The sequence below is a fragment of the Loxodonta africana genome, chromosome 2 (genome assembly GCF_030014295.1).
Source record: "Loxodonta africana isolate mLoxAfr1 chromosome 2, mLoxAfr1.hap2, whole genome shotgun sequence".
Classification (NCBI taxonomy): Eukaryota; Metazoa; Chordata; class Mammalia; order Proboscidea; family Elephantidae; genus Loxodonta; species Loxodonta africana.
The window spans coordinates 163,517,520-163,661,698 of record NC_087343.1 but is presented as its reverse complement, the minus strand read 5'-3'; the positions used below and the strand labels follow the sequence as shown (position 1 = coordinate 163,661,698).

The following is a 144,179-nucleotide window of genomic DNA, read 5'->3' as shown; positions in this document are numbered from 1 at the left end:
TCTCCAACATTTGTTATTTTCTGTTTTATTGATTCACATCAGTAATGCCAGGGTGAGATGGCATCTCATTGTGGTTTTGATTTGCATTTCTCTGATGGCTAGATATCGTGAGCATTTCCTCATGTGTCTGTTGGCCACTCGAATATGTTCTTTGGTGAAGTGTCTGTTCATTTCCTTTGCCCATTTTTTAATTGGATTATTTGTCTTTTTGTTGTAGATGTGTTGGATTTTCTTGTAGATTTTAGAGATTAGACCTTTGTCTGATTTGTAATAGCCAAAACTTTTTTCCCAGTCTGTAGGTTCTTTTTTTACTCTTTTGATGAAATCTTTTGATGAGCATAAGTGTTTAATTTTTAGAAGATCCCAGTTATCTAGCTTATCCTCTGGAGCTTGTGCATCGTTGGTTGTGATTTGTATCCCATTAATGCTGTGTATTAGGGCCTCTAGCATTGATCCTATTTTTTCTTCTATGAACATCATAGTTTTTGACTTTATATGTAGATCTTTGATCCATTTTGAGTTAGTTTTTGTGTATGGTGTGAGGTATGGGTCCTGATTCATTTTTTTTGCAGACGGACATCCAGTTTTGCCAGCACCATTTGTTTAAAAGGCTGTTTTTTCCCCATTTGATGTACTTTGGGCCCTTGTCGAAGATCAGGTGACCATAGGTGGATGGATTTACATCTGGGTTCTCAATTCTGTTCCACTGGTCAATGTGTCTGTTGTTGTACCACTACCGGGCTGTTTTGACTACCGTAGCTGTATAGTAGGTTCTGAGGTCAGGTAATGCGAGTCCTATTACTTTATTCTTCTCTTCAACAGTGCTTTACTTATCTAGGGCTTCTTCATTTTGCATATAAAATTAATGATAAGTTTTTCCGTCTTTTTAAAGAATGTTGTTGGTATTTGGATTGGGATTGCATTGTATTTGTAAATCGCTCTGGGTAGAATTGTCATTTTCACAATATTGAGTCTACCTATCCATGAGCATGGTATGTTTTTCCATTTATGTAGATCTCTTTTGGTTTCTTGCAGTAGTGTTTTGTAGTTTTCTTTGTATAGGTCTTTTTCATCTCTGGTTTGATTTATTCCCAAGTATTTTATTTTTTTAGGGGCTATTATAAATGGTATTGTTTTCCTGATTTCTTTTTCATCATTCTCTTTATTGGTGCATGGGAATCCAACTGATTTTTGTGTGATTATCTTGTATCCTGCAGCTCTGCTAAATCTTTCTATTAGTTCCAGTAGTTTTCTCATGGAGTCTTCTGGATTTTCTAAGTATAGTATCCATGTCATCCACAAATAGGGACAGTTTAACTTCTTCCTTACCAATTTGGATGCCCTTTATTTCTGTTTCTTGCCTTATTGCTCTAGCTAAGACTTCCAACACAATGTTAAATAGGAGTGGTGATGAAGGGCATCCTTGTCTTGTTCCTGTTCTCAGGAGGAATGTTTTCAGCCTCTCTCCATTGAGAACGATTTTGGCTGTTGGCTTTGCATAGATGCCCTTTATTATGTTGAGAAATTTCCCTTCTACACCTATTTTATTGAGAGTTTTTATCAGGAATGGGTGCTGGACTTTGTGGAATGACTCTTCTGTGTTGATTGAGATGATCATGTGAGTCTGTTCTTTCCTTTTATTTATGTGGTGGATTACGTTGATTGATTTTCTAATGTTGAACCATCCTTGTATACCTATCATGAATGGTACTTAGTCATGGTGTATTTTTTTTTTTTTGACATGATGGTGAATTCTACTGGCTAGAATTTTGTTGAGAATTTCTGCATCTATATTCATGAGAGATATTGTTCTGTAATTTTCTTTTTTTGTGGTGTCTTTGCCTGGTTTTGGTATCAGGGTTATGCTGGCTTCCTAGAATGAATTTGGAAGTATTGCTTCCTTTTCTATGTTCTGAAATATTTTGAGTAGTACTGGTGTAAGCTTTTCTCTGAATGTTTGGTAGAATTCTCCAGTAAAGCCATCCAGGCCAGGGCTTTTTTTTTTTGTTGGGAGTTTTTTAAATTACCTTTTTCAATCTCTTCTCTTGTTACGGGTCTGTTCAGATTTTCAATATCATTTTGTGTTAGTTTAGGTAGGTAGTGTGTTTCTAGAAATTTGTCCATTTCCTCTAGGTTTTCAAATTTGTTGGAGTATAGTTTTTCATGATACTTTGTTACGAACCTTTTTATTTCAGTTGGATCTGTTGTAATGTCCTCCATTTCATTCCTTATTTGGGTTATTTGCATTCTCTCCTGTTTTTCTTTTGTCAATTTGGCCAGTGGTTTGTAGATTTTGTTGATCCTTTCAAAGAGCCAACTTTTGGTTTTGTTGATTCTTTCTATTGGTTTTCTATTCTCTATTTCATTTATTTCTGCTCTGATCTTTTATTTCCTTTCTTCTGGTGGCTGTGGGCTTCTTTTGCTGTTCTCTGTTTGTTCAAGTTGTGTAGCTAATGTTTTGATTTTGTCCCTTTCTTCTTTTTTGATATATGCATCTATTGCTACAAATTGACCTCTGAGGACTGCCTTTGCTGTGTCCCAAAGGTTTTGGTATGATGTGTTTTCATTTTTGTTTGATTCTAGGAACTTTGTGATTCCATTTTTGATTTCTTCTATTACCCAGTGGTTTTTAAGCAGAGTGTTATTTATGCAGTTTCCATGCAACTGATTTTTTTTCCTTACTCTTCCTGTTGTTAATTTCTACTCTGATGGCATTGTGGTCAGAGAAGTTACTTTGTATAATCTCAATGTTTTGGATTTTGTTGAGGGTTGCTCTGTGGCCTAAGATGGGGTCTATTCTGGAGAACGTTCCATGTGCATTGGAAAAGAATGTGTACTTTGCAGCTTTTGGGTGAAGTGTTCTATATATGTCTATGAGATCAAGCTGGCTGATTGTGCTTTTTAGCCCTTCTGTATCTTTGTTGAGTTTCTTTCTAGATGTTCTGTCCTTTGCTGAGAGTGATGTGGTGAAGTCTCTTGCTATTACTGTGGAACAGTCAATTCCTGTTTTCAGTGCTGCTAGAGTTTGTTTTAAGTATTTTGGACCCCTGTCATTAGGTGTGTAGATGTTTATTATGGTTAAGTCTTCATAATGTATCATTCATTTAATCATTATATAGTGCTCTTCTTTGTCTTTTATGGTAGATTTTGTTTTAGAGTCTATCTTATCCAAGATTAGTATTGCCACTTCTGCTCTTTTTTGGTAGTTATTTGCTTGATATATTTTTTTCCATCCTTTGATTTTTAATAAATTTACATCTTTGTTTCTAAGGTGTTGATGGATCCTCTTTTTTAAAATCCATTCTGTCACTCTGTGTCTTTTTATGGGTGCACTTAGGCCATTTACATTCAGTGTAATTATTGATAGGTATCAGTTTATTGCTGTCATTTTGTAGTGCTTTTTTTGTGATGCTAACATTTTCTTTGTTCCTCTTACTTTCCTGTGCTGAGTTCCTTTGGTTTGTGGATTTCTTTTGTTTTTGTAGAATTTGTTTTTCTTGAGACTTTGTTTTTCTTCTTTATTTTGATGCGTAGGTTTGTTAACTTTCTTTGTGGTTACCTTGAAATCTACCCTTATCCTCCTAGGTTTGAACAGTCTATTATTACTCGGTATCACCTTGCCTTCCTCTCCATTAAAAATTTCTATACCTATGCTGTTCATTCCCTCTTTTATTGTTCTGACATTGTTGTCATTTACAGATTAACCTCTCTGGTTCCCTGTTGCAATTGTTTTGGTTTTGGATAGTCCTTGAGAGTTCATTTCCTATGTTGGTATCTGGCTGGTATAATCTTGCATCCTAGATTCAGGCTGTGGTTTGATGCTGTTTGTTCTCAGACCAAAGGATTCCCTTTAATAATTTTTGCAAGTTTGGTTTGGTTTTTACATATTCCCTTAATTTCTGTTTATCTGGAAATGTCCTAATTTCACCATCATACTTGAACAAAAGTTTTGCAGGATATATTATTCTTGATTGGCAATTTTTTTCTTTCAAGGTTTTATATATGCCATCCCATTGCCTTCTTGCCTGCATGGTTTCTGCCGAACAATCAGAGCTTAGTCTTATTGTTTCTCCTCTGTATGTGACTTTTTGATTTTCTTGAGCTGCTCGCAGGATTTTTTCTTTGTCTTTGGTTTTAGTGAATGTGATTATGATATGCCTTGGTGTTTTTCTTTTGGGGTCTACCCTATATGGGGTTTGTTGAGCTTATTGGATGGTCAGCTTTTCATCATTCACAATATGAGGGAAGTTTTCTGTCAGTAATTCTTCAGTGATCCTCTCTGTGTTTTCCATTTTCTCTTCCTGTTCTGAAACTCTGATCACTCACAAATTTTTGCTTTTGATTGTATCCCATAATTCTGAGGGTTTCTTCATTTATCTTTGTTCTTTTAATCTGTTTTTTCCTTAAAGAGAGTTGCATATAAGTGTTTGCCTTCAATTTCGCTGATTCTGTCTTGCATCATTTCAAACCTGTTCCTCAGCACTTCTGTGACACTGTCCATTTCTGAAATCTTGTTATTTATCTTTGGGATTTCTAATTGTTATTTTTTTTATGATTTCTAATTGTGTATTTATTTTGGCATTTTGTTCCTGTGTTACTTTCCTGAATTGTTCCTTTTTGCTTCAACTCTCGGATTGTTCTGAATATTAGAGATTTAAATTCCCTGTGAGGAAGTCCTAATGCCTTTTCTTCTACTGGAAAGTCATAGGATGTTTTATTTTGGACACCAACTGGAGCTATCCTGTCCTGTTTCTTAATATGTTTTGATATCGTCTGCTGTCTTTGGAACATTTAGTAGTTATTTTCTTCGTTTCTTGCATGTAGATTTTTTTGTTTCTTCCTGCCTTTTTGTTTTATTTGGTTATGTCTGAGCAGGTGGGCTGTGCATTCTTTGTTGTTTATTCATCTGTACTCATGATACTTTTCACCTCCTTGTCCAATGGGCAGGGACAGTCAATCAGTTCTGGTGCAGCAGAGCAGGTCCAGCTGAAGGGGAAGGGCTGGGATGTGTTGTTTGTGGCATGTACTAGGGCCAACAGGGCAGGCCAGGAATCAGTGCTGGGCAGGTTCCAGTAGGCCGTGCCTCTGCTGCTCGGGGGTGTGATGTTCAGTGCATGGTGCAGATAGAAAGGAAAGGGTGGGGGGAAGGTTGTGATGTGTGGAGCTAATAGTGGTATGGGAAAGAACAGAAAGAAATAGGAGCCAAAAACAAACAAGCAAAGAAAAAAAAAGAGTGCTAAGGGGCTTGCCATTGGAGTGGATAGATGAGAAATGGAGAAAAGCAAAAAGGAAAAAGAAAGAAAGGAAAAAAAAAACTCAATAAAAATTTGGAAAAGAAAAGAAAAGCCCCAGGAGAGTCCTGGAGTCCCACCAGTAGGGCTGCTAAGACCAGGGAAGTGGTTCCCAGGCTGTGCAGTATAGCCTGGCACAGAAGAAACCAAAAGAGATGGAAAGAACAAACACCAGCTCAGGGGCCTGGCCAGTGGAGGCAGGGCGAATCCAAGCAGCCTGAGGCCAAAGAGTTGCCTCCTGGCCAAGAGACTGTGGCTGGCAGGAAGCAGAGGAGGCTGAAGGGCGGGGGTGAAGGGGGGGTTAGGAAAGCGTGTATCGCTCGTTACTGGGTGCTCTGTCATTCTGCTGGGAACTTTGTGAAGCTGCTTTCCTGTATTCTCTGCTGATCTCCAACATGGGCGGGGCAAATCCAAGCAGCATGGAAGCTGCACTTCCTGGCCAGCCGAGCCACCCCAGCCAGCCAAGAGGCTCAGAGGTAGAGCAGCAGGGAGAGAATGGGGGGTGGACAAGCTTGTATCGCTGGTTACCGGGTGCTCTATCTTCTGCTGGGAGTTCTGTGAAGCTGCTTTCCCGAGCTCCCTGTCTGCTGGTCACTAACAGGAGTCCAAGATGTCAGATCCGTGCTGCCTTAGCTGATGGGGCCTTCAGCAGGTATCTCTTCTTGCTCTCTGTCCTCTGTCAGTTTCTTATTCCATTTGGTACTTGGCTGAGTTCTTTATCTCTTCATTTGACACTTCAGATTCCAGGAATGATGTTTGTGTTTTACTGAGTTTTTCAGGTCTTTGCTGTGGAGGGGTGGCATGGTGCTTCTATCTATGGCACCATGTTGGCTGGAAATCTGTTTTGGTTTTCTTTCCAGTGGTTTTCAAACACGGTTCATCTGAGCCTCAGTGAGTGGGTAGGGAATGATAAATAGCAGGATGACAGACCCCTCCCTACTCCTAACCCCACTTTCTACCTGCTTTTAACATAGCAGCTCCTCTCCTATCTGTCTAGCTGTGTGACCTGGGGTGAGTCCATCACCTCTCTGTGCTTCAGTTTCTCTACCTGTAGAAAGATGATAATAATAAGACCTGCCTCACAGGATCGTCATGAAGATTAAATGAGATAACATACACAAAGCACTCAGATCAGTGCCTGATTTAAAATAAACACTTAATAAGTCATCATTGTTATTAAATGTTGTGCTTCCAAATTATATTTCCTTAAAAAATGATTCTGAAGCGGGAAAAAAAAAAGTCTGTTTAGATTTGGAAGGAGCTTTAAAAACCACCTAGATAAATTCTAAATGGACTACTTTTTAGAAGACCTTCTAGTTTGAAAATTCTTCACTTCTATGTCAACCGTGCAGCAGGAAATTTAGCTTTAACCAAGCTCAGAACCTAACAGGGTGGGGATAAAGATCTCTATTGTTTATAGTTTTCTTGAATCCTGCTGACATTCCTTCAGCCCCACATACCATCCCCTTAGCAATTCTATTCTATTCTTTTTTTTTTTTTTAAATTTGTATTGTGTTTTAAGTGAAAGTTTACAAATCAGGTCAGTCTCTCACACAAAAACTTACATACACCTTGCTACATACTCCCAATTGCTCTCCCCCTAATGAGACAGCCTGCTCCCTCTCTCTACTCTCCCTTTTCGAGTCCATTCTGTCAGCTTCTAACCCCCTCTACCCTCTCATCTCCCCTCTAGACAGTAGATGCCAACATAGTCTCAAGTGTCCACCTGATCCAAGAAGCTCACTCCTCACCAGCATCCCACTCCATCTCATTGTCCAGTCCAATCCCTGTCTGAAGAGTTGGCTTTGGGAATGGTTCCTGTCCTGGGCCAACAAAAGGTCTGGGGACCATGACCACCGGGGTCCTTCTAGTCTCAGTCAGACCATTAAGTATGGTTTTTTTTTTACTAGAATTTGAGGTCTGCATCCCACTGCTCTCCTGCTCCCTCAGGAGTCTCTGTTGTGTTCCCTGTCAGGGCAGTCATCAGTTGTAGCTGGGCACCATCTATTTCTTCTGGTCTCAGGCTGATGTAGTCTCTGGTTTATGTGGCCCTTTCTGTCTCTTGGGCTCATAATTACCTTGTGTCCTTGGTGTTCTTCATTCTCCTTTGATCCAGGTGGGTTGAGATCAATTGATGCATCTTAGATGGCCACTTGCTAGCGTTCAGGACCCCAGATGTCACTCTCCAAAGTGGGATGCAGAATGTTTTCTTAATAGATTTTATTACACCAATTGACTTAGATGTCCCCTGAAACCATGGTCCTCAAACCCCTGCCCCTGCTATGCTGGCCTTAGAAACATTAAGTTTATTCAGGAAACTTCTTTGCTTTTGGTTTAGTCCAGTTGTGCTGACCTCGCCTGTATTTTGTGTTGTCTTTATCTTCACCTAAATTAGTTCTTATCTACGATCTAATTAGTGAATACCCCTCCCACCCTCCCTCCCTCCCCCCTCGTAACCATCAAAGAATATTTTCTTCTTTGTTTAAACTATTTCTCGAGTTCTTATAATAGTGATCTCATACAATATTTGTCCTTTTGCAACTGACTAATTTCACTCAGCATAATGCCTTCCAGATTGCTCCATGTTCTGAAATGTTTCCCAGATTCATCACTGTTCCTTATGGATACGTAGTATTCCACTGCGTGAATAATTTATTTATCCATTCATCTGTTGATGGGCACCTTGGTTGCTTCCATCTTCTTGCTATCGTAAACAGTGCTTCAGTGAACATGGGTATGCATATATCTATTCATGTAAAGGCTCTTATCTCTGTAGGATATATTCCAAGGAGTGGGATTTCTGGATCATATGGTAGTTCTATTTCTAGCTTTTTAAGGAAGTGCCAAATCGATCTCCAAAGTGGTTGTATCATTTTACAGCCCCACCAGCAGTGTAGAAGTGTTCCAGTCTCTCCACAACCTCTCCAACATTTATTATTTTGAATTTTCTAGATTAATGCCATCCTTGTTGGAGTGAGATGGAATCTCATTGTAGTTTTGATTTGCATTTCTCTAATGGCTAATGATCGTGAGCATTTCCTCATGTATCTGTTAGCTACCTGAATGTCTTCTTTAGTGAAGTGTCTATTCATATCTTTTGCCCATTTTTTAATTGGGTTGTCTTTTTGTAGTTGGGTTTTTGCAGTATCGTGTAGATTTTAGAGATCAGGCGCTGATTGGAAATGTCATAGCTAAAAATTTTTTCCCAGTGTGTAGGTAATCTTTTTACTCTTTTGGTGAAGTCTTTGGAGGAGCATAGGTGTTTGATTTTTAGGAGCTTCCAGTTATCTGCTTTTTTTCCTGCATTGTTAGTAATGTTTTGTATACTGTTTATGCCATGTATTAGGGCTCCTAATGTTGTCCCTATTTTTTCTTCCATGATATTTACTGTTTTAGATTTTATATTTAGGTCTTTGACCCATTTTGAGTTTGTTTTTGTGCATGGAGTGAGGTATGGGTCTTGTTTCATTTTTTTTGCAGATGGATATCCAGTTATGCCAGCACCATTTGTTAAAAAGACTGTCTTTTCCTGATTTAACTGCTTTGGGGCCTTTTTCAAATATCAACTGCTCATATGTGGATGGATTTATGTCTGGATTCTCAATTCTGTTCCATTGGTCTATGTTATCTGTTGTTGTACAAGTCCCAGGCTGTTTTGACTACTATGGCAGTATAATATGTTCTAAAATCAGGTAGAGTGAGGCCTCCCACTTTATTCTTCTTTTTCAGTGATGCTTTACTTATCTGGGGCCTCTTTACTTTCCATACGAAGTTGGTGCTTTGTTTCTCCATCTCATTAACAAATATCGTTGGAATTTGGATCAGAATTGCATTAAATCTACAGATCACTTTTGGTAGAATAGACATTTTTATAATGTTAAGTCTTCCTATCCCTGAGCAAGGTATGTTTTTCCACTTATGTAGGTCTCTTTTGGTTTCTTTCAGAACTATTTTGTAGTTATCTTTGTATAAATTTTTACATCTCTGGTAAGATTTATTCGTAAGTATTTTATCTTTTTGGGGGCTACTGTAAATGGTATACGGTCGCTATGAGTTGGAATTGACTCGACGGCACTGGGTTTGAGTAAATGGTATTGATTTGGTGATTTCCTCTTCGATGTTCTTTTTGTTGGTGTAGAGGAATCCAACTTATTTTTGTATGTTTATCGTGTATCCTGATACTCTGCTGAACTCTTCTATTAGTTTCAGTAGTTTTCTTGAGGATTCCTTAGGGTTTTCTGTGTATAAGATCATGTGATCTGCAAATAGAGATACTTTTACTTCTTCCTTGCCAATGTGAATGCCCTTTATTTCTTTATCTATCCTAATTGCTCTGGCTAGGGCCTCCAGCACAGTGTTGAACAAGGGTGGTGATAAAGGGCATCTTTGTCTGGTTCCCCATCTCAAGGGGAATGCTTTCAGGCTTTCTCCACTTAGGATGATGTTGGCTGTTGATTTTGTATAAATGCCCTTTATTATGTTGAGGAATTTTCCTTCTATGCCTATTTTGCTGAGAGTTTTTTTTTTATCATGAATGGGTGTTGAACTTTGTCAAATGCCTTTTCTGCATCAATTGATAAAATCATGTGATTCTTGTCTTTTGTTTTATTTATGTGATGGATCACATTAATTGTTTTTCTAATGTTGAACCGTCCCTGCATACCTGGTATGAATCCCACTTGGTCATAGTGAATTATTTTTTTGATATGTTGTTGAATTCTATCGGCTAGAATTTTGTTGAGGATTTTTACATCTAAGTTCCTGAGGGATATAGGTTTGTAATTGTCTTTTTTTGTGGTGTCTTTACCCGGTTTTGGTATCAGGGATATGCTGGCTTCATAGAATGAGTTTGGGAGTATTCCATCCTTTTCTGTGCTCTGAAATACCTTTAGTAATAGTGGTATTAACTCTTCTTCGAAAGTTTTGTAGAACTCTGCAGTGAAGCCTTCTGGGCCAAGGTGTTTTTTTTTTTTTTTTTAACGGGAGTTTCTTGATTACCTTTTCAATCTCTTCTTTCGTTATGGGTCTATTTAGTTGTTCTACCTCTGTGTTAGTTTAGGTAGGCAGTGTGTTTCTGGGAATTCATCCATTTCTTCTAAGTTTTCAAATTTGTTAGAGTAAAATTTTTCATAGTAATGTGATATGATTCTTTTAATTTCAGTTGGGTCTGTTGTAATATTGCCCATCTCATTTCTTATTTGGGTTATGTGCTTCCTCTCCTGTTTTTCTTTCGTCAGTTTGGCAGATGGTTTATCAATTTTGTTGATTTTTTTCAAAGAATCAGCTTTGGTCTTGTTGATTCTTTCAATTGTTTTTTCTGTTTTCTGTTTCATTTAGTTCTGCTCTAATTTTTATTATTTTTTTTTCTTCTGGTGCCTGAGGGTTTCTTTTGTTGCTCCCTTTCTTTTTGTTCAAGTTGTAGGGATAATTCTTTGATTTTGGCCCTTTCTTCTTTTTGTATGTGTGCATTTATTGATATAAATTGGCCTCTGAGCACTGCTTTAGCTGTGTCCCAAAGGTTCTGATAGGAAGTGTTTTCATTCACATTGGATTCTATGAATTTCTTTATTCCATCCTTAATGTCTTCTATCTATAATCTAGTTTTTATTGAGCAGGGTATTGTTCAGTTTCCAAGTGTTTGATTTCTTTTCCCTGCTTTGTTTGTTATTGATTTCTACTTTTATGGCCTTATGGTCAGAGAAGATGCTTTGTAATATTTCAGTGTTTTGGATTCTGCTAAGTATTGCTTTATGACCTAATATGTGGTCTATTCTAGAGAATGTTCCATGTGCTCTAGAAAAGAAAGTATACTTGGCTGCTGTTGGTTGGAGTGTTCTGTATACATCTATGAGGTCAAGTTGGTTGATTGTGGCATTTAGATCTTCTGTGTCTTTATTGAGCTTCTTTCTGAATGTCCCATCCTTCACTGAAAGTGGTGTGTTGAAGTCTCCTACTATTATTGTGGAGCTGTCTATCTCACTTTTCAGTGCTGTTAGAGTTTGTTTTATGTATCTTGCAGCCCTGTCATTGGTTGTATAAATATTTAATATGGTTATATCTTCTCGGTATGTTGTCCCTTTAATCATTATATAGTGTCCTTCCTTATCCTTTATGATGGATTTAACTTTAAAGTCTATTTTGTCAGAAATTAATATTGCCACTCCTGCTCTTTTTTGATAGTTGTTTGCTTGATATATTTTTTCCATCCTTTGAGTTTTAGTTTGTGTCTCTAAGTCTAAGGTGTGTCTCTTGTAGGCAGCATATAGACAGATTGTGTTTTTTAATCCATCCTGCCACTCTCTGTTTCTTTATTGGTGCATTTAGTCCATTTACATTCAGTGTAATTTTGGATAGGTATGAATTTAGTGTTATCATTTTGATGTCCTTTTTTGTGTGTTGTGGACAGTTTCTTTTTCCCACTTAATTTTATGCACTGAGTAGATTATCTTTATATATTGTCCTTTTCTCATATTCGTTGTTGATTTTGTTTCTGCTGAGTCTATTTTTTTCTTGTATTTTATTTTGATGTGCAGGATAGTTTGTCTCATTTGTGGTTACCGTATTATTTACCCCAATTTTTCTAAATTTAAACCTAACTTTTATTTCTTCACATCACCTTGTGTTCCTCTCCATATGGAAGATCTATGACTACATTTCTTAAAAAAAAAAAAAAAGTCCCTCTTTATTGTTTTAATGATGTCTTCTTTTACATAATAACAGCGCTGTTTCCCTGTTTTGAGTGTTTTTTAAATCTTGATTTATTTTTGTGATTTCACTGTCTGGGTTGACTTCTGATTGCTCTGCCCAGTGTTCTAGACTTGGGCTGATACCTGATAGTATTGATTTTCTAACCAAAGAACTCCCTTTAGTATTTCTTGTAGTTCTGGTTTGGTTTTTATGAATCCCCTAAATTTTTTTTATCTCGAAATGTCCTTATTTCACCTTCATATTTGAGAGACAGTTTTGCTGGATATATGATTCTTGGCTTGAAATTTTTTTCATTCAATTTGTTATATAAGCCATCCCACCGCCTTCTTGCCTACATGGTTTCTGCTGAGTAGTCCGAGCTTATTCTTATTGACTCTACTTTGTAGGTGACTTTTCATTTATCCCTAGCTGCTCTTAAAGTTCTCTCTTTATCTTTGGTTTTGGCAAGTGGGATTATAATAAGTCTTGGTGACTTTCTTTTAAAATCTACTTTATGTGGTGTTCGATGAGCATCTTGGATAGATAACTTCTCATATTTCACAATATCAGGGGAGTTTTCTGCCAACAAGTCTTCAACAATTCTGTTTGTATTTTCTGTTATCTCTCCCTGTTCTGGCACTGCAATCAGTTGTAGGTTATTTCTCTTGACAGAGTCCCACATGATTCTTAAGATTTTTTCATTTTTTAAAATTCTCTTATCTGGTTTTTCTTCAAATATATTGGTGCCAAGTGCTTTATCCTCCAGTTCAGAAATTCTGCCTTCTACTTGCTCAATTCTGCTCCTCTGACTGTCTACTGAGTTGTCTACTTCTGTAATTTTATTGTGAATCTTCTGAATTTCTGATTGCTGTCTATGGATTTTTCCAGCTTATTAAATTATTCATTTTGTTCCTGAATAATCTTTTTAATTTCTTCAACTGCTTTATCTGTGTTCCTTGGCTTGTTCTGCAAATTGCCTAATTTCCTTCCTAATGTCTGGCAGGGTTCTGTATATTAATCTTTTGTATTCTGCCTCTGGTAATTCCAGGAAGGCACTTTCATCTAGAAGATCCCTTGATTCTTTGTTCTGAGAGCTTGTTGAGGTGATCACGCTCTGTATTTTTATATGGCTTGATATCGACTGTTGTCTCTGAGCATCTTTAAGTTATGGTATTAGTTTATTTATTTATCAAATTTTTATTGTGCTTTAAGTGAAAGTTTACAAATCAAGTCAGTCTCTCACACTAAAACCTATATACACTTTGCTACATACTCCCAATTGCTCTCCCCCTATTGAGATAGCCCACTCCCTCCCTCCACTTTCTCTTTTCGTGTCCATTTCACCAGCTTCTCACCACCTATACCCTCTCATCTCCCATCCACGGAGGAGATGCCAACATAGTTTCAAGTGTCTCCCTGATCCAAGAAGCTCATTCCTCACCAGCATCCCTCTCCAACCCATTGTCCAGTCCAATACATGTCTGAAGAGTTGGCTTTGGGAATGGTTCCTGTTCTGAGCCGACAGATGGTCTGGGGTCCATGACCACCGGAGTCCTCCCAGTCTCAGTCAGACCATTAAGTCTGGTCTTTTTATGAGAATTTGGGGTCTGCATCCCATTTCTCTCCTGCTCCCTCAGGGGTTCTCTATTGTGTTCCCCATCAGGGCAGTCATGTGTTGTAGCCGGGCACCATCTAGTTCTTCTGGCCTCAGGATGATGTAGCCTCTGGTTTATATGGCCCTTTCTGTCTCTTGGGCTTGTAATTACCTTGGGTCCTTGGTGTTCTTCATTCTCCTTTGATCCAGGTGGGTTGAGACCAATCTATGCATCTTAGATGGCTGCTTGCTAGCATTTAAGACCCCAGATGCCACTCTGCAAAGTGGGATGCAGAATGTTTTCTTAATAGATTTTATTATGCCAACTGGCTTAGATGTCCCCTGCAACCATGGTCCCCAAACCCCTGCCCCTGCTACTCTGGCCTTAGAAGCATTCAGTTTATTCAGGAAACTTCTTTACTTTTGGTTTAGTCCAGTTGTGCTGACCTCACCTATATTTTGTGTTGTCTTTCCCTTCACCTAAAGTAGTTCTTATCTACTATCTAATTAGTGAATACCCCTCTCCCACCCTCCCTCCCTCCCCACTCTCGTAACCATCAAGGAATATTTTCTTCTGTTTAAAGTATTTCTCGAGTTCTTATAATAGTGGTCTTATATAGTATTTGATGGAAACCCTGGTGGCATAGTGGTGAAGTGCTACGGCTGCTAACCAAAGTGTCAGCAGTTCAAGTCCACCAGGCACTCCTTGGAAGCTCTATGGGGCAGTTCTACTCTGTCCTATAGGGTCGCTATGAGTCGGAATTGACTCGACAGCACTGCGTTTGTTTTTTAATTTTTTTATATAATATTTGTCCTTTTGCAACTGACTAATTTCACTCAGCATAATGCCTTCCAGATTGCTCCATGTTCTGAAATGTTTCACAGATTCATCACTGTTCTGTATCGATATGTAGTATTCCATTGTGTGAATATACCATAATGTATTTATCCATTCATCTGTTGATGGGCATGTTGGTTGCTTCCATCTTCTTGCTATTGTAAACAGTGCTGCAGTAAACATGGGTGTGCATATATCTGTTCGTGTAAAGGCTCTTATTTCTCTAGGATATATTCCAAGGAGTGGGATTGCTGGATGGTATGGTAGTTCTATTTACAGCTTTTTAAGGAAGTGTCAAATCTATCTCCAAAGTGGTTGTACCATTTTACATTCCCACCAGCAGTGTAGAAGTGTTGTAATCTCTCTACAGCCTCTCCAATATTTATTATTTGGAGTTTTTTAGATTAATGCCATCCTTGCTGGAGTGAGATGGAATCTCATTGTAGTTTTGATTTGCATTTCTCTAATTTTTTAGTTTTTTTAATGGCTAATGATCATGAGCATTTCCTCATGTATCTGTTAGCTACCTGAATGTCTTCTTTAGTGACGTGTCTGTTCATATCTTTTGCTCATTTTTTAATTGGGTTATTCGTCTTTTTGTAGTTGAGTTTTTGCAGTATCATGTAGACTTTAGAGATCAGGCACTGATTGGAAATGTCATAGCTAAAAAGTTTTTTCCAGTGCATAGGTAACCTTTTTACTCTTTTGGTGAAGTCTTTGGAGGAGCATAGGTGTTTGATTTTTAGGAGCTACAGTTATCTAGTTTTTCTTCTGCATTGATAGTAATATTTTATATACTGTTTATGCCATGTATTAGGGCTCCTAACATTGTCCCTATTTTTTGTTCCATGATCTTTATCGTTTTAGATTTTATATTTAGGTCTTTGATCCATTTTGAGCTTGTTTTTGTGCATGGAGTGAGGTATGGGTCTTGTTTCTTTTTTTTTGCAGATGGATTTGCAGTTATGCCAGCACCATTTGTTAAAAAGACTGTCTTAGTTTATTTTGTTTTTGCTTACTGTGTTGTAGCTTCTTGCTTTGTTTTGTTTTGATGTGCCCAAATGGGTTGCTTGAGTGAGCTATTTTGATTATTTTCACCTTTGGAGCTCTGATGTCCTGTCCCCAGATGGCTAGAGCTGTTATCAGGTATATCAGTCTAGGAGTCCATTTAGTTTTCTTGTATGAATTCAGTTCAGGTGTCCAGGTAGCTGATCATCAAGTCTGTGGTATAGGCCCTGTCTTACAGTCTTAGAGGGGCAGGGGTGATTGGTGTAGGTACTGGTATCTGGTCACAGCAGGGTGTCATGCTCTGAACAAGGCAGTGGGCTGAGAATCGCCCCCCAAGTGTCTCTGAGGAAAGTGTGTCCCTGTTCCCTACAGCGTACATGTGGGTGGGTCCTGTAGATGGACCATGGGTACCCAATGTTTTTGGTCGTAAGGACTGGGAGATACCAGTTATCCTTGGACCCCTGTCGTGGGTGGCTCTGTGACCTGAATGGAGTCACCAGTTCTTATGCCCCTGATGTGGGTAGGTGAGGACCCTGTTTAATAGGCAAAGCAATGTCAAACATCAAACACCACCTCTCCACCACACAGCTGAAGGAGTTGTAGTCTGCCAACAAGGGCCTATTCTCCTGAAATAAGTCCACAGAGATCCATGCAGAGGGGAAAGGTTCTCAAAGTCCACAGATCGTTTATGCCTGGACAGGAGCTGCTCCTGTCCTGAGCTCCCCAGGTCAGTGGAGCTGGCAAATTATCTTTTCACCCAGTTGCAAATTTTTTCCTTCTCCAAGGCCAGGAGGATGGCTCTAGGTCCTCTACAGGGCCTATCTCAAGTCCAGGAAAGTCAGCCGCTAAAGCTGGCCGCGGGCGGGGGTGACACAGTGAAATATACGCAGGTACTTAGCTTTTGCCGTGAGCACCATTCTCCTCTGGTTCTAGAGGTGTGAGAAGGCTCTGTGGCTGGCTGCTTCTCCCCGAGGAAACTGCAGCTGAACGCTAGTACCAGCCCGGCGCCACTCTTCCCAGGAATGGTGCCCAAGGACTCCCAGCGATTCAGGTCCGGTAACTCTTCTCCACTTCTAAACTGTCTCTTCCTCCTCCTGCCCCTCAATTCGTTTTCTAACCTTGCCTTTGATGTTCAGGGATCCTAGCCTGTCATAAATATACTCGTTTCACTTGTTTTTTTGGGTCTTTCTTGTAAGAGGGCTCACCAGAAGCATCTGTCTATTCTGCCGTCTTGGCTTAGCCTGTCTCTATTCTTTTCTTAACGAGTCACAACTAACTTGTCGTAAGTCCTGGAATCAGTCCTTTTAACAGTTGTATACATGTCCATCTGACCAGAGTCAGGTTTGCTTCAAGGTTCCTCAAGGCTGTGTCACCTGTCCCTAGTTTTGTTGAAATCACCTAGCTATAAAGAAATTTCATTTAATAGTCTTGTTCTAACTTTTACATTTATGGCAACATCTTCTACTTTTCTTACAAAAACTGTGAACACGTAGTCTCAAGGAAAGGGTAAGGAGTTAAGTGAAGGACTTTGCTTTTGTTTCATGAAAGAGGGTATTATTGGGAGGGGCATTTTCATTCCTACTTCAACCTACTCAACAATCCTTTAGCCTAATTCTCCACTGATGAGCTGGTGGTAGTTCTTCTTACTTGGGAGTACTTTATAAACCAGCAAGATGACCAGTCAGGATTCATCTATGAACAATGAGGGTTGATGGTCTCCCCAGGCTTTTCACCACGTCAGTGGGAAGTACAAAAAGTGGCAGGTCTGAGACCTCGCACTGGCCTTTATTATTTTTGTCTTGGATCTTACTTCAGGTGTAGGAACTCTGCCATTTTCATTGACAAGGCAAGATGCTTTTTCTAGGTACAAGGAAGTGATAGGAAATCAGAATGTGCCAGAATCTCCATACCTTGCTCATACAGATATAGCATTTGTCTACTAGCTGTATGTTCCTAAGACCTTTCCAGAGGCCCAAACTGATCAATATAAATAGGATTTTTTAACTGGGAAAGAGTTGTTCCAATGTCATCCATGCATTTGGGGCTATGGTCATTATTCGCCTGATGACTTGGATCATATTTGATTGGTATAATTTTTCACTCTAGATTTTAGAAGCATCTGAGTGACATGGAGCATGTTGTCTACTGTGGAAGTAGAGCGAATAGTAGGCTAGTCCTTCCCAAACTCTTTACTTGAGGTTTGAGGATATAATGTGGTTGAGAGTAGGATAGGGGGCCCCTCAGTGAAAGGAGCCCATGGATATTTGAGCTCAGCCAGGGGGATCTGTGACAACGTAAGGTTACTGTGGAACTTCTGAGCTCATAGTACAACCTTAACAGCAAGCTGAGAGAGGATGGCCAGGGCCAGTCCTGGGTTGTTAATACATCTCATGTCAATGGCAGGGCAACAGGGAAAGTGTGGACTCTTCTCCCTAGTACTGGTGAGGACCAGATGCCTGGTGCTTTCTCCAGAAGGACAACAGATGAAGCTCCCTCATTGCCAAAATGAATCAGGGCCTCATTAGTCTAAGGCAACACTGTGTTTCCATCACAGTGTACCAGGGGGCCTAGGCACAGTTGCCCATGATCAGACAGTAACTGCATTTGATAAGGGCCTCCTATTTGTTCACAGAATCAGCTGATGACTACCCAGGGTGCCTGGAAGACTTACATTGTTTGGTACAGTGGTCTCAAACTTTGGTGTACACGAGTGTTGTCATAGTGAAAAACCACTCAGGCCTTGAAATTAAAATTCAGAGGATTTATTCAGCATAAAGATTCATCCGGATGAAGGAAACCAGCAGCTCACATAAATGAAAACATGGCGATTTTCAGTGAAAGGGCCTTAGAACTAAGGCTGTATAGGGCTAAGGCAGGAAGTTACAATAATTGGTTAGTTTTTAAATGAGGTCGTAGATGGGGAAAGGACTTCTATTGGGTACATTGTACAAATGGACTATAGGATTGGCTACAGGGGCTGCACATAGAAACTCAGGTGGGCACCGAGGTTACATATCATAGTTGGAGAATGCTTGCTATACACATTTCCAGAGTAGGTCGTAAAAGTATCTTGTTTGAAGTAAAACACTCCTTGGGCTGTCATCTTTGATGCAAAATATTTCTTCTGGATATTAAATACCAGGTCTCGGGGGCACTAGGGGCTCCCCTCCCTACCCCCCGCCCCCGCCACCTTAAACTCTACTTGTTTAAATGAAAACTTTCTGGTTGCCTGGGAGCTTCAGATAAGGCTGGGCCTAGGTCATACATGTATTTATGTGAAAGTCCCTTCCTTAGGATTTATTTCTTTCACATCTTGGCTCATCTGCAGAGAAAATACCTCTATAGCTGCCCTTGAATGCTATGCCACATAAAGAGCCTAAAAGCAGGCATTGCTAATTTCAATTTTAATTCTGCTAAAAGCAGTAGGAACATCAATTTTAGTTTTTCGCAATTTACTCTGGTCAAAGGTTTACTGGAAATTTCTCTCTTACAGTATCATCTAGGTTGCTTCTTAGAACTTCCAATTGGATTGCAACCATAGTGATTTATTTCTGTCAACCTTAGGGCTAGGATTCCAGTTTTTAAAAAGTTCCCTATTAATGGGCCATGGTCACAGTGGTGTGCTGGAACCAGCACGCACCAGCTCTTGAGAGCTGATTATTAGATATTCAGGAATCTCGTAAGCTGGTTCTTTAAACACTGGTAGCTTGAACTGCCACGGTAGCTGGCTGGGTGGTAGGGTTAGTGTCAGGGGTAGGGTTAATCTGGAGCCTCAGATTAGTGTGGAGTCCAGCATACTGCACACGTATGTATAAAATCTCTTTGGGTGAGGATAATCGCTACCAGAGTTAATAACTATTTATCAAGATGATGTCCAATATTCTCTGAAGTCCTGTAATTCCCAATCTGTGTAACCCTGCACTGCTTTATGACCCATTTCCTCATTAATCCCTGTCATGGGGGAAGAATGCTTCTACATATGAGAATTTTCCAGATAACTAAAGAGTACAATATTAAACATCAACCTTTTAAAACATTTACCCTATTTAATTTTCCTTCCTAAATAGAAGAATCAGAAGTTTATTTTATTTTTTAAAAAATAGAGTCATCACTGTGGTTGGGCACCATTTATTTATTAAAAAAATTCTTTCAGCATCAACTGTGTGTTAGGTGTCTATTATGGAAGTGCTGTAGAGAAACAGAAAGGTTGCTGGATTACAGTTAGGGCAAAATGGCTAATATTTATTCATTTTTGGTTACATGCAAAGTAATGTTCTAAACATTTATTTAATCTTTACAACAATCCTAGGAGGCAGGAACAATTATATTCCTATTTTATAGATGGGGAAACTGAGACACAGAGAGATTTTGTACTTTCTTAAGGTCACACAGCTGGGCTGGGGCAGAGCTGGGATTCAAATCAGGCTTCGGTCTCTCTGTGATCTGGGGCAAGGTGGTGCCTCGGTTTCCTTCTGTGCTGGGTGACCTCCGAGGCCCCGTTGAGCCTTGTACTCATGAATGCATGCCCACCCCCCAGGCCTCTTCAGAGATCCCTCACCTGCATCAAGATAGCCTGTGTCTCTTCACTGATCTGGGGGACAGAGAGAAGGTGGCTCCACTACCTCGTGCATTTCAGTCGTCACAAATACATTAAAAAGTCCATGCAGCAAAGCTCCTGATCATTTGCACATTCCTTTATTAAGCAAATATTTTGTGGATACTTAGTTTAAACCCTGGTGGTGTAGTAGTTAAGTGCTACGGCTGCTAACCAAAGGGTTGGCAGTTCAAGTCCACCAGGCATTCCTTGGAAGCTCTGTGGGGCAGCTCTACTCTGTCCTGTAGGGTCGCTATGAGTTGGAATAGACTCGACAGCAGTGGTTTTTGGACACTAAGTACGTAGTAAAAACAGACAAACTTACAATTTAGTGGGAGAACATATACAGTAAGTATTATGGATTGAATTGTGTCCTCAAAAATATGTTGTAAATCCTAACTTCTATGCCTGTGGTCATAATTCCATTTGGGACTGGGTTGTTTTTGTTATGTTAATGAGACAGGATTAGTGTAGGGTGTGTCTTAAGTCAGCCTTTTTTGAGATACAAAAGAGATTAAACAAGCAAATGAGCAAGCAGAGATAGAGGAAGAGAGATGCCAAGCCACCAGAGATTGGGGAAGAGAGATGACAAGCTACAGGAAGGTTATCCAGAAGAGACAAGGACCTTCCTCCAGAGCCTATGGAAAGAGAAAAAGCCTTCCCCTACTGCCAACACCCTGAATTGGGACTTCTAGCCTCCTAAACTGTGAGAAAATAAATTTCTGTTTGTTACAGCCATGCACTTGTTGTATTTCTGTTATAGCAGCACTAGATGACTGAGACAGTAAGTAAAAAAATAAATAATTACCAAGTGTGACAGGAGAACGAAGGATATGTATAAGTGGTGGCAACAGGCAGCATGTGGACAAACCATTTCAGCTGAGATGGGAAGGATAGGGTCGAGCCAGCCAAGGAAGAACAGGGGCAAGAACAACCCAGGTGGAGAAACAGAATGCGCAAGGACCTTGAGGCTGGGAACACAAGACAAGTGCAAGGAGGTCAGCGTAACTGGGATACCAGTGCCAGGGAGAAACCTGCACAAAATAAATTGGACAGGAGGCTCTTGAAATGTACAGCGTTGAACGGTAACATGACAAGTGTTATTTTATTTGCTATCAGTCCTTTAACATAAGCGAGAGAATCAGATGGAACCACTGAACAGCTGAGGAAACTGAACCCCAGAAATCAGAAAATTAATAGGAGAGCTGAGATTCAAAATCAGTTCTCATTATACCAAGCCTAGGACTCCTTGTATTCATTTTTAAGACTTTTCTTTTATTCACTATTTAATTGATGTATAATTCAAAAAAGAAAAAAAATTATTTTTTTTTTTTTAGTAATGTTGAAAGGAGCCCTGATGGCACAGTGGTTAAGCACTCAGCTGCTAACCAAAAGCTTGGTGGTTTGAAACATGAGCCACCCTGCAGGAGAAAGATGTGGCAGTTCTACCCTATCCTGTAGTGTCACTTTGAGTCAGAATTGACTCGATGGCAGTGGGCTAATAATGTTGAGCATACATCCATGTGCTTTTTAACCATTTGTATATCTTCCTTGAAGAAATGTCTATTCAAGTCTTTGCCCATTTTTAAAATTGGATTAATTATCTTTTCAGAACTGAGTTGTAAGAGTTTTTTTTATATTCTGAACACAAGTACTTATCACATATATTATTTGCAAAAAATTTTTTCCTATTACATGGGTTATCTTTTTACTTTCTTGTTAGTGCCCTTTGATGCCCAGAAGTTTTTAATTTTGAAGAAATCCAAATTATCTATTTTTTTCTTTGTTACTTATGCTTTTGGTATCATAACTAAGTGTTCATTGCCAAATCCAAGGCCACAGAGATTTACGCCTATGTTTTCTTCTAAGGGTTTTATTGGCTTCACTCTTACATTTAGGTCTTTGATCCACTTTTAGTTAATTTATGTATATGGTGTGAGGTAGGGGTCCAACTTCATTTTTTTGCATACGGCTATCCCATTTTCCCAGCAACATTTGTTGAAAAGACTATTCTTTCTCCATTGAATAGTCTTGGCAACCTTGTGAAACATCAGCTGAACACAGATACAGAGGCTTACTTCTGCACTGTCAATTCTATTCCATTGGTTTATATGGCTATCCTTATGCCAGTACCACACTGCCTTGATTACTGTTGCTTTATAATAAGTTTTAAAATTAGGAAGGATTAGTCCTCCAACCTTGTTCTTCTTTTTCAAGATCATTTTGGCTATTCTGTGTCACTTGAGTTTCCATCTGAATTTTAGGAGCAGCTTGTCAATTTCTACAAAGAAGCTGCTAGGATTTTGATAGGGACTGCATTGTGTCTGTAGATAAATTTGGGGCATATTACCACCTTAACTATATTAAGTCTTCCATGAACATGATATATTTTCCCATTTATTTAGGTCTCCTTTAATTTCTTTCAACAATATTTTGTAGTTTTCAGAGTATGTTTTGTACTTCTTTTGTTAAATTTATTCCTAAGTATTTTATTATTTTTTGATGTTACTATAGATAGAATTATTTTCTTAATTTCATTTTTAGATTGTCCATTGCTAGTGTATAGAAGGAAACCCTGGAGGCCTAGTGGTTAAGTGCTATGGCTGCTAACCAAAGGGTAGGCAGTTCGAATCAGCCAAGCCCTCCTTGGAAACTATGGGGCAGTTCTACTCTGTCCTATAGGGTCTATATGAGTCGGAATCGACTCGTTGGCACTGGGTTTAGTGTATAGAAATACAGTTGACTTTTGTATATTGCTCTCGTATTCTGCAACTTTGCTGAATTTATTTATTATTAATTCTGATAGGTTTTTAGTGGGTTCCTTAGGATTTCCTATATATACGACCATGCCATCTGCAAATAAAGATAGGCTTACTTCTCCATTTCCAATCTGGATGCCTTTTATTTCATTTTTTGGCTCCAGCTGGCTTTTAAATCTTCTGTTCTTCGGCCCTCACACATCACCTGGGGGTGAAAAGGCAGTCGGTGCCGGCTCCGTATCCTCAGGTGCTCGCTCTCTCTCTGCTGTCCTCTCTCGGGCTGGGCTGTCGCCACTGGCCTTGAAGGCGAGTGGACTAGGAAGGCGCAGGTGAGAGCAGGAAGCAGTAGGAGGAGGCGGTGGTGAGAGGAGCCGGGCACACCGGTCCTCCTGCTGCTGGGACCCGAGTCCCGGGCAGAGGCGGGCTGGCAGCGCCGCTCGCGCGCACCGGCTCAGCAGTCCAGCCGCTCAGGAGCCCCAAGGGGGTGTGGACCGCAGGGCGCAGGGCGGGGGCAGCGCGGGCGCCGGCTCCACTGGGCAGGCATCCCCGCCCAGCCTGGGGAGCGGCGACCCGCCCCGGGACTCACCTCTCGGCCGGAGTCGGGAGCCAGAGGCCCCTGTCCGGGCCCCTGCGACCGGTTCATGAATCCTGGTCCTCGTCTGGGGTCTCGGATTCCAAGGCGAGCGAAGCGAAATAGGAGAGCTCGACATCCATGATGCGGGTTCGCGGGTGGCAGCGCGGGGGGGCGCGGCCGCTCGGTGCTGCCACCTGCTGGTCGCACCGGCGCGTCTTTGAGGCTCCGCCCCGTCCAGACTGCTCACGGGGCCCTGGAGAGAGATGGGGATGAATTGGGTCCTTGGGCCCTGGTGTCAACAAGGGCGTGCTGAGAGCATGTCTTCCTTCCCTGGGTACTGGGGTTTAAGGGATGTACGATGATAGGGAAATAAAGTAATATTGAGAGGGGCTGTGAAGAGAGGGTTGGCTTTGCAGGAAGAGTTCCACTTCCAGCCCTGCTAACAAGGTCCTGTCTGGTTTTGAGAAGATGATGGTCTTCTTTGCCTCATCTTCTTCAACCATAAAATGTGGTGGCTGGATGAGACGTTAGGCATTCCTGGAGTCTGCTAACTTACGTTCCTTCACTCTACCACTTTACCTATAGCCCCTTCACTCCATCACTAATTAATTTGTTGCTTGGTTATAATTTCTCTCCTGTGCTGTTCGTTGTATGAAAGAATCCAGTTTACTGCTTGCTGTACACCTTTCCCCTTCCCAACCTAGACTAGTGCCTAGACCATAGTTGGTGCTTAATAAATATTTCCTGGAGGAATGACCCAGATTATCTTTAGCATTTCTTCCACTCACCCTGCTCCAAACGTTATGTAAATGTAGGTTGCATTATTCTTTGCCAAAAGCAAAACTCGATGGTGCTCTGATCAAGAACCCAGGCTTTGGCTTCAGGCTGCCTCGTCTGAATCCCAGCCCCTTTACTTGATAGCTGGGTCATCTGTGGAAATTTACTCAGCCTTCCAAACCTCAAATTCTTCATATGTAAAAGGAGCATCCACGAGCCGTCTGTCAATTTGTTGTGCTGTGGTGGCCTGCGTGTTAATGTGATGTTGGAAGCTCTGCTACAGGTATTTGAAATACCAACAAGGTCACCCAGGTGGACAGGTTTCAGTGAACTCCAGACTAAGATAACTAGGAAGAAAGGCCTGGAGATATACTTCTGAAAATCAGTCAATGAAAACCTGATGGATCACAACAGAACCTTGTGCGACTTGCTTTGGATATGTCACGAGGAGGGATCAATTGCTGGAGCAGAACATCATGCTTAGTGAAGGAGGGTGCCGACGAGGGTGTGGGAAACCCTCAGTGAGACGGATTGGCGCAATAGCCTTGATGGACTTGAACATACTGGTTGTTGTATGGATGATGCATGACCGGGCAACATTTTGTTCTGTTGTACTTAAAGGTCATCATGAGTCAGAGTCAGCTCGGCAGCAGCTATCTATCTGTCCTAGATTGAATTGTGTCTCCCCAAAATATCTGTCAACTTGATTAGGCCATGATTCCCAGTTTCGTGTGACTGTCCACCATTTTGTCAACTGCTGTGATTTTCCTATGTTGTTATAAACCTTATCACTATGACGTTAATGAGCTGGGTTAGTGGCATTTATATTGATGGGATCTACAAGATTAGATTGTGTCTTACGCTAATCTCTTTTGAGATATAAAAGAGAGAAGTGAGTAGAGAGACGGGGGACCTCACACCACCAAGAAAGCAGTGGTGGGAGCAGAGCATGTCCTTTGGACACAGGGTTCCTGCACAGAGAAGCTCCTAGTCCAGGGGAAGATTGATGAGAAGGAATTTCCTCCAGAGCTGACAGAGAGAGAAAGCCTTTCCCTGGAGCTGACGCCTTGAATTTGGACTTCTAGCCTATTAGACTGTGAGAAAATAAATTTCTCTTTGTTAAAGCCAAAAACTTGTGGTATTTCTGTTATAGCAGCACTAGATAATTAAGACACTATCTATCTAACTTATCATTTATCTATCTGTCTATCTATCTAATCTATCTATATCTTCTCTCATCAATCATCTACCAATAATGACTATCATCTATGAAAAATGACAGTACCTGTTTCATGGGGTTATTGTATGTATTAAATAAGTATGTCTATTAAACTACTTAGTGTAGTGCATCCATATGAAGCCAAGCATTATCTAACTATTACCACTGTTAACTATTACCACTGTTCTCTTGCACCTGCCCTGTGGGGCAAGCCCAGAAACTCTCTTTCTACTTCTGCAGACCTACTTGGCCTTTCTATCTCTCAGTATTTCCCTGTCTGGGAATATGTGGTGAGCTCTTTTGCCATGGGATTTCAGGACATGGTCCTTCCTCTGGGCCAATTGAGGCTGATAAACAGAGAAAATATTGCAATTGTCAAGGACTTCATTTTACTTGGATCCACAATCAACACCCATGAAAGCAGCAGTCAAGAAACCAAAAGCTGTATTGCACTGGGAAAATCTGCTGCAAAAGACATCTTTGAAGTGTTAAACAGCAAAGATGTCACTTTGAGCACTAAGGTGCACCTGACCCAAGCCATGGTGCTTTCAATCACCTCATATGCATGTGAAAGCTGGACAATGAATAAGGAAGAGTGAAGAAGAATCGATGCTTTTGAATTACGGTGTTGGCGAAGAATATTGAATATATTATGGACTTCCATAAGAACAAACAAATCTGTCTTGGAAGAAATACAGCCAGAATGCTCCTTGGAAGCAAGGATGGTGAGACTTTGTCTCACATACTTTGGACATGTTATCAGGAGGGACCAGTCCCTGGAGAAGGACATCATGCTTGATAAATTAGAGGGTCAGTGAAAGAGAAGACCTTCAATGAGATGGATTGACACAGTGGCTGCAATGATGGACTCAAGCATAACGATGATTGTAAGAATGGCGCAGGACCAGGCAATGTTTTGTTTTGTTGTACACAGGGTTGCTATGAGTCAGAACTGACTTGACGGCACCTAACAATAACAACAAATGAGGCTGACCTGGGTTCCTGTTTATACCTCCAAAAGAAGTACTCAAGGTAGGCAGAGTATTTAGAGCACCAGAAGGAGAGCAGGTGTCCAGATGATTCCCTTTTCAGTCTCAGACCACTTCCATGAGTTGGAATTGACTCTGGGACAAGAACCTAACCCTGCCTCCTTACTTGTTGTGGAGATCTGAATGAAAGTGCTTTCAAAGCAGCATAAATTAGCCTGGGAACCTTTCTCTTTACTCCAGGCTGCTGGTTCACTTCCCAGTCTGTGACCAAACATTCTCACAGCTGTGTGGTAACTCAGTTTAATGAAACATGTCCAGTGCTTTCCAGCACCTTGCAATTAACAAAGTGTTGCCAAAAATATTTCTGACTTTCTCCTTGCAGGTTACATTACCATCTTACAGATGACGAAACCCACTTGGATAAGCTGCTCAGCCTTCCTGGCCTCCCAGGAAGCAGTGGTAGCAGGAGCATTTGAAGGTCATACCCTTCACCTCTCTTTGTCAAGGATTCTTTTCACCTTGTCCGACTGGATGCTGATGAATTCAGCGCTTAGGAAAGACCGTTGAGCCTTGGGTCACTCTAGAAGTCCCAGATAACTTCTGTTAGGGAGACAATCTGCTTGTCCCTGCATAACTATAAGGGTATGAAGAAAGGGGTCAATGGAAGTTAAAATGCTATACCTGGGGGAATGTCCACAATTGGTGGCCACCAGGAAGATGCCAGAGGAAGCCTGGGATGGGATTCTCTGTGGGGCTTGGCTGTGAAAGTCATCAGGAGAGCAGAATCTTGGCTCATTTCCTTTAAAAGAGAACCAAGGAGCAGAGGGTCCCTTTGTTTAGAAGTTTCTTTTGAACATTGTTTAAGATTCCAGGAAGGGAGGTAGACAAGAAACAGGAAAATATTCTTAGAAGTTGGAAAATCATGTGGAAAAATCGTTGGGACCCAATTTTTCTGCCTCTAGCAAGAGGGGAGAAGAAAGCTGGGCCGGCTCCACCAAGGGCCATCACCTCACCCCCTCACAGGTTGCTGCCTGGGCCACCCTCACTATGGTTCTCTTCTTCAAAAAGAGCTCCTGCCTTTCTTACTTCAAAAACCCAAAACCAACTCCAATTAAACGGGTAAAGTCAGAATTGCCACCTTTATAATGTGGGGTAATTCCAGTGCTTAGGGTAAGGCAGTGAGCAAAACCTGGAGATCTGCTCCTGTAAAAATTACAGCCTAGGAAACCCTACAGGGCAATGCTACTTTGTCCTATAAGGTTGCTATGAGTCAGAATAGACTCAACAGTACACAACAACAAGTATGTATATGTATATATGAGTCCCTGGGCAGTGCAATTGGTTAAGATGCTCAGCTACTAACGAAAAAGTTGGAGGTTCCAGTCCACCCAGAGGTGCCTCAGAAGAAAGGCCTGGCAATCTACTTCCAAAAAAATCAGCAATTGAAAACCCCATGGAGCACAATTCTACTCTGATATACATGGGGTTGCCATGAGTTGGAATTGACTGGACAGCAACGTATACATACATCTATGAATAAAATCTTCTTACATCAATGGGATTACATATAAAAAAAAATCACATATTCATTTGTATAGAATGGTGAGACAAAGGTCTGGAAGGACACACCCAAAATTACCAGAGGGTGACTTCAGAGAGGGGCCTGGGCTTTGGCTGGGGTTGAAGTGGTATGAAAGGGGACTTTAACTTTTTTTTGTTCAATATATAGTTTGAACTTTTTCATTCCTGTACTAACAACATGTTAAACAGAATACTCTCGACACCCTCACTCATTACACTTCTCCTGCTGGACCCTCTCAGAAGAACCCTGCTCTCCAAGAAGGCTCTCAGGTCCATTGCAATTTTTCTCCCTCACGTCACTTCTGTATTGTTTTTCTTCTTCTCTCTTGTGCATTTGGTCTGTTCCTCTCTGTGTCACATCTCTGTGACACAGAGCTCTGTTCTGTGCTTAGTTTGACTTAATATTTTCTTTTTTCCTCAGTATTTGAAGACACTGAAGGCATGTGTAATGATGCTGTGGGGGCCACCCATAGTCTCAGCCTTTCAGGACTGACCTACTTATCCCTCAGTTGCAAGGTTGACAGTTCTCAGTTGAGTCCTCTCTAGGGTTTGCCCAAAGCTTAAGGCTTAAGAGAACTATTTCCAAGTTGTGACCCCTTCAGGGGCAGCTTGCCTCCAATGACTGCCTGTTACAGGCGTATAAGCCAGGTTGCCTCACCCCAATTAAGGGTAACTCTGAAGGGTTATCCCTGCTCCAGAGCCTCCTATAAAAGCCAGCTATGGACTCTGTTGGGACTGCATTGTGAACCAACTCCTTCTTCTGCAAAGTCCTGATTCCCTTATGCCCCCTCAGGTGTGGATCCTGTGAGCCCATCCCTATAAACTTCCTGCCTGCAAATCTTCCTCTCAGAGTCTTCTTCTCAGAACTGACCTGCTACAGCAGGCTTATCAGATTGGGGAGAAATCTTGAACGTTGATAAAATTTGAATATTTGATAAAAAGGATCAATATTCAGGTTGCTTTCCTCTGCTTGGAACGTAGAACCCAGTCTGAGAAGATAAAAGCTCCTTGGATCAAAGTACACTTTTGGATTATGTAGGTTTTGAAAAATCACTTGTACAAATATGAGATGTGGTTTTGGCAGACATTTATTTGAACAAAAATTAGGGGGTTCCTTCATTCTTTAGTTTGCTCATTCATTCACTCACCAGTTACTAACAGAGGGCCTATTCTGTGCCAGGCACCATGCTGCACACTGCGGGGACAGCAAACCAGGGGGAGGACAATGAACAAACACACACTTCAGGATTACTTCAGGGTTACAATCCCTGAAGTAAATGAACCAAACCACACCTGTTGCCCTAGCAACCCGTTTTGTTACAGAGTAGAACGGCTCCCCGGGGTTTTCTAGGCTGTAATCTTTACAAAAGCACATCACCAAACCTTTTCCTCATGGGTGGATTTGAACCACCACCCTTCAGGTTAGTAGTAGAGTACAAACTGTGCCATCCAGCGGAGTAGCCAATGAACAGGCGGCAGCACTAGGGAATAAAAGGAGGCGTCTCTCTGAAGAGATGATGTTGAAAGTAAGGCTGCAGGGAGATCACCATTTTTAGTGGGGAGAGAGGCTCAGGTGGTCCAGACATGGGACTAAGGGGTTGGCAGGTGTATTGTTCCACCCTCATGCTAATGGGTGTCTCCAGGCATTGAGGCAACAGCTGCAAGTGGAGTTGCCTACGGCCTTGCTGCTCAAAGTGTGGTCCACAGACACAAAGTGTGGTCGAACCCCTGCTGAGAATTAGCATTTCCACCCTGGATACACTGAATCAGAATCTACATACCCCCAGGTGATTCTTCTGTATAATTAATTTTGAGACTCACTGCTCTACAAGTGATTCTCAACAGTGGTCCCTAACCAGCAGCATTAGCATCACTGAGAACTTGCTAGAAATGCAAATATTCAGCAGGGGTTTGAACCAGAACAGATGGTTTGGAAGCCCTGTCTGCAGACTTACTGCAGAGGTACAAACTACAAGTTCCTGTTAGAAACGGTTGTCCTAGACCTCAGAATCAGAATTTGCCTTTTGCGAGATCCTAGATGTATTAGTCTCCTATGGCCACTGTAATAAATTACCACATGCTCACTGGCTTAAAACAACACAAATGTAGTATCTTAATAGTGTGGAGGTCAGAAGTCCAAAATGGATCTTGCTATGCCAAAACCAAGGTGTTGGCAGGGCTGCATTCCTCCTGGAGGTTTCTGGGAGAATCTGCTTCTTTGACTTTTTTTTAGCTTTTAGAGGTTTTTTTTTTTTTTTTTTTTTTAAGCAGTCCTTGGCTTATTCTCCCTTCCTCAGTCTTCAAAGCCAGCAGTGTAGCATCTTCAAATCTTTCCTCTCACCCTGATCCTCCTGCCTCCCACGTACAAGAACCCTCGTGACTACACTGGATGCGCCTGGAGAAACTAGGATAATCTTTCCATTTCAATTTCTTTTACCCATTTACCATGTCAGGTAACATAGCCACAGGCTTTAGGGGCTAGAACATTTTGGGGAGCCATTATTACATCACGGTTGTTCAAGCAGAGGGCCTGTGAAAAGGAGGCAAGCCCTCGATGACATGGATTGACTTAATAGTTGCCACAGGGGACTCAAACCTACCAACAGTCATGAAGATGGCATGGGACCAAGCAACACTTTCTTCTGTTATACATAAGGTCGCCACGGTCAGAGTTGACTCAATGGACAGCTAACAGTAACAACAACATTCTGCCCCTACCATATCAGGTGATTCATACCTACATTGAAGTTTGAGAAGCCCTGTTCCCACCCCTCCCCCCCCATTTAAATGTTTCTATCTTTCTCACATTCACTGGCTGCTTTATATTGTTGAAACCTTTTAAGTACAGGTATGATAAACTTGCATTGTTTGTATGCTTGACCTCTATATGAACGTGATTCTGTGTAGACTGAAATAATTTTAATCTTTACCATGAGGCAGGAGTTGCCTGAGGTTGGGGCGAGTGTTGGGGTCTGTGTGTATGTGCTGGTTCATGCCCCTTTATGTCTTAAGGGGTGAAAGCTACTGTATGTGCTGGCGCCGCTGGAATATTTGAGAAAATCCATCTCTGCCGATTTCTAGCGATAAGATCTTGGAGAAGTCACTGGACTTCTCTAACACAGGCCTTTCCTCACTTACAAAAAGGTGGGACCAACTCCTATGTCACAGGTATGGGAGGTTGTAGCGAGATCGACAGGGAATGTCTGTACAATTAAAAGTTATTTGGTTTTTTTGGTCCAGAATTGTGAGGAACCAAAGGGGTCCTCTCAGATTATTTTCACAGGGAGAGCTGGAATATCCCTGCATGTGCTGCCCCCTTCTGGCTAAGGTTTGTAATTAGCTTTGGTGTGGATCAAAAGATGAGTCGAAACCCAGGCATTGAGACTTCTGAATTCTACAGCTGGGCCTGTCTCTCATCCTTGTGAAAGAAACCGCTGGGGAAGCATTTGCCAAAACCTAGAAGCACATTAGAATCACCTAAGATGGGTTTAAACAAGATTTCCAGGGATCCTACCTCCAGAGATTCTGACTTACTGGGATTGGGCAGGATTTATTGATACTGCTGTTAGCTGCTGCCAAGTTGCCCCCTGACTCATGACGACCCATGTACAATGGAACAAAATGCTGCCCTATCCTGCACCATTTCTGTGATAGGTTGTGGATTGGACAGTTGTGATCCGCAGAGTTTTCACTGGCTAATTTTTGGAACTAGACCACCAGGCCTTTCCTCCTCGTCCATCTTAGTCTGGAAGCTCTGCTGAAACCTGTTCAGTTCATATCAACACACAAATCTCCACTGACGGGTGGGTGGTGGTTGCACATGACGTACATCTGCCAGGGATTGAATCCAGGTCTCCCTCGTGGCAGGTGAGAATTCTATCACTGAACCATCAGTGTCTCCGGCCAAGATCTAGGCATTTGTATTTTGGTAAATCTCTTCAAGTGAATAGGATGAGAACTATCTCCTGGCTCAGCAGGGTGATGCAAGCTTGGGATCTATGAACAGAAGTATAGTAAGTGGAAGGAAGGAGGGGATGGTGCCTTTGAGCTGTGTAACTGGTATAGCATACCTGGGCAGTTGGATGCAGCCCTGGGTACCCCACTCCAGAGGAACTTGGACAAAATCTCCGTAGGAGCCAAGAACTGAATGCTGTGAGGACTCAAGCTGAGGTCACATAAGGAAGAGGGGAAGGCACTGAAGGGGGAAATGTTCGACTTGCCCAAGGCCACCCACTGAAATTTATCGATGAAAACACCTAGAAAAGGAAAGAAAGACACACACGTTTCCCTTTTCGTTGAACGGGTTTATTAGATCATGAAGCTGAATATTATAACGATGAAAATAATTGAGCAGGACGCTTCATTTTTCTTAATAGCTAGAAAAACTCATGTCTGTGGGACATGCCAGCCAAGGAGAGAAAGAAATGCAGTAAGGGAGGGCTATCCTGGATGCCTTTGCTCAGAGGCGACTGAAAGAAGGAATCTCTCTGATTATCTCTGAGGACAGGCCGAGCTGGACTTGGTTGCGTTTCATGTAGGCTTTCTGGCTGGAACTGAGATTTGTCTTTGTCATGACTGCTTGGCACACTCTGCTCACCTAGGACACCCTGTCCCCTCATAGTTCTGCAAGTTCCAGATGCGTGGGCAACACGCCGAAGAGGAGCAGGACAGTGATTAGACATACACACACACACAGACACACACTTGCAAGGTTTACACAAGAAACGACCATCTGTAAAAACGTTTTTAACCCTCCCAGCCATTTTGTGAGGTAGACCTTTTTTTGTTATCTCCATTTAATTATTATTATTGTCATTGTTGTTATTATTTCCAAAAGAGAAAATGCCTAAGAGCATATAACTTGAAACTGGCAGAGCCAAGATTTGAACTCAGGTCTTCTGACCACAAACCTAATGCCCAGATTTACCACCGAGAGGTAAAAACACATCAAAGTGGTGGCAAGATTTAGGTTACTCCCTTGGCCGATAGCTTATCTTGCTATTGATTCTTCTTCTCAGAGAAGAAGACAAGCCCATGGACAGGGTGGCAGTAGGGTGGGGAAGAATGTGTCCTTCTGTGCCTGTAGAAGGACTGGTATGACCTTCAAGGAGAGGAGAGGCTTCCTCTGCTATCATCTGGGGTTGCAGCAAGAATAGGGGGGCTCTGTAAGCAAATTACTGGTCAGGTGGAAGGAAGCGCTTGATGAGAGACTGTGTCTGACCACATCCATGGAAGATGGTACAGCTGTCTTCATGGCATCAACCTGAGAGGATGACCCTGGTATTAAAATGTTGCCTCCTTCAGGAGCTGTCACTGGGCATCAAGAACCTGTGGGGAGTTATGGAAACTTCAGTTACTAGAATAGGCCTGTTGCTGAAAATACAGTGTTTCTTAATTTTTCTTCCTTCTTCCAAGATTCTATGGACATTGTGCTTGAATTGGGGAACTGGTATCAGCTTTCTGTGATGCTTGGTACAAAGGACCACCCCTAAAGTCAAGAGCGTAAGAGCCCAGAAGACAATCCAGCTTCCCTTCAAAGTACCTCTGACACACCACGCTTATAAATGAATTTCTCCACCTTCTTCTCTTTGTTTATATATTTTGTATTTATAACGACATTGAGTTCCTGGGTGGGGCAAATGTTGTTCAGCTGCTAATCGAAAGGTCAGAGGTTCGAGTCCACCCAGAAGCACCTCAGAAGAAAGACCTAACCTACTTCTGAAAATTAGCCATTGATAACCCTGTGGAACCCAGTCCTACACTGACGCACATGGAGTCACCAGGACCCGAATCAACTCAGTGGCAACTGGTTGATTTATAACGACACCATTATAAGAAACATTCTAGTTGAAAAGCTTCAGATGCTACAGAAGTTCATGAAATAGGAAGAGATCGTGTCCTTTTCCCCTCACTGCTCTTTCACCCAGTTATAAGAGGAAAGGGTGTTTCCTGTTCTGTTCACTGCTGGACTCCTGCACTGAGCATAGCGCTCATAGATAAGGGGCGCTCAAGGCACATTTGGGGAAAGAACAAGTGAACCGCCATCACCGGGTTGATGGTATCCATTTAATTCAGAGTCATGTATATAATCTACTTTCATACATAGATGGGATCACGCTGTATGGATTGTAGTTCAAGTTTCTTTTGTTTTTGCTTAATGATACATCTGGGAGATCTTCCCTTGACTATATCTAGACCCACTTCATTCTTTTTAACTGCAATATAAATATGCCTCCATTACTTCACCCCTTTCATATTGATGGGCAGCTAAGTTCCTTCTATTACTCACGTTTTAAAGTGATACTGCAGTCACCCTCCTTCCACATGCCTCTTGGTGTCTGGGTTCAAGGTTTTTTCTAGGAAAGACTCCTGAAGTAGACTTCCTGGTTGGAGGCACTCCTTCCTCCTGTCCCATTCACTGGGTCAGATGCCTGAATACCTGAATTTCCCTTAAAGATAAGCTAAATGTGTCCCTGGAAGTGGTTGGGAACATCAGTCTGGGGCTTCTAGAGACTACTGCGAGGCACGTGCATGTGCGTGCATGCATGCGTGCGCACACACACACACACACACCCCCATCCCAGTCTGCTCACTAGGGAACCTAACTTAAGACCCTGACCTGATTACAGGTAGGATGTTTTATGGGAAACACACCGAAATGAGAGTTTGGAGATTTGAATTCTAATATAGGCTTTGCCACAAAATTGCCTTAAAGCGTTTAAGTAATGACTTAACCTCTACGAACCTCAGCTTCCTCATCCTTAAAATAGGTTTGTGGAGAACGAGGAATAGAGGGGGAGGACAACCTCAATGCTAACCTTCCAGGGTGAGGCTTAGGTTGCCTGCCCTTGGCCCCAGTTTTGTGTGGGAGCCAAGAAATGGAGAACTGATGTTTTGGAAAGGGCAGTCAGCTTTTCTGGGATGGCCAGAGGCAGCAGCTTGGTGACCTCTGCCCCAGTAAGCAGCACACCCCTCCCCCCACCTCTGTCCTGGAGCTTCTGATGCAGCCAGTTCAGAGGCTGGCCCTTGGCAGGGGCATGTTCCACCTCTCTTGCAAAGGAAAGTGGAGAAAACCACTGCCTGTGGCTTGGTAAGCTGCGTTTTCAGATGGCTGCCAGGTGACACCACCACTGATATCTGAGGGTTGGGCATTGTTGAAGAGTAGTGAGGACAAAGGCCCTGCAGTCCCACTGCCTGGGTTCAAATCCCTACTCTGCTATAGCCCATCAACTGAGGGAGCTGAGGCAAATCACTTAACTCTTAGTTTCCTTATCTTTAGGCAGGTGGGGTTAGGGTTAAATGTGGACTTTTCACATGCACACATAATTAACAATGCAGGAAGCATTTATTATTCTTAATGTCTACAACAAACACAGCTTTTAAAAAAATATATTTACTGTTTTTATTTCCTTGACCTATAAATTAATTGACCAAAAGTATGTTCTCATCAGTTTTTAAATTGTTTTTGAAAATATATACAACAAAACATACACCAACTCAACAATTTCTACATGTACAATTCAGTGACATTGACAACAGTCTTCAGATTGTGCAGCCATTCTCCCCCTCGTTTTCCTATTTGTTCCTCCCTTTTTTCTTGACATAAACTCACTCCCCTCTAAGGTTTCAATCTAACCTTTCGAATTGCTGTTAACAATTGGATCCCGGACAGTAAGTTCTTTAAAGGAACACAAACAGCTCTTAGAAGAGGTGACCAATAATGTTTGATGAATAAATGGATAAATGCATGAATGAACTGGAAATCAAGAGGTTAGGCTCTGGTTCTGTTTCTGCCACTGACACCCCAGCATCAGTCCTACAGTTCATTCAAACTGAACGATTGCTCCCTAAACTTGCCCAATACCAATCCTAGCACTTTTGATAATGTCTTTTCCTCAGTCTGGGATTCTCTTCCATGTACTTCAGCCTGTCAGTTTTTCATCTTTCAAGGCCCAATCTCATGCCACCTTCAGGAAACTTTCTTTGTTTTCCCCATTTGGAAGTGCTAACTTCCTTCTACATTTCCAATATATAGCTCTATATACCGATGATTCCCAAGTTTATATTTCCAGTAGAGACCTTTCTCCTGAATTCCAAACTCCTGAAGTAAAAACTTGTGTATTTTACTGCCTATTCAACCTCTTCTGTTGGATGTTGAATAGATTTCTCAAGCTGAATATGTCCACCCCCCTTAACCAAGCTCCTTGAGGCCCTCCATCTTGGTTCATGGCCACTCCATCCTTCTAGTTACTCACGCTAAGACATGGGAAGCTCTCCTTGACTCCTCTCTCACTCATACCCATATCTCACCCATCAGGCAAATCTCACCCCTTCTCACTTCCTCCACTGCCAACACCCAGTCTGAGCCACAACATTCCCTTGCTTGGATTACTGCAATAGCCTCCTACTGGTCTCTCTGTTTCACCCCTGTCCTTGCGTCACTGTCTATTCTCCATACAGCGCTGGAGTGATTCTTTTAAAAATACGTTTTTACATCCAAACTCCTTGAGGGACCAAATTACTGGGCTGAGGGCTCTGGGGACCGTGGTCTTGGGGAACATCTAGCTCAACTGATATAACATGGTTTCTAAAGAAATTGTTCTACATCCTACTTTGGTGAGTAGTGCCTGGGGTCTTTAAAGCTTGTGAGGGGCCATCTAAGATACCCCACTGGTCTCGCCCTGTCTGGAGCAAGGGAGAAAGATGAAAACCAAAGACACGGGAAAGATTAGTCCAAAGGACTAATGGACCACAACTACCACAGTCTCCACCAGGCTGAGTCCAGCACAACTAGATGATGCCCAGCTACTACCACTGACTGCTCTGACAGGGATTACAATATAGGGTCCCGGACAGAGCTGGAGAAGAATGTAGAACAAAATTCAAACTCACAAAAAAGGACCAGAATTACTGGTCTGACAGAGACTGGATAAACCCTGAGAGTATGGTTCCTGGACACGCTTATAGCTCAGTAATGAAGTCACTCCTCAGGTTCACCCTTTAGCCAAAGATTAGACAGGCCCATAAGACAAAACGAGACTAAACGTGCACACCAGCCCAGGGGCAATGACAAGAAGGCAGGAGGGGAAAGGAAAGCTGGTAATGGGGAACGAAGGTCGAGAAGGGGAGAGTGTTGACATGCTATGGGGTTGATAACCAATGTCATAAAACAATATGTGTATTAATTGTTTATTGAGAAACCTGTTTTCTCTGTAAACCTTCATCAAAAGTGTAATAAAAAATTAAAAACAAAAAACACGTTGTTGTTGTGTGCCATCGAGTTGATTCTGATTCTTAGCAGCTCTGTAGGACAGAGAGCTGTATCATAGAGTTTCATAGGTGTAATCTTTAGGGGAGAAGATTTCCAGGTCTTCTCTTCTGCAGAGCCACTGAGTGGGTTCAAACTGATGACCTTTTGGTTAGCAGTGAGAGCTTAACTCTTTCGCCACCAGGACTCCTTATGTTTTTATAAGTCATATTTTATCAGGCTTCAGCACAAGTGTGCCATTTCACTTGAGTGAAAGTCAATGTCTTTATAATGGCCTAACAAATACCAAGGGGACAACGAATATTTGGTGATAACGGTAAGGGAGGAAATGCAGGTTAGATATCTGCCTTTTCTTTACCATATACTCTCGATCCTTCTCCAACCAAGCTTTTATCTCTATTGCTCCACCAAGATGTCCTGTGCTAAGGTCTCAGCCTGTGTCTTACTCATTAGCAGCATTTGACACAATCAATTACTTCCTGTCCTTGAAATACTTTCTTTACTTGAATTTTGAGCAACCATACTTTCATCCTCTCTCCGTGGCCACTCTTGATCCTTCTCCAACCAAACTTTTATCTCTATTGCTCCACCAAGATGTCCTGTGCTAAGTTCTCAGTCTGCATCTTACTTATTAGCAGCATTTGACACAATCAGTTACTTCCTGTCTTTGAAATACTTTCTTTACTTGAATTTTGAGCCACCGTACTTTCATCCTCTCTCCGTGGCTACTCCTTCTCAATCTCTCTTGCTGTTTTTTCCTCCTTTTCTCTTGTTGCTGTTGTTAGGTGCCATCAAATTAATTCTGACTCATCGCAATCCCATGTGACAGAGTAGAACTGCCCCATATGGTTTTCTAGGCTGTAATCTTTAGGGGAGCAGATTAGCAGGTCTTTTTCCTGTGAAGTCGCTGGGTGGGTTCAAACCACGAACCTTTAGGTTAACAGCCGAGTGCTTAACCATTGTGCCACCAGGGATCCTCCTCCTTTCCTAGTCCAATAAAAATTTTGGTGTGCTTTCAGTTGTCAGTCCTGATACCTCCTCTGTATTCTATTCAGCACCCATTCCTTAGGAGAACTCATCCAGTCTGTGGCTTTAATGACCTCTACTCATTGACAATCCCCAAATTCATCTCCAGCTTGTACATTGTCCTGAACGCTAGGTTTGTAAATCTATCTCTGATTGGGTGTAGTAAAGGACTCTTAAACTTAATATGTATAAAACCAAACTCCTGATTTCAACCCACAAGCTCCTCCTCTCCCAGTGTTGAACATTTCAATAAATATTAAATTTATTATTCCAGTTGTTCAGGTCGAAAGACATAACCATCTTGAATATGATTTTTTTCCTCATACATTCAATCCATTAGTACATCCTCATGGATCTTCTTTCAAAATACATCTAGTAGCTAAGCCTTTCTCACAATTTGACTGATAGCCTCATAGTTGAAGTCATCATCATCTCTCTCCTGGAAATTACAATGGCCTCCACTTGGAATCCTGGTTACAGCCCATTTTCCACAGAGCAGGCAGAGTGATCCTTTAAAGCCACAAGTCCATCATGTTCCTCTTCTATTTAGTATTCTCCGTTGGCTGCTATCTCATTTCAGAGTAAAAGTTGAAGCCCTTAAATGGCTTCAACGTCCTACACAAGCTGACCTCCTACTTTCTCTAATTGCAGCTCTAGACCCTCCCCTGCTTCACTGGTCTCCAGCCTCACATGCTCTTCCTTTAACACATCAAGCAAGTTCCAGCCTCAGGACGTTGCACCTGCTGCTCTGTCTGTCTAGAAGGCTCTTCATTCTGCATGAATTCATCTGAGCTACCCACAAGCAGAACAGCGCTAGCTCCTTACATAACTTTATTCAGAGGAGAGTATTCATCTTAGATTTTCCAAAGTGTGTGTTTCAACCAACTGCCTTAGAGTGTCTTCTGTGACAGATGGTCTGGGGTTTCTTCCAACGGTTGGCCCTGGATAATTTACCATTTCTGATTGCTGCTGCTACACATGTGCTGAGGGTCTTGTGTAGGCAAGTCAAAGGGGAGTAGTAACTCTGAACATCTGCCTGCATGTGCTAGTTAGACCATGGCTTCTCTTCATTCGCAAATTCTCATGTACCTCCAAGATTCTCAGTAGCTACTTTCTAAAGAGACCATTACCATTTCACCTTGGGTCCTCCCAAAGATGCTAATTTATATTAAAAGCATTGTGTTTGGATGAGGGAAAGGGCATAGAACGCATTATGGAAAGTGGATACTTTAAGTAGGTGTGCACAGAGGAATCATCCTCCATGGAGACAATGTGGTTGGAGAGTGACTCCCCACCACCCCGCCACATCAATCGGCCCTCCTCTCCTGAGCTTTCCTAAGTGGTCATAGCTCCAGAGGTTTCAGTATTTGATCACCTAGCCCTTCTCCATAGTGTGTCCTTGTTGTCATAGGAGAAGCCCTTATACCACAGAATTGAAGCTCCTGGACTATGGAATCAAGTAGACTTGGCTCAAGTCCTGAATCTGACCTTGACAAACAGCATGGCCTTGGACAAGTTCTGAGACCCTCTACCTCAATTTCCTCACTTACAAAGTGGAAATGATAATGCCTACATCGTGGGGCTGTTATGAGAGTGCCTGGCTCACAGTAAATATTCCGAAACTGAGACTCAGAGGGCAGAGGTGGCTCAGTGGTAGAAGTCTTGTCTTCGAGGCAGGAGAACTCAGTATTGATTCCCAACCAACGTACCTCATGTGCAGCCACCACTCATCTGTCAGTGGAGGCTTGTGTATTGCTATGACATAGAGCAGAGCTTCCAGACAAAGACAGACTAGGAAGAAAGGCCTGGGGATCTACTTCCCAAAATCAGCCAGTGAAAATGCTCTGGATCACAACTTTATGATTCCATTGTGCATGGGGTCACCATGCGTCAGGAACCGACTTGAGGGAAGCTAACAACAACAATAACTGTGACTCAAGATCAGCGGGCATGAAGTTGAAGCCAGACTTCAGAAATATGGCTGAGGCCTTGTCACCTGGGGCTGAGCTGGTGTGTGTGGTGGATCCTCTTGCCCACTCCAGTGAGAATGACCCCCAGGCCATTCCCCCAGTGGCTCTTCTACAACATAAACTTGAGCAGGCCACTCCCTCCCTAACATTCTTGTGAGCCTGACTGTAGGCTCAGTTTCCAAGCAGCCTACTGCCCAGGCCTACCATGACCCTGCCTTCTCTCTTCTCACATCTCTTCCCTTTGCCGGTTGACCTTCGCTGCAGGCATCTGAGGAAACAGTAACTAACCAGTGATCCTTGACCTTGGGTATTAGATCTGTCACGTATTTGTCCAACCTCATTGGCATTTGTCCATATTTTCTCCATCTCCTTTGTGAGATCTTATGGGAGGGTGTATGAATTCAGCCACTCTGTGTCATCTAGGGCCCTGGTGGCATAGTGGTTAAAAACTACAATGAGCTATGGCTGCTAACCAAAAGGTCAGCAGTTCAAATCCACCAGCGGGTCCTTGGAAACCCTATGGGGCAGTTCTACTCTGTCCTATACGGTCACTTGACGGCAACGGGGTTTCTTTTTTTTTTTTTTTTGGGTGTCATCTGCATTCCCCTATGTCATCACCTGTCAAAAACAGAAAGAAGTTACTCTGGTGTGACCAGTTTTTCATGCATACTTGTTGTCTTATCCTATTTGGTCCTCCATCCTCTCACCTATAAAATGCCTGGGGTACCTCAGGTGATTTCCCAGGTTCCTTCCGAAAAGACTTTGGAAGCTCTTGGCTGTGGGTTGGCCCCTTCTTCAGCAAGGAATTGGCTTATTGATGCTGCTGGGGTTGAGGTGAGTCACTAAGCCCACAATCCAGCTCCATCCAGATAACCAAGGGTGGCATCTACAGAGAGAAGCTGGGTGGGGATGACTTTTCAGGGGTGGCAGGCAAGTCTGTGTAGGCCAAGTCACTCAGGGAGGGAAAAGAACGAAGCCTTGATTTCTGGCATACTCTCTGCTCTCCTCCCCCGTTCTGACTGCCCCCACAAGAACCAAACCATGTATCTCAATTCTAGAATGCAAAGAATGTGCCTCAGCCTGATAGGCATGAAGTAATCCAAAGAAAGGCAGGGAGGAGTGCCACTCCCCAGGCAGAGGGCTACAGTGCAAGGACTCTTGGCCTTTGGGCTGGGTGGCCCCTCCCATCCTCACTTGGCTTCCTGCTGCAGCCAGATATCAAAGGCCGCATTGTGCATTGAGCTGGGCCTTGGTCCTTGTGTGCTGGGAGGAGGAGGCGGGAGGAGGGACACCACTGGGAGACTGTCCCCTCCCAGCACTATTCTGGTCGGTGTTCCCAGGGGCCTCAGCCTGGGAGGATGGTGCACACATGGGTGGCTGCTTCTGCATTCCTGGGGAGCGGAGTCTGTCCTGGGGCTCAGGTGAGTATACTAGGGACCCTGGCCTGCGGTGGCATGGCCAAACTGGTTTGTCCAGAAAAGGGTCAGGGGCTCTCTGGGTTGGGGAGCTGCTCTTCCAAATATGGAGAGATGGCTGTGGTTTCTGGCTGCCTCACCTTCCTCCCCAGTTAAGTATTTTTCATTCTGGCTTTGAGAAAAGGGAGTGAAGCCTGCGAAACATCTTTTCCTGAAGAAAGAGGCTTTCAGCTCCTCTGCTGAGGAGCAAGTGCTGCTCTTGGCTGCCACTCCCAGGGTGTGACTTCCTTTCTTCCCAAGATTCCCTAGGACAGGAAGAACACTCAGGCAGGGGTTCCTCTGTGGCCTATGGGAGGGCATATTTGGGCTCAGTCACCCCACCCTGTTTTCATCAGGGTGCTGTTAGTGGAGAAAAACGCCGCTCTCCTGCCTCTTACCTGTTACAGTATGATTTTTTTCCTTTGGGTAAGTCAAGTTAAGGCCGTGGAGAGATATTGCTCTAAGAAGTTGTCAAGTCATCTGAGATTTAACAAAGGGTAACCAACCCTCCTGGTTTGCCTGGGACTGGGGGCTTTCCAGGGACATGGGACTTCCAGTGCTCAAACCAGCATAGTTCCACGCCCAGCAGAATAGTTGGTCACCCTAAGGCAATGCTTCTTTTTAGAATGGCACTCAGGTGGGGCTCAGTCACATGTGGAGTTTATCAGGATGTGTGGTAGTCTGGGTGTTAGGTTTTGGGGAGAAGGGGTGGATTGGGGAAGACATAAATGAGTGATAGAGGAGCATTATGCCAAGGAATCATCCCTAACCCTTGTTGGGATTTATGTCTTACTGGAGCTCTTCTATGGTTCCTGAGATGGGGAGCCCAGGAGCAACCCTAGCCAAGGACTTTCACCCCCAGACAGATGGCTTCCCCTTTACAGTCTTGTGATGTGGATTCAACAACATAGAAGGCACTAAAACCAACTAAACCAGCTGCTGTCTAGTTGATTCCAATTCATGGTGACTCCATGTGCTGCAGATTAGAACTATGCTCCATTGGGTTTTCAAGACTGTGACCTTTCAGAAGAAGATCACCAGACATTTCTTCCAAGGCACCTCTGAGAGGGTTTGACCCTTTAATCTTTTAGTTAGTAGTTGAGTGCTTAACCATTTGTACCACCCAGGGACTGGTCAAGCAAACCTAAGCAGATGTGTTCTGCCTCCTTTGCTTAAAGTCCTAGCCTAGGCACTTTGGCACCTATAGCAAGAAGTAGCTTCCAAACCAAGGCTATGCCTGGCCCCAAATTTACAAGCAGCCAAAACCCCAAACAATGCCCTTGGCACAAAGCATGACCTTCAGCTACGAATAGTTTTCCTTCTTCAGATTTCTGGGATTTATAAGCCTTTCAGAACTTCCTCTTGAATTGGTGCCATTGTTCCCCATGGGGCAGACATAGCATTGGGTATTGGGAGACGCACAGGATCACTGGTCTGGAAGATAGGACCTGTGCTTGCAAACTGACTCAGTTTACCCCTAGTTAGGTATATATCACATCGTGGTTAATCACCTCGCCTTGGAGGCCAAAGTGTCTGGATTTGATCTTGGTTCTTTACTTGGTTTGAGCAATTTTCTTAAATTCTCTATACTTCAGCTTCTTCATCTGTACAATTTTTTTCTCCATGGGGATATAATTATGCCTTCTATGGAGGGTTGTCGTGGGGATTAAGTCTACACGTGAAACCCTTAAAACAGTCCAGTGCACAGTTAAGCACAAAAAACGTTAGCCTTTTTTATTACTTTTCTCTCATCCTAGCATATCACGAGTTCATCTGTAAGACAGGGGGTTGTCAGCTCAGCCCCGTGGAGGTGTCTTAGGGAACTCTGCCCCTGCTCCTTGGCCCTCAGCTTCAGCTAGAGCAGCTCTGCTTCGGCTTGACATCCTGTCCTTCAGCCAAAGATTTCTTGTAAAACAGGTCTGCAGCTCCAAATATACGAACAAACTGGTATTGAAGAAGGCGTCCTCAAAGTTCTTATAGCACTATCATTCAGTTATTTAATTCTCTCATCATTGACAGTTGGTTGGAATCCTAGGTTCACTTTCTAACAAGACTCATGCTGATATTTATTTCTGTTTAAGTTTCTCATGCCATCCTTCCTACTGTTCTCCATGCTTGTCAGGTTTTTCCCCAGGGAGGTTGATATGCTATTGTGGGTCTGAGGCCAGTTGGTATAAGCATTCCCACTCTAAAACCCAAACCGAACCCATTGCTGTCGAGTCGATTCCGACTCATAGCGACGCTGTAGGACAGAGTAGAATTGCCCCATAGAGTTTCCAAGGAGCACCTGGTGGATTCGAACTGCCGACCTTTTTGGTTAGCAGACGTAGCACTTAACCACAGAGGATTGGAACAAAGCATGAGACACATCCTGGAGTGACTTAATAGTGTGTGGACTCGGGCAAGTCTTTTACCCGCTGTGGGTCTCAGCTTTCCTTTCTGTAAAGTGGATCCAGCGGTAGTACCTACCACATGGGTCTGTTGTAAGGATTAAATCAAATAATTCGTCTCATGGACTTAGCAAAGTTGGGCTTCTGGTGACCCCTCAGTTGTTGTGAACTGTTTTATTATTAGCTAATATTGACCACCTCCACGCCCCTTCTTTCTAATTCCTGACTCCACTGGAGTATGAGTCTGTACTCAGGTTTCTTTGGGCACTTCTGCTATTGTGTCTGTGAGGGTGGGAATGAACAGTGAAGAACAAACAGTGAGGCAGACAGGAGATGGCTCCTGATAGCTCTGAGCCCTAGAAAGCTGCCCAACTGGTGTGCCATTGTGTGATGAAATAATCAACGTTCGCTGTGAATATACCAGGTGAACTGCATTCTCTCCACATGGGCCTTATCTATAGTACCTGTTCCCCGTGAGGCAACTCAGGTGCTCACATAAATCTCCTGATTGCACACGGTGGAAATGTGGGTTTTTGGTCAATTACCACCATCTCTGACTTCCTAGGCCCTTTGTGATTCTTGCCATTTGTCTTAATCATTTACTGCTGCTGTAACAGAAATACCACAAGTGGATAGTTTTAATAAAGAGAAGTTTATTCTTTCACAGTCTACTAAGCTAGAAGTTCAAATTCAGGATACCAGCTCCAGGGGAGAGCTTTCTCTTTCTGTCGGGCCCTGGAGGAAGATCCTCGTCATCAATCTTCTTTTGGTCTGGGAGCTTCTCTGAGCAGGAACCCTGGGCCCAAAGGACGCACTCTGCTCCTGGCACTGCTTTCTTGGTGGTACGAGGTTTCCCCTACTCTCTGCTTGCTTCCCTTTCCTTTTATCTCTTGTGAGATAAAAGGTGGTACAAGCCATACCCCAGGGAAACTTCATTTACGTTGGATCAGGGATGTGACCTAGGCAAGGGTGTTACATCCCACTCTAATCCTCTTCAACAGAATCCAATCTTGTCTCATTAACCACAGGCAGAGATTAGGATTTACAACATGTAGAAAAATTATATCAATCACAAAATGGAGGACAACCACACAATACTGGAAATCATGGCCTAACCAAGTTGACACATATTTTGGGGCAGGGGGACACAATTCAATCCATGATGCCATTGTTGAATAAACTAGTTACTCACGTCAATGTTTTCTTGAAGAAATTTGGCACACTTATGCCTTTAAACAGAGTTGTGGGAGGGATACCCTTAGTTACACTGGTCACTGGAATTTGTAACTTTCCTTTGAACACTTTTGGTAAGTATAAATGATCAGTATAACAACAGGAGCTCGAGAGTGAATGGTGAGAACAGTCAATAATGCTTCACGTTTGAATTTTAAAAAACTTGTAAGGTATTACAAACATATACATAATAGAGAATATTAAGATAATAAACCCACCATCTAGCTTTATCCAATTTTATTTATTTTTTGTTTCCAACTTTCTTTTTTAAAAAATAGAACATTACAGATATAATTAGGGTCCCACAGATATCTCTTCCCAATGCCATTCCCTTCTTTTCCATCCCAGAGTTAATCGCTTTCGTGAATTCAGTTGTTTTGTGCCTGTACTACACATTCATATACCCATAATCATTGCAAAGAATTGCTTTGCAGATTTTCACACTTAAACAAAACATTACATTGTCATATGACTATGCAACTTGCATTTTTTTCCCTCTCACCGTTATGATCTGCGATCTATCCATATTGATAGATGTAGCTGTCGTTCTAATTTGATATCTGTCTCATCAAGGAGAAGGCGGATTTACCCCTTAAAAACTGCTGGTGGCAGGTTTGTTATGCCAAAGAGGAAGAAAAGTATGTGGGTGGAGAAAAAAGAGTACAGCGAAAAAGTTTACTGCTTAGTTTTCTTCTTAAATTTGGGGGTGGTGGTAGGTGGTGCAAATGGTTCGTCCTTGGTTATTAACCTAAAGGTTGACGGTTTGAACCCACCTGACAGCACCATGGAAGAAAGGCCTGGTAATCTGCTTCTGTAAAGATTACAGCCGAGACATCCTATGGAGCAGTTCTACTCTGTAACACATGGGGTCACCATGACTCAGAATTGACTGACAGTAACGGTTTCTTTTTTTGGTAGGTGAGTAGGGGCAAGGAGAGTCTGGGAGTGAATTCTCATTTCCAGCAAGTTGCTGATTAGAGGACTTTGAGTTCTGAGGTGTGTTTAATATAGTGGATACAGCACAGTCTTTACCCTGATCTGGATTGCCTCTACTATGTCGCTAAATTACTGTGTGGCCTTGGAAAAATTGCTACCCTTCTCTGAGCCTTAGTTCTTCAACAGTAAAATTAGAGGCTGAACTGAATGATCTCTTAAATCTCTTCCTACATTCATTCTCTGTGATTATTGTCTCTACCCCATCTTTAGCCCTCATATTCAATATGTCAAGATACCTTCTCTTTTCTTACGTTAGAATAAAAACTGTCAACAGTTTCTCCGTGTACAATTCAGTGACATTGGTTACGTTCTTCAAGTTGTGCAACCACTCTCCCTCGTTTCCTGAGTTATGCTTCCCCCATTAACATAAACTCACTGCCCCCTAAGGTTCCTATATAATCTTTTGAGTCAATGTTATCAATTTGATCTCCTATAGATAGATCTTAAAAGCTCATAATGCTCAAGGCAGACATTCTCGTTGAGCTAAACTATTGTTTGGTTTCAAGAAGCTTTCAGGGATTTTTTTGGTTTAAGGTTTAAAGATTATCTCAGGGCAATAGTTTCAGGGGCTTATCTAGTCTTCGTGGCTCCAGACAGTCTGGATTCCATGAGAATCTGAAATCCTGTTCTGCATTTTCACCTTTTTGATCAGGATTCTTCTATAGAATCTTCGATTAAAATGCTCAGTAATGGTAGCCAGGTACTATTCAGTTCTGGTCTCATGGCAGAGGTGGCAGTTGTTCCTCTTCCCATTCCTGCCTCTCCTTCTTCCTCTGTTGTTCCAGGCGAATAGAGACCAACCATTGTGGCTTGGATGACCACTTGCAAGTTTTGAAGACCCCAGGCACTACGCAATGAACTAGGAGGTAGAACAGAAGCACTAAACACATGATTAAACCAATTAACTGAGATGTTCCATGAAACTCTGACCCTAAACCTCTAAACTGAGGAACCAAATCCCATGAGGTGCTTGGTTGTACTTATGCAGCCTCAGCAGCTACTCTTTGTTGTTGTTGTAAATATATCTATCATGCAACTTTTGCCAATCAACTTTTTATAGGTGTACAACTTATTGACAGCAATTACAATAATTTGCTGTGGAACTCTACCCTTAATCAATGAGTTTTCGATGTAAATGGTTGAATTGGTGTTATGTTTTTCTGTGTATTCTCTCAACAACAGCAACAAAAACAAAAATAAAACAAATTATATAAAAAAATATAGCGTCATTCACTCTATTCCCTCACTTTCTGTTGCCAGGATCACAGTGTACATTCTCACACTCAGAACCCTGGATGATTCTAACAGCCTTCCAGTGGGTCTCCCTGCCTGCCATCTTCCCCTTCCCTGTCCTTCCAGTGCCACTCCAGGTAGAATTTCTGCTTTCATTATGCCACTGCTATGCTCAAGAACGTTGCTGTGCCCTCATTGCTTGTTGTATCCATTGCAAATTCCTCTGCTTGCCTTGTAATGCTCTCCCTAACCTGACCTTACCATATACATCAACTTTACACCCACTCTAACCTACCTTTTCCATCCATACAGGCTTGGCCTCTTTACTGTCTCATGTGCACACAAAGCTCATTCTTGCCTATTCTGCTGATCTCTTTACTGGTAATTCTTCTTTCCCCTCACCTGTATAAGTCTGTTAAGAAACCAAAGAGCAAACCAAAGAATGAGAGATAATATTTGCAAAAAAGTATCTGATACTTGTATCCAGAACATATAACCAAAGACTCTTAAAACTTAATAATGAGAAGACAAGCAATCCAATTAAGAATGGGTAAAGTATTTGTACAGAGACTTTCTCACAGAATATATATGGATAGCAAATATGAAAAATACTCAACATCATTAGCTATTAGGGAAATGCAAACTGAAATCACAATGAGATACCACTACACACCTACTGGAATGGCTAACATTAAAAAGACTGATAATATAAGGGTTGGTGAGGGTGTGGAGCAATTAGAACTTCCATACATTTTTTGTGGGAATGCAAAATGGTACATCACCTTTGGAGAGCAGTTTGGCAGTATATTATAAATCTCAATGTTTTTGAATCGAGTGTTAATTTTTTTCTGCTTAATAATATTAAAATTGAAGCCAGCTTACACCAAAAGGTAATTAGTTGATTTATGAATGAAAGTCCAGGAGTAGTTTGTTTCAAGTACGGCTGGATCAAGGTATTCAAATGATGTTGCTAGGAACTTATCTTTTCTAATCTCTGCTTCTACTGGGCTGGTCTCAAACTTAGGCAATCTTTTTTTCCCCATGGTGGGTCCCACACTCCAGGCTGTCGTAGTCACAGTTTCAGGTACAATAGAAAGGAACCATCTCTTCCCTAACTGTGCTGATAAGGGTCTTGGGACTAATTCTCATTGGCTTAACTTTGGTCACGTGGCCATGGGATAACAATCTGATTGGCTGTTTGTAAAAACAGCTTGAAAGCAGTGTCTGACAGCCTCTTACTTCACAAGAAGAAGGGAGAACCAAGTTCAAGAGCCCAAGGTTGATTCCCATGAGGTGGAGGTCAGACATGCCTCCTCTCTCTGGCATCTTTACTAATTCTGACACCAAATGTCCCTCCCACAGCACTCTCTACTGGCTTTGCTAATTCATTGCCAATGGCCACACAGAACTCACAGGCCATACTCACAATTATGAGGTTTACTAGGAAAGTCACAGTTACAATTCAGGCTCAAGAACACTCAGGATACAATTCTTCCATCAGGACAGCCTCTCCCTGGCCCTCAGTCTCTGCCCAAAGGCATTCAGCTTTCTCTCTCCATGGACCAGGAAACCCAGCACACTGTCTCCTGCTGATAAGTCTCTCTTTCCTTGCTGGTGTTAGGTTCCTCCTCCTGCTCTGGAATTGGCTCTCTTTTAAGGCAAAACTGACCAATCCCCTTGGTAGGCCACAATTATCCTATCACAGAATCAGCTGGGTGGGAGTTACCAAGCTCACGGCTAGAAAGGCCACACACAAAAGTAATTAATCTCACCACACTGGTGCTTGAGTCATGCGCCCACTTTTGGAGCTAGGAATGGAGTCAGTGCCGTCTGAACCTTACGGACTGGGAAGGATGGCCTTCTCAAGGAAATCCACCCAGGGAACAGATGCTATGAAAGAAAAGAAACAATAGAGGTTGACTTAGCATCTATTGATCACTTAATATTTGCTACCAAGTGCACTGACTATTCTGCCTATAATTTCTCTTAATCATAACAACTGTATGATGAAACTACAATCAAGACCCCCATTTTTCATGAAGAAAATGAAACTCAGAGTTTATATAACTTCCTAAGGTGGCATGGCTAATGATGAAGCCAGGGTTTGAGTCCAGGACTGTCTGATTGCAGAATCTGTTTCCTAGCTACTTCTCTGGATACCTTCAGTGTTAGAAAACAAATGCATGTCCATTACAGAATATTTGGCAAGTTGACAAAAGTGTAGAAAAGATGATTAAAAATGATTCGGCAATAACTGCCATTGACCTTTTGGTTTATTTCCTTTCAGCAATTAAAAAAAAAATCATATATTTTTCCTAAGATGCTTCATTCTATATGACAGTTTTGGCTGACTTGAATTGTCTTTGATTCATTTTCAAGACTTAGCTCAAGTCTTCAAATTGCTTTATCTTGAAATATAACTCCATGTGTACAACAGCTCTCTGTAAACTGTAAATCACTATGCAACTACTAATGTCCATACTATTATAGAGCTTATTCTAATTTTCCAGATTCCTCATTGTTTTTTAAAGAGTTGCCAAATCCAAGGCTTCAGATAAATTGACTCTCTCTACTTCAGAGCTTAGCCCCAGAGGACATCAGAAATATGCAAGCAAGAAGTAAAAGTATCCCTATTTGCAGATGATATAGTGTTATGTACAGAAAACCCCAAAGAATCCACAGGAAAACTACTGGAATGAAAAGAAGATTTCAGCAAATTATCAGGATACAAGATAAACATACAAAAATCAGTTGGATTCGAAGAGAACTTCTAAAAGGAAATCACCAGAGCAACACATTTACAATAGCCCCCAAGAAGATAAAATACTTAGGAATAAACCTAACCAGAGACATAAAACACCTACACAAAGAAAACTACAAGACACTGCTACAAGAAACCAAAGGAGACCTACATAAGTGGAAAAATATACCATGATTGTTGATCTAAATTCCAATGATACTTTTTAATGGTATGGAGAAACAAATCACCAACTTCATATGGCAAGGGAAGAGGCCTTGGATAATTAAAGCATTACTGAAGAAAACAAAGTGGCAGGCCTCACACTACCTGATTTTAGAACCTATTATACCGTCACAGTAGTCAAAACAGCCTGGTGCTGGTACAACAACAGATATTTAGACCAATGGAACAGAATTGAGAATCCAGGTTCGAATTCATCCACCTATGAGCAGCTGATATTTGACAAAGGCCCAAAGTCTGTTAGATGGGGAAAAGACAGTCTTTTTAACAAATGGTGCTGGCATAACTGGATATCCATCTGCAAAAAAGTGAAACAAGACCCATACCTCACACCATGCACAAAAACAAACTCAAAATAGATCAAAGACCTAAATATAAAATCTAAAATGATAAAGATCATGGAAGAAAAAATATGGACAATGCTAGGAGCCCTCATACATGGCATAAACAAAATGCAAACAATAACTAACAATGCACAAACACCAGAAGAGAAACTAGGGAACTGGGAGCTCCTAAAAATCAAACACTTATGCTCATCAAAAGACTTCACCAAAAGAGTAAAGAGAGAACCTACAGACTTGGAAAAAATTTTTGCCTACAACGTATCCAATATGGATCTAATCTCTAAAATCTACAAGATACTGTAACACCTCCACAAAGAAAAGACAAATAACCCAATTAAAAAATGGGCTAAGGATACAAACAGACACTTCACCAAAGAAGGAGTTCAGGCAGCTAACAGATACATGAGGAAATCGTCACAATCATTAGCCAGTAGAGAAATGCAAATCAAAACTACAATGGGCTACCACCTTACCCCTACGAGGCTGGCACTAATCCAAAAAACACAAAATAATAAGTATTGGAGAGGTTGTGGAGAGACAGGAACACTTATGCACTGCTGGTGGGACTGTACAGCCACTTTGGAAATCGATTTGGCACTTCCTTAAAAAGCTAGAAATAGAACAACCCAGCAATCCTACTCCTTGGAATATATCCTACAGAAATAAGAGCTGTCGTATGAATAGATATATGCACACCCATATTCATTGCAGCACTGTTTACAATAGCAAAAAGATGGAAACAACCTAGGTGCCCATCAACAGACAAATGGATAAACAAAATATGGTGCAGAAATACCCAAGGTATTTATTAAAAATGCACATCTTCAGACTCCAAACCTATATGTTCTGAGATAGAGTAGGGAAAAAGGGGGATTAGGAATTTTTTTTTCCTCCACTCATCTGTCAGTTTGTTGTACTGTGTTGGCTTGCTTTTTGTGTTGCTGTGATTCTGGAAGCTATACCACCAGTATTTCAAGTATCAGCAGGTCACTCATGGTGGACAGGTTTCAGTGGAACTTCCAGATTAAAACAGATTAGGAAGAAGGACCTGGTAGTCTACTTTTGAAAAAACTGGCCAGTGAAAACCTAATGAATAACAGTGGAACATTGTCTGATATAGCCCTGGAAGATGAGTCCCTCAGGTAGAAAGGCACTCAAAATATGACTGGGGAAAGAGCTGCCTCTTCTACGTAGAGATGGCCTTAATGAGGCAGATGGACTAAAACTTTCGGGACCTTCATTTGCTGATGCGGTACAACTCAAAATGAGAAGAAAGAGCTGCAAACATCCTTTAATAATCAGATCGTGGAAATTACAAAGTATGAATCTAGGAAAACTGGAAGTCGTCAAAAATGAAATGGAATGCATAAAGATCAATATCCAAGCTTAGTAAGCTGAAATGGACTGGTATTGGCCATTTCAAATCTGACAATCAAATGGTCTACTATGCTGGGAATCACGAATTAAAGAGGAATGGCGTCACGTTCATTGTCAAAAGGAACATTTTAAGATCTATACTGAAGTACAACACTGTCAGTGATAGGATAATATCCATATGCCTACAAGGAACACCAGTCAATAGATTATTATTCAAATTTATGCATCAAACACTAATGTCAAAGATGAAGAAATTGAGGATTTTTACCAAGTTCTGCAGTCTGAAACTGATCAAATATGCAATCAAGATGCATTAATAATTACTGGTGATTAAAATATGAAAGTTGGAAACAAAGGAGAAGACTTAGTAGTTGGAAAACATGGCCTTGGTAATAGAAACAATGCAGAGATCGCATGATGAATTTTGCAAGACCAATGGCTTCTTCATTGTGAATGCCTTTTTTCAACAACATTAACGGTAACTAAACATACTTGAACAATGCTGGATAGAATAAACAGGAATTAAATCAACTGTATTTATGAAAAGAGACAATGGAAAAGCACAATATCATCAGTCAGAACAGGGCCGGGGCCAGCTGTGGAACAGACCATCAATTGCTCATATACACATTCAAGTTGAAATTGAAGAAAATTAGAACAAGTCCATGAGAGCCACGGTATGACCTTGAGCATATCCCACCTGAATTTAGAGACCATCTCAAGAATAGATTTGGTACACTGAATATTAACAGCTGAAGATCAGATGAGTTGTGGGATGACATCAAGGACATCATACATGAAGAAAGGAAAAGATCATTAAAAAGACATAAAAGAAAGAAAAGACCAAAATGGATGTGAGAAAAGATTCTGAAACTTGCTCTTGAACATAGAGTAGCTAATGTGAATAGAAGAAATGATGAAGTAAAAGAACTGTACAGAAGATTTCAAAGGGTGGCTTGAGAAGACAAAGTAAAGTACTATAATGACATATGCAAAGACCTGGAGTTAGAAAACTGAAAGGAAAGAACATGATCAGCATTTTCAACCTGAAAGAACTGAAGAAAAAATTCAAGTCTTGAGTTACAGTATTGAAAGATTCTATGGGCAAAATATTAAACAACACAGGAAGCAGCAAAAGAAGATGGGAGGAATACACAGAGTCACTGTACCATAAAGAATTGTTTGATATTCAACAGTTTCGGGAGGTAGCATATGATCAAGAACTGATGGTACTGAAGGAAGAGGTCCCAGCTGCACTGAAGGCACTGGCCAAAAACAAGGCTCCAGGAATTGACAGAAAGCAATTGAGATGTTTCAATAAAAGGATGCAGCGCTGGAGGCACTAACTTGTCTATACCAAGAAATCTGGAAGAGAGCTACCTGGCCAACCGACAGGAAGAGATCCATATTTGTGCCCATTACAAAGAAAGATGATCTAATTGATGTGGAAATTATTAAACAATGTCATTAATATCACACACAAGTAAAATTTTGCTGAAGATAATTAAAAAGTGCTTGCAGCAGTACATGGACAGGTAAATGCCAGATATTCAAGCCAGATTCAGAAGAGGATGTGAAACAAGGGATATCATTACTGATGTAAGTTAGATCTTGGCTGAAAGCAAAGAATAGCAGAAAGTTGTTTACCTGTGTTTTAGAGACTAGGTGAAGGCATTTGACTGTGTGGATCATAACAAATTATGGATAACATTGCAAAGAATGGGAATTCCAGAACACTTAATTGTACTTATGAGGAACCTGTATATAGACCGAAAGGCAGTCATTTGAACAGAAGGGAATACTCTGTGGTTTAAAATCAGGAAAGGCGTGTGTCAAGGTTGTATCCTTTTACCATACTTATTCAATCTTTATGCTTAGCAAATAATCTGAGAAGCTGGACTATATGAGGAAGAGCATGACATTAGAATTGGAGGAAGGTTTATTAACAACCTGTGATATGCAGATGACAACCTTGCTTGCCAAAAGTGAAGAGGACTTGAAGCACTTACTGATGAAGATCGAAGACTACAGCCTTCAGTATGGCTTACCCCTCAACATAAAGAAAACAAAAATCTTCACAACTGGACCAGTAAGCAACAACATGATAAATGGAGACAATATTGAAGTTGTCAAGGATTTCATCTTACTTGGATTCATAGCCAACACCCATGGAACCAGCAGTCAAGAAATCAAAAGACGCATCGGATTGGGTAAATCTGCTGCAAGGGACCTCTTTAAAGTGTTGAAGAGCAAAGATGTCACCTTGAAGACTAAGGTGCACCTGACCCAAGACATGGTATTTTCAATCACATCATATGCATGTGAAAGCTTGCATATGATGTGACAGAAGAAGAATTGATGCCTTTGAATTGTGGTGTTGGTGAAGAATATTGAATATACCATGGACTGCCAAAAGAACGAACAAATCTATCTTAGAAGAAGTACAGTCAGAATGCTCCTTAGAAGCAAGGATGGCAAGACTGAGTCTTATATACTTTGGACACGTCGTCAGGAGGCATCAGTCCATGGAGAAGGACATCATGCTCGGCAGAGTACAGAGTCAGCGGAAAAGAGGAAGACCCTCAATGAGGTGGATCGACACAGTGGCTGCAACAATGAGTTCAAGCATAACAACAATTTTAAGAATGGCTCAGGACTGGGCAGTGTTTTGTTCTGTTGTGTATAGGGTTGCTATGAGTTGGAACAAACTTGATGGCACCTAACAACAACAACATATGCATGTGAAAGCTGGACAATGATAAGAAAGACAGAAGAAGAATTGATGCAATTGAATTATGTTGTTGGTAAGAATATTGAATACACCGTGGACTACCAAAAGAACAAACAAATCTGTCTTGAAAGAAGAACAGCCAGAAATCTCCTTAGAAGCGAGGATAGCAAGATTCTGTCTCGCTTACTTTGGATATGTTATCAGGAGAGAGCAGTCCCTGGAGGGCATAATGCTTGGTAAAGTAGACTATCAGTGAAAAAGAGGAAGACCCTCAATGAGACAGACTGACACAGTGGGCTGTAACAATGGGCTCAAACACAGCAAGGATTGTGAGGATGGCGCAGGTCGGGGCAGTGTTTTCTTCTGCTGTGTATGGGGTTGCTATGAGTTGGAGCCAACTTGATGGCACCTAGCAACACAACAACAACCATACTCCAGCCATCTCCCAAAGGATGACACTATCCCTCACTCCAGCCCCTGTGTTATCTGCCCATTGACCATCAGCTCAGCTACTAGGTCCATAATGATCTCTGTAGTTTCCACATACATTGAGTACTTACAGTATACTAAGCCATGAGACCTAGTCTCACCTAAGGATGGGAATCTGCTTTTTAATAAAATGGGGACACCCAGGATGGACTGATATAGCATGTATGGCAGTCCTTTAGTCACAGTCCAGTACTCAATAATTATTAGGCAGTAGTGATAATAATTAGAACTCTACATGCCACCATCTCTGAAGACAAATTGTCATTTGATCACAACGTGTAGTCCTTGCTTACAACTGGTTTGGTCCATTATCACAAATGATCTTTCATTTTATCTCTTCCAGGTAAAGACACATCTTCCAAGGATCCAACCATATCGAGTGAGTTTATATCATCACCTGAACGCAAGGAAAAATGTTTCCTACCACAAAACATGACTCCAGGTATCTAAATCCCAAAGACAAGCACTAATTTATCTATACCTTCCATGTAGAATATTACAGTAACCTTTTTATCTCTCTCATCTGTAAACTCCCCCCTCCTCCCTTTTAGTGGCTGTCACCAAATCCATCTTTGTAGGCATTACTTTGACTATGTCATCCTCTTGCTCACGACTCTTTCATGGCTCTCCATTGCCTTCTATGGTTCTCCATTGTCTCCATCTGCATAGTTCTCCAATTACAATTTAAGCTTTCTCAGGCTGACGGTCAAAGCTCTTTACAATCTGGCACGTATTAGGAGCCCCATACATATTTATTGCGGTAGTGAAAATATATCAGCTACTAGATTTTAAGGTGAAGGAGGGCGGGGGTTATCTTTTTTTTATTTAATAAGTATATATTCTACATAGTACCTGAAACAATTATTTGTATATAGTTGGTACTTAGAAAGTGTTTAGTAAATAGGTACGTAAATAGCTAAATGAATGAATTGAATGAATATGCAGAGGTCACATTTGGATTCTGCATAGTAACGAACATGGTATCTTATACATAGTAGATGCTCAATAAATATTTGTTAAATAAATGGAAAGTGGGTGAATGGTTGCTCAATAAATATTTGTTAAATAAATGGAAAGTGGGTGAATGGTTGACTACGTGGGGTAAAACTGGCTGAGCAAAATGATATCTGTCTTTATCATTGATGAATTTTTCAGAAGCAGAAAAGATTTTTAAAGTAATGTGAAAAAAAAATTGTATTCTCTGTACACATCCCTTACAAGGTGCCACTTAAGAGACCTCAATGAATCCTGTAAAGGGAGAATGTCATTGGAGGAAGCTCTACCTAAGCTGAACTCTGTATCAGAAGCTCCGAGGACAAACCTGTGGAAAACTTCTTTGTCTTGTGCAGTAGCTGGGACCACCTTTGGGGGCCAATCACATGCCAAGCATGTGCTAAGTGACCCTTCCAGGGTCTTATCATCTTCACATGCTCACCTCCGGGAGGTGGTACCCAAATCCCCACTTGTTGTTGTTAGCTGCCATCAAGTGGGCCCCTGACTCACGGTGATCCCATGCACAATGGAAAGAAATGCTGCCTGGTCCATCCTCATTGTTTATTTAAATCTGGTTGCTGATTAGACAACGTTTCGTTGTTATCAGTAGGGTTTTCAGTGACCGATTTTTGGAAGTAAATTGCCAGATCTTCCTTCGTAGTTCATCTTAGTCTGGAAGTTCTGCTAAAACTTGTTCAGCATCATAGCAACAGAACAAGCCGACACCGCAAACGAGATGCATTGGCCGGAAATTGAACCCAGGTTTCTTGCACCGAAGGCTAGAGTTCTATCGCGAACCGTCACTGCCTCAATCCCCTTTAAACAAGACAAAACAAAAATGCCAGGGTCATTGAGTCGATTCCAACTCATAGAGACCCTATAGGACAGAGTAGAACTGCCCCATAGAGTTTTCAAGGAGCGCCTGGTGGATTCGAACTGCCGACCCTTTGGTTAGCAGCCGTAGCACTTAACCACTACTCCACCAGGGTTAAACAGAGCCTTAGAGAAAGAAGCAACTTGCTCATGGCCATGTGGTAAATACATGATGGGGAAGGGACTTAAGCTGGTCCTTGTTCCTAACCATGATGCGCTATTGCTCCTTCAAAACGTACCTCTCAGGGATACAAAATACAGGTTTGCGAAAAAGGCTGAACGTCATGAATGCTTCTACAGACGCAAACTGTGCAAACAGACATTACATACATGTCATACCAGGTTCTTTCTTTCCCCAGTTTCAAATTCTGCCAGTCTGCTTGCTGACAATGAGAACACCTTGCCCTTTATTTCTCACTGCTGTGTCAATCTGCTCACTTCTCTGTCATCTTGGACCATCTCTGAAAAATGCCCTATCACCATCTGTGGTTTCATGAACACACTGGAGTCTGCATTTTGCTCTATCCATGCATGAAGGCCGATGAACAAAGGGTATCTGTAGATGAAACCAAACCAACCAGAGGCTGAACTTGTCCATCTTGCAGCATTTTTCACCATCATGCTGTTTCCAGGAGTGCCATGGGGTGAGCAGGGAAGACTCGGCTCCGAGACCAACCTCTCTGTCATACAGCAAATTTGCAGACAAAACTAACTGGATACAGCACCATGATCACAGTGCCAGTTTTCAAAAGGATTAAAATGTGACACTATAATGAGAGAGAACCTGAGTTATTCTCCCCCCGTGTGATGCAGAGGGCCCTGCAGGATTGGACAGGGGCCAGCGGCTCTGTTCTGGGCATGCTGAGATCTCAAAAGCAGTTTGTTTATTTAAATCCAGGTCTTTTGAATTCTATATAAATGCATTCACATGGGTGGCAAGGAGATCCACACTGAAGTGGCTGTCAGTCACAGGTGCGATTCCAAGGGTGATTCCAGAGGGGAGTTTGGATCAGGCTTTGGAAGGATGGGCAGAGATGGGGAAAGGAATCACAGTACCCGTCAGTGCCATGGTTAATACTGGCGTGGCCAGATGAGGGCAGCCGAGACCAGTAACTGCTCGAGTACTGGGGGCAGATGATGATGGCAAGAGCTAATGTTTAATGTGTTTATTGAACATTCAAAATGTACCAGACACTGAAAAAAAAAAAAAAAGCTTTATATGCATAATCTCATTTAATGCTGGACAACATGAATAGCAGCGGAACACTGTCTCATTTAATAAACCTCTTAAAATCCCTGTGGGATGAGTACTACAACTGTCATCTTGTTAATGAGACAAGCCAAGCTTAGACAAGTAATTTATTCAGGGTGGTGCAGTTAGGGAGGGGCAGAACCAAGCCTGGAGGCCTAGTTTGAGTGACTTCCCCTCCTCTGGGCTTCATCTTTGTGCTGTGCCTCTGTCTAGATATCAGTGTGCCGTGAGGCTACCAGATAGAGATTTGGACTGGGGTTGGTGTTAGGCAAATGAAGATGGCAGATGGTTGGAACAGAACATAAACCAGGGAGAGGCTGAATGAAACAGACACCCACTCTAAGTTCACATCCACACCAGGCCAGTCTGGCAAGTACTAGAGAAACTGGGCTGTGGCTACAGCATTTTCAGGGTTTCTAGGTTTAAGACAGGTCTTTTAAAGCCTGGAGTCCAGGCCCACCTTACAGACCCAGGGCAGCGTGATAGGGGCTGTCTCTGATGTGCTCAAGAATTAGCAAAGTCCCTGGCAAGTTAGATCTAGAAGACAGACATTCGTGATTATCTAGTCCAACTTCTCGGTTTAATGTATTTGGTAATGACTGATGCAATTGCAATTTATTGTCTAAAGGAAGCACATTGCCCAGTGTGGCCTTTCCTGACAGCACTATGCACATATAGCCCACCCTCAAGCTGCTCCATCACGCTGTCTCATGACCTGATTAAAGTTTTTGCATAGCACTTTTCTCCATCTGAAACTACTATGCTCATTGAAGTGGTTACTTGCTTATTGTTCTTCTCTGCCAAGTAGAATATGAGCTCCAGGAGAATAGGGACCGTGTCTACCTTGTTGCCTGCTGTATCCCCAGCAACTGAAACAGCTTCCGACTCATACAAGGTCCTCAATAAGTATTGTTGAATGAATGTGCATTGTGATGGCATTAAAGATAGAACTTTGTTACAACCAATTAGCTGACAGACATTTATAAATACATTAGCAGGAAGAAATGGATTAGAGAAAACCTGTGTGTGTATGTAGAATGCATACAAGTTTGTGATATTGATTACATATTACATATTTGATATATAAATACTGTGTATTTCCTTAAAATGGATAAAGCAGCATTCCCTCAAAACTTTTGCTGCTCGTTCACAGGAGGAAATATATGTCCCAGCTTGTTCTGTGTCGTACCATCACATCAGTGCCATCTAAGGTAGGAATAAACCCTGTACAAAGCAGAAATAACCGAAGTGGAATTCCAGAAACTTCTCAGTCTTCAGTTTGTTTTTTTTTTAATTAACTTTTTATGAGCTTCAAGTGAATGTTTACAAATCAAGTCAGACTGTCACATATAAGTTTATATACACCTTACTCCGTTCTCCCACTTGCTCTCCCCCTAATGAGTCAGCCCTTCCAGTCTCTCCTTTTGTGACAATTTTGTCAGCTTCCAACTCTCTCTATCCTCCCATCCCCCCTCCAGACAGGAGATGCCAACACAGTCTCAAGTGTCCACCTGATATCATTAGCTCCCTCTTCATCAGCATCTCTCTCCTACCCACTGTCCAGTCCCTTTCATGACTGCTGAGTTGTCTTCGGGAATGGTTCCTGTCCTGGGCCAATTCAGTTTGTTTTTTGTTCCTTTTTCTGGGGAGGACAGTTTAAGGGGCACTCAGGTGATCATCGAGACCACTTCTAATCTCTAATTAAGGAGGACATTAATTGAGAGTTCAGGTAAACACACGTGGGAAACGTTGGGGGCTTACCTAGTTCTTTCTTCCCTTTTCTTGGGTCTCCAGCCTGATTCTTCTCACTCTGTTCTCTTTCAGATCTGACGCTCTCTTTCTGTGTAAAGAGCCGCTCCAGAAAGTGTGTAAATGGCCTTTTGCAGGAAGCTGCCAGGAGGAGGCTCTGGGCGCTGGAGAATGAGGACCAGGAGGTGCGGGCACTGTTTAAGGTGAGCTTTTGCACAACAGGTGTAAGTTGTAAGGACAGAGCTTTGTGTCCGTCTGGTACAGAGTCCTCAACACCTAAGACAGTGCCCGAAACTAAGCAGGACCTCAAGAAAACATCTGACCAACTGACTGACTGACTGAACGATTATGTTCACATTCTCTGCTTATCAGGAATGGGCAGGTACTCAGAGTGGGCCAGTCTTCTGGAGTGGCAGAGTCAGAGAAAACTTTGCTTCAAATCTGCCGCTATTAGTTGTGTGACCTTTGGCAAGTTAATTAACGACTAGAAAATGGGAATCATTGTAACATCTACCCCATTAAGGGTACTTTTTAAAAGTACCAATATTGCCAATCGAAAAATACTAATGACAAATATTAGAATGGGAGAAGGAAAAGACAATAAAGTAAGTAAACTAATTTCTTGTCTTTCATAGTAGGCAGATAATATCTTGGTTCCTGGGTGGCGCAAACAGTTTGCGCTTGACTACTAACCGAAAGGTTGGGGGTTCAAGTCCACCCAGTGATGCTATCGAAGAAAGGCCTGGAGATCTACTTCCAAAAAAACCAGCCATTGAAAACCTTATGGAGCACAGTTCTACTCTGAAGCATGTGGGATTGCCATGAGTTACAATTGACTCAAGGACAAAGGGTTTGAAATTGTGAAACCAGTGAAGAAGAGCATGATGAATTAATTTACAGTGTAGGAAGTACTTACTGGGAGAGATAAAGTTAGAAATGGTTATAAGTTGTTGCAGCCAGAGGTGGAAAGGAAACTATTGCTTCTCATAATAAGCTAATATGTTCTAATTTTTTTTACAGTCTCTGTATTAATTGGATGCTAATTAAAAAGAGAAAAGTACACTAGAAATCTATCATGTGACAAAAAAAAGTGTTTGTTGGGAGGAATAAAAGAGATAATATCTGTAGAGAGGAATCGACTCGACAGCACAGGGTTTGGTTTTGGTTTGTATCTGTAGAGAGGTTGGATGCCCCCAAGTGGTGAGTGCCCCCAAATGGTAGCTAAGGGGTGTTTCCTTTTAGTTTGTTTGATCCCTGGGATTCAGAAACTTGGAGTCACTGGCTCCTAACTGGTATAATACCAGTCGTTGTCCAGCCGATTCCGACTCACAAAGACCCTAGAGGACAGAGTAGAACTGTCCCATAGGGTTTCCAAAGAGTGGCTGGTGAATTGGAACTGCCAACTTTTTGGTTAGCACCCGAGCTCTTTCCCACTGCATCTCCAGGGTTCCTTTAATTTGCGTGGCCTTTGACACGGCAGGTTGGATCGAGAGGGCTGGCTGGCTGGGCAGATGTTTGAGACAGGTAAGTTTGTGGGCAGGGCTGAGACTGAGCCTGGAGTCCCTGAGTCTGGGATTCAATCAGGGCTCCACGGCTCAAGGGCAGGTGACCTTGGACAAATGACTTGGACAAATGGCCTCCTTGATGGTAAAGCAGAGACAAACCATTTTTTATTAAATCCTCGATGCCACTGATTATTAAATGCACCATTGTTTTATGTACCTCTGAGGAAGAAAACAATGCCGTCAATTAAGTATGAGGACATCCTTCCTTATAGTTCAGAAATGGCCAATATCCTAAAAGTGCATCTTAGGATGGATACAGTGCTGTAATGGGACTGTCTTCATAGTGTCATTCTGAGAGTAAAGTGAGGTATTGCTGACAAATCTCTTGGTGAAGTGCCTGGGATGTAGTTACTTCTCTGTAAATCAGTTTTACCTAGCAGCCCTCCCCATGTTATCGGGATTTGCACGCTCCAAGGATGTGGGTTCTCTGGGCCCTGGTGTGGCATCTGTTCCCAGAGTTCTGATCTTGCTGAACTGGGAGCTTTTATCTTTGGATCGTTCTATCCTCTTCATCCCCGAGGGTTCTCTCAGGACAGGGTTCTAGGGCTGATTCTCTGATGGTGGGACCTGGCCTGCAGGGGAAGGATCATTTAGGCCATGGCTATTTGTAGCAACTCCAGAGATTTGGGCAAGCAGCAGAAAAAGATTTTAGGGGAAAATCAAGTCTGGGCAGAGATTCGGTCTGTTTTTTCATGCAGAAAAAATAGATGCTTGTGGACCTCCTCTTGCTCTGCAGGCGAGAGTATAAATTGGCACAACCTTTCTGGAGGGCAGATTGCTCTCTGTATCTAAGAACTAAAAATGTCCATATTCGTGCTCTCCCCAATTGCATTTCTCAGAATTACTTGTGTCAAAGCCATCAAGGATGTGCACAAACTTTTTAGGATGTTAAAAGATTAAAACAACCCAAATATCAAACCATAGGGAAATCATAGACTATGTTTTATGTTAATAATTAAAATAACGTAGACTTTTGAATGAAATGGGACATGGTTCATACAATATTGTTTAATGACAAAAGAAGATTATAAAACAATTTATGAAGTGTGGTTCAAATTGTCTAACAAGTATTACATAGTGTCAATGCTGCTGGGCCATGGACCCCACTTTAATTAGCAAGGGTCTCTATCAGCCAATTTACACAAATGTTAGCATTTTCTGCTACATTCTGGTTTCTTTTTGTTGCTGCGGTTGTTCCATTTGGCAGTGTATCTTTGGAGCTTGTTATCAGTACACAAAGAGCTGCTTAATTCTTTTTTATGCTTGCATAATATCATAACATTTAGGTTGTTTCCAGGGGTGTGTGCATGTGTGTGTGTGTGTGATGTAAATATCAATGCCACAGCCAATAAGCCCACATAAAGCATTTTGTACAAATGGAAGCTTGTTAGCAGGACACTTCTGTTATCCCAGCTTGACTCATTGTTCCTTTCATTCAGGACCTTTCAGCAAGGTTGGTGAGTATCCAGTCCCAGAAGGCTCAGTTCCTCATCACCTTCAAGACCATGGAGGAAATCTGGAAGTTCTCCACTTACCTGAACTTAGGTATGACATAGAGCAGGCGTGTGGAGGAGCAGCTACTTCACAGTTCAGCCAATTTGTAGAGCTTGGCATTAGGGCTTGATCTGGCTTTGATAGCTAAAGAAGTAGAGCCCTAAAATGGATGGCTAACTTTTGAAATACCATAAATGTCTGGAGCTAATCTAAAGCAAGTTAACTATTACTGTAAAATGCCACATGAAGAAGGTGGTTTCTTTGCCTTTGGGGAGACTCTTCTTTATTAGATAACCAATCAATTAGCAAACATTTATCAGTCATCTACTAAATTCAAAATACTGAGATAGATGTGAAATTGACAGTTCAAAAAGAAGAAAGGAACTAGTCTTGAGTAAGATCAAAGTTGTTGTTGTAGTTGTTAGCTGCTGTTAAGTTGGCCCCTCACTCATGGTTGAGCCTGTTGTGCCCCACGGGGTTTTCATTGGCTGATTTTTTTGGAAGTAGATTTCCCGGTCTTTCTTCCTAGTCTGTCTTACTCTGGAATCTCTGCTGAAACCCATTCAGCATCATAGCAATACCTAAGCCTCCTAGCTGCTCAAACTAGTTAAATTCCAGATATTTTAACTCATGGATTTGGAAAAGCATCAAAGAAGGAGATAGGGAAATGATTGGCTTAGAGCAACCTCAGACCGTAGGATTTTCCAGAAGGTAAAAAAGGATTTTGGAGAACAGTACCAGTACCGCTGTGGTAGGAAAGGGTTCATCTACCTTCTCCAGGGAAAATAATTCATGATAGGGAAGTTACGGTCATAAAATGAAGTCGAGCAAAGTGAGGGGATGTCATTTAATTCGACACACATTTTACATCTCCCGGAGAATGCTGGACTTACAGGAACAGACATTGTGCAGAGGTTGGGGAGTCAAAATACCTCACAGTTAGGAGGTGTCACTTCTTCTTTGTAGTCTTGGTAATATTCTGGTCCCTTTACTGCACATCTCTTGAGAACACTAGAGACCCTTGCTAATTAAAGTGGGACCCATGTCCCAGCAACATTGACACTATGTAATACTTGTTAGAAAAATTTAATCCCGGGCCCCACCCCAGACGTACTGAGTCAGTATTCCCGTATTGATTTGTATACACATTAAAGTTTGAGAAGCACCAATAATTGAAGACACACAAAGCCTGAATCAGTACAACGGACAGTCAGAATGGAAAGGCAGGTTTTTGCATCTTAACAAGGAGACCCAGTTGCCATGGAGTCCATTCTGACTCATGGTGACCCCATGTGTGTCAGAGTAGAACTGTGCTCCACAAGGTTTTCAAGGGCTGATTTTTGGGAAGTAGATCATCAGGCCTTTCTTCCAAGGCACCTCGGGGTGAACTCAAACTCCCAACCTTTCAGGTAGCAGCCGAGCACATTAACCATTTACACCACCCAGGGGCTTCTTAGCAAAAACCGGAAGCCTAAAAAGAAGCAAAATTTCAATAAAATAATTCATGTTTATAGGTGTTTAAAATACTGTAGATAATTTTTTAGAATTTATACAATTTTTAGTCTTAAAAAGGGAGAGTTCACTGGCCTTTGAGGGAGAGAAGAGCATCAGAGTGAGTATGTTGAAGTAAATCCTGAGTCTTTTGTGGGCCAGGGAGAACCTCTGTAGACACTGCATCGTCAGGGGTCCTGGAATTTGAACCTCAGGGCTGGAGAACTTTAAGGTGGGACCAGGAACACCCAGAGTCAACATTGTAAACTTAGACCTTCCTCTCATGGATGCATTAGGAAAAGGTGAATTGGGCTTGGGCTTGGTCATTTCACTATGCATTCATGGGGACCCATATTATGTTGAAAATGGTAAATATCATTTAAAATGATTTGTATTTCCCAACAGATGCTGAGGAAAATCCATTTACTCTAGAAATTTTCTAGCACACTCCCTTGTCCCCCCTCCCCCATGCTCTTCCAATTCCTGTTAAATGGGGTCAGGTTGGAAATCGAGGCCTGGGTGGGAACCTAAGAAGGGAGCTTGCTCACTCTCTTCTGTGTTCAGCTAATGCCAGAAATCATTTTATTCAGGAATATTGTTGGCTTGACTTCCTAGGCTATGTATCTACCTGTCTGGAGCATCTTCTCTTTGACCACAAGTACTGGCTCAACTGCAGGTTGGTGGAGGATACCGAGGTCCAAGTCTCAGTAGATGATAAACATCTGGAAGCAATATACCTGGGACTCCTGATACAGGAGGGTGAGAATGGAGTAGGGGTGAGGATGAGGGTCTTTTCTAGATATTTCTTTTCAGAGTCCCTCAAACGACTAAGTTACAAAGGGAGGATAAAAAGTCATTCAAACATGAACATGTTCACAAAGGAACTGACGTGTTATTAAACTATTCCAAACATCCGTCTCGGTTTGACGCTGACATCACATGAACAGCTATGTTGGTCAGTCTCTCTGACTGATGTTAGAACCACTTGTGGAATGTTAAAAAGATGCTCATGTGAGGCTCCACCTGGGCCAATTAAATCTTTGGAGGTGGGACCCAGGCATGAGTATTTTACAAATTTGCCCAGGTAATTCTAACGTGCATCCAAGATTGCAAATCACTTTTCTAAACATGTGGTACAAATTGACTGTAAAATAAATTGCAAATCTTGCAAAACCTGAAGGACTTCATGAAATTGAGGAAAGTGATATTGGGGAACTGCTGGAAGCACCCGTCAACCTGATTTGAAAGAGCCTGATTTGCATAAAACCCTAGCATCTTTTTGCAAAAATGACTGTCTTCATGATGGTGTTGCACACGCTGCTTGTGCAGGGAAGAATTTCATACCATGGTATTATAAAATTCAGATGGGGAAATATTCACCCAAGCCAGCATAGATGATTCTTTGTTGGTTCTAAGATGGAGTGTGAAATTGCAATGATAACTCAAGTTCTGTTTAATACAAATATGTTTTAGTTTCTTTTTTTTTTTTTTAAAGGTAAAGTCCCAATCAAACCTTTTTATCATGAATTACTCAGACATTTTGGTGTCTATTTTAAGTGAATCCCCTCTAAGTGGCTTTTTCCTGGTACCAGTTTTCCTGCGATTACGAGGACCTCCCCAACCCCCTCCATTGCCTGTACTGTCCTCCAGGGAAGAAAAGTATTTGGGCTCCAGATAGAAACATCCAATTGTGTGCTAATCACTGTCACTGCCTGCTACTCCTTGGAAAGGGCTTTTCTCATTATCTGCAGGCCACTTCTTCTGCAGAGCCATATGCTCAGTGGCTCAGCCAGCTGAGAAGGAAGGGGAGTTTTTGACACTTTGCAAGAACGAGCTACTCTCTGTGAAGACCACTGAAGAAGAGCCCGAGTGGGATGGTGTGTCCTTGGTGACGGGTCAGCGGGGCCTGGTGCCCATGTCAGCCCTGGAGCCCCTGCCACTCCCTTTCCACCAGTGAGTAACCTCCCATCTACTTGAAGAAGGTCCCAGAGCAGTTTGAGACCTGCACAGAACCCCTGAGCAGGCCTGCTTTCAGATATCCGCTTCCAAACAGCCACTTGCCTTGGAGCAGCCCCAATTCATGGTACCCCATGTGTGTCAGAGTAGAACTGTGGTCCTTAGGGTTTTCAATGGCTGATTTTTCAGAATTAGGTCACCAGGACTTCCTTCCAAGGCACCTTTAGGTGGACTTGAACCTCCAGCTTTTCAGCCAGCAACTGAGCTCCGTTAACCACTTGCATCTCCCAGGGCCTCTATGGGCATCCAAGGTGCAGGGAAAGAAGAAAATCTGGGTGGTTTTTAATATTTTGTTATTCTAGTCTGTGTTTACATCATTTGATGAAATCGTAGACAACTTTAAATTTCAGATGGGCATCACATCTAAGAAATATGACATGTGGCCCCAGTGCAGCATTTCTCAAAGCTTGGACTGGGGACCACTTGTGTCAGAATTGCTTGGGGATTTTATTGTAAGTTCAGACCCCCTGGCCCTCTTTAGAACCACTGTGTCAGACTCTCTCTGAGGTGGTTGGGTTCAGAAATCTACATTTTCAATAAACTTTATAGTGGGCTATATAAATACATATAGGTATATGTATATATATTATATATATATGTATATATAAGCCAGGAAACATCCCAGGCCTGCTGAACTTCTCTCCTTTTACAGCATCTGGTACAAATTGAGTTTTCAATAAATGTTTGTCATTGTTATAATAAGAGTAATGATAATACTTATTATCATCATCATTAGTCTAATGGTCTATTCTGCTAATTGTTCCGATTTTTTTTAAATCTGTTTTTGCAAACCCCATGTTTCCACTGGCAGATGGCTCCTAAAGAATTATCCAGGAAGCTGTGGCCTTCCCAGGAACAGGGACTGGACAGGCTCCTATCAGATCGGTAAGTCTGAGTTGAAAACAGCAGTATTAGGGAGATGATATTGCCCCACCTTCTAATTTTATCTGTGGGTTTAAAGTCAACTGATATGAACTCTTGTCTCATGTCAGCTACTGCCTGGATTTAGGGAAGCCCATTGCTGTCTGGACGCGTAGGTTTCCTTGCCTATGAAATGAGAGGTCTATAGTCTCTATCCAGGACTGGAATCAAGTGCCCACAGGGCAGGCAGAATGCACTGATGTGGAGGGCCTGGATGGGGTATGTTAGGGAATTGCAGGAATCGTAGGGATTGGAAGATTTTTTTGGGGAAAATTAATCTCTGTGTGGGCCAAATTAAATATTTTGTGAGCCAAATGTGGCCTGCAGACTGCCTGTTTTCAACTTCTGGTTGGAATCTTTTCTAATTTCTTTAGGAGTTTTGTGAAATTAGCCTTAAATTTAGGAAGAGTAGGAATTAAGAACGTCTGACACATAGTGGGTACTCAGTAAATATTAGTTGAATAAATGAATGAAATATATACATACATATACGTATGTGTGTGTATATAGGCATAGGTATAAGTATATGCATGTGTATTTCCACATACATATGTACATACATACATTTTAGGTAACCTTTCTCTTTCTGTATGAGTGTGTGTGTGTGTATATATATTTATATAATATACACACACATTGATATGTATGTTTGTATATATACATATATACAAGGAACCCTGGTGGCACACTGATTAAGTGCTTGCCTGAGCTCGGCTGCTAACCAAAAGGCTGGCAGTTCAAACCCAGCAGTTGCTTTGTGAGAGAAAGATGTGGTAGTCTGCTTCCATTAAGATTATAGCCTTGGAAACCCTATGAGGCAGTTCTACCCTGTCCTATAGGGTTGCTATGAGTTGGAATCGACTTCATGGCATGGGGTTGGGTTTTTTTTAATTTTAATTTTTTGGTGTATATGTATATATGTACACCCATACCCATTGCCACAGAGGGTTTCCAAGGAGTGGCTGGCAGCTTCAAACTGCCAACCTTTTGGTTAGTGGCTGAGCTCTTTAATCACTACTCATATATCCGCAACTATGTACATATCTACTAGATAATAAACTCCAATGTTCTAGGTATCTAGAATAAACATTCCTTTCATTTTCATCCTTAGAGCCTCCCCATACCCAGTATAAATTCAATCTTGCAAATTCTAAACCTAAACAATGCTGTTAAAAGAAGAAATAGAGAGAATTATGGAGCCTAATCATTAGATCAAATCAGTAACTGACCGTAAACAGGATTTTTAGTTTTCTGGGCTAGTGGGGCTCCACGGTTGTTCTGCGTTCAAATTCTGGCTCTACAACTTGAGACAGCTGTGACCTTGGCTGATCACGTGCCCCGCCCCAAGCTGCAGCTTCTTCGTCTGTAAAATGATATAATAAAACTCATTTCAAATATTGCCATGAGAACTAAACGAAATGACATCTGTTAATCACTTAGTGTAGTTTCTCTCACATAGTGATATTTAATACATTGTAGCTTCTATTAACCCACCAGGCAGTGGGAATTTCTGAACTTGAAGACACAATTAATGAAAATGTGACTGGCAACCTCAGAAAAAATAAACAGTAAAAAAAAAAAAAAAAAATTTTGTTTTTATAGCAGAGGAGTTAAGGCAAATATGGAAACTGAGGCACATAAAAGCCATTGTCTCAAGCAGAGCACCTTTAGTGGAAAGCGGGCTTAGCCAGCGGTTGGAAGACTTAAGTTCTAGACCCAGTTTTGCTACGTATAAGCTCCATAGACAAATCAGGTACTTCTCTATGCCCCCATTTTCTAATCAGTAAGAAGGAGATTCTGGTAATTCCCCTGCCTACCCTTTGGAGCTCTTGGGAAGATCTGAGAAAATGGGTGTAAATACACTTTGTAAACTGGACAATGCTCATAAAATAGGCCATTACTAGGTCTTAGGCAACTTACCAAATAGGGAAATTACATAGTCAGAAAGAGAGTCTTCTAGTTCCCTATTTCACCAGTGATCATGAGGCTCATGTTTATTGAGCACTGACTATGTATTAGGTAGTGTGCACTTTATCTTTTTGACTTTTCCTAATATTTATAAGAGGTAGTATTCCTATTGTCCCCACTTTACAGCTGGGGAAACTGAAAGCCATAGTGGTCAAAAGGACCTAAAAGGAAATGGAGAGATCCTCTAGTACCATGGTTCTCACATGTTGGTCTGTGGATCAGTGTCACCCATGACGAAGCATTTAGACGAACGGTGGCAGAATCAGACAAACCAGAGCAATGGAGTGAGTTTTCCATAAGCTAAATGTATTCAGCTTGTAAGGCATTTCAAGTATTCTCAGATGATCTTTCCACCTTTTTCTAAAATATCTTTTTTTTTTTTTTAAATAAAAAGATGGTGAAAGTGGATGGTAGTTAATTTTTTTTGGAATGTGTTCTTTGGCAAAAAGTTAGCAACCTATGTCAATTCTGCCAATTTTTTTTTTTTTTTTTAATTTTACCAGTCCTTGAAATCCCAAAGTCTGGGAATGCTTCATTTCACATTACACTGGATTGTAATAGAGGGCTTGGCTATTATGCTTTATTTAGTTGACATGTACTGTTTCTCCACAGGCAGAGGAAAATGTAAGGCCTTGAAGGGTTATGAAAGAGAAGAAGAGGATGAACTGAGTTTCTGCCAGGGAGAAAACATTGAGATCATTGGCTTTGTCATACCTGGGCTTCAGTGGTTCATTGGGAAGTCAACCAGCTCAGGAGAAGTGGGCTTTGTCCCCACTAGGAACATAGATCCTGATTCTTATTCCCCGATGTGAGTATGACAGACACGTCTTCTGGGGTGTCCTAGAGCTGGGCTGCCTCCCCAGTGGTTTCTCCCCTCTTTGAGCAGATTTGCAGAGGAGCTTCATGAGTTTCCTGGGGACATGGAGCCAGAGAGGCACATTGTGACCACCAAAGTTGACACACAGAGTGCTAGAAAGGAGAGGGTGAGTGACCAGGGAATTGGTCAGTCCAGTCCATTTCAACAGATGGTCACTGAGGCCTTTCTCTGTGCAAGGCGAGAAACACAACTCCAAGATGAAGGACTTGATGGTGAAGTTTTGGTACTTGTATACTGCCAATCACCCTTTTCCAATGAAGGGTCCCCCATCAAGTAGTTGTTGATGTTAGGTGCCGTCGAGTCAGTTCTGACACATAGTGACCCTAGGGGACAGGGTAGAACTGCCCCATAGGGTTTCCAAGGAGTGGCTGGTGGATTTGAACTGGTGACCTTTTGGTTAGCAGCCGAGCTCTTAACCACTACACCACCGCTGTATAAACAGGGACCAATAGACAACCGACTTGGCGAATAGAGATTCCCCAGGTATAGGTCTGTCTCCTGAAAGCTTAATTTGTGAGGGTAAAATGCATCTTTCTGCTCTTTTCTGCCATGAATCCAGAAGGTCTGGTTCTGAGGAGCAGACTCCACCCACCTGAGTGGCAGATGTGAGGGGTGGAGCTTGGGAGTATTGTCTGATCTCCTCAGGGTGGGCTTCCTGCATGGGGATGGAAAACATGTAAAGCTGATGAACCCCAGATGAACCCCAGAAATATAAGAGGAAACATGGAGTTTTTCCTACCTTTGAGGCACCATTGCCCCCCACACTAGATGTCTTAGTAGTCTAGTGCTGCTATAACAGAGAAACCACAAGTGGATGGCTTTAACAAACAGGAGAGTCTAGAAGTCCAAAGTCAGGGTGCCCGCTCCAGGTGAAGGCTTTCGCTCTCTGTTGGCTCTGAATGAAAAACTTTGTCTCTTCTGAGCTTCTGCGCCCGAGCAGTCTTCATGTGGCTTGGCATCTCTCTTCCCTGTGTCTGCTTCCTTGCTTGCTTGTTTAATCTCTTTTATATCTCAGAATCCTGCCTAATTAACATACCAGAGACAACCCATTCCCAGATGGGATTATAACCACAGGCATAGAGGTTAGCCTTTACAACACATGTTTTGTGGAGACACAATTCAATCCATAACACTGGGAAAATGGCAAACCAACGAATGTTTCAGGCTCTGACAATCAGATTGGAATTTCTTCTCTCCAGGAAAAAGCAAATAAGGAGAGTGGACCAATGGGCAGAAGCTCCTGCTAAAGCCTGCTTTTCACGAGGAGAGGAGACAGAAGGCTATTTTCCCTGCATAAAAATGTGGGGAACCAAATAACTCTGATTATTTAGAATTATTTGAGATATTTGATACTTGGACTCTAAACTAGGAGGACTACTCACTTGTGCTAGAGTAGTGGTACAGAGTGCTGAGGGGGACTGTAAGGAGGAAAACACATTCAAGAAAACTTTCATGAAAAAGGTGACATTTGAGTTAAGCATTGCAAAATGTAAAATGTCTCAGCAGATGTGAATGGGGAAAGGAGGTCGCAGGTAGGAAAGTTGGGGGGATGCTAGAGGAACAACTCATGTGGCTGGGATTAGGTTCCCAGGAGGGCAGTGGGGTTGCCAAGGCAGTGTGGGGCTAAGATGTAGAAGACCAGGTATACCTGTGCCAGGGGCCTGTCCTTAACTTGGCCAAGAATGGGAAGCCACTGAATGTCTCTGAGCAAGGGTGACACGTAACGTGGCTGGAACTTTTCTCCAGGAAGCTCAACTTGGCTTTTGGGGGAGGAGTGCAGTGGCAGGGGAGAACCTGGAGGCAGTGAGAAGGCCCAGGCCTGCTCTAAGGAAGGAGCAAGGGAAATGGAGAGGAGAGGGTACCGCTGAGGATTTTAAAGATTCTGGGGGCTTTTACAAATACGGATACTTGTGACTCAACCTTGGGGACTTTTCTAATTGGTTGGGTTGTGACCTAGGCAGTGATATTTATAAGGGCTGCCCTGGTGAGGCTAGTGGGGAGCCAAGTTGAGAACCACTGCTGTAAACCACCCCCTCATCTCACCAAAGGGAACCCTGGTGGTGCAATGGTTAAGCGCTTAGTTGCTAAATGGAAGGTTGTTGATTCAAACCCACCTAGCGGATCCATGGGAAAAAGACCTAGTGATCTGCTCCCGTAAAGATTATAGTCTAGAAAACCCTATAGGGCAGTTCTACTCTGTCACGTGGGGTTGCTATGAGTCGAAAATCCACTTGATTGCACCCAACAAAACAATAACATTTTATCACAAGGGGAAAGGAGGACCTAAGAGGGTCCTTGGGTCTGGAACTCCAGACTCCTGAGGTTAAAACTAGTGTGAGTTCTGCAGCCAAGGCCCTGGTGAAAGGCAGAAAGACTGAAGAGAACAGAAAATGTGGCTTGTGGGAAAGCTCCTTGGCAGGGACTTCCATTTATAGAGCACAGGAAGAAAGAACATAGCAAAGAAGACAGGGAAGAAGGAGCTGGCAGACAGGAAGGAACAAGTCGTGGGGCTTGGGGGCGGTTAACACTGTTGAAGCCTCAGAAAGATAAAGCAGGGCAGACAGATGGGAGGCCTTTGGGACTGGCCAATGCCAGGCAGCATAGCTTAGTGTTTACAGAGTTTTGGAGTCAGAGTGCCTGAAAGTCATTTTAGGGCCAAGTGATTGCAACATGTGTCACTTACCAGCTGTGTGACTTTGGACAAGTTGATTTATTTCACTCTGTGTCAGTATTCTCATCTGTAAAATATGGATAATACTAGTATTTGCATAATAGGATTGTTATGAATTTAATTTAATACATATAAGGCACTTAGAATGGTGCCTGGCACAGTGAGGGTGTGTGTGTGTCTATGATCAGCATACATTGGTCATAATAATTGTTATTGCTTTTATTGTGGATGGTGGTAGTGATCTCTGAGAAGAAATTTTTAATAGGCTATTGGGGGCAGGCATCAGATTTCATAAATGATATTTAAATTTCTGCACTTTATGTCTTGTCTCAAATGACAATAACTCAGGGCCACTAAGTTAATTTGATGGTCACATTTTAGCTGGCTTATTTTGCTGTGTTCTCACGCTGCAGAACACCATGCCCTGTGACACGGTGGGTGATGGTGAGCTTTTCTCCTTATTTCCACAACGCCATTCGTTAGCCTACACTTGGTTGCCCGTGGGATCCAACGTACCAGAGATGGAACATTCGGTAGGGAAGGGGGAAGTGAGCGCAGGAAACAGGAAGGGGTGGAAGAAGGAGTGGAGAGGGGAACTGGCTACTTGTATGCCCCTCAAGCACTCTCTAGATTACAGACATCCCTGAACCACAGTAGTTGAGCTCAGAGGAAGGACAGGCAAACAACCTAGACACAAGCAGCAGCCATGGTGTTGAAGCCTGTGCTCTATGCTAGTGGTCTGGCCACTGGGTGTCACTCTTAGTCTATGCTCCTTTGGAGTCAAGTTTCTGAAGACCTCAGCATTTGCCTGCCCTTCCTCTCCTGCGTAGATTCCCTCCCCGTGCTGATACTTTACCCCTAAAAGATTTATTGACTAAATTGGCAGTACATTGAGAGTGAAATTTCTCAAAAGCTGTTTTCTGATTCAGATTTACCCTCTGACACCTGGGAAAGGAATTCTGTAGGTTGTGGGTTTCCTTTTTTTACAGTGCAGAGTTCAACACAGCTACCTACTCTCTTAACAGCATTAGCTGGAAAATCTACTGCAGGCATCAAGTCTGACAAGACAGACTTTGGGGATCTCAAAACTTTTGAGGCTGACAGAATGCTACACCTTTCCTGTTTTTATATGTTGACATTTAAAAATATTCCATGTATGAGCTTTTGTATGTGTGTACACGTGTGTGTTTTAAGGGCGTTAAAAAAAAAAGATTTTAAGTACAATTGAAGGCCCTTTTTGCCCCACCTCAGACACAAACTCTATCCTGAAGTTGATATGTATTTTTCCAGCCATTATTCTGATACATTTTAAAAATATGTATTTGTTCATAAACCAAAAACAGTGTGGTTTTACATATTTAGAAATGTATTTTCTTCTGCAACTGACTTTTTTCAGTTGACATTGTGAATTTAGAATTTATTCATATAGTGATATAATTCATTTTAATAAAACGTTATTTAAAGGAAATTTATGTACTTAAATGCATAAATTAAAAAATAAGCAAGGCTGAAAAATTAATGCATTTAAAACCAGAAAAGAAACATAAGAGAAATGCCAGTATTTCATAATATTAAATTTAAAAAAATTCTATCTCAATTACCTCTTTTATTCTTTACATTGTTTATCGTGTCTTCTTTATAATTCCATTTGTTTTGGCATCTATTTGTGTTGATGAGAATTTTGTCCTCAGTCTCATAGCTATTTCTTTCCAAGCACTCAGTTTTTTTTTCCTCACAGTCTTTTTTTTTTTTTTTTAAGGTTTTCTCTTTGTCACTGATGTTTTACAATTGTACCATAATATGTTTCAAACCAAAAAATCCAAACTTGTTGCCCTGGAGTTGATGCTGACTCATAGCGATCCTATAGAACAGAGTAGAACTGCCCCATAGGATTTCCAAAGAGCAGCTGGTAGATTCAAACTGCTGACCTTTGGTTAACAGGCACGGTCTAATCACTATGCCACCAGGGCTCCGTAATATGTCTGGATGTGATATATTCTATATTTACAGCTAATTGTCAATCTCCTTCTTCATAAAGTGTATCTTTTAGTTATTTCAGTGGCATGCTGTGAGTTGTAAACACTCTCAGTCTCAGTCCTTGTTTGTCTTAAATATACTTAAAATATACTCTTGAGCCATAATTTAGCTAAGTATAAAATAACATCTTCAAACTGTGAAGGGAAAAATATTAATATAAAATTTCAAATCAGTTTGCCAGAGGTTTGTCTGTTTTATTAGCCTTTTCAGAGAACCAATTTTTGTTTTTGTTGACCATCTTTATTGCTTCTTTGTTTTCTATTTCATTAATTTCAGTATTTATCTTTATTATTTTCTCCTACTTTCTTTGTTTTATTTCATTAATTTATGTTTTTGCCCTTTATATTTAGTTCTTTTATCCCATGAAATTGAAGAATTAAAAAAAATGGAAAATCGAACCCAGGAAGAAGGAGAAATAGAAAACCTGAATAGGTCCATACGCTATAAAAAATGAAAACCATGTTTAAAAATTATGTTATTTTACATTATTTATTAGAAATTAAATTCTATTATTTTTACTTTGCTCAGGACTTGCTTCTTCAATCTGAAGGCTTTTATCTTTCTTCAATTCTGGAAAATTCTCAGTCATTCTCCCTTTGAATATTGTCTCTCTCTCATTCTTTTTAGTCTCTGTTCTGGAGTTCCTATTAGAGGTATGTTGGACTTCTTGTTCTTTCCTCCACTTAATCAGTTCTTTTATATTTTTTTATCCTTTTGTCACTCAAGGTTACATTGTGGGTGATTTCCTTGAAACTATCCTCAGTTTCACTAATTCTCTCCTCTGCTGTGACTAAATCTACTGTTTAATCCATCCACATAGTTCTTAATCTCTATGTCTTTATTTTTCATTTCCATAATTTATATTTTGCTGTTTTTCACATATGCCTATTCCTCCTTACCATGTTTCATCCTTTCATTATAGCTTCTATTCATTCTTTTTATCTTTTCATCATTTCAACCGTGCTTGTTATAAATTATCTTTCAGATTATTATTTCTTGCTCTTGTAGTGTTAACTTACCTATTTTTACATCTGCTGACTCTCTTTCTTGGTAGTTCTTTTCTCTTGTGTGATTTGTATTTTTTGTTATATGAATTAATTGTCAACATTTTTAAAGATGGTCTATACATGAATCCCTCAGTAAGAGGACATCCATGCTTATCGGTTTTTGCATTTGCTTCTCCTGAAGTCTTAAGAATTCATTGGCCCAGGGCCAGTTTTTAATGTTAACTTCTGTGGTTGTGATACTGCACTGTGTAGTGTAAATTCAGGTTCCACACCTTCACATGGTACCAGAAAAAAAAAACAAACCCTCTGCCATCAAGTCAATTCTGACTCATAGCGACCCTACAGGACAGAGTAGAACTGCCCCACAGGGTTTCCAAGGAGCGCCTGGCAGATTCGAACTGCTGAACTTTTGGTTAGCAGCCGTAGCACTTAACCACTCTATGCCACTAGGGTTTCCTCACATAGTATGGGCCTCAGTATTTGGTTTTTTCCCAGGTACTCAGACAGATGGAAACTGTGTTTTGGGCAGGTAGCAAGGACTATTCTCCTCTTTATGGAAGTAGCAGCCCTTCATGATTCAGGCTTTATGCTGGGAGCATATGCTTCACATAGGCCCAGGGTCACATGTCCTATGCCTCGGGGGCATTACAAGACCAGCCCAGCTCTGAGAACCACTGTACAGGCTGAGTACCCCCCAGGATCTCTGGGCCACCTGTTCACTTACCCATTTGGCTTTGGATTCTACTTTTGTTTCTGGTTCCCAGATATTTCCCTTTCTTTAAAGATAGAGTATGTATTGAAATTTTTATCTTTGTCACCTTTCATCCAGAACTTGTCTGTGTGTATGGTGAAAGTAGCCCTGTGTGCAGCACCTCAGCCTGCCATGTTGCCAGAAGCCCTGCCACACTCCTTCCAACCTCACTTTCATGCTAGGACAGCCTTAATTTAGCCTCCAAGCTTCTTTGATCTTAGGACATTAGCAGACCAACTGAGAGGCTAGGGATGCTGAGGTAGACCTCAGATTCAGTCTCAGGTTTACCACTTTTTAGCTGTGCAATTGTAGGTATGTCATTAAACCTTTCTGAACCTATTTCTTCATCTATAAATATGGATAAAATACTGACATCATAAGGTCGTAATGAAGATTAAATAAAATAGTAAATTCAGGAGTACTCTGTAAAATTTAAGAGTTCTAAAAAAAAATTGAGGATTATCTATTATTTTTGATCCCAACTAAATTTAATTAGATTTCAATTACATGCTGTTTTGAGAATAGAAGCTCTTATGGTACTGGGGAGAATCTGGGGATCAGACCAAAGAGATGGGGGTTCATTGTAGTCTGGTGGTAAAAGACCTTGGCCAAATGTGAGGACATTTGTCTCTAGTTCTAGTTTTGTCACTAATTAGTGGTGTGACCTTGAGCAGTTCATTTTAGCTGCTAGTTTTCTCATCACTGACTTTGAAACTGCATATATCTGAGCTATGGGGACAAACGATAAGTGGCAGAATTATAGTACCCCTCCAACCCCTCCCTTAACCCTGCTTTAACTAGAGAAGCTCTTTTTATATACTGCTCTTACTAAGTCCTAATTGAGCGATGCTAGGCATGTACTTCATTTTTCTGTGCTTCTGTTTCCTCATCTGTAAAAAGGGCATATAAGACTAGTACCTACCTCATAAGGTAATAAAAAAAAGTGTGGATTAAATGTGATAACAGTGTGATTCATCATGAGCCCTTCCAAAGTATTAGCTATTGTACAGCTTGTACAAGGCAAGGTCACCAAAGCTCCATAGACACATCTAAACACCCTGAGGGACTGAATTGCTGGGCTGAGGGCTGTGGGAACCATTTTCTTGGGGAACATCTAGCTCAATTGGTATAACAGTTTATAAAGAAAATGGTCTATATTCTACTTTGGTGAGTAGCGTCAGGGAGTGACCATCTAGGATACTCCACTGATCTCACCCCTTCAGGAGCAAGGAAGAATGAAGAAAACCAAAGATACAAGGAAAAGATTAGTCCAAAGGACTAATTGACCACAGCTTCCACCAGACTGAGTCCAGCACAACCAGATGGTGCCTGGCTACCACCACTGACTGCTCTGAGAGGGATCACAATAGAGGGTCCTGGACAGAGCTGGAGAAAAATGTAGAACAAAATTCTAACTCAAAAAGAAAGACCAGACTTACTGTCCTGATAGAGACTGGAGAAACCCTGAGAGTATGGCCCCCAGACACACTTTCAGCTCACTAATGAAGTCATTCCTGAGGTTCATCCTTGAGCCAAAGATTGGACAGGTCCATAAAACAAAACGAGACTAAAGGGGCACACCAGCCCAGGGGCAAAGACTAGAAGGCAAAAGACAATAGGAAAGCTGGTAATAGGGAATCCAAGGTTGAGAAGGAAGAGTGTTCACATGTCATTTGGTTGTTAACCAATGTCGTAAAACAATATGTATACTAACTGTTTAATGAGAAGCTAGTTTGTTCTCAAAACCTTCATCTAAAGTACAATAAAAAACAAACAAAACAGAACAAAACAACAAAAAAAACCCCACAAAGTATTAGCTATTGTTAGCTCTTGAGCTTCTAAGTTATTTTTGTTTTAAAAAAGAGTCCTGAGGTTAAAAAACAAAACTGTCTTTAGAACTGAAAGGGGTCTTAAAAATTATTCAGATAGATACTGGTTTTAATTTTTAAGGCATTTCTGGTGTGAAAACTTAAGTCTATGAGATACCTCACAGGCAAATTAGTTTAAGCAAGTAGTTTATACAACAGGGTGGGTATAAAAATCTTGATTGTTTATAAGAACTTTCTTCCAGCCTTCTGACCCTCCTTCTACCTACTTCCTATCCCTTAACAATTCTATATCTCTTTTAAAGATACATAATACTGTTGTTCTATGTCATTGAATCAGATCTCAACAATTGTGAAAGATTCCTTCTGATTATAGTCAAACTTCTTTCGTTTTACATTTAGATTGTGTCAACTGTCCATAGCTTTTTCCTGAAATAATCTAAGGACACAGAAATTTCTTTTTAATGGTCCCTTTCCAACTCTTACGTTTTGGGCAATCAATTCCTAGTTGTCCCATTTCAAATGGGCATCATTTGGCCTCAAATAAAGGGAAGGAGTTGAGAAAAGTGCCTTTGCTCTTTCTTGGGAGATGGGATTTTAATGGGAGGGGTGTTTCATTTCCACTTAGAGCTACCCAACGATGACACAGCTCAGCTCTCCATGGATGAGATGGTAATAGCTCTTCTTCCTTGGCAGTATAAATGCATTATGTATGCAACAGCAAGATGAGGAGTCAGGTTTCAGCTGTGAGCAAAACAGGTTGATGGCTGTATGTCCTTCACGACATTCAAATGTGGAGGCAGAAGGGGTTGTGTGTGGAAACTTGCAGTAATCTGTCTCTGTGTCTTTTGCCTCATTGCAGGAGCAAGAGCTCGGCCTTCTTCAGTGATGAGGAAAGATGCTCTCTGTGGGTGCTGGGAAGTGACAGGAAAGCAGAGTGTTACAGCTTCCTCCACATGCTTGCTCACACTGATATAACATCTGTCTACAGGCTTAGTGAGTGTTTGTCCCCAAGACTCATTTGAGAGCCTGGGCGCTTCAAGGCTAAGGAGAATGTCTCTAAGAAAGAATAAAATATCTCTAACTTCTAATTCCGTCCTTGAATTTGGGGCTTTGGCCACTACTCAGTAGATCACCCTGGTCACATTTGATTGGCAGCATTTTCATCTTTGATTTCAGATAATTCTGGGGCTACATAGGACACGATGCCTAGAAACTATGAGATATGATGATGCCAACTCAGCTATGCCTTGAGTGGTCAGTCGTATTGGGCCTTCTATCTTAATCATGGAGAAGGTGAACTTCCTGAGTTGTGGCTGAGATCTCTCCTTCCAGGGCTAAAAAAGGTCTAGGTCCCTACTGACAAAGCCTGGGTCATTGAAAGGGCCCTAAAAGTTGATTTCTTCCCCCATTCTGAGGACCAGATGAACTCACGCCTGAGCCAGGATAAGAACTGAGCTCTCCTAACCACTATTCAGACAGTTACCATTTCACCACACTGCACCGACACAAAATGTCTTTGTGCTGTTGGATGCATTAGCCTTGGCTCCTATCTGCCAGTAAATGCTGATGTTCCTCAGGCCTTATTAATAATCCCTTCTGGCAACACCCTTCTCCCCTCAGCCTGCTTTACTTTTCTTCCAAATGCTTCTCTTGTGTGATCTCATTCAGTCCTGGAACTTCAAACGGCTCCTTTCTTCTGGGGGTCACAAATCTATATTTACAAACCTCAACTTTTCTCCTTGGCTACAGACCTATTTCATTCTCTGCCTAGAGCTCTTGTAAGCACCTCCAATTTAAAAAGTCTAAAACTGTGCTCAAAACTATCCCTCTCCCCCCTACCCCACCACCTCATCCTACTAAGTTACTTCAGGGAACAAGATGCCTCTTTGTTTCTTTTCTTCACCATTCACATCTAATCCCTCAGTCCTGTCCACCTCGTGAAGCCCATTGCCCACACCAAGTCACTGTCTGTGGTGGGTGGCTGATGAACGAATGGAGGAAATAAGAAGAAAGGATGTGATACACATCAAAATGTGAGGAAATTTGGATGAGTCACCATACTTCTTTGGATTTCAGAATCCATCATCCCCCCATATCCACACTTCTTGGCATAAACTTGTTTTCAGCTTTTCTTCTTCAATTTCTAGCTATAAAGTGAAGGGGTTAAACAAGATGACCTTCAGGCTCCTGCAGCTCTTAAATGAATGAGAAAGGGGATAATCCTACCCAGTTCCTTAGAGATGACTGGCAGGCTGAACTTAAACCCAGAGTCTCCTAAGGGGTCACTGGTCTGGGGTATGCCTGGAAACGTAGGCATGGTGGCCCATTCTGGCCTAATACCAAGTCTGTCCTTCATCTCTATCCAGGTGGATTTGAATCCATCCAGAATCTTCCAAAGGATCTGAGTGGTGAGTAGAGACCATGCTGAACCTGACTTCCAGTCCTTCAGGACAGCGCTCCTGCCCTCTCGCCAAGAGCTGGCCATCTTAGTTACAGGTGTTTAGCATTGCTCAACTCTACCTGTCCCTTACAGCATCCCAGCCTGAAGGGTTCAAGGAGGCCAGGCCTGATGGAGCCTGGGAGAAGCATCAGGCCGTGGGCTTCACACAGTCCAGCAGCTCCGAGGACTCCAGTCCAGAGGAGGAGCTCCTCTCAGCTGCCTCTGACAGCTATCACCTGCCAGAGCCTGATGACCTTGATGACCCGGAACTGTTCATGGACCTAAACACTGGTCAAGAGGAAGAGGAACTTGAGGACTTTGCCCCCATATTAGCTTTTCTGGATCACAAGGGTTATGCTGACCACTTTAGAAGCCTCTATGATTTCTCCTTCTCTTTCCTCACTACTTCCTTTTATAGCTTCTCTGAGGAAGATGAACTTGTGGCTTACCTGGAGGCCTCAAGGAAGTGGGCTAAGCGGAGCCACATGTCTTGGGCCCATACCCGGCTCTGCTTCCTTCTGGGCCGGCTGAGTGTCAGGAAGGTCAAACTCTCTCAGGCCAGGGTGTACTTTGAGGAGGCCATCCACATTCTCAATGGGGCATTTGATGATCTGCCCTTAGTAGCTGCTCTGTATGTCAACTTGGCTTCCATCTACCTGAGGCAGAGATTGAGGCATAAGAGCTCTACCCTGCTGGAAAAGGCGGGGGCCCTGTTGGCCTGCCTGCCTGACCATGAGTTTACTGCCAAGAATGAGCTTGAAGTGGTGGTCTATGTGCTATGCCAGGGGATTGTGGAGGGCAGCAGTCCCCTGGAGGCTCGGGCCTGCTTTCTGGCCATCCGATTGCTCCTAAACCTAGGCCGGCATGAGGAAGTCCTGCCCTTTGCTGAGCGTCTGAAGCTCCTCTCTGGACACCCTCCTGCCTCGGATGCTGTGAGCGACATCTTGAGTTTTCTGTACGACAAGAAATATCTCCCACACCTTGTAGTGGCCTCTGTTCGGCAACGTGGTACTCAAAGTGTCCAAGGGACGTGTCTTCCAATTTGGCAGGTCCACCTGGTCCTCCAGAATGTCACCAAGCTTCTTGGTGTTCCCTCTTCAAGCTGGGACGAAGTTTCTTCCCTGGCTTGCCCAACACTTAGGCAAACACTGTCTGCCTGTGAGGAGCAGGCAGACTGGAGCACCCAGAGGGCCCTGTGTCTCATCCTGTCCAAAATGTACCTCCAACACAGGTCTCCTGATGGTGCCATCTACTACCTGAGCCAAGCCTTAGCACTAGGACAGCTGCTGAGTGAGCTAGAAGCCTTTGAGTCTTCCCTCTGCCTGGCGTGGGCCTATCTCTTAGCCAGCCAGGCAAAGAAGTCTTTGGACATCCTTGAGCCACTCTTATGCTCCCTGAAGGACACAGAGAGTGTCATCCAGAAAGGAGTGGTCCATAACCTCATGGGACTGGCTTTTCAAGGTGAAGGCCGGGTGAACAGGGCAGCTAAGAGCTATCTCCGGGCCTTGCACAGAGCCTGGGAGATAGGAGATGTGCGTAACCAGGCGGTGGCTCTGGCCAATCTTGGCCACCTGACCCTTAGGTCCTGTACTCAGCAGCCAGCCAGGAACTACCTCCTACAGGCTGTCCAACTCTATTCTGAACTCCAGGCCAGCAAGGAGACGGACATGGAATTAGTGCAGGTGCTCCTCTGGTTGGCCCAAGTCCTGGTGTATGGATGCCAGCTGGCCAGTAGCCGTCTTTGTTATGAAATGGCATTGCTGTTTGGCTTAAGACATCGACACCTAAAGAGTGAGTATGTTCCATGCTGCTGGGAAGTGTTAGAGAAACATGTTAGAGCACATTTTCCCCATATTCTATCTCAGGTCATCTCATTCATCTCCCTGCTTTATGTTCAGGTCAGCTTCAGGTCACCAAATCCCTCTGCCATTTCTACAGCTCTGTGTCCCCAAACCCCGAGGCATGCATCACCTACCACGAACACTGGCTGGCCCTGGCTCAGCAACTCAGGGACCGGGAGATGGAGGGGAGGCTGCTGGAGTCCCTTGGGCAGCTCTACCGGAACTTCAACACTGCCAGGTGAGTTGGGGCTTAGGGACAGTCCTAGGAGCATCTTTCTTTCCTTAACAGGTAACCTGGCTCTCCCTTAGGAAGCCAAGTCCAAACATACATGGACTGTGGAGGGCATCGTAGTAAAGAGCATGAGCTCTGGAGCCATCACAGGGTGCAAATCCAGTGCCACCACTTATTAGTTGTGTGGCCTTGGATAAGTTACTTAATTTACGGAAGCCTCAGTTTTCTCGTCAGTCAAAGAAAGATAATTATTGTATCTCAATTACCTAGGCTTGCTATAACAAAACTACCATAAGTGGGTGGCTTTAAAGAACAGAAATTTATTTTCTCATAGTTCTGGAGGCTCAAAGTTCAAATCACCCAATTGGCCCTGGAGATTCCTTCTTTGTAGGTAGCCCTGAGTTCCTTGGCTTCTTGGCATTCCTTGACTTGTAGATGATCCTTACAAGGCGTCTGTCTTTCCCTGTGTGTCTCTGTGTCTATTTTGGTCTTTTTATAACTCAGAAGTAGTTAAATTTAGGATCTACCCTACACTGGTGTGACCTCATTTATAAAACAAAAGAAACCCAATTTCCAAATAGGATCATATCACAGGTCGGAAGGCCAGGAATTCAACACATATCTTTGGGGGACACAATTTAATCCATAACAAATAACTTCTGTCTTACAGTGTTATTGTGAAGAATACATGAGTTAATGCCCATGAGACACAGAGAACAGTGCCCAATGCATACATAGAAAGGGCTCGGTCACACTAGCTATGTTACTACTACTTGTGTGTTTCCATAACAACCCACCATCTGACCATGGCCCAGGTGCATGACTCAGAGAGGTGGCCATTAGAGCCAGGAGCACCGAACCCTCAGTCTGTCGTCATTATCAGAGGACAATTTGTATTAGACAAAGAAATCTAACTTGTGAAACTCCACGTGTACACTTTCATGGTAAGAGAGTTTCACTGGAACTGGAAATCATGAAATTAAGTTTATTTTCATGTTTTAGTTAAGAACATTTAGGTTATAATTGCAACTATGTACTATATCTTAAGATAAAAATAAAGTGGGTGTTGATCTTTTGGCTTTAATTTTTTTTTTGAATAAATTTTTTTTTTAAATTAACTTTTATTGAGCTTCAAGCGAACGTTTACAAATCAAGTCAGACTGTCACATATAAGTTTATATACACCTTACTCCGTTCTCCCACTTGCTCTCCCCCTAATGAGTCAGCCCTTCCAGTCTCTCCTTTCGTGACAATTTTGCCAGCTTCCAACTCTCTCTATCCTCCTTTTGGCTTTAATTTTGCTGACAAAATTGTTTCACATCTCAGGGAGACATCCTTGGTTTTATGATTGATTTTCCCAAGCCAAAACCAAACCCACTGCCGTCAAGTCGATTCTGACTCATAGTGACCCCACAGGGTTTCCAAGGCTATAAATCTACAGAAGCAGACTGTCACGTCTTTCTCCCCTAGAGCTGCTGGTGGTTTTGAACCTCCAAACTTTTGGTTAGTAGCCAGTTGCTTTAACCACTGCACCACTAGGGCTCCTTGATCGACTTTTCAGGAATATCTAAAAATGGTTTTTTGTTTTTGCAAAAATATTATGGCATGTTGGTTAAAGTGCTCAGCTGCTAATGAAAAGATTGGTGGTTTGAACTCATCAGTGGATCCACAGGAGAAAGACATGGCAATCTGCTCCGGTGAAGTCTGCAGCCTAGAAAACCCTTTGGGGTTCTACTCTGTCCTATAGAGTCATTATGAGTCAGAATTAACTCAACTGCAATGGGTATACCAAAACTCAACTGTTTTACCCAAAAAAAAAAAAAAAGGCCTCTTCTAACCCTTTGATATTCAAATTATTCTCCTGCCATCTCCTGTTTATTTTCTCTTCTTTGTTCATGGGTCTCACTCTGCTTGATTTTCATTTATCAGCAGCATGGCTGGCAAAGAAACCCTGGTGGTGTAGTGGTTAAGTGCTATGGCTGCTAACCAAAAGGTTGGCAGTTCGAATCCACCTGGTGCTCCCAGGAAACTCTGTGGGGGCAGTTCTACTCTGTCCTATAGGGTTGCTATGAGCCAGGATCAACTCGATGGCAAGGTTTTTTTTTTTTTTTTTTTAATGACTGGCAGTTCTGCTCTCTAAAACCCACTGCCATCTAGTCAATCCCGATTCATAGCAACCCGATAAGACAGAGTAGAACTGCCCCATAGGCTTTTCTATAATCTTTATGGAAGCAGACTGCCACATCTTTCTCCTGTGGAACAGCTGTTGGGTTTGAACCTCTGACCTTTTGGTTAGCAGCTGAGAGCTTAACCATTTCTGCTCTCTAATAACCTTTTAATTGACCTCATTAAATCCTACATGGTTTGCAAGCTTTTCAATTTAACTTTTCCACAGATTAGCATTGTAGCTCTGTAGTCATAATTATGAATGGCTTCTAAAATAGAGTGGGGATAATTGCTAGCATTAAGCAGAGAGAGAGATCGTTCAGGAGAGGCTAATGAAATAACAATTTTTGTTTCCCCAGGTAACGTGGTAACTTTGAGTACCTTGACCATCAGATAATACATTCTCTCTTTGGCTTCCTCTAGCTCTCCCTTTCTCTCTCCTTTTCTCACAAGAATCTAGTGTCCTCCAAACCTCCCATTGTCTTCACCTTCGGTCCCAGGGAGGGAGTTTTGGATCCTTCCGGCATGTGGCAGGACAGGAGGCCTGGTCCCAATCTTGCCCTGCTTCCATTCCAGTACACCTTGGGAGTCTGGATGGTTCTGGATCAGGTCCAGAGGGCAGGCTTAAATAAACCTTCAAGTTGGAACAGTCATATGTTCATGGCAAGGCATCCTGGGACTGTTTGGGAAAGTTGGGATTTAAGGGACTAGATCAAGGGTGGCAAATGTGTGTTGGGCTTATTGCTATCTCTCCCTGCTGTGCAAGCTCAAAACCAAAAAACCCACTGCTGTCGAGTTGACTCTGACTCATAGTGACTCCATAGGGTTTCCAAGGCTGTAAATCTTTGCAAAAGCAGACTGCCACATCTTTTTTCTGTGGAGTCGCTGGTGGTTTTTTGAACCGCCGACCTTTTAATTAGCTGTCATTTGCTTTAACCACTGAACCACCAGGGCTCCTCAGGTTAATCATTGCTCCCAGCCATTGCCTACCCCACTCTCATCCTTTGCTATTCAGTCTTCCCCTGCCTATCATCAAATGGCAACAATATTCTGACATGGAAGCCAGAGGGAAGGCCCTGGATGCTGCCAACATGGGTTGAAGAGGCCTTATTTAAGACAGTGTAAGGATCATTATACTTCTTAGGTGAAGAGGGTGATAGAGAGGAGGAAAGAGTGGGACTATAGCTGGCCTAAAAAGTGACTGAAGGAAGTCAGAAGCCCCTGAGCTGGGAGAGATGCAACCAAAATTGGATAATTGTTGTTGTTAGGTGTCATTGAGTTGATTTTGACCCATAGCAACCCCATGTGACAGACTAGAACTACCCCATAGGGTTTTCTAGGTTGTAATCTTTATGGGAGGTTGTCAAGGATTTTATTTTACTTGAATCCATAATCAAAGCCCATGGAAGCAGCAGTCAAGAAATCAGACAATGACCCCAAGATTATGGCCCCGGAACGTGCTTTTAACTCAGTACTGAAGTCACTCCTGAGGTTCACCCTTCAGCCAAAGATTAGGTAGGCCCATAAAACAAAATAAGACTAAATGGGCACACCAGCCCAAGGACAAGGACTAGAAGGCAGGAGGGGACAGGAAAGCTGGTAATGGGGAACCTAAGGTCGAGAAGTGGAGAGTGTTGACACAACCTGGAGTGGCAACCAATGTCACAAAACAATATGTGCATTAATTGTTTAATGAGAAACTAATTTGCTCTGTAAACTTTCATCTAAACACAATTAAAAAAAAAAAAGAAATCAGACAACGTAGTGCATTGGGGAAATCTGCTGCAAAAGACATCTTTAAAGTGTAGGAAAGCAAGGATGTCAGTTTGAGGACAAAGGTGTGCCTGACACAATCCATGGTATTTTCAATCTTGTCATAGGCATATGAAAGCTGGACAATGAATGAGGAATACTGAAGAAGAATTGATGCCTTTGAATTATGGCGTTGGCAAAAAATATTTAATATACCATGGACTGCCAGAAGAATGAACAAATCTGTCTTGGAAAAAGTACAGCCAGAATGCTCCTTAGAAGCAAGGATGTCAAGACTTTTTCTCATGTACTTTGAACATGTTATCAGGAGGGACGAGTCCCTGGAGAAGGGCATCACACTTGGTAGAGAGCCAGTGAAAAAGAGGAAGACCCTCAAAGAGAAGGATTGACACAGTGGCTGCAACAATGGGCTCAAGCATAACAAAGATTGTGAGGATGGCGCTAGACTGGGCAGTGTTTTGTTCTGTTGTATTTGACTGCACCTAACAATCTTTATGGAACCAGATAGCCAGGTTTTTCTCCTGCAGAGCCACTGGGTAGGTTCCAACCACCAGCTTTTGGGTTAGCAACAAGAGCTTAACCATTGTGCCATCAGGGTTCCTAAAACTGGACTAGCAGTCAGGAAACCTCATCATGCCTTCAGCTAATAATGTGATCTGAAACAAGTGACTTATCTTCGTTGCCCCATTTATGATGTTAAATTGAATCAGGTACCTTCCAGTTCTAAAATATTGAGCCTGGGATCAGCCAGCTCTGCCATTCTGACACTGGCCATAATCTTCTCAGTACCAGGATCCCTACTGCCTTCAGAGAGTTTTGAACTTTTGGAGAAAGATTCTTAAAGTCGTGGGCCTTCTAGAGGGCTTTTTAAGATCAGAGACCTAAGCTTTTGGGGCTTTGAAAGGCTCTGCCAAATGTTCAGAAAGTCTTGACATACTCGTTGCCATCTAGTCGATCCCGACACATAGCTACCATATAGTGATCGTAAACACCATGAGGACAGGCCTTGTGGCTAGCACAGAGCTTGGCAGAAAGGAGACATACAATACGTGTTTGTGCAGGATAGCCAAGCAGTTGGTTGATTAGTTCCTTGGTCCACTAGCCCTTGAGCTGCAGCTATCTGCTGATTTCACTGCCAGAGATTAAGATGAAGAATAGGGGGGCTTTGTCTGTGTAAGCTCCTGACTCCTTTGCTCTGGCCCAGGTAAGGAAAGAAAGATGCTTGCAAATTGGGTGCAAGCTCTGGTCTTTAGTGGCAGTTACGTTAGTCAGAGTGCCATCAGAGGAACCTCAGATGCTTATTCCAACAGCCCACTTATAACACTGGCCTATGTAGTGTTAGCTGAAGAGCACAGTGGGTCTTAGGCAGCCTGTACTAAAAAGGAACCAGTAACAGGTGTTGTTGTCGTGAGATGCCATCAAGTCGGTTCTGACTCTTAGCGACCCTTGTACAATGGAATGAAACACTGCCCGACCTGTGCCATCCCCACAATCTTGAGCCCATTGTTGAAGCCAATGTATCAATTCCTTTCTTTGAGGGTCTTCTTTTTCACAGACCTTCTACTTTACCAAGCATGATGTCCTTCTCCAGGGACTGGTCCCTCCTGATAACATGTCCAAAGTACGTGAGACGAAGTCTCACCATCCTTACTTCCAAAGAGCATTCTTCCAAGACAGATTTGTTTGGTCTTCTGGCAGTCCGTGGTATATTTAATATTCTTCACCAACACCATAACAGTAACAGGTAGTGAAGTAGAATATCAGAAATTTGCACCCAGATGAGATATGAGTTTTTGAAAAAGTTAAATAGTTACTTACAGTTATATTGGAGCCCTGGTGACACAGTGGTTAAGAGTGCGGCTGCCAACCAAAAGGTCAGCAGTTCGAATCCACCAGCTGCTCGTTGGAAACCCTATGATGCAGTTCTACTCCGTGCTGTAGGGTTGCGATGCGTCAGAGTTGACTCGATAGCAAAGGATTTTCCCCCCCTTTTTTTGTTTAAAATTAATTATAATATTTGCTAATGGTAAAAAAATTAAACCAGTATTGAGGGTTATAAGTTGTAAAGTTCCTCTCCAAACTCCCTTTTCTCCAAGACTTTTTGAGGTAACTCCTTACAGATATTTAAGTATTAAGTATTTCATGCATATGAAAGATTATGTGATACAGATTTTTATACTAACTATATAAATAAAAGATATTTACATATAATATGCATATTTTAATTGCATTAATGGAATCATGATAGAAGCTCTGTTATATAATACACTGTTCTGGTGCTTGCTTTTTTCATTTAAAAATATCACAATGAAATGTCGATCCAGCATTTTATTTCTCTATGGGATCCCTTCTTATGTGTCAGGCACTGTGGTAGGTGCTGGGGAATCCAATGGTTAGAAGAAAAAAAACTTCCAAAAGAACTATCCAAAAATGGAGTGGTCTACCCTATGTGGGAGTGAGCATGTCTTTGTTACATGTGTTCAAACAGAGTCCAGCTCTCCGGAAATTTTATAGAAGAATTTACTGAACTGAGCCGGGTATAGATGTAGCTTTTTTCCCCCAATAACTGCTTTATTGACAAATAATTCACATATCATAAAAAACCAGCCTTTAAAAAGTCCACTTCAGTGGCTTAGTGGTTAAAGTGTACTTTTTAGGACACTGAAGTGTGCACTTCACTTATAGAGCTTTGTAATCATCAACAGTATCTAATTTCGGAACATTTTCATTATCACACGCACACACACACACAAACCCTATACCGATCAGCAGTCCCTTCCACTACCCCACTGTCTCCCTCCCCAGCCCTGGCAACCGCTAATCTTTCTGTTTCTTTGGATTTGCCTATATTGAACATATTACCTACATGGAATCATAGCATATGTGGCATTTTATGACATGCTTCTTGCACATAGTATAATGTTTTCAAGGGTCAGTAATTTTAGTAATTTGAGTCTTCTCTCTCTCTTTTTTTTTTTCCTTTTGATCAGACCAAGTAAAATTTACCATTTAAAAAAAAATCTTTTCAAAGAACCAACTTTTGGTTTTGTTGATTTTCTCTATTCTTTTTCATCTCTGTATTATTTATTACTGCTCCAATCTTTATTATTTTCTTTCTTCTGGTTGCTTTGGGTTTCCTTTGCTCTTCTTTTTCTAGCGTTTGAAGATGGCATGTTACACCCGTTGCTGTCGAATCGATTTTGACTCATAGTGACCCTACAGAACAGAGTAGAACTGCCCCATAGAGTTTCCAAGGAGCACTTGATGGATTTGAACTGCCAACCTTTTGGTTAGCAGATGTAGCTCTTAACCGCTACGCCACCAGGGTTTCTAGGTGGAATGTTAGGTTGTTGATTTTAGATCTTACTGTTCTTTAATATAAGCATTCACAGCTATAAATTTCCTTCTGAGCATTGTTTTCGCTACATCTCATAAGTCTGGTGTGTCGGCTTTTTGTTTTCATTCATCTCAAAGTATTTTTTTATTTCCCTTGTGATTTCTTCTTTGATCAGTTGGTTATTTAAGAGTGTGTTGTTTAATTTTCACATATTTGTGGATTTCCCAAATTTCCTTCTGTTATTGGTTTGTAATTTCACTCCATTGAGGTATGAGAATATATTTGTATGATTTCAGTTTTTTAAACTTTACTAAGGCCTAATATATGATCTGTCCTGGAGAATATTCCACGTGCATCTGAGAAGAACGTGTATTCTGTCTTTGTTGGATGGAATGTTCCACAGAGGTCTGCTAAGTCTAATTGGTTTATAGAAATGTCTTCTATTTTCTTGTTGGTCTTATGCCTAATTGTTCTATCCATTATTGAAAATGAGGTACTGAAGTATACAACTGTTGTTTAGTTGTCTATTTCTTCCTTCAATTCTGCCAGCTTTTGCTTCATGTATTTTGGGGCTCTGCTTCATGTATATATATGTGCATATATATTTATGAGTATTTATATATGTCTTCCTGATGGATTAATTCTTTTATCATTATAAAATGCCCTTTCTTGTCTTTAGTGGAAACCCTGGTGGCATAGTGGTTAAGAGCTACGGCTGCTAACCAAGAGGTTGGAAGTTCAAATCCACCAGGTGCACCTTGGAAACTCTATGGGGGCAGTTCTACCCTGTCCTATACGGTCACTATGAGTCAGAATTGACCCAATGGCAACTGGTTTGATTTTTTTTTTTTTGGTTTGTCTTTAGTGACAATTTACATCTTTTTATCGGATATTAACACAGACACTCCAGCTCTCTTTTGGTTACTGTTTGCATAGTATATCTTTCCATCCGTTTACTTTCAACCTATTTGTGTCTTGAATCTAGTGTGTGTCTCTTGTAGACAGCATGTAGTTGGCCATGTTTTTTTAAATTTATTCTTCTAATCTTTGTCTTTTGTCTGGGGTGTTTAGCCCATTTACATTTATTGTAATTACTGATAAAGGTAGGATTTAGGTCTACAATTTTGCTATTTGTTTTCTATATTTCTTCTATTTTTGCCTTCCTCTGTTACCCTTTACTTTGTTGTTAAATAAAAATTTTCTAGTGTATTATTTTAATTCACTTGTTTTTTTTTTCTTTTACCATATATTTTGAGTTATTTTCTTAGTGGTTGCCCTGAGGATTCCAGTTAACATCTTAATTTATAACAATCTAGTTCAGATTAAACCTGTTGCCATTGAGTCAACCATGACTCACGCAGACCTGATGCGTGTCAGAGTAGAACTGTGCTCCATGGGGTTTTCAATGGCTAATTTGTCAAAATTAGATCACCAGACCTTTCTTCTGAGATGTCTCTGGGAGAACTCCAACCTCCAACCTTTTGGTTAGCAGCCAAGTGGAACTTTGCTCCTATATAGTTCTGTTCCCTCTTCCACTCTTTTCTCTTATTATTGTCATACAGATTACACCTTTATATCTTATAAGCCCATCAAGAAAGTTTTATAATTGTTGCTTTATTCAGCTGTCTTTTAAATCAGATAGGACAAGAAAAGAGTTACAAACAAAAAATGTATTTATACTATACAGTCTTTTATATTTACTTGTATAGTTTACCTTTACTGATGCTTTTAATTTTTTCATGTGAATTGAAGTTATTGTATAGTTTTCTTTTGCTTCATCCTAAAGAAATCCTCAGTATTTCTTGTAAGGCAGGTGTGGTAGTGATCAATTCTCACAGTTTTTGTTTATCTGGGAATGTCTTAATTTCTCCTTCTTCTTAGTACTCTTAAAAAAAAAATCCCTTTTTTTTTAAAAGGATAGTTTTGCTGAATATAAAATTCTTAGTTGAAAGTCTTTTTCTTTCAGCACTTTGAATATGTTATACCACTCCCTTTTTTCTTTAGTTTCTTTAGAATCCTCAGTTTCTTTTGAGAAATCAGTTGTCAATCTTATTGAGAATATCTTGTATGCAATGAGTTGCTTCTCTCCAGCTGCTTTGAAGATATTCTCCTTGTCTTTGGCCTTTGACAGTTTGATTATGATTTCTCTAGACATCCATCTCTTTGAGTTTATCCTACGAAAAGTTCATTGAGCTTCTTGGATGTATAGATTAATGTTTTTCATTATATTTGGGAAGTTTTTAGCCTTTGTTTCTTCAAATATTCTTTTTGTACCTTACTCTCTCTCCTCTCCTTTTGCAACCTTTATTAGGCATGTGGTGGTATTCTTGATGGTATCCCAGAGGTCTCTGAAACTTTGTTCATTTTTCTTCATTTGTTTTCCTTTCTGTTACTCAGACTGGATAATCTCAATTGACCTGTCTTAAAGTTCACTGATTCTTTCTTCTGCCAGTTCAAATTTGCTGTGAGCCTCTCTAGCGAATTTTTCGTTTTAGTCATTGTACTTTACAACATCAGAATTTTAATTTTATTTGTTTTTATAATTTGTATCGCTTTTTTGATATTCTCTGTTTGGTGAAAAAACACTCTCATATTTTCCTTAAGTTCTTTAGACATGATTTACTTTAGTTCTCTGGACATTATAATAGCTAATTTGAAGTCTTTGTCTAGTAAGTCTGGGTTTCTGCAGGGACAGTTTTTATTGAATGCTTTTTTCCCTGTGTAAGGCCATATTTTCCTGTTTCTTTTTGTGTCTCATATTTTGTTTTGCTGAAAACTTGATATTTAAAATAATATAATGTACCGGCTCTGGAAATCAGATTCCTTTCTTCTTCTAGGGTTTGTTGTTGCTGTTTGTTATTGTTGTTACTGGTGTTGCTACTTATTTTCTAAGAGGCTTTCCTAACATTTTTTTTCCTGTAAAGTCTGTATTCTTTGTCTAATGTGGTCACTGAAGCCTCTACTCAGTTAGCTTAGTGATCAGCTAATGATTGAATAGAGATTTACTGAAATGTTTTGCACCAAAATTCTTCCAGCCTATGTATGGGCTCTGAGTGTGTGTCAGTATATATACTCACACTCTGGAAGACAGTTTAAACTTTGTTTTAACCTTCATTTCCTTCATACTCAGATCCTCAAGATCAGCCAGAAGTGAGATATTAGGGCCTTCTCAGGTTTTTCTTGGGTATGCACACAGTCCTGTATATATGTGTGGTCTTCTAGATTCCCAGGAATATGTCAGGGTTTTCCCAAGCCTCATATGGACATCTCATTCTCTAGTTTTTTTCGTTTATTTATTTGTTTTGTCAGTTTTTTATTTGCCCCAACTGTCTTTACACCTCAGACAGTGGTAATGGTAAGCTATTGCCGCTGAATTTTTGTTTTGTTTTGTTTTTATAAACATTCTGGGAAAAAAATTGTTCTATATGGAGTGAGCTATGAGTCAGGTCAAATAAAATCAAGTTCCTGAAGTGGAGGCTTTCAGAGAACTTCCAGACAGGCCAAATAGTGACAAGTCTCTGGGGATGGTGCTTTGGAGGAGTTTCAAACTCCTTCTGTCTCTCCAGTGGCTTCTAGGCTACTGTGTTTCACAGCTATAGTGATTTCAAGCTTGTTGGTTTCATGGCTACCGCAGAGCTGGGGGGAGGAGGATGTGAAGAGGGCAAATTAAAATGCACCAAAGCTCACTATTCTTAATAAGATTCAGCCATTTTTCTTGAATAAATAGTCCTGGGATTGTTGCAAGCCTTTGGTTAATTTCCAGAGTTCTGAACAAGTTGATTTTGAATTTTTTTTTTTCCCAGCAAGTTTTCTCCTTGGATTTTTGGAGGTCCTTACTTCATCATTCTGAAAATTGATTCAGATTAGGATCTTTTAATCCTAATATTCTATAGTTCTAAATGTTAAGGTTCCTATTTCTATAACTAGAAGGAAATAAACATCCAGTTCTCTTACTTTACCACCAATATAAATGATACTAAGAGAAACATTGGGAAGTGTCTTAGGTGTCAGAGGAAACTCCTGTAAATGTGACTTTATTATTGTCTTGCAGAATGCCTAGTTCATCAAAGAGAACTTGCCGTCATGTATTTATTTAGCATGCATAAATAACCTACTCCTACAGAGAACTCTGGAAACCCTGGTGGCATAGTGGTTAAATGCTACGGCTGCTAACCAAAAGGTTGGCAGTTTGAATCTACCGGGTGCTCCTTGGAAACCTTATGGGGCAGTTCTACTCTGTCCTATAGAGTTGCTATGAGTCAGAATTGACTCGGTGGCAATGGGTATGTGTACAGAGAACTCTGGGTGGGGGGGCGGGGGGAAGAACAGACACAAATATGTGTTTCTATACACCTTGGGGTGGTTACTATAATTTAGCTCTAAGCTTCCTAGAAGCTGAGGTAAAAAGGGGAAAGACATATGAGGTTCTCATTGCCTGATAAAAGAACATAAATAAATGTATCTGTTGGAATAATTTTTTTCCTGGCACTGATTTCTAGGAGAAATTTGTTAAGTGGGTCTTGATGTAATGGGCAGATTTCTTCAGCTAAATTCTTCCCACAGAATTTCCATTCTCACAAAGTTCAGAGCTGTAACAAGGAAAGGCAGGGAGCTTTCATGGAAAAAATTTATGGCATCTGCAGGGCAGATTTGGAGAATAAGGAGAGAACCCTTTCAGCTAAGGATGCAGAGGGTCCTTCAGGAACGATTTCATGAAGATAGCAGCATTTGAGCAGGGGTTTGGGGGGTAAGTAAGAATTTGAAAAGTGGAGAAGGGAAGGATAAGATAATAGTATTTTGGGCAGAGGGAATAGCAGTAGTGATGTGACGGTGAGGACACATTTGAATGATCTTTTGTAGATTTAACAGACAGAATTTGATGATCAACTGGATATGGGAAGTGAGGGAGACAGACGATTCAAGCCTGTTTCCAGGAAATGATGTTGGAGTTGGAGTGGGGGGAGGCAGTGGGCCTCTGAACCTATACAATGGTATCCATGGTGCAAGTGATGGCCTTAGGAGCAATAGAAAGCATTCATTGAGCATGCATTGTTTACCAACAACATGTCAGTGCTTTGCATACATTTAACTCACTTATATCTCAGGATAACCATAGGAGGTAAGACCAATTGTGGAAATCGACAAATTGGCACTAGTTTCCTAGATTGACCATAACAAATACCACAAATTGGATAGCTTATAAGGATAGAAATTTATTGTCTCATAGTTCTGGAGGCTAGAAGTCCAAATTCTGGTGTAGACAGAGCCATATTCTCCTCAAATGCTCTGGGGGAGGTTTCTTTCTTGTCTCTCCCAGCTACTGGTAGCCCCAGGAGTTCCTCACCTGGTAGATGCATCTTCACAGGCATTCCTCTTTGTCTCTGTGTTTCTTCTTTTTTATAAAGATACCACTCTGATAGGATTAGGCCAACCCTACTCCTGTGAGCCTAGTGGGGACCATGCAAACTTCATGGTTATATTGAATCAATTGAACAAATATTTACTGAGCATCTCTGTGATCCAGGCAGTGTGCTAGACTGGACCAAAGAGGTTCAGTGTCTGAGCTCACAGAGCATACAGACTAACACAGGAGATAGGTATCATATAAAGATCACCAAAGGCATCATAAAAATTGTGGTAAGTGCCACAAAGGATGGTAATAGTATTCTTTAAAAAGAAGGAATGCCTTGTGTGTAATAGGTTCTCAGTAAATAATGATTCATTCTTTGCATGTGAATGCAATACTCCCAATGTTTATTCTTATCTCTTTCCCTGCCCTCCTGTGGAAATGAAAAAAAAAAGCTTCAATGTTTGATTTTCAGCATAGCTAATATGACCAATCTCTAACATTTCTGTAATTCTAAACAAGGAAACAATTCCTTTCATTGACTTTTTTCTTATTTGATTCCAAGGCTATGATATTTTTACAGATGAAGAAACTTTGTTCAAGCTTTAAAATAGCTTATGTCCTCAAAAACTTTAAGGTTGCCAAAGTGGTAAAAGAAAGCAAAAGTTTTCAACGTGCTAATTATTCAACAAGCCAGAAATTAAGCACTGCTTGAGGGCATGAATATGAGGGTTCTGGGGTCAGACCATCAGGGTTAGATCCTGGTTTAAACAGGGTTTATTACCTTGTCCAAGTCACTTACTCTTTCTGAGCCTTAATTTTCCCATTTTTAAAATGGATGTAATAATAGTACTGTTCTCTTAGAGCTGTTGTGTTAATTAAATGAAATACTACATGCCAAACACCTGTAGTTGTTGTTGTGTGCTGATGAGTTGATTTTGACCCATAGTGACCCTATAGGACAGAGTAGAACTGCCCCCTAGGGTTTTCAAGGCTGTAATCTTTATGGAGGAGCCCTGGTAACACAGTGGTTAAGAGTTTGACAGCTAACCAAAAGGTTGGCAGTTCAAATCTACCAGTAGCTGCTTGGGAACCCTATGGGGCATTTCTACTCTGTTCTGTAGGATCACTATGGGTCAGAATCAACTCAATGGCAATGGATTTGGTTTTGTTTTAGTCTTTACAGAAGAAGACTTCCACATCTTTCTCCTGCAGAGTGGCTAGTGGGTTTGAACCACCGACCTTTCTGTTAGCAGCAGAGTACTTAACCATGGCACCGCCAGGGCTACAGTTAGCACCTAGCACATCCTAAGTGCTCAATAAATAGTAGGTAACAATTACTACCATTGTCGTTACTATGGAACAAAATAATAAAGTACTCAAAATGAAACTTTAGAAATGAGTAGAGTAAGTTTGGACAAATTTAAAAAACAAAATCAAACCAACTAGGATTCTTCATTTGCAAAATGGAGTAAGAACCCTTATAACTTAGGATTTCAAATGAGAGAATGTATGCTGAAAGTAAGGGGCCCTGGTGATGCTTAGCTGCTAAATAAAAAAGTTGGAGGGTCGAACTCACTCTGAGGCTCCGTGGGAGAAAGACCTGGCAATCTGTGTAAAGATTGCAGCCAGACAAACCCTATGGGCAGTTCTATTCAGCAACATAGCTCACTATGTGTCAAAATCAACTTGATGGCACCTAACGACAATAACACTACTGAAAGAGCTTATCCCAATACTTAGCACAGACTCAGTCCACAGTGTGTGGTAGTTCTTATTATTGAAACAGGACAGGACCAATTGGGGGAGGCTGGACTCTGGCCAGCCGTCAGACAGATTCATCAGGCAAGACCTGGGCTGGTGAAAGGAAGTCTGGGAATGCAGGTACATCAGGGTCACCTGGTTATAGGCTCATGGCTGATGTCCAGGCAGGAATGAAGAAACTGGGACTTAGCTCAGAGACTGAGCTTTGGGGGCAGGAAAAATGAGAAAAAGAGAAGAATCAAGATTGGAAAGGAGTGGAGATACACGACAGAGCTCGGGCATTGGCAGTCCAAGAGTGTACAGAAACTAGGAACCAGGATAAATTGATGCTGGTCTACTGGCCGTGCTCTTTATATCTTTTGATTTGGAAGTCAAACCAGACCTTGAGCCTGTGAGTGGTGGTTGGAGAAACTGGGATACTAAGCCATTCCAGGCCAAGCCAGTGGCTCATCTGATACTGGTAGATGTACAATAATGGAGTGGTGAGTGGTGATAGGAAAGAACCAGGGAAGCTGGAGACCACCTCCCAATTTTAGATCATAAAGGCACTTGTTTTTTACTGTAGACCATGAATCAAGTGGAAATCTCAGTGGGAGGCAGTTGTCTTTGGAAAACTCTGCATCATTCACAGTGAGTCTTCATTTTGCTGTGGGAGGAGCCAAGTCCCTCTAAGTTCTGCTTTCCTTGGATGCGGTGTTTCCTGTAGAGAAATCCTGATCTCCTCTTTTCCATGGTCATAGTGAACTCAAAGAGAAAAATATCCAAGAAGTGCCTGTTCTATTAGTTAAGCTCTATATTATAACCCCAAACCCTGGGGACTGGAGAGAACAATGACAGCCCAAGAGCTCCCCAGGACAGCAAGTGGTAATATAGAAAAACAGAGCAGGAAATAAGATCAACACTAGATTTATGTGTGCTGTCTTCAACCGACTGTCCCTTTGGGAGTAGGAAGAGCAGTGGAGGCTAGGGTACTGGACCTCCTAGCCTTGAGGCTTGAGGGCATGGTGTGGGTGAGAGAAGGACAGGGTCTCCTGCAGTGAGAGGTCTGTGGCTATGGTAGTTCAACCAGGGAGCTGAGGGACCACCTCAGTTTTGCATGGAACTAAGCTCACAGCACAGTCTCAGCAGCAAGTTTGACATTCTGATAATTGAATGAGGGTAGACAGTGTCCATCCTGGGATGTCAATAAATCTTGTGTCAGGGGCAGGGTGGTGGGGAAAAACCCACCACCTGACACTTTTTTCAGAAGGCCAACAGCTGACTCATTGGCAAAATGGATCAGGGCCTCATTATTCAAAGGCAATACTGTGTTTCCGTCATTGCACACAGGGGACCTGGGGGCTGGATTGCCCATCATAACCCTGTTTGATGAAGGCCTTCCACCTAACTGTTCTCAGACTTGGATGATCATGATCAGTGTTTCTAGAAGGATGTTGCATGGTGTGGTGCGGTCATTCTCACACTTTGGTGACTATCACCTGAGGCACCTCTTAGAAATTCAGATACCTGGATCCTAACACTAGCACTTCTGATCCAGTCAGTCTGAGGTGCACTGGAATTTCGGCTTTTAATATGCTCCTCTGGTGATCCTGATGTAGATGGGCCATGAATCATGCTTTGAGGAATGTGGGTGTTGTAGGACTAGCCCTGGCTTGGGACTCAGGAGAAGGGAGTTCTGGCCTTGGCTCTTCGTTTAACATGCTATACAACCTTGTACAAATCACTTTCCATCTCTGGGCCAGTTTCCTTTACAAAACAAGGGGATCGAAGTAAATTAGCAGGTCTCAACCCAAGCTGCACAATAGAGTCATTTGGAAGCTTTGACAAAATGCTGGTACCTCAGCCACACTCCCAGAAGTCCAGGACCTCAAGCTACCATGACATTTCAGCACACTGGGGAAGCATTTGTTTGTATATGTGTTGGAAATACTCTAGGTGAGTCTAATTGCTGCCGGGGTTGAGGATGACTATCTAGATGATGCTTGATGTCCTTTCTCGTTCTAAAATTCTAAATCTGTGTAACACTACCTTGCCTTATGCCTCATCTCCTTACTCACCCCCAGTGTGGTAAGAGTTTTCTATGTAAGACAATTTTCCAGATAATTAAAGAATATTCCTTTAAGCATCCACTTTTGAAAACTTTCACCCTACTTTGATTTTTCTTCTTAAAAAAAAAAAAAAATCAAAACCTTTTTGGTAATTTAAAGTCACCACTACGATTGGTCATTTATTCATGTGTTTATTCAATAAATATGCATCTGGCATCTACTGTGGGTTAGTGCTTATGAGGAAAATATTACAGAGCAGTAGAAAGGTGGATGGACCATGGGTCAGGACATAATAATAATAGTAATAAACAACATGAAACATTCACTAGGTGCTTACTACGTGCCAGGTACTGCTCTACACACTATAGTTTTATTAACTCATTAACACCTCCCAATGACCTTCTGAAATATATTTCCATTTCACAGATGAGGAAATTGAGGCACAGAGAGGTTTTGTGCTTTTTCAAGGTCACACAGCTGGCTGAGGCAGAGATGGGATTCAAATCAGGCCCAGACCTCTCTGTGTGATCTGTGACAGAGTTATTCTCTGCCAACATCATGGTATCTTTCTGTGCTAGGTGACCTCTGCAGTCCCTTTGAGCCTCATGCTCATGACTCCATGTTGGCCCTCCAGGTCCCTCAGGAGATCCCTCACCTGCATCAAGGAGAGCCTGCGTATCTTCATTGACCTGGGGAAGAGAGACAAGGCAGCTGAGGCCTGGCTGGGGGCTGGGCGCCTCTACTACCTCGTGCAGGAAGATGATGTGGTGGAGCTGTACCTCCAGGTAGGCCTTCCACCGAGTTCTCAGGGGCTCTCCTGACTGGGATCACATGGGAAGGCAGCTATACCCTCAAACCTGACCAGCTGGAACCAGAGAGGCAATATCCACGCCTAGCCCTTGATATACTGGACTGCTCAGTGGACACTTGATAGAAACCAGGGTGGTTTGACAGGCTGAGCATAGGTGGTAAGCTGCCAACCCTTGAGCCAGCAGCCTGAATTCATTTACATGTGTGAGCCCTGGAAGGCAGCGAGGGCTGGTTTCCTCACCTGTCTTTCCAAAGCTGGACACACAGTTTGATTTCAGGGTTTTGCTGCAATTTGAGGCAAGTGTAGTGTGTGCAGGGAGTTAATATTATTGTTATCTTATGATTTTTTGTTGCATACATAATAACTGAGATGTGATAAGGTATAGTGATAAAGGCTTGGACTTCAGAGAGAGACAGGCCTGGCATCAAATCACAGGGCCATCGCTTATGGACTGTGTGGCCTTGGGCTTGTTACATGAGCTCTCTGGGTCTCAGTGTCTTCATGGGGCAGCGCTATCTCTTAGATTGAGGATTAAGAGCTATATATATGTATATCACTTGCATGTAAATGCATACTAAGAATTTACCAAGTGCTTGGAACTTAGTAAATGCTTAACAAATGGTATTATATCATTATTACTGCTATTATTTATACAACACTGACATTAAATAATATGATGGTATGTAAGAAGTTTTGTTCAATTAGAAATATACCTGATACCCTTCTTCCTTCCCCTTTATTTTCTCCCTTTTCACTCCCTAGCCCTTTCCTTCTTATATTACTTACATTTGTGCAAACTCACTTCAGCTGAGACTGTGTAATGGCTGTGCAATGTTGATCGACTGCTTATTCACATAAGACCCTGTTAACACTTCCTATACATTGTGTGGTTTAATCCTCATTAAGTGCAGTAGGAGTTTCTATCACAGTTTCCACTTTACAGATGATGCTCAGAGAGGTTGAGTCACTTGCCCAAGGTAATACAGCTAACAAGTGGGGGAGCTGAGACTTGCACACAGGCAGTCTGACTTAAAGCCCTCGCTATCAACCTCTACACTATTCTGCCTTAGAGCCTCCCAGCTGGCAGGGTTTTCAGGGAGAAGACAATTCAGTCTTCTCCATTCACACTGTGGGAGACTGAAGCCCAGAGGGAACTGCTTGGGTTGTGCCTTACATTGATGGCAGGGCCTCCAGACTCCAGGATTTCTTCTCACTGCTTCTCCCTCTGTACAGCCACACATTCAGTAATATCTGCACAGTCTTGCATCTGCAGTTAGGTGTTCATTGGCCAGAATTAGTCCCAGGTGCCACCCAACCACAGGTGGCACTGAGCTTGATGTTCTGCAGGGTCATTGCCATTAAAGTTCATCATTCTCTTACCTGAGGCTCTTTGAGGTCCTGTGACTCTGTTGGAGATGTGATGGTACATTCTTCACCTTCAGCTTCCTCATCACATTTTGTTTAGATGGAATATGAAATAGCTTGCTAGAGATACAGAAGTTGTGGGGCAGAAGAAGGGTCTTCATTTGCCACGATCTCTTGGTATGACATTGGAGAGGTTCCTTATTCTTCCTGAGCCTCAATTTCCCCATCTGAAAAATGTAGGCGTTGGACCTAGATCACTGTTTTTCCCAGTTTCAGTCATTTACCCATGAAGTTCATGGTTTTGCCCTAACCATACATCTTCTGTACCATTACTTATTTATTTTTCTTTGGCTCAATTTCAAATCAACTTAGCTTGTTAAACTTAGCCTTATCCTAAACAGTGCTATCTGAAATCACAGGTTTGATGTACTACTATTTTTTTTCTAAAACACATTAAAAGAAATACTTAACTATTGAATGATAAATGTTTGTTTACGTGCTGCTGAAAATCATCTCGTACCACCAAAAGTAACCTTTTATGCCCTGATGGGGAAACACTGGATCAGAAAATCTCTAAGGTTTCTTACCAGCCCTATGAGTGTGAAAAACAATTCAGGATGTGGGAGACTTCAGCAGAAAGTTAAACTAGGTGGTCAGGATCTTGCTACTACCAGTACTGCGGAGGTCTGGAAGTCCTTCTTTGCCTTTGATGGCCTTCTTTGTCCCCCACCCCCAGGCAGCCATCCAGGCAGCCCTGAAGTCAGACGAGCCCTCTCTGGCTCTCAAGCTTTATGAAGAAGCTGGTGACGTCTTCTTCAATGGGACCCGCAACAGACATCGCGCAGTGGAGTATTACCGAGTAAGTCACAGGCTGCGCAATACGCTGAACTGGGCTTGGTAGGGCCATACTGGACTTAGTTTGGGGTCCCACTTCCCCTCTGTGGCTGGTATTTCTTTTTCTTCCCTTCCTCATCCAGTGTTTACATGTTCTCACTCTTCCTCTGTCTAGCAGTCTCTCAGGGAAGGATTTAAGCCTTGATAAATTATCCTTGCTGGGATTTGTTATTGTGGTTAGCTGACCTGTCATGGCACCGCCATGCACAATGGAATGAAATGCTGCTCAGTCCTGGACCACGCCCATGGTTGGTTGTGGACTGGCCTATTGTTATCCATAGGGTTTTCACTGGCTGGTTTTTGGAAGTAGATCACCAGGACTGTCTTCCTGGGCAGTCTTAGTTTGGAAGCTCCACTGAAACCTGTTCAGCATCATAGAAACATGAAAGCCTCCACTGACAATTGGGATTATACAATAATAATTACACCTCTTGAGTGAATGGTACTTAACGGTTTGTAGTAGACTTTGGTGTCTCCCAGGGTGTTTCCCGTGTACCACAGGTAGCATGGGAGATGATTTAAAGTCGTACGTGGATGTTTTTGTTATTACATTTTTATTAAGCATGTGTTAAAATATATTTTACAAAATTAAAAATATATAATAATAGCTCATCGAACTCATGATGTCATAGATATTATTCCTTAGGATGAGGCGAGGTAATAAAAGGAAGTTAATTTAAGAAATAATACTAATTAAATGAATGTCCAGGTATATCAAAATTATTATTGTTTTTCAAATCTGAATGAAGTCTTGAAAACCTCATTATCTTATTTAATTCTAAAATTTCATTTATTCAGATATTCATCATATCCGTTGATTCATTTGTTCATTTCTTTATTCAGTCATCAAACATTTATTAAGCACCCAATATGTGCCAGGCACCAAGATAGAGGAGGCAGATAGCAGAGAACAAGAAACAAGTCTTTGGCTCTTGAGATGCTTATTTTCATATGCATTTTATAGATAAGAAAATTAAAGCTCAAAGAGTTGAATTGATTCTCCTAAAATCATGTAATAATAAAGTAATAGAAATGAGCGTTTACTGAGCATGTTCAAACACTAGGTTAAGCCCTTTGCGCCTCTTCCATATGTGTACTTTATAGACTAGTGCGGTGAGTGCCATGGGAGCACATGGCTAGGAAGTGACCTTGGGAAAGAAAATCACCTCCCCTCTCCTGCTCTCAGTTTCCCCAATTTTAGGAGAGAGGGTTGAACCCGTTGACCTCTCTCTAGCATTTCCACCTCTAAGATCCCAGCAAAGAAACCAAGAGCCAGGACCAGGAGAGCCAGTTGAGAAAAGGCACGTGTGGAAACAAGGTCCTCCCCACTTCAATTTAGTCTACCATTCCCTCCCCGGTCCTTGCCTCTAGTAAGTCTCCTGGGATGCAGTATCTATTGAAGTTCTTAGATAGACTAACTAAGGTTCCTTGTGCCTCTGTTCTCAGGCTGGGGCTGTTCCTTTAGCAAGGAGAATGAAGGCAGTCAGAACTGAGCTTCGGATTTTCAACAAGTTGACCGAACTGCAGATCAGCCTCAAAGGCTATGAAAAAGCACTAGAATTTGCCACCCTGGCTGCCAGACTCAGCACAGTCGCAGGTAGGTGGTCCTATGAATGGGAGGTAGTCCTGTGAAAGGGAAGGTTAAATGTATGTAAAGATGGACAAGAAGCCCTAGGTGGTGCCAATGGTTAACATGCTTGGCTCCTAACCAAAAGGTGGGAGGTTAGAGCCTACCCAGAGTCACCATGGGAGAAAGGCCTGGTGATCTACTTCTGAAAAATCAGCCATCGAAAACACTGTAGTGCACAGTTCTTCTCTGACACACATGGAATTGCCGTGAATTGGAACCAACTCAACAGCATCTGGTTAGTTAGTTAGTAAAAGATGGACAACAGAACAATAATAGCATAGGCTCTAGAGTCAGGCTGCTTGAGTTCAAATCTCAGGTCCGCTGTCATTAGCAGGGATACCTTACAGAAGCTGCCTAACCCCTATAACCCTCAAGTATATCAGTGGCACCTCAGGGTTAAAAATAGCATCCACCTCATGCGTTGCTGTGAAGGCTAATGATTACCCAGGTTAAAAGGACATAGCACAGTGCTTGGCACATAAGAAGTCTTTGGTAAGTGTAACTTGTATCATTCTAATTATTATATTACAGTTGGAACTACTCCCTGAGTTTAGGGTAAATGGTATTTTTTTTTTATAATTTTTATTGTGCTTTAAGTGAAAGTTTACAAATCAAGTCAGTCTCTCACATGGAAACCCATATACACCTTGCTACACACTTCCAATTACTCTCCCCCTAATGAGACATCCCGCTCTCTCTCTCTACTCTCTCTTTTCATGTCTATTTCACCAGATTCTAACCCCCTCCACCCTCGCATCTCCCCTTCAGGCAGGAGATGCCAACATAGTCTCAAGTGTCCACCTGATCCAAGAAGTTCACTCCTCACCAGCATCCCTCTCCACCCCATTGTCCAGTCCAATCCATGTCTGAAGAGTTGGCTTTGGGAATGGTTCCTGTCCTGGGCCAACAGAAGGTCTGGGGGCCATGACCACCGGGGACCTTCTAGCCTCAGACCATTAAGTTTGGTCTTATGAGAATTTGGGGTCTGCGTCCCACTGCTCTCCTGCTCCGTCAGTGGTTCTCTGTTGTGTTCCCTGTCAGGGCAGTCATCGGTTGTAGCCAGGCACCATCTAGTTCTTCTGGTCTCAGGATGATGTAGTCTCTGGTTCATGTGGCCCTTTCTGTCTCTTTGGCTCGTAATCGTCTTTTGTCCTTGGTGTTCTTCATTCACCTTTGACCCAAGTGGCTTGAGACCAATTGATGCATCTTAGATGGCTGCTTGCTAGTGTTTAAGACCCCAGACGCCACTCTTCAAAGAGGGATGCAGAATGCTTTCTTAATAGATTTTATTATGCCAATTGACTTAGATGTCCCCTGAAACCAGGGTCCCCAGACCCCTGCCCCTGCTATGCTGGCCTTCGAAGCATTCAGTTTATTCAGGAAACCTCTTTGCTTTTGGTTTAGTCCAATTGTCCAATTAGTCCCCTGTATTGTGTGCTGTCTTTCCCTTCACCAAAAGTAGTTCTCATCTACTATCTAATTAGTGAATACCCCACTCTCACCCCCTCCCTCCCCCCTCTCTTAACCACAAAAGAATGTTTTCTTTTTAGTTTAAACTATTTCTCAAGTTCTTCTAATAGTGGTCTTACACAATATTTGTCTTTTTGCAACTGACTAATTTCACTCAGCATAATGCCTTCCAGGTTCCTCCATGTTGTGAAATGTTTCACAGATTCCTCACTGTTCTTTATCGATGTGTAGTATTCCATTGTGTGAATATACCTTAATTTATTTATCCATTCGTCTGTTGATGGGCACCTTGGTTGCTTCCATCTTTTTGCTATTGTAAACAGTGCTGCAATGAACATGGGTGTGCATGTATCTGTTTGTGCAAAGGCTGTTATTTCTCTAGGCTAAATTCCAAGGAATGGGATTGCTGGATCGTATGGTAGTTCTACTTCTAGCGTTTTAAGGAAGTGCCAAATTGATTTCCAAAGTGGTTGTACCATTTGACATTCCCACCAGCAGTGTAGAAGTGTTCCAATCTCTCCACAGCCTCTCCAACATTTATTATTTTGTGCTTTTTTGATTAATGCCAGCCTTGTTGCAGTGAGATGAAATCTCATTGTAGTTTTGATCTGCATTTCTCTAATGGCTAATGATGGTGAACATTTCCTCATATATCTGTTAGCTACCTGAATGTCTTCTTTAGTGAAGTGTCTGTTCATATCTTTTGCCCATTTTTTTAATTGGGTTATTTGTCTTTTTGCAGTTGAGTTTTTGGAGTATCATGTAGATTTTAGAGATCAGGCACTGATTGGAAATGTCACAGCTAAAAACTTTCCCAGTCTGTAGGTAGTCTTTTTACTCTTTTGGTGAAGTCTTTAGATGAGCATAGGTGTTTGATTTTTAGGAGCTCCCAATTATCTGGTTTTTCTTCTACATTCTTTATAATGTTTTGTATGCTGTTTATGCCATGTATTAGGTCTCCTAACGTTGTCCCTATTTTTTCTTCCATGATCTTCATCGTTTTAGATTTTATACTTAGGTCTTTGATCCATTTTGAGTTGGTTTTTGTGCGTGAAGTATGGGTCTTGTTTCATTTTTTTGCAGATGGATATCCAGTTATGCCAGCACTATTTGTTAAAAAGACTGTCTTTTCCACATTTAACAGTTTTGGGGCCTTTGTCAAGTATGAACTGCTCATATGTGGATGGATTTATGTCTGGGTTCTCAATTCTGTTCCATTGGTCCATGGATCTGTTGTTGTACCAGTACCGGGCTGTTTTGACTACTGTGGCAGTATAACAGGTTCTAAAATCAGGTAAAGTAAGGCCTCCCACTTTGTTCTTCTTTTTCAGCAATGCTTTATTTATCCGGGGCCTCTTTCCCTTCCATATGAAGTTGGTGATTTGTTTCTCCATCTCATTAAAGAATGTCGTTGGGATTTGGATCGGAATTGCATTAAATGTATAGATCGCTTTTGGTAGAATAGACATTTTTATACAGTGTTCCTATCCATGAGCAAGGTATATTCTTCCACTTATGTAAGTCTCTTTTGGTTTCTTACAGAAGTGTTTTGTAGTTTTCTTTGTATAAGTCTTTTACATCTCTGGCAAGATTTATTCCTAAGTATTTTATCTTCTTGAGGGCTACTGTAAATGGCATTGATTTGGTGATTTCCTCTTCGATGTTCTTTTTGTTGGTGTAGAGGAATCCAACTGATTTTTGTATGTTTATCTTGTATACCAATACTCTGCTGAACTCTGCTATTAGTTTCAGTAGTTTTCTGGAGGATTCCTTAGGGTTTTCTGTGTATAAGATCATGTCATCTGCAAATGGAGATACTTTGACTCCTTCCTTTCCAATCTGGATGCCCTTCATTTATCTAGCCTAATTGCTCTGGCTAGGACTTCCAGCATAATGTTGAATAAGAGTGGTGATAAAGTGCATCTTTGTCTGGTTCCCAGTCTCAATGGGAATGTTTTAGGCTCTGTCCATTTAGGGTGATGTTGGCTGTTGGCTTTGTATAAATGCCCTTCATTATGCCGAGGAATTTTCCTTCTATTCCTATTTTGCTGAGAGTTTTTATCATGAATGAGTGTTGAACTTTGTCAAATGCCTTTTCTGCATCAATTGATAAAATCATGTGACTCTTGTCTTTTGTTTTATTTATGTGATGGATTACATCAATTGTCTTTCTAATGTTGAACCATCCCTGCATACCTGGTATGAATCCCACTTGGTGAATTATTTTTTTGATATGTTGTTGAATTCTATTGGCTAGAATTTTACTGAGGATTTTTGCATCTACATTCATGAGAGATTGTTGTTGTTGTTGCTGTTAGGTGCCGTCAAGTCGGTTCCGACTCATAGCGACCCTATGTACAACAGAACGAAACAGTGTCTGGTCCTGTGCCATGCTTACAATCGTTGTTATGCTTGAGCTCATTGTTGCAGCCACTGTGTCAATGTACCTCGTTGAGGGTCTTCCTCTTTTCTGCTGACCCTGTACTCTGCCAAGCATGATGTCCTTCTCCAGGGACTGATCCCTCCTGAAAACATGTCCAAAGTATATAAGACACAGTTTCGCTGTCCTTGCCTCTGAGGAGCATTCTGGCCACACTTCTTCCAAGACAGATTTGTTTGTTCTTTTGGGAGTCCATGGTATATTCAATATTCTTCGCCAACACCACAATTCAAAGGCGTCAACTCTTCTTTGGTCTTCCTTATTCATTGTCTAGCTTTCACATGCATATGATGTGATTGAAAATACCATGGCTTGGGTCAGGCACACCTTAGTCTTCCGGGTGACATCTTTACTCTTCAACACCTTGAAGAGGTCCTTTGCAGCAGATTTGCCCAATGCAATGTGTCTTTTGATTTCTTGACTGCTGATTCCATGGCTGTTGATTGTGGATACAAAATGAAATCCTTGACAACTCCAATTTTTTCTCCGTTTATCCTAATATTGCTTATTGGTCCATTTGTGAGGATTTTTGTTTTCTTTATGTTGAGGTGGAGTCCATACTGAAGGCTGTGGTCTTTGACCTTCATTAGTAAGTGCTTCAAGTCCTCTTCACTTTCAGCAAGCAAGGTTGTGTCTTCTGCATAACACAGGTTGTTAATGAGTCTTCCTCCAACTCTGATGCCCCGTTCTTCTTCATATAGTCCAGCTTCTCGGATTATTTGCTTAGCATACAGATTAAATAGGCATGGTGAAAGAATACAATCCTGACTCACACCTTCCCTGATTTTAAAACAATCAGTATCCCTTTGTTCTGTCCGAACAACTGCCTCTTGATCTATGTAAAGGTTCCTCAGGAGCACAATTAAGTGTTCTGGAATTCCCATTCTTCTCAGTGTTATCCATAGTTTGTTATGATCCACACAGTCAAATGCCTTTGCATAGTCAATAAAACACATGTAAACATCCTTCTGGTATTCTCTGCTTTCAGCCAGGATCCATCTGACATCAGCAATGATATCCCTGGTTCCACGTCCTCTTCTAAAACTGGCCTGAATTTCTGGCAGTTCCCTGTCAATATACTGCTACAGCCGTTTTTTAATGGTCTTCAGCAAAATTTTGCTTGCGTGTGATATTAATGGTAGATGGAAAAGCTCAATCTCATCAGTCAGAACAAGGCCAGGGGCCAACTGTGACAGACCATCAATTGCTCATATGCAAGTTCCAGCTGAAACTGAAGAAAATCAGAGCAAGTCCACGAGAGCCAAAATATGACCTTGAGTATATCCCACCTGAATTTAGAGACCGTCTGAGGAATAGATTTGACGCATTGAACACTAGTGACCTCAGACCAGACGAGTTGTGGAATGACATCAAGGCCATCATCTATGAAGAAAGCAAGAGGTCACTGAAAAGATAGGAAAGAAAGAAAAGACCAAGGTGGATGTCAGAGGAGACTCCGAAATTTGCTCTTGAGCGTGGGCGAGCAGCTAAAGCAAAAGGAAGAATTGATGAAGTAAAAGAACTGAACAGAAGATTTCAAAGGGCATCTCGAGAAGACAAAGTAAAATATTATACTGACATGTGTAAAGAGCTGGAGATGCGAAACCAAAAGGGAAGAACACACTCAGCGTTTCTCAAGCTGAAAGACCTGAAGAAAAAATTCAAGCCTTGAGTTGCAATAGTGAAGGATTCCATGGGGAAAATATTAAATGACTCAGGAAGCATCAAAAGAAGATGGAATGAATACACAGAGTCATTATGCCAAAAAGAATTAGTCAATATTCAACCATTTCAAGAGGTGGCATATGATCAGGAACTGATGGTACTGAAGGAAGAAGTCCAAGCTGCTCTGAAGACACTGGCAAAAAACAAGGCTCCAGGAATTGATGGATTATCAATTGAGATGTTTCAACAAACAGATGCAGCGCTGGAGGTGCTCACTTGTCTATGCCAAGAAATATGGCAGACAGCTTCCTGGCCAAGTGACTGGAAGAGATCCATATTTATGCCTATTCCCAAGAAAGGTGATCCAACTGGATGTGGAAATTATAGAACAATATCATTAATATCACACACAAACAAAATTTTGCTGAAGATCATTCAAAAACGGCTGCAGCAGTATATCATGAGGGATATAGGTGTATAATTTTCCTTTCTCATGGTGTCTTTACGTGGTTTTGGTATCAGGGATAAGGTAGTTTCATAGAATGAGTTTGGCAGTATGCTGTCCTTTTCTATGCTCTGAAATACCTTTAGTAGTCGTGGTGTTAACTCTTCTCTGAATGTTTGGTAGAACTTTGCAGTGAAGCTGTCCAGACCACTGCTTTTTTTTTTTTGGGAGTTTTTTGATTACTTTTTCAATCTCTTCTTTTGTTATGGGTCTATTTAGTTGTTCTACCTCTGTTTTTGTTAGTTTAGGTAGGTAGTGTGTTTCTAGGAATTCATCCATTTCTTCTAGGTTTTCAAATTTGTTTGAGTATAGTTTTTCACAGTAATCTGTTAAGATTCTTTTAATTTCAGTTGGGTTTGTTGTAATATAGACCTTCTCATTTCTTATTTGGGTTATTTGCTTCCTCTCCTGTTTTTCTTTCGTCAGTTTGGCCAGTGGTTTATCAATTTTGTTGAGTTTTTCAAAAAACCAGCTTTTGGTCTTGTTAATTCTTTCAATTGTTTTTCTGTTTTCTATTTCATTTAGTTCAGCTCTAATTTTTATTATTTGTTTTCTTCTGGTGCCTGTGGGTTTCTTTTGTTGCTCTCTTTCTATTTGTTCAAGTTGTAGGGATAATTCTTTGATTTTGGCCCTTTCTTCTTTTTGGATGTGTGCATTCATTGATATAAATTGGCCTCTGAGCACCACTTTTGCTGTTTCCCACAGGTTCTGATAGGAAGGGTTTTCATTCTCATTGGATTCTATGAATTTCTTTATTCCATCCTTAAAGTCTTCTATAATCCAGTCTTTTCTGAGCAGGTTATTGTTCAGTTTCCAAGTGTTTGATTTCTTTTCCCTGCTTTTCCTGCTATTGATTTCTACTTCTATGGCCTTATGGTCAGAGAAGATGGTTTGTAATATTTTAGTGTTTTGGATTCTGCTAAGGCTTACTTTATGACCTAATATGTGGTCTATTCTAGAGACTGTTCCATGTGCACTAGAAAAGAAAGGATAGTTGGTTGCTGTTGGGTGGAGTGTTCTGTATATGTCTATGAGGTCAAGTTGGTTGATTGTGGCATTTAGATCTTCCGTGTCTTTATCGAGCTTCTTTCTGGATGTCCTGTCCTTCACCGAAAGTGGTGTGTTGAAGTCTCCTACTATTATTGTGGAGCTGTCTATCTCACTTTTCAATGCTGATAGAGTTTGTTTTATATATCTTGCAGCCCTGTCATTGGGTGCATAAATATTTAATATGGTTATATCTTCTTGGTGTATTGTGCCTTTAATCATTATATAGTATCCTTTCTTATCCTTTCTGATAGATTTAACTTTAAAGTCTATTTGTCAGAAATTAATATCGCCACTCCTGTTCTTCTTTAATTGTTATTTGCTTGATATATTTTTTTCTGTCCTTTGAGTTTTAGTTTGTTTGTGTTTCTAAGTCTAAGGCGTGTCTCTTGTAGGCAGCATATAGACGGATGTTGTTTTTTGATCCATTCTGCCACTCTCTGTCTCTTTATTGGTGCATTTAGTCTATTTACATTCAGGGTAATTATGGGTAGGTATGAATTTAGTGCTATCATTTTGATGTCTTTTTTTGTATGTTGACAGTTTCTTTTTCCGACTTGATTTTGTGTGCTGAGTAGATTTTCTTTATATATTGTCCTTTCCTCATATTTGTTGTTGATTTTGTTTCTGCTGAGTCTCTATTTTTCCCTTCTATTTTATTTTGATGAGTAGGATAGTTTGTCTCCTTTGTGGTTACCTTATTATTTACCCCTATTTTTCTAAATTTAAAACTAACTTGTATTCCTTTGTATCGCCATATATTCCTCTTAAATGGAATGTGTATGATTACATTTCTTAGTCCCTCTTTATTATTTTAATCTTGTCTTCTTTTATATAATAATATCGCTATTACCCTGTTTTGGGCTTTTTTTTTTGGATTTCCTTGTGTGGGTTGACTTCTGGTTGCTCTGCCCAGTGTTCTAGTCTCCTGTTGATATCTGATATTATTGATTTTCTAACCAAAGAACTCCCTTTAGTATTTCTTGTAGTTTTGGTTTGGTTTTTATGAATTCCCTCAACTTGTGTTTATCTGGAAATGTCTTAATTTCACCTTCATATTGAAGAGACAGTTTTGCTGGATATATGATTCTTGGCAGGCAATTTTTTTCCTTCAATTTTTTAAATATGTCATCCCATTGCCTTCTTGCCTGCATGGTTTTTGCCGAGTAGTCCGAGCTTATTCTTATTGGCTTTCCTTTGTAGGTGGCTTTTCGCTTATCCCTCACCGCTGTTATAATTCTCTCTTTATCTTTGGTTTTGGCAAGTTTGATTATTATATGTCTTGGTGACTTTCTTTTAAGATCTACCTTATGTGGAGTTCGATGAGTATCTTGGATAGATATCTTCTCATCTTTCACAATATCAGGGAAGTTTTCTGACAACAAATCTTCAACAATTTTCTCTGTATTTTCTGTTATCCCTCCCTGTTCTGGTACTTTAGTCACTCATAGTTTATTTCTCTTGATAGAGTCCCACATGATTCTTAAGGTTTCTTCATTTTTTAAAATTCTTTTATCTGGTTTTTCTTCAAATATATTAGTGCCAAGTGATTTATCCTCGAGTTCAGAAATTCTAGCTTCTACTAGCTGAATTCTGCTCCTCTGACTTGCTATTGCATTGTCTAATTCTGTAATTTTATTGTTAATCTTCTGAATTTCTGTTGCTATTTGTGTATGGGGGAAACCTTGGTGGCGTAGTGGTTAAGTGCTACAACTGCTAACCCAAGGGTTGGCAGTTCAAATCCACCAGGTGCTCCTTGGAAACTCTACGGGGCAGTTCTACTCTGTCCTATAGGGTCGCTATGAGTCGGAATCGACTCGACGGCACTAGGTTCTGGGTGCTGGGTTTGTGTATGGATTTTTCCAGCTTATTAAGCTTTTCATTATGTTCCTGAGTAATCTTTCTAATTTCTTCAGTTGCTTTATCTGTGTGTTCCTTGGCTTGTTCTGTGTATTGCCTCATTTGCTTCCTGATGTCTTGAAGGGTTCTGTATATTAAACTTTTGTATTCTGCATCTGGTAATTCCAGGAATGCACTTTAATCTAGAAGGTCCCTGGATTCTTTGTTTTGAGAGTCTGTTGAGGTGCTCACGGTCTGTTTCTTTATGTGACTTGATATTTACTGTCGTCTCTGAGTTTAAGTTATTGTATTAGTTTATGCTTGCTTACTGTGTCGTAGCTGCTTGCTTTGTTTTGTTTTGGTATACCCTATGGGTTGCTTGAGTGAGCTAGCTTGATTATTTTTGCCTTTGGAGCTCTGGTGTCCTGTCCCCAGCTGGCTAGAGCTGTTATCAGGTATATTGGTCTAGGAGTCCATTCAGTTTTCTTGTATCAGTTCAGCTCAGGTTTCCAGGTAGCTGATCATCAAGTGTGTGGTACAGGCTCTGTCCTACAGTCTGAGAGGGGAAGGGGTGATTGGTGTATATACCGGTACCTGATTGCACAGGGGGTCATGCTCTGAACAAGGCAGGGGGCTGAGAACCGACCCCGTGTGTCTCTAAGGAAAATGCACCTCTGTTCCCGAGAGCATGCTGGTGGCTGGGTTCTGCGGAGGGACCATGGGCACCCAAAGTTTTTGGTCGTAAGGACTTGGAGGTACCAGTTATCTTTGGACCCCTGTTGCGGGTGGCTGACCTGAGTGGAGCTACCAGTCCTTAGGTCCCTGATGTGGGTAGGTGAGGACCTTGTTCAATAGGGAAAGCAATGTCAAATGTCAAACACCTACTTCTCCACCGCACTGCTGAAATGGTTGGAGTTTGCCAACAAGGGCCTATTCTCCCGAAATAGGCCCACTCAGGTCCATGCAGAAGGGAAAGGTGCTCAAGGTCCACAGATGGTTTATGCCTGGACAGAAGCCGCTTCTGTCCTGAGCTCCCCCGGTTAATGGGGCTAGCAAATTATCTTTTCCCCCCAGTTGCAAATTTTTTCCTCCCTGAAGGCCAGAAGGATGGCTCTAGGTGCTCACCAGGGTCTATCTCAGGCCCAGGGATTCAGCTGCTGAAGCCGGCTTGGGGTGGGGGGTGGGGGGTGGGGCGCGGCAAAATATACGCAAGTACTTAGCTTTTGCCGAGAGCGCCCTTCTCCTCAGGTTCCAGAGGTGTGAGTAGGCTGTGTGGCTGGCTGCTTCTCCCTGAGAAAACTGTTGCTGAATACTAGTACCAACCCACTGCTGCTGCCACCACCGCCGCTGCTCTGGGAATAGTGCCTGAGGGCTTCCCACGATTCAGGTCCGGTAACTCCTCTCCACTTCTGAACCATCTCTTCCTCCCCCTGCCCCTCAGTTCGTTGTCTAAGCTTGGCTTTGATGCTCAGGGCTCCCAGCTTGTCACAAATACAGTCGTTCCACTTGTTTGTTCGGGTCTTTGTTGTAAAGAGGGCTCTCTGGAAGCATCTGTCTATTCTGCCATCTTGGCTCTGCCTCTAGGGTAAATGGTATTTTATTATATGCACAGCCAATGTCCCATTACAAAAGCCTGTGCCCTGAATTTCTTAATTGGGTGGTTGTTAGTCAAAAGCACATTTTCCCATGGAATCAAAATGTAAATGAAGGTCAAGTTCCCAGGCTAGGACATTAACTTAATTCACAACATAGCTAAAATAGCATGCATTTACAACAAAAGTTAGTGGAAAACAATACAAGTCATTAAAGTAGAAAAATAGAATATTAAAAAAAAAAAACCAACCCAAATCTCATTTCGAATGTTGGTGCTTGAGGAAAAGCAGGTCTGATTAGAGAAAGTTGTGGAGGTAAGTGAAGTTTTCTGTGATGATTCTAGAAGGGACTTCTGGGCATTTTCAGGGGCTTCAGTTGTGGATGGTATTGGACTTGATAGTGTCTAATTGCACTTCAAAGCCTTTCTCTCTCCTTTCCCTAGCATTTTCTTTACTCCAGAAAACCTTATCTGAGCCTCCTGTCTGCTAATCTCAGGAAAGGCCTTAGGCTTCCCCAGGTAGCTCCCTCTGAGCCTTCTCTTCCCTTCCAAGGACAGAAGCTGAAAGGAGGCTCTATACACTCTGTATGCATGCATTTTTCCAAATCAGAGAATTTTTCTCTTCCTTGGACTGTTTCTTTTAATTTTGGCTTTGGGCCCTATGAAGCTTAAATGCAATGTTTTTAGATTGCATCAAACAGCCACCTTGCAAATATTCCAAAGGCAAGATTGAAAGTCATCGTTTCCTGTACAAGATTGTTTTTTTATTAAATGAGTTTAGTTAGTTATTAAAACAACAAATCCACCAAAACCAAAAATAAGTCATAGACCAATTAGAAATCAATGTTCTAAAGCATGGTTTAAAAGTGAACGGGGTGATTTCTCTGCAACTTATCTGAGACCTGCACCTGGTAAAGGAGCTAAACAAACAAACAAACAAACAAACAAACAGTAGCCATTGTGTTGTCTCCAACTCATGGTGACTCCATGTGGTCAGAGTAGAACTTCATAGAGTTTGTAATGACTGTTTTTTCAGAATTAGGTTGCCAGGCCTTTCTTCCAAGGCACATATGGGTGACCTCAAACCTCCAATCTTTTGGTTAGCACCTGAATGCCTTAACTTTTTGCACCACCCAGGGACTATGAAGGAGCTAGTTGGTGACTGCTATTGGTGGCCACCCAAGAGAACTCTAAATGCAGTTGGTGTTTGCTACAAAGAGTGACTTTATGTGGAGAAGATATTTGTTATACAGAATTATTCATCGTAAGGAATTCTTAGTTACTCGATCAAGATGATCTTGTCATCATGTCCCATCACAGGGATTTGGAAAGAGTTGTTTTTTCCTAGAATCCTGAATTATGGGAACATTTTCAATAAGGAGAAAGTTTTCTTTGGGGAATCTTCTGAGAAAACCTTGATCAGGACAATTACCCTATTTAGTCACTCTCATAGAGTTCTATGTTTTCTTTTGAGTACTTAAACTTATCACAGGTGTGATTTTATATTTGTTGTGTGATTATTTAAGGAATGTCTGTGTTTATGAGACAATAAGCTTCATGAGGGCAGAGGCCCTTCTGTTTCATATTCCTGGCCCTAAGTATAGCCTCTGACAGCTAGCAGAACTTCAAAAACTTTTACGGAATGAATTCTACAAAGTGCTGGCTACAGGATCTCTCAGTCTTCCATTTCCTAGGAGATCAGAGGCAGGAGCTGGTGGCCTTTCATCGCCTGGCTACGGTATACTACACACTGCACATGTACGAGATGGCTGAGGACTGCTACCTAAAGACTCTGTCCCTCTGTCCACCCTGGCTGCAGAGTCCCAAGGAGGCCCTGTACTATGCCAAGGCGTATTATCGCTTGGGCCGACTCACCTTCTCTCAGCTGAAGGTAAGGGCCTGGTTTCCAAGATGGCATGAGAATTACCATCCAATCACCTTCCTGACCCACACAAAGGGGGTCAGAGCCTTCAGGGTAGAGTCAAGAGCACCCGAAGAGTGCAGGTGAGATCTCTTATCCCATAGTTGGGAGGTGGCTCAATTGGTAACACAATGGCTCTTCCACTCTGCCCCACTGGGGACCTTGAAGGTTGCTCCCATCTCTGCTGAAGAGATAGCTATTCTTCTTCTTTGCTCTGCTGTGATTTCTGGGCTCACTTTATCTACCTCAAGGGCCTATGAAAACATGAGACCCCCAAAACAAAGAATTAAAAGCCCCAAAATTAAAATCGAAATCAGTAAAAACTGTACGTGCACGAAATGTGATAATCCAACTAGTTAACTGCAACTCACTGTTTATAAAGTCATACAAGCTATATTTGATGAGGAATGTGGATACATTTAATATGTTTGAGATAATGGGGCATGGGGTCTTCTAATGTAAGCATGACTAGGTCCTAAGAAGGCTTTTCCTGATTCTCCAGCTTGCACTGCTAGAATTAAATCTAGCACTTCTTATTTTTCTAGTCACTTCTAGAACTCCGTTGGTGGTCTGCAATTTTCTATTGCAACTATGACCTTAAACCATGTCCCTGGGCTTTGGCTTTTCCTTAGCAGAGATCTTTGTCTTCTCCAGCATAGCCCTGAATTTCTTAATGTGGTAGCTTCTGAGTCGCTCCCGTGTTTGGCCCCCAGGGACCCTCATGGAGGCTCTGCTGCCCTTCTCTTATTTGCCAGACTTTGTTTCTGGCCTGAATTAATTATTGACTGTGAGTGTTAATAAGAACCAGACATCTCTTTTTGAATCTCACCCAAAGAGGCATCTGGTCCTCATCCCTACCGTGTATAGAGGGACATGGTAGCACTGAAGTCACTCCCTGGCTGTCTTGCCTCTGCCCATGGCTCCCAGGAGTGTTTCAGGGACAAAGTGTATGTGATCTGATTGTATTAACCAAGGATTCTATGGATTGCAAGGGGAAGAGCTCAACTCAAACTGGCTTCGGTCAAAAGGCAATTTTTTTGGCTCAAGTAGCTGGAAAGTTCAGATATGGGTTTAGTTTGAGGTAGTTCTAGAACCTGGGACACAAATGTCATCATGGATTTCCTTCGCCTCTTTCTGTATCTCTTGGCTCTGTATGTCTCTACTTCTTGTTGCTTCTTGGCCTCATTTTCCTCCAGCCGCTGGCAGTCTCAAAACCATATCTAAAAGGATAAGGGACCCCTTTCCCTACCAGGTCACACTGAAAAGTCCTGGGAAATGCCCGGGATTGGACCATGTACACATCCCTGGGCCACTGTGCCCAGGGGGATGCTGGTTCATGGTTGGCTGAGCCTGGGTAAGGGTGGTGCCACCCCTGGGCCTGGAGAGGAGGGAAGTGTGATTAGTAGACCTGTGGGGCCCACAGTGGAGTGGAGGGGAGCTCCCCCAAAGAACCAGGGGAAGGGGATGGGAAAGTATGTTGTGCAGAAAGCCAGAGTGCCCAGCACTACCTCTTCAGCTTCTCCTGGAAATGTTTGCTAATGCTGTCTCTTCTTTGCCTCCATCCTGTGTGGTCAGGACGCCCACGATGCCACTGAGTACTTCCTGCTGGCCCTGGCGGCTGCGGTCCTGCTGGGGGATGAGAAGCTGCAGGATACCATTAGGATCAGGCTGGACGACATCTGCCAGAGCCCCCTGTGGCACAGCAGCCCCACCGGGCGCTCCTCAGAGAGGGCGCGGTGGCTGAGTAGTGGGGGACTAGCCCTCTGAGGAGAGCTACCCACCCTGACCAGATGACGTGGCCAGAAGCCGCCTCCTGGCCCTAGGCTCCTAGGCACTAATCCTGGAGGGTCCCAGTCATCGCCTGACCCAGCTGCCTCATTTTACAAATGAGAAGAGCAAAGTCCAGAGGGAGAAGGGCTCCTTCTGGTACACACGAGGAGGTGATAATGGAGAAGGGATTCGAAATCCTGGCCCCAGGCCTTTTCCAGGTGACTTGTGGTGCTTGTACACGTGCCGCCTCTCAGCTGCACTTTCTCAACATATCATTTTCTTGGAGAAAATGAGAAACCTTGCCCCTTGGGAAGGAAACCTTATCTCTTTCCCCCAAGTGAGGTAATTAGGCACTGCACTGTTGAGAAGGCATGCAGTTTGGAGTTTGTTCCTGCTACTGACTTTTCTCAGGGAATGATACCTCCCATTGCTGGCCGAGAGACTGGTGGTTTCTTTCTCGTTGCTCTTCAACCAGAGCTGGAGGAGGTGTCACTGCTCGTGCTCATGGGCCTGGAAGAGAGGGAATTCACTGGGCTCTGGGCTCAGAAGACACAGCCTCAGGATGGTTAGATGGAACACACAGGGTGTGAGGTCTGATACCTATTCACACTCTCTCTCCTGTCCCCAAACCTCCCAGAAACTCCAAGAGGCTTTCCAAGGGTGAAGGCTTGTAAATCAAACAGTTTTGTTCAAAATTGAAAATTATAACATAAATTTACATGCAAATATACATGTAATAATATTATTAAATATTGCCCAATGACATTTATATACACATTTTGTCTCTTTTTATAGTAGGGAGAGATGAGATGGGAGTCTTGAAGAATGATAGGTTAAACACCAAGGTGTTTTATTGATTTTAAGGCAGGTCCTTTACAAAACATTTATGTTAGTTATCGAAACCATGGTGGCGTAGTATTTAAGTGCTACAGCTGTTAATCAAAAGGTCAGCAGTTCAAATCTACCAGGCGCTCCTTGGAAACTCAATGGGGCAGTTCTACTTTGTCCTATAGGATCGCTATGAGTTGGAATCGACTTGACGGCAATGGGTTTATCACTGCATAACAAATCACCCCAAAATGTAGTGGTTTGAAACAACATTTATTATCTCACAGTTTTTTGGGGGCAGGAACTCAAGAGTGGCTTAGCTGGGTCCTCTGGCACAGGGTGTCTACAAGGCTGCAGTCAGGGAGTCAGCTAAAGTTACAGTCATCTCAAGCTCAACTAGGGAAGGAGCCCCTTCCAAGCTCATATAGTTGTGGGCAGGTGTCAATTCCTTGTTGGCTGTTGGCCAGAGGCTGCAGTGGTTCTGAGACAGTGTGCGTAAAAGTTATCTGGAGAACTTGTTGAAATGAGCTTTCTGATCCCTACCTCTAATAATTCTGATTCAGTAGGTCTGGGACAGAACCCAGAAACATGTATCTTTAACAAGCAACTGAAGGGATCCTGAAGCAAATGGTCCTTTGGTCCTCGAAAGCTTTGAGATCCACAGCTCTCAAGATGAGCTTTAAATCATCCTTGCTCAGAACTGTGTGAACATATGAGAAGATCTGACCATAAGGTTTATAACCTGACACCTGCCAAACTAGATTTTATTACCAGGCCATCTGTCTTTAATTTCTAGCTTCTTGGGCCAACCTGGTAATGGTTGTGTAGTGAGTGGTGGGTTAGGTCACCATTGCATCTTTTAGTTACCAAGGTTGTCTACTCATCGGGACATCCTATCTTCTCCCAGGAGCTTGGTTGATTGTCAAAACTCTCTCTATACTAGAGAGTGTTTTTTGCCAAGAAGGAAATGAAATGACCTAATACACGACCATTGAAAATAGATGTGGTTTTGCTCCCACCACAAACCATAAAATCCCCAAGCAGGGAGGGTTGTTGTGGATGAGACCATCCAGTCTAACCTCCCATGCAGAGTCCTTTCAACAACATTCCTGGTGATGGTTGGGGCAAATGGATTCCAGAATAGTTACGCATCTTGTATTTGGAGACGGCTCATGTGGTCCTTCCTGGAGCCCATGCCACGAACCATTCCTCATTTAACACGGTTTACAGACACCCCACCCCCGGCCCCAGCTCCCCTCTGCGTGCCTGCCCCGGCCCTTTTCCCACTAACCTATCCATTATACTCTGGCCAGATCCAAATTTGCTTCCCTATTACAGTGTCGTTCCCATGACTGTGTCGGGCTTTTGGTTTTGGGTGGTGGATGAAGAGGGAGGTGACTATTTCACTTATTGTAATTTAACGTTGCATTTTAACATCGCTTTAAGGTTTTTCTTTTCCCTCAGCAACGACATCTTTACATTGGCTCCATTGAACTTAGGATCAGTTGAAACCTCTGTATTTTCTCATGTGAACTTCTCTTTGGCCAGATCTTTCCCAATTGCCTTCTACAATTTCTCAATTATTTAAGAAAAAAAATATATATTTACATACATACATACATACACATATATATGTATATATGTGTATATATACATACACATCTATATTATATATGTATATATAATATTATATATATTTATATATATACCTTAAGTTATCAGTTACCTTTACATACATATATTTACATATTACATATATATAAATCTTAAGGACAGGGCATTATATCTATCCATTTTGCATCTCACTGAAGATTTTGGTTAAAATTTTATGATTCTGTGCATTTTGGTTCACCTGTAAATCTGGTAAATTTGCCTCTAACCAGGTTGGTTATAAAAATGTCCAGCATGTTTGCCAGGAGAAGAGTAGGCTTATTTTTAATGAGAAGACAAAAAACATTGTATTGTATCATTAAAATTAGCACATACTTTATGGAAATTACTATGCTAAAATAGTTTTTAAAAACGTTTGAACATACCATTTTTAAAATGTGGCTAAGTATTCCTTTGGAATCTGGTTGATGCTGTTTTTTTCTCACAGAGAATGATTTGGTCTCCATTTAACTGTTGATGTCAAGTAGATTTCGACTCAGAGCAGCTATAGGACAGAGTAGAACGGCCCCATATGGTTTCCAAGGAGCGACCGGTGGATTCAAACTGCTGACTTTATGCTTGGTTAGCAGTCAAGCTCTTAACTATTGTGCCACCAGGGCTCTGATCTCTACTTAAGGAGGTTTTATTATACATATATCGTAGCCAAAGATTAACTTGTTAACATCTTTATCCTAATCTTCCCCCCAAAACTTGTGAGGCCTGCCAGGTTCCTGATTCCTCATATCTAAACTAAATGAGGAACAAGGACAGAGAAGCAACATTGGGGAAAACCCTGTATATGTTTTCTTGCACGCACTTTCCTTTCTAACAGTATTAACACTGAAATCCGAGATTGCTTTTATCCTTGCCTTATTTGCTTTTCCATCCTTTAAAGATGCCTTTATAGTGTGTGTGTGTGTATGTGTTTGCTTGTGCTTTGTAAATAAAATGTAACTCTGTTGACAAAAGTTTATTTGGGGAAGGGAACACACAGAGGTGGAAGGGGGAGAGTCACACTTACGAGAGGGTTGGGGAACCTTGATTTTTGTCTTGATTTTGACATTCAATTGCACTGTGACCTTTGGCAAGTCACTTAACTTCCGTATGCCTTGGAGATCTGATCTGTAAAATTAAAAAAAAGCATGTTCACCTCTGGGTTTCTTCTCAGTAATATTATTTCCATAACTGTATGAGCAGGAAGGGAAATAGTATCTGAGACATCAGAGGTCATTTTTATTGTCTTTTCATAAGTTAGCAAATTGAAGCAAAAAAAGTCATTTTCTTCAGTCACACAATTAGTGGCTAAGGCAGTGGTACCCTGTGTCTCATGACTCAAGGACTTAGATGTTCCAGTGACAAGGTTTCTGTCATTCAGGGGCTACCTTCACCATTGTATTATGTGTGTATGTATGCACGTATGCATGTATGTATCAAATACTGTGTGCACCACCTGTACAGTCATTTACCGAACTGTTTTTCTAAGTTGGTTTCCTTCCTTTACTCATTTAAGTTTATTTTATGAAAGGTGACTGGTCTATGTATGAGAAAACTTGTATCACTTTCCATCAGTTGAGTTCCATAAATATTAACAAATACAATGAAAACCAGTGCACTAAATTCAAGCTAGATCCTGTTGCTGACTGAAAGCACCCAGCCTGGGCCTGGTTTCTTATTGTTTGATTAATAAGCAGTAGGAGTGTGAAGATAGACCAGCACCAAACACTATCTGCTTGAGCAACTGGAGACGTGGAGAGAGCAGTCAGAAGGACTGGCCTGCTCACAATGAGTCAGTCATGTTCAATGCCCCGTCCGGGCATGGGCCTCTCACTTCAGGGAAGTGGGGCTCAGTTCTGGGAGAGAAAAAGGGAAAACAATCTAATATGTAATATAATTCAGGGTGAGAAGCGTTGTAATGGGAATTAATTACAGGATGTTATGGGGATGCAGGGTTTGGGGCCTTAACCCAGACATGTGAGGAAGTGACGTCTAAGTTGAGTCCTCAAAGAGAGATTCACTGAGTTCTAACTGCAGCCCAGTGGGTGTGGTGTTGATGGACAGGGCATGTGTTCAGCTAAGGGCCACAGGTTGGAGAGCGCATGACATTGCTGGGAACTGTAGCAAGTTCATCAAGGCTGGAGCAGAGCTGGGGAGGTAGGGAGATGTGATGATAGAAGAGTCTGGAGCGGGGTGCTCAAGACAGACCCTGAAGGGGTTTGGAGCCACGGGAGGGCTATAAGCAGGAAGGAATGTTAGATTTGTGCTCGGAAAGATGATTCTGGAAGCAGTATGTGAATAGATTGCAGGCCAGCAAGAGAGATGGCTAGTGCAACGATACCGGGAGAGATGGTATGAAGGCATGGTTGAGGACAAGGGGCCCGGTGGAAGCAACATTTAGAAGGGAGGTCCTATAATCAGGCCTTGGATGTGGAGGCCAGAGGGAAAGAAAGGTATCAAGGAAAACATCATGTTTTGTTTTTCTATTTTTCCAGCTTGCAGTTTACCACATTTCCTTTTTTTTTTTCCCGTTAGTAACCTTTTTATTTTGGAGTAATTTTAGGTTTATAGAAAAGTTGCAAAGGCAGTACAGATAATTCCCATATACCCCTCACCCATTTTCTACTATTGTTAATATCTTACATCACTGAAAGTGGTACATTTGTCAAGAGTAAGAAACCATTATTGGCTCATTTCCGCTAACTAAACTTCACACTTCACTTGGATTTCACCAGTTCTCCGCTAATGTCCTTTTTCTTTTCCAGGATCCAGTCCAGGTTACCACATTGCATTTTGTTGTCATGTCTCCTTAGTCAGCTCTGCTCTGTGACAGTGTCTCAGTCTTTCTTTGTTTCTCATGACCTTGACAGCTTTGACCTCCTTTCCTTGTGATAGTTCCTCCCACTGAGAGGTATGGACAAGGAGTAAGGAAGAGAGAAGAAATGTAAAGGTGTCAATAGAACAGAGCTGATGGCCTGGAATGGACCATGTAGTCACCCAGGGTTTTAGTTCCAGGTAGGGTAAGCGTTTGGGGTTTAGAGTCAGGCATACCTGCGTTAGAATCTGCTTTTATCACTTACTAGCTCTGTGACCTTCAGAAAATTAATTAACTTTCTGAACCCAGTGTTGTCAGAATTATATCAGACAGCACGTGTAAAGTACTGAGCACGCACAGTACCTAGCACATAGCATAAATGCTTGTTCATTTGATAGAGACTTGTTTACCTTCTGTACTTCATAGACAAGGAAATGGCCAAAGCAAATATATCTCTAGGGACAGGACTTTACCCAAGAAAGAGAGAAGTCTAATTCAGTACTCAAAACAAATGAAAATATTTTTGAATGGAATTAATAAAATGGTTTGTGCTCTGAAAAAAAAAAAAAAAACCCACCCATTAGTTTATTTATTTTAAAGTCAAGATTTAAATTTTTTTCATACCAGGTTTTGTCTGCCACTTTGCAATTCAATTGCGTTTTGTTTGTTTCTGGATATGAGCCTTGAAGTTATGCAGTGCAAGTCCAGAGCAATGGCTGGGACTCTGGCCCTGTGCTCAGGGACTCATGTGCCTGAATCTGACCTTTGTCTCTCCCTCACTCAGTTACTTTTCCTCCAGAAACCTCTGAATTCCCTTCTGCTTGGGATTTTAATTGAGATAGCAATGTAACTGTACGTGGTACAAGCACTCACTTCGTGATAGCTGTCGTAATGAAGAATAAGTAGATACTTAGTAAGCACGTCTGGTTCTGGGCTTCAAATCTACAGATGGGTGTATGTGTGTTTGCTTTTGTTGTTGTTGGGTGCCGTCGAGTCAATTCCGACTCATAGTGACCCCATGTGACAGAGTGGAACTGCCCTATAGAGGTAGCGAGTGGTTAAAGCCACCAACTGCTAACCAAAACGGTGGTTCGAAACCACCACGAGTCTGAGGGAGAAAAATGTGGCAGTCTGCTTCCGTAGAGATTTACGGCCTTGGAAACCCTATGGGGTTGCTATGAGCTGGAATCCAGTGGATGGCAGTAGGTGGGTTTGGAATCTTTACCAGACCAGGTTTTTCTCCTATGGAGCTGCTGGGTAGGTTCCAACTGCCAGCCTTTAAATTCGTGCTTAACGGTTAGGCCAGCAGAGTGTGTGTGTTAAGGATGCTGTTTTCTCTGGGGCCCTCCCCTCAGGTAGTTTTACTGCTTAGGTGGAATAGCCTCTCTTTCCTGGCGTGAACCTCCCTGCCCCAGCCTTAGTTAGTTATTTCAGAATTCAAGGGATTAGAGGATGGAAGCTGCCAGAGGTCCTGGCTCTGAGAACAAGCAGTTGGTTCACATTCCTTGGAGGGGTGTATTCTCCCCAGAGAAGACAGGTGGCTGCTGAGGGGGCAGGGAGACCCTGCCCAGCTGTGATGGGGTAGGGTGGGACCAAGAATAACATGTGTGGCTGAGATTCAGTAAGCCGGCAGCTCAGCTGGTTTCCCAGGAGAGGCTGTGGGAGGCAGGTGGGAGGGAGACCAATGTGCTTTCAAAATTATTTTAGAGGTGGGAGCTCCAGCTCTCTCTTCTAGTTCTGCCTTTGACTCATCGTCCAGGGCATCGGATTAGCTCAAAGTATGACTCCCCACTACATGGGCTTCCCAACAGGGTACGGGGAGGATGACTGAGGTCACATGGGTAATGAGAAAAAAAAAATCCCCAAACCAAACCCATTGCTGTGGCATTGATTCCGACTTATGGAGACGCTCTTGCTGCAGAGTAGATCTGCTCCATAGCGTTTTCTTAGCTGTAATCTTTGCAGAAACTAATGTCCTGGCCTTTATTCTGAGGAGCTGCTGGGCGGGTTCCAATGGCCAATGTTTCAGTTAGGAGCCGAGAGCAAACCATTTGCACCACCCAGGGATGGGTAATGAGGAGAAAGGCTTCTGCGAATCTTCACTTGGACGCTGGGTTGTCACCCTCGGCAAGAAAACGAGATGTCCAGTAGGGGGCAGTAACATCTTTCCAAAATAGTACATCATCCTCAAGGAAAGTATTTTGTAGTTTAGGGAAACCCTGGTGGCAGAGTGGTTAAGTGCTACAGCGCTAACCAAAAGGTTCAGCAGTTGAAATCCGCCAGGTGCTCCTTGGAAACTCTATGGGGCAGTTCCACTCTTTCCTATAGGGTCGCTATGAGTCGGAATCGACTTGACGGCATTGGGTGGGTATCAGTTTAGAGCTGTGGCTTTCAAACCTTTTTTTTTTTAAATTTTTGCTGTGACCCGCAGTATCCCAGTGAGCATATGCATAAACACATGTATAAATTTATGTCTGAGAAAACACCATCTTATTTCTTGGAACATGGGATGTACTTGTACTCTGATACATTCTATTTTCTTTTTTCATATTATATTATACTTAAGAAAAAACGCAGCCCATGACCCACTAAATTGATTTCCTAATTCGGTAACCCGCAGTTTGAAAAGCAATGGCCTGGAGGGAGGTCTCTATAAAAGAGTGTAGGAGGGTTCTGGCCTTTGTTTCTTCCTTTGTATCATTTTACAGACAACTTTGTTGAGACCAGAGAACAGCTAACACATTCATATCAAAATAAAAGTCACCGTTGACATTGTTGAATGTGTACTATGTCCTAGCCCTATACAAAGACTTTATGAGGATGATCTCATGCAATTCAACAACAGTTTGAGGAAGAGACTATTAAGTCCACAGTTAGTAAGTGGTTGAAGTGAGATTTGAGCCCATGTTTCCATGATGTTGGAGCTGGAGTGCTAAACCATCACATTATACTGTAATCTACGTCAGGTGGCACAACTCTGGGAGCAACACTATCACGAATGTGATCATGAATAGAAGCAAGGTTAAAACTTGTTTCATCAGGCTGGGATATTGGGCTGAAATCAACATAGTAATTCTGGTGAGTCCAAACATTGATTACTCAAGTACAGGGTTGGGGAGGTCTGATTTTCCAGGAGATCTTGAAAAAGGAAACCGGAAGGGATTGTAGTTAACCATAGTCAGGTACCTTTGCCTAGAAGAAATAATAGAGCATCTTTCTCAAATGGAAAATGGGAGGAGGAACAGAAAGGTACAGTGACACTGGGGCTTTAGGTCAAAAACAAATTATAAATTAGCCAGATTTTAAAGACGATGCCAGGTGGAGAATGGGGTTGGTGAGGGTAACTTGCAAGAGACGCCACAGCCGATAATAGATAACTACAGACACCTGAGCCAAGGAGGCAGCCAAGTGGAGCCTTGAATGGTGGTGGCAGAAAGGAGATCACAGGTATGAGACAATTACCTACTTTTGTTGTGGGAAAGTTGTTAGGGACACCCTCTCCTTTAAACTTGTCTTATGAAACAAATAGCCTGGAAGAAGCTGACACTCATGTTCCTTCAGAACACTGATCACAGTTTATAGATAAACCTTCTGTGTGACTGGTTTCACAATAATCCCTGTGCACCATCTAGATTGGAAGCTCCATGAGAGCAAGACTGGGTCACTCACCTCTTTATTTCCAGATACTTTACTTCTTATGCATAAACAGTGGTAGCAAGATGTTTTCACTTATTCATAGTCTGGGAATCTTAATTATTGCTTCTCTTAACCTTCCATTTTATTTTTATTTGGGGTTGCATATTTTTACCATGCAAAATATCTGTGGGCAAGATTTTTAAAATAGGTGATCTCTACTGTTTTTGGTTTTAACCTTTTAGATTTAGAGAACGATATTTAAATATGATTTATAGGACTCTCAACTGTTTTACCTTTCTTGTGTGGGCCGAATATTATGTACAAAGTTGTCTTAGTCATCTAGTGCTGCTATAACAGAAATACCACAAGTGGATGGCTTTAACAAAGAGAAGTTTATTTCCTCACAGAGAAGTTTATTTCCTCACTGTAAAGTAGGTTGAAAGTCCTAATTCAGGGTGTCAGCTCCAGGGGAAGGCTTTCTCTGTGTGTCGGCCTTCTCTTCAATCTTCCCCCAGACTAGAAGCTTCTCTGAGCAGGGACCCTTGGGTCCAAAGAGAGTGCTCCGCTCCTGGCACTGCTTTCTTGGTGGTATGAGGTCCCCCTGTCTCTCTGCTCACTTCTGTCTTTTGTATCTCAAGAGATTGCCTCAAAACACAATCCAACCTTGTAGATTGAGTCCTGCCTCACTAACACAGCTGCCGCCCATCCTCCCTCATTAACATCATAGAGGCAGGATTTACAACATATAGGAAAATCACACAATACTGGGAATCATGGCCCAGCCAAATTGATGCACACATATTTTGGGGGACACAATTCAATCCATGACAAAAAGTGCCTTTTTTGTTCTTGATCTTTCTTGTAAATTGAGAACTTTTGCTGTTCTTTCATCTGGGCCTACATTGGACATCTGCTCCACAGAGGTTCTCGTAGGCATTCGGCTGAATGCCCTGAACATTGTACCAGATGGCAGCAACACTAGCTACATCTGCTTTCCTCCCCCCGGGGAACTGGCACGGGCCAGGCTGGAGTAACAGCTGCATGGTAATCCTGGTGACCACTCAGCTACATATTCATGAAACAAAACAAAACTGACTTTTGTTTGTCCTAGACCATGCAGCTTTGGGACCCTAGCGGGTGGAGAAAAGGATGCGTGGACAGAGAGGTGACTAGGGGGAGTTACATTTCAGTTGTTTTAAAGTTCTAAGAGTTTATATGGAATGATAATCTCACCCTCTTCTAAGTCCTGTGGTATTCCTTTCTTTCCTTTCTAGTTATATAATCTTTCTGTCTCTGCTCATGTCCTTAGATTAGGTTCTTTCCTGTTGTATGCACTCACAGATGCTCATACTTCAGAATACGTGTCACAGTTTATAGTTATACCTGTTACATAACTTTTCTTTTTCTTTCCCCCCAGTGGTAGCTAAGATATATTTTGCAGTGGCTAGAAAGGAACTGGTATTCTTAGAGGAATACGGGAAATTATCTTGGAGCTTTGAAGGCACATAGAAAGCTAATGATACTTCAGAGGAATAGCGTTCTCAGGTTTTAGATGCCATAGATGCCTAGATGCCAGTGACACTAGAGCCAGGATATAAAACCTTTTTTTCTTTTTTTTTTTTAAATTGTGCTTTAGGTAAAAGTTTACTGAGCAAATTAGTTTCTCATCAAACAATTAATATACGTATTGTTTTGTGACATTAGTTGCCAACTCCATGATGTGTCAACACTCTCCCCTTCTCGACGTTGGGGTCCCCATTTCCATTCATCCAGCTTTCCTGTCCCCTCCTGCCTTCTCATTCTTGCCCCTGGGCTGGTGTGCCCATTTAGTCTTGTATACATGTGTCATAGATTGAATTGTGTCCCTCCCCAAAATATATGTCAACTTGGTTAGGCCATGATTTCCGGTATTGTGTGGTTGTCCTCCCATTTTGTGATTGTAAATTTACGTTAAACAGGATTAAAGTGGGATTGCCTTACCTGGGTCACATCCCTGATCCAGTGTAAAGGGGGTTTCCATGGGGTGTGGCCTGCACCACCTTTTATCTATCAAGAGATAAAAAGGAAAGGGAAGCCAGCAGAGGGGGGACCTCATACCACCAAGAAAGCAATACCAGGAGCAGTGAGAGTCCTTTGGTCCCAAGGTTCCTATGCAGAGAAGCTCCTAGTCCAGGGAAAGATTGATGAGAAGGTTAACAGAGGGAGAAAGGCCTCCTCCAGAGCTGATGCCCTGAATTTGGACTTTTAGCTTACTTTACTATGAAGAAACACGTTTCTCTCTGTTAGAGCCCTCCACCGTGGTATTTCTGTGACAGCAGCTCTAGGTAACTAAGACAACATGGCTGAACTATGTGTGTTATTGTTTGCCTTATAGGCCTGTATGTCTTGTTTTTAAATAATCTCTGTGCAGCCACCTAGATGGGAAGCTTCATGAGAACAAGACTTTTTCTGGGTCACTCATCTCTGTATTTCCAGAGCCTAGCCCCGTGTCTGACACATGGATAGACTTTCAATAAAGATGGTTGAATGGGTAAATTAAAAAAAAAAAATGAATGAGTGAAATTTGCATTCAGGTGTGACCTCTTCTTAGTGTGTGTGAGAGGAAGAAAGTATTAAAACCATAATCTACCTGCTTATTGATTACTGGGGATCGGTTGGGAGGGCGGCTTATATCCACAGCAGATGTTCAATAAAAGTTTATTGAGAATAACAAGCATAATTTTTATTTGTTCAGGATGAGTGGCTATAAATCACTGCTCCCTTTTCCTAATTTTACAAAATAGGCAGCCGTTATGAGCAGGGTTGATCACTGTCTTTTACTGAGGACCTGCCCTGTATCAGGCACTGTGCTAAGTAATTCGCCTACATTAGAGGGTTGAAACTCCAAATGACTCTACATAGTAGGTTTTATTATTCCCACTTTCTAGCTGAAAAAAAATCTAGGCTCAAAGTGGCTAAGACACTCACAGACCTGCAAAACACATTTCTGCTGAAGGAAACACCGGTGCTTTCTATTACTTTGTAACCTGGTTACGTATTTTCTGTTTTAGAACTTAAGGTCCTGAAGAGAAATATTTCTCATGTCAACACTTGATATATTTCCTCTTTGTCTTTGGATGGAGGGATGACCAGAAAACTTAGAGGTAGGAATCTTGGTTTGTAGAAGCATTATTGCACAGGAAATCCTTCAGTGCCAAAGGCTCCATGGAATAAAGGGATCAGGGGACAGGTGACACCTTTAGGTTATTTTGGGGTCTAAGTGGTCAGAATATTGTTTCTGAATCCCAAGGCTCCTTCCTTGGGGAAGCACAAGTTAGTTTGTGTATGGGCGGTGGTGGTGTGCAACCCAGGACAAAAGATCTGGTACTGCCCTTAGTACCCATCAGTCTGCTTGGAGGAGATTAGATGCTCATGTGAGAAGCAGGGGGAGGAAGAGATTGAATCATGGGTAGTTCTTGCAGGACAGAGGAGCCAGAGCCAACCCTCTTCCCTCCCTCCATTCGTTCATTTATTCATTCAATCAACCAATATCCAACACCTCTAATGGGCCAGCCTCACACTGCAGTAAGCAAGATAATCATGGTCCTTGACCTCATAGAGTTTATGGTCTCCTGGGTAGGCCACGGTCTTCTGGTGAGCTTCCTCATCATTCTTACCATCACAGCTAAGATTTGAGCACTTAAACTCCAGACTCTGTGTCAAGTGCTACACTTGAATTCTGTCATTGGCTTTTCATAATAGCTCCCCCCATGAAGTAATTATCTAGTATAATTGTTTGTTATGGATTGAATTATGTCCCCCCAAAATATGTGTTGTAAATCCTAACCTCCATGCCTGTGATTATAATCCCATTTGGGAATGAGTTGTCTTTGTTATATTAATGAGGCAGGATTAGTGTAGGGTATATATTTTGAGATATAAAAAGAAAGTCAGTGACTGAACAGAAATGGAAGATAGATACCCAGACACATGGAGATCTCCAAGGTTCCAGGAAGGAGAAGCTGAAGAGACAAAGACCTTCCTCCAGAGCTGACAGAGAGACAAAAACTTCCCCTAGAGCTGGTGCTCTGAATTCCGACTTCTAGCCTCCTGCAGTGTGAGGCTATACCACCCACTTGTGGTATTTCTGTTACAGCAGCACTAGACAACTAAGACATTGTTCATATTGTACATAAGAAGAAACAAACTCAGAGAGGTTAAGGAAGGAATTAATCCTCAGGTAGTCCCATAGGTAGAAGTGGCAGAGTTGGGATACCAATCCAGGCCTTGTCCGTATTTCAAGTATTTCATATAACTTGAACTAGACTTCTGCTACATTTCATGAAAGAACAGCTAGATGGGCCTTGTTCACCTGAACATCCTGCCTAAGAAAGCTAAGAAAATGGTGGGACCACTGGCTGACTCCACTGCTTACCTGATCGATGTGTGACCTTAGACAAATTATTTAAGCTCTTGATGCCTTACTTTCAGCATCAGTAAGGTGAGGATGATACTTATCTCATGAGGTAGTTATGAGGAGTACAGTATTTTCATGAAAATAATGTACACGTTATATCTTTTTTTGCAAACCACGCAACACCCTTTGGTGTTGGTTTCCTATGTGTGTTATATGTGAAAAAACACGGTAAATGAGTTAAAATACATGAAGTGCTTAGGCATATGTTTAGTAGCCCTGGTGGTGTAGTGGTTAAGAGCTCGGCTGCTACCCAAAATGTTGGCAGTTCAAATCCACCAGCCACTCCTTGGAAACCCTATAGGGCAGTTCTACTCTGTCCTATAGGGTCACCATGAGTCGGAATGGACTCGACAGCAACAGGTTTGGTTTTCTTTGGTGTAGGCATATAAGTGGTAGCTATTATTGTTATTTTTGTTGTTAATGTGTTGGAAGACATTTCAGAAGAGTTCTGGGGAAAAAGATGATGAATTCAGCTGGGAACACAAGTAGGCATTTATGGTTTACATTTAAATGGATGTGAAAGCAGATTAATGTCCATATTGTCCACTCAACTTTGTATGCCATGAGATCAGAGATTGTCTGTCTTATCACTGCATCCAGAGCACTTAGAACAGCATATGACCAATCCATCATACCAGTACCCAGTTGCTGTCAAGTCGACTCCGACGCATGGCGAGCCCATGTATATTAGAGTAGAACTGTGCTCTATAGGGTTTTCAATGGCTGTGATATTTTCAGAAGTAGATTGCCAGGCCTTTCTTTGGAGGCACCTCTGGGTAGACTAAAACTTCTGACCTTTTGTGTAGCAGCCAAATGCTTTCACTCTTTGTACCACCCAGGGACCCCTGACCTATTGTAGGAGTTAAATATTTATTTCTTGGATTAAATGACTAAACAAAAAATGAATGGACAGTAGACATTATTGGCATTTAGGGTATAAATTATACATGGTTCAAAACATTAAATAAATAAGCGCTTTGTAGGACATCAGCACGACCTAAAATAAAGAGGTGCATGCGTGAGTATGGGCTTTCTGCAGAAACTCGGCAGGACGCGGGGCTTTCGGGAAGAAGTTGGAGATCTTCCCCTTTCTAGTCTGTTTCCAACATGACCTGCCATCCAGGGCTCCAGGCTGTCCCAGGCCAGCCTTCACGGTATCCTGAAGTTCTCCTCCAGCCAAACTATGTGGCCAATCCCCATGTAAGAAAAAGACCTTTCATCCTGTTCTTTGACTTCAAAATGGGGTCAAAGGCCTTAGGTTAGTATGAAAATAAATAAAGACCCTAAACAGACAAAGGCCATTTTGGAGCCAGCCCTCACTGTAAACACAGGCCTTCCTCTCTTCTGGCCCGAGGCTTCCAGGCGCTTTTCTGGGATCACCATGACCTCGTTTAGCCTAGATACCTGGTGGCTGTGGAAGGTCTTGGTAGTCTTGTGGGAAGAGACCAAGAGGCTTCTGAGGGAAGTCAGAGGTAATCAGTGTTTAACAACTGGGTCTCTGAAAAGATATGTGTGCATATACGTGTGTAAAACTTAAGTTTATTATACATTTTACTTTTATAAAGAGCATGTAACACACAATTTACAAATAACAATAAAGGATAAATACTCTTTAGTGTTGATTCCACACAGCCAATTGATTCTTGGACGTTGCTTTCATTGATTTATGCTGAACTCTAGTTCAGCATAAGCATAAAGGTGTCATCTGTCCCCTGGTCCTTTTATTCCATGGAGACTTTGGCACTGAGGGATTTCCTCTGTAATAATGCTTCTATTAATGCTGAACTCTAGCTATTGAAGATGTCAAGGATTTCATTTTACCTGAATCCACAATCAACGACCATGAAATCAAAGAAGTCAAGAAATCAAAACAACGTGTTGCATTGGGCAAATCTGCTGCAAAAGACCTCTTTCAAGTGTTAAAAAGCAAAGAAGTTGGTTGAGGACTGAGGTGCACCTGACCCCAGCTATGCTATTTCCAATCACCTCATATGCCAAAGGTGGAGAATGAATAGGGAAGACCAAAGAAGAATTGATGCCTTTGATTTATGGTGTTGGCGAAGAAAATTGAATATACCATGGACTGCCAGCAGACCAATCAAATCTGTCTTGGAAGAAGTGCAGCCAGAGTGCTCTTTATAAGTGAGGACATGTTAACAGCAGGGACCAGTCCCCGGAGAAGGACATCCACTTGGTCAAGTAGAGGATCAGCAAAAAAGAGGAAGACTCTCAGTGTGATGGATTGACACAGTGGCTATAACAATAGGCTCAAACATAGCAATGATTGTGAAGATGGTGCAGGACAGAGCAGTGTTTCGTACTATTGTGTATGGAGTTGCTATGAGTAAGAACTGACTCAATGGCATGTAACAACTAACTTGTCTCCATAGTCAAGTATGTTTGCAGTTGAATAACAAGTGTAGTTTTGACATGAATTTTGGTTGATATTTTTGTTAACAAGATGAAAGTAAAACAAAGATGTTAGAAAATCATCTCTCAATGACATGAGTGATTTTTTTCTGAATCAGAAAGAATATTGCCTCAGTTTTTTGTGCCGGCCACAGTGCAACAGCTATAGATTTGGCATGCTTTTGAGTATAATTTGCATTGCTACCGTCACTTTCTTAAGTCTAGACAATCAACAAAACCATAATCAAGCCATGATGTGTAGTGTTTGCCAATTTCTGTGGTGTAAATATTCCAGCCATGGTTATCGCAAGCTGCCAATGTGATGTCACTGAACATGGAGTTGGGAAAAACGCACAGGAGCACCCCATTATAGAATATTCCCACCATACAGATCGAATAGGTATAAATAACCTCAAGAGCATAGATAACTGCAAAATGTAGTAAAATAATTAAGAAGGGATGAGTTTTTAATATTTATTACCTATTTTAAAAACATAACTTATCTAATTATAAGTTTATACTATTTATATAGTTTAATTTTAAATAAAGACTATGTTTAACATCCAGCTTGCAAAATTCCTGAGAATTTAATAATTGGTTCCCAGGAGTGGGTACAAACTAGTTCCAGCACACCACTGGCCCCAGCCCAGTTGGCGAAGATGAGGTTGGGAGAATGAGTGGGCATGAGGCCGAGAGGCCTGGTGGATGAGCCAGTGCCTTATGCTGATGATAACATAGGGCAAAGTCATTCCTGGGACCCACCAAAAATGGAAGGTGAAAGGAGACCATCGCTGTTCAGGAAGAAAAGGAAATTCTCCAGGAACCCTTCTGGAGGTTCGGGACATTCTTCACTCACTACCTATAACATTTACTTTTTGGTGTTTCACTTCATTGAACTTGTAGGGTTTAGGAAGCCTAGAAGAACATAGTCAGGGCTAGTTGCTTGGCTGTTCAAGTGAGCTTTGAAAGGACAGTGATGATTTCAGTTTGCTTCCCTTGTCAGAAGGTCGTTTGCAAATGTTTGTTGTTGTGTGCTGTAGAGTTGATTCTGATTCATAGCCAACCTATACGACAGTAGAAACGCCCCATAAGGTTTCCTAGGGAATTATCTTTATGGAAGCAGATCACCAGGTCCTTTCTTCCACGGAGTGGCTAGGCGGGTTTGAACTGCTGGCCTTTTGGTTAACAGTTGAATGCTTAACCATTGTGTCAGCAGGACTCCTTGTTGCAAATGATTGTATCCATCTCTTTCCAAGCACAGGTAGAGGAAATTTTGACCACCTTAATTTGGTGATAAGATCCCTAGGTGGTGCATATGGTCTGCTCTTGACTGCTAACTAAAAAGTTGGTGATTCAAATCTATCTGGTGGTACCAAGGAAGAAAAGCCCTGGCGATCTGCTTCCATTAAGATTGCAGCCAAGAAAACCCTATGGAGCAGCTCTACTCTGTAACACATGGGGTCGCCATGGGTTGGAATCAATTTGAAGGCAACTACCAATTTGGTGCTGTCATTTTGACCCCACTATTTGATCTGGAGACATTTTGACCACCCTGATTTGATCTTAAAGATGGCTTGGTTCCATGCTCATAACTTTAAAGAGTTACAGGACCAACATGGCTGCATTTTTTTGAAGAAAGTATTTTTCTTAATTTATCCTCATTCAGCCGTTTTAAAGAGTCCCTGGGTCGCACAAATGGCGAAGTGCTCCATTACTAGCCAAAAGATATGAGGTTTAAATCCTCCCAGAGGCGCCTCAGAAGACAGGCTTGGCCATCTGCTCCTGAAAGGTCACAGCCTTGAAAACTCTGGAGCAGTTGTACACTATAACAAGCGGGGGTCACCATGAGGCAAAGTCAACTTGACAACAGTAATAATAACAACAACAACAAGCCATTTTAATGCCAAGGTTAATGTTCAAAATTGTGCAGTTAAGCCAGTTTTACTTTTTGCCATTTTCCTTTTTGTTTCACCAAGATTATTTTTATAGAGATTAATTCCTTTGTATGTGAATTAAAAAATTTTTTTCATTGTGCTTTAAGTGAAGTTTACAAATCAAGTCAGTCTCTCACACAAAAATTTATATACACCTTGATATATACTCCTAATTGCTCTCCCCCTAATGAGACAGCATACTCCTTCCCTCCACTCTCTATTTTCATGTCCATTTCACCAGCTTCTGACCCCCTCTGCTCTCTCATCTCCCCTCCAGACAGGAGATGCCAACATAGTCTCATGTGTCTACTTGATCCAAGAAGCTCATTCTTCACCAGTATCATTTTCTATCCCATAGTCCAATCCAATCTCCGTCTGAAGAGTTGGCTTTGGGAATGGTTCTTGTCCTGGGCTAACAGAAGGTCTGGGGACCATGACCTCCAGGGTCCTTCTAGCCTCAGTCAGACCATTAAGTCTGGTCTTTTTACAAGAATTTGGGGTCTGCATCCCACTGCTCTCCTGCTCCCTCAAGGGTTCTCTGTTGTGTTCCCTGTCAGAGCAGTCATTGGTTGTAGCCAGGCACCATCTAGTTCTTCTGGTCTCGGGCTGATGTGGTCTGTGGTTTATGTGGTCCTTTCTGTCTCTCGGGCTCATAATTACCCTGTGTCTCTGGTGTTCTTCATTCTCCTTTGCTCCAGGTGGGTTGAGACCAATTGATGCATCTTAGATGGCCGCTTGCTAGCATTTAAGACCCCAGATGCCACTCTCCAAAGTGGGATGCAGAATGTTTTCTTAATAGATTTTATTACGCCAATTGACTTATATGTCCCCTGAAACCATGGTCCCCAAACCCCCTCCTCTGCTACGCTAGCTTTCAAAGCATTCAGCTTATTCAGGAAACTTCTTTGGTTTTCGTTTACACCAGTTGTGCTGACCTCTCCTTTATTGTGTGTTGTCTTTACATTCACCTAAGATAATTCTTATCTACTATCTAATTAGTGAGAACCCATCTCTCTCCCTTCCTTCCTTGCTCCCCCCTCTCGTAACCATCAAAGAATATTTTCTTCTCTGTTTAAACTGTTTCTCCAAATATTGTAATAATATTATAATTGATTCCGACTCATAGCGACCCTATAGGACAGGGTAGAACTGCCCCACAGAGTTTCCAAGGAACGCCTGGTAGATTTGAACTGCCGACCCTCTGGTTAGCAGCCGTAGCACTTAACCTACGCCACCAGGGTTTCCAGTTATTATAATAGTGGTTTTATATTTGTCCTTTTGCAACTGACTAATTTCACTCAGCATAATGCCTTCCAGATTCCTCCATGTTATGAAATGTTTCACAGATTCATCATTGTTCTTTATTGATGCGTAGTATTCCATTATGTGAATACGCTATAATTTATTTATCCATTCATCCATTGATGGGCAGCTCAGTTGCTTCCATCTTTTTGCTATTGTAAACAGTGCTGCAATGAACATGGGTGTGCATATATCTGTTCGTGTAAAGGCTCTTAATTCTCTAGGATATATTCCAATGAGTGGGATTGCTGGATCATATGGTAATTCTATTTCTAGTTTTCTAAGGAAGTGCCAAATTGATTTCCAAAGTGGTTGTACCATTTCATATTCCCATCAACAGTGTATAACTGTTCTAGTCTCTCCACAACCTCTCCAACATTTATTATTTTGTGTCTTTTGAATTAATGCCAGCCTTGTTGGAATGAGATGGAATCTCATTGTAGTTTTGATTTGCATTTCTCTAATGGCTAATGATCCTGAACACTTCCTCATCTATCTGTTAGCTACCTGCATGTCTTCTTTAATGAAGTGCCTGTTCATATCCTTTGCCCATTTTTTAATTGGGTTATTTGACTTTTTGTTGTTGAGTTTTTACAGTATCATGTTGATTTTAGAGATCAGATGCTAATCGGAAATGTCATAGCTGAAAACTTTTTCCCAGTCCATAGGTAATGTTTTTACTGTTTTGGTGAAGTTTTTGGATGAGCATAAGTGTTTAACTTTTAGGAGATCCCAGTTATCTAGTTTTTCTTCTGCATTGTTAGTAATGTTATGTATACTCTTTATGCCATGTATTAGGGCTCCTAGCATTGTCCCTATTTTTTCTCCTGTGATCCTTATTGTTTTAGATTTTATATTTAGGTCTTTGATTCATTTTGAGTTAATTTTTGTGCATGGTATGAAGTATGGGTCTTATTTCATTTTTTTATTTTTTGCAGATGGATATACAGTTATGCCAGCACCATTTGTTAAACAGACGGTCTTTTCCCCATTTAACTGACTTTGGGCCTTTGTGAAATATCAGCTGCTCATATGTGGATGGATTTTTGTCTGGAATCTCAATTCTGTTCCATTGGTCTATGTATCTGTTGTACCAGTACCAGGCTGTTTTGACTGCTGTGGCGGTATAATAAGTTCTGAAATCAGGTAGAGTGAAGCTTCCAACTTTGTTCTTCTTTTTCCAGCTTTATTTATCTGGGGCCTCTTTCCTTTCCATATGAATGAAGTTGGTGATTTGTTTCTCCATCTCATTAAAAAATGTCATTGGAATTTGAATATGAATTGCATTGTATCTATAGATGGCTTTTGGTAGGATAGACATTTTTACAACGTTAAGTCTTCCTACCCATGAGCAAGGAAAGTTTTTCCACTTATGTAGAGCTCTTTTGGTTTCTTGCAGTAGTGTCTTGTAGTTTTCTTCGTATAGGCTTTTTACATCTCTGGTAAGATTTATTCTTAAGTATTTTATCTTCTTGGGGACTACTGTAAATTGTATTGATTTGGTGATTTCCTCCTGGATGTTCTTTTTGTTGGTGTAGAGGAGTCCAACTGATTTTTGTGTGTTTATCTTGTATCCTGATACTCTGCTAAACTCTTAGTTTCAGTAGTTTTCTTGAGGATTCTTTAGGGTTTTCTGTGTGTAAGACCATGTCATCTGCAAATAGAGATACTTTTACTTCTTCCTTACTGATCTGGATGCCCTTTATTTCTTTATCTAGCCTGATTGCTCTGGCTAGAACCTCCAGCACAATGCTGAATAAGAGTGGTGATAAATGGCATCTTTGTCTGGTTTCGGATCTCAAGGGGAAGGCTTTCAGGCTCTCTCCATTTAGGATGATGTTGGCTGTTGGCTTTCCAAAAATGCCCTTTATTATGTTGAGGAATTTTCCTTCTATTCCTATTTTGCTTAGAGTTTTTATCATGAATGGGTGTTGAACGTCATCAAATGCCTTTCTGCATGAATTGATAAAATCATGTGGTTCTTGTCTTTTGTTTTATTTTTTATGATGGATTACATTAATTGTTTTTCTAATGTTGAACCATCCCTGCATACCTGGTATGAATCCCACTTGATCATGGTGAATTTTTTTTTTTTTTTGATACGTTGTTGAATTCTATTGGCTAGAATTTCGTTGAGAATTTTTGCATCTGTGTTCATGAGGGAGATAGGTCTGTAATTTTCTTTTTTTAATGGAGCCTGTACCTGGTTTTTGTATCAGGGATATGCTGGCTTTATAGAATGAGTTTGGGAGCATTCTGACCTTTTCTATGCTCTGAAATACCTTTAGTGGTAGTGGTGTTAGCTCTTCTCTGAAAGCTTGGTAGAACTCTGTAGTGAAGCTGTCTGGGCCAGGGCTTTTTTTGTTGTTGTTGTTGGGAGTTTTTAAATTACCTTTTCAACCTCTTCTTTTGTTATGGGCCTATTTAGTTGTTTTACCTCTGTTTGTGTTAATTTAGGTAGGTAGTATGTTTCTAGGAAACCCTGGTGGCGTAGTAGCTAAATGCTATGGTTGTTAATCAAAGGGTCGGCAGTTCGAATCTGCCAGGCTCTCCTTGGAAACTTTATGGGCCGGTTCTACTCTGTCCTATAGTGTCGCTATGAGTCGGAATCAACTCAACGGCAACGGGTTTAGTGTGTTTCTAGGAATTCATCCATTTCTTCTAGGTTTTCAAATTTGTTACAGTACCATTATTCTTTGTAGTAATCTGATATGATTCTTTCCATTTCAGTTCAGTCTGTTGTAATATCGTCCATCTCATTCCTTATTCGGGTTGTTTCCTCTCCTGTTTTTCTTTTGTCAGTTTGGCCAATGGTTTATCAATTTTGTTAATTTTTTTCAAGGAACCAGGCTTTGGTCTTGTTAACTCTTTCAATTGTTTTTCTGTTTTCTATTTCATTTAGTTCTGCTCTAATTTTTATTATTTGCTTTCTTCTGGTGGCTGAGGGTTTCTTTTGCTCCTCTCTTTCTGTCTGTTCAAGTTGTAGGGATAATTGTTTGATTTTATTCTTCTTTCTGTATGTATGCATTTATTGATATAAACTGACCTCTGAGCACTGTTTTTGCTCTGTCCCAAAGGTTCTGATAGGAAGTGTTTTCATTCTCATTGGATTCTGTGAATTTCTTTATTCCCTCCTTAACGTCTTCTATAACCCAGTCTTTGTTGAGCATGGTATTGTTCAGTTTCCAAGTGTTTGATTAATTTTCCCTGCTTTTTCTGTTATTGATTTCTACTTCTATGGCATTATAGTCAGAGAAGATGCTTTGTAATATTTTGATGTTTCGGATTCTGCTAAGGCTTGCTTTATAACCTAATATGTGGTCTATTCTAGAGAATGTTCCATGTGCATTGGAAAAGAAAGTATACTTGGCTGCTGTTGGGTGGAGTGTTCTGTATATGTCTATGAGGTCAAATTGGTGGATTGTGGCATTTAGATCATCCTTGCCTTTATTGAGCTTCTTTCTGGATGTCCTGCCCTTCACTGAAAGTGGTGTGTTGAAGTCTCTTACTATTATTGTGGAGCTGTCTATCTCACTTTTCAATGCTGATAGAGTTTGTTTTATGTATCTTGCAGCCCTGTCATTGAGTGCATAAATATTTAATATGGTTATATCTTCTTCGTATATTGTCCCTTTAATCATTATATAGTACCCTTCCTTGTCCTTTGTGGTGGATTTAACTTTAAAGTCTATTTTGTCGCAAATTAATACTGCTACTCCTGCTCTTTTTTGATTGCTGTTTGCTTGATATATTTTTTTCCATCCTATGAGTTCTAGTTTGTTTGTGTCTCTAAGTCTAAGGTGTGTCTCTTGTAGGCAGCATATAGATGGATCTTTTTTTTTTTTTTTTAATCCATTCTGGCACTTTCTGTCTCTTTATTTGTGCATTTAGTCCATTTACATTCAGCATAATTATAGACAGGTATGAGTTTAGTGCTGTCATTTTGATGTCTTTTTTTTGTGTGTTGTTGACTGTTTCTTTTTCCCACTTAATTTTTTGTGCTGAGTAGTTTATCTTTATATATTGTCTTTTCCTCTTATCTGTTGTTGTTGATTTTGTTTCTGCTGAGTCTCTATTTTTTTCTTGTATTGTATTTTGATGAGTAGGATAGTTAGTCTCCTTTGTGGGTACCTTAATATCTAATCCGATTTTTCTAAGGTTAAACCTAACTTTTATTTCTTTATATCGCCTTGTCTTCCTTTCCATATGAAAGATCTATGGCTACATTTCTTAGTCCCTCTTTATTGTTTTATGTGGTCTTTCATAACATCTCTGTTTCCCTGTTTTGAGAGTTTTTTTATCTTGACTTATTTTTGCAACTTCCCTGTCTGGATTGACATCTGATTGCTCTGTCCAGTGTTCTAGTCTTGGGTTGATACCTGATATTATTGATCTTCTCACCAGAGTACTCCCTTTAGTATTTCTTGTAGTTTTGGTTTGGTTTTTACAAATTCCTTCAACTTCCGTTTATCTGGAAATGTCCTAATTTCACCTTCATAATTGAGAGATAGTTTTGCTGGATATATGATTCTTGGCTGGCATTTTTTTTCCTTCAATGCTTTAAATAGTCATCCCATTGCCTTCTTGCCTGAATGGTTTCTGCCGAGTAGTCTGAGCTTATTCTTATTGACTCTCCTTTGTAGGTGACTTTTTGTTTATCCCTAAAAAAAAAAAAAAAAAAAAAACCCTAGCTGCTCTTAAAAGCCTCTCTTTATCTTTGGTTTTGGCAAGTTTGATTATAATATGTCTTGGTGACTTTCTTTTAACATGTACCTTATGTGGAGTTCGATGTGCATCTTGGGTAGATATCTTCTCATCTTTCATGGTATCAGGGATGTTTTCTGCCAACAAATCTTCAACAATTCGCTCTGTATTTTCTGTTATCCCTCCCTGTTCTAGTATTCCAATCACTCATAGGTTATTTCTCTTGATAGAGTCCCACATGATTCTTAAGGTTTCTTCATTTTTTTAAATTCTTTTATCTGATTTTTTTTTCAAATATATTGGTGCCAACTGCTTTATCTTCAGGGTCACCAATTCTGCCTTTCAATTGCTCAGTTCTGCTCCTCTGACTTTCTATTGTCTACTTCTGTAATTTTATTGTTAATCTTCTGAATTTCTGATTGCTGTTTCTCTATGGATTCTTGCAGTTTATTAAATTTTTCGTTATGTTCTTGAATAACCTTTTTAATTTCTTCAATTACTTTACCTGTGTGTTCCTTGGCTTGTTCTTCATATTGCCTGATCTTCCTAATCTTGTTCCTGATGTCTTGAAGAGTTCTGTATATTAATCTCGTGAATTCTGCCCCCGGAAATTCCAGGAAGGCACCTTCATCCAGAAGATCCACTGATTCTTTGTTTTGAGAGCTTGTTGAGATGATCATGGTCTGTTTCTTTATGTGACTTGATATTGACTGTTGTCTCCGAGTCATCTATAAGTTATTGTATTAATTTATTTTATGTTCGCTTACTCTATCCTAACTTATTGCTTTGTTTTCTTTTGATATGCCCAAATGGGTTGCTCAAGTGAGCTAGCTTGATTATTTTTGCCTTTGAAGCTCTGATGCCCTGTCACCAGTTTGCTAGAGAGCTGTTATCAGGTATATCAGTCTAGGTGTCCGTTCACTCTTCTTGTATGAATTCAGGTCAGTTTTACAGGTAGCTGATCACCAAGTGTGTGGTATAGGCTCTGTCCTACAGTCTTAAAGGGGCAGGGGTGATTGCTGTAAATAAAGTATCTGGTTGCAGCAGGGGGGTCATGCTCTGAACAAGGCAGTGGGCTGAGAACCATCCCCTGAGTGTCTGTGAGGAAAGCACATCCCTGTTCCCCAGAGCATACAGGTCAGTGGGTTTGGCAGATGGAACATGGGCACTGAATGCTTTTGGTTGTAAGGACTGGGAGGTACCATTTATCCTTGGACCCCTGTTGTGGGTGGCTGGGTGACCTGAGTGGAGCCATCAGTCCTTATGCCCCTGATGTGGGTTGGTGAGGACCCTGATTAATAGGCAAAGCTGTGTCAAATATCAAACACCCACCTCTTCACCGCAGAGCTGAATTGGTTGCAGTCTGCCAAGAAGGGCCTGTTCTTCTGAAATAGGCCCACACAGGTCCATGCAGCAGGGGGAAAGGTATTCAAAGTCCAGAGACCATTTATGCCTGGATAGGGGCTGCTTCTGTCCCGAGCTCCCCTGGTTAGTGGAGCTGGTTAGTTATCTTTTCCCTGAATTTTGAATTTATTCCTATTCCGTGGCCCAGATTATGGGTTAGGGTACTCAACAGGGCCTATCTCAGGCCCAGGGAAATCAACAGCCACTGAAGCTGGCTTGGGGGCTGGGGAAACAGTAAAATATACGCAAGTACTT

General features: G+C 41.6%; 1 protein-coding gene across 1 annotated transcript; it reads left to right on the top strand.

The window, feature by feature from the left end:
* Window positions 1–40,155: 40,155 nt before the first annotated feature.
* SH3TC2 (SH3 domain and tetratricopeptide repeats 2) lies at window positions 40,156–118,931 on the top strand. The gene is made up of 18 exons (XM_010591699.2): window positions 40,156–40,246; window positions 41,516–41,596; window positions 55,746–55,844; window positions 60,345–60,472; window positions 63,274–63,379; window positions 65,435–65,578; window positions 66,571–66,772; window positions 67,647–67,720; window positions 70,337–70,532; window positions 79,756–79,889; window positions 81,263–81,304; window positions 81,430–83,127; window positions 83,235–83,415; window positions 100,479–100,629; window positions 102,757–102,879; window positions 104,361–104,511; window positions 116,796–116,992; window positions 118,598–118,931. Exons 1-18 carry the CDS (start codon window positions 40,156–40,158, stop codon window positions 118,787–118,789), a joined length of 3,990 nt encoding a protein of 1,329 aa, XP_010590001.2. The 3' UTR covers window positions 118,790–118,931.
* Window positions 118,932–144,179: the final 25,248 nt, after the last annotated feature.

Coding starts and splice junctions, on each gene's coding strand:
- SH3TC2 (XM_010591699.2), top strand. CDS start 40,156: ATGAAGTTGAAGCCAGACTTCAGAAATATGGCTGAGGCCTTGTCACCT. Junction 55,845..60,344: donor ACCACAAAACATGACTCCAG/GTATCTAAATCC, acceptor GTTCTCTTTCAG/ATCTGACGCTCTCTTTCTGT. Junction 81,305..81,429: donor TCTTCCAAAGGATCTGAGTG/GTGAGTAGAGAC, acceptor TGTCCCTTACAG/CATCCCAGCCTGAAGGGTTC.